At 38.6% G+C, this 128,843-nt stretch overlaps 3 protein-coding genes and 3 long non-coding RNA genes across 10 annotated transcripts; 2 read left to right on the top strand and 4 right to left on the bottom strand.

The window, feature by feature from the left end:
• The first annotated feature begins 4,254 nt into the window (after positions 1-4,254).
• Positions 4,255-8,600, top strand: LOC135170693 (uncharacterized). The gene is made up of 2 exons (XM_064136735.1): positions 4,255-4,804; positions 6,646-8,600. Exons 1-2 carry the CDS (start codon positions 4,448-4,450, stop codon positions 6,967-6,969), a joined length of 681 nt encoding a protein of 226 aa, XP_063992805.1. The 5' UTR covers positions 4,255-4,447; the 3' UTR covers positions 6,970-8,600.
• Positions 8,601-21,836: 13,236 nt separating this feature from the next.
• LOC135170692 (uncharacterized) lies at positions 21,837-22,432 on the bottom strand. Its single transcript, XR_010300416.1, has 2 exons — positions 22,088-22,432; positions 21,837-22,025 (listed from the first exon to the last, which is right to left on the bottom strand). It is a non-coding gene; the product is annotated as an uncharacterized LOC135170692 (long non-coding RNA).
• A 4,373-nt stretch (positions 22,433-26,805) lies between these two features.
• LOC135170691 (uncharacterized) lies at positions 26,806-28,398 on the bottom strand. Its single transcript, XR_010300415.1, has 3 exons — positions 28,077-28,398; positions 27,572-27,699; positions 26,806-27,264 (listed from the first exon to the last, which is right to left on the bottom strand). It is a non-coding gene; the product is annotated as an uncharacterized LOC135170691 (long non-coding RNA).
• A 2,490-nt stretch (positions 28,399-30,888) lies between these two features.
• Positions 30,889-94,716, top strand: LOC135170689 (uncharacterized). 3 transcript variants are annotated; one of them, XM_064136729.1, is made up of 4 exons: positions 30,889-31,240; positions 67,016-67,078; positions 90,404-90,441; positions 92,871-94,716. In XM_064136729.1, the coding sequence occupies exons 1-4, from the start codon at positions 31,156-31,158 to the stop codon at positions 93,804-93,806; spliced, it is 1,122 nt and encodes a 373-aa protein (XP_063992799.1). In that variant the 5' UTR covers positions 30,889-31,155; the 3' UTR covers positions 93,807-94,716. The 3 variants fall into 3 exon arrangements, with proteins under 3 accessions (XP_063992799.1, XP_063992800.1, XP_063992801.1); XM_064136730.1 differs by lacking the exon at positions 67,016-67,078; XM_064136731.1 differs by lacking the exons at positions 30,889-31,240; positions 67,016-67,078 and adding an exon at positions 75,062-75,155.
• LOC135170493 (uncharacterized) lies at positions 79,185-80,799 on the bottom strand. The gene is made up of 3 exons (XR_010300386.1): positions 80,566-80,799; positions 79,648-80,027; positions 79,185-79,584 (listed from the first exon to the last, which is right to left on the bottom strand). It is a non-coding gene; the product is annotated as an uncharacterized LOC135170493 (long non-coding RNA).
• On the bottom strand, positions 90,010-97,516 carry LOC135170690 (glutamine amidotransferase-like class 1 domain-containing protein 3, mitochondrial). Of its 3 annotated transcripts, none has more exons than XM_064136732.1 (5): positions 97,291-97,516; positions 96,944-97,233; positions 95,934-96,097; positions 94,718-94,962; positions 90,010-90,285 (listed from the first exon to the last, which is right to left on the bottom strand). In XM_064136732.1, the coding sequence occupies exons 1-4, from the start codon at positions 97,423-97,425 to the stop codon at positions 94,748-94,750; spliced, it is 804 nt and encodes a 267-aa protein (XP_063992802.1). In that variant the 5' UTR covers positions 97,426-97,516; the 3' UTR covers positions 90,010-90,285; positions 94,718-94,747. The 3 variants fall into 3 exon arrangements, with proteins under 3 accessions (XP_063992802.1, XP_063992803.1, XP_063992804.1); XM_064136733.1 differs by lacking the exon at positions 90,010-90,285 and adding an exon at positions 91,557-91,750; XM_064136734.1 differs by lacking the exons at positions 90,010-90,285; positions 94,718-94,962 and adding an exon at positions 95,237-95,450.
• Between the last annotated feature and the right edge of the window lie 31,327 nt (positions 97,517-128,843).

Here is a 128,843-nt window from a genome sequence, read left to right as displayed (position 1 = left end):
ACCGGAATCAATGAATTCCCTAAAACCCATACGTCACAGGCCCTCGTAAAACCCCAAAACATGAGTAATAGATGATGAAATAATACGAACTGATCGTATCATACCCCGTGAAATCGTCAACTATGACGTACCAACGGGTTATTATCCCGAGAAAACGGGGGAGTTCGTGTGAAAATACCTGGTATCATTTCAGCAAACAAATAAATGCCGATGCCGGCTAAGAATAGGAACACTACCGTACACGGACTGCCCTCGTGCGTCTGGTGTATTACTAGTTTCATTGATAAAATTGTTCCTTCCGTTGTGTGTCATAGAGATTGTAGGGATTCTCAATTTTTTTTTTATCAGGGCACGTGGTGTAGACGATTGATTGCGCTCAATGGTGCAACATTCGATGATGAGGATAAGGAAAATTGAGTTCGAATTTAATCAATTATTCAAATTAATTATTTTATCTATAATTTTTATCATTATATACAAATATATGTATAATATATAATATATAATATATAATATATAATATATAATATATAATATATAATATATAATATATAATATATAATATATAATATATAATATATAATATATAATATATAATATATAATATATAATATAATATACAATATATAATATAATATAATCGTTCGGTGGAACATCAAATGTATGAGGACGTTATGAGACCTTTAAAGGATATAAACCTTAGGGACCCTGTGGTGGATGACCCTTTTAACCGTTTCAGTGGCTAATGTTTGTGGGCCTTCTACAGTCTGACCCTTGTGACCTTTTGATAGTCCAGCCCTTGTGACCGCAGGGCGGTAGTACTCATGAAAACGATTCTTGTTTTTACTAATCGATTATCGAATTATCGATTATGACGATTAAATCATCGCAAACGGTCGCGGTGACGCTAATAGTCATGCAAACGCTTCTTGTTTTCACTAATCGATTATCGAATGATCGATTATAATGATGAAATGATTGCAAACGATTGTGATGGCGCTGATAGTCATGAAAACAATTTTTGTTTGCACTAATCGATTATCGATTATTGAAACATCGATTATAACCATGAAATAACAGATTATCCCGAATGAATTCGCCTTCTGCGATCAGTGACCTCTATTCGTTTTTATGTAGGACAATTAGAGAATGATGAATGAATCATCCCGCGATGTTTATCAAGTTCCTGTTCAGTCCAACTGATAAGAATTCGCATCACTTAAGTACATTCCAGGGGGATCATCTTTAACTTCACCCTTTTCCTATGAACAGATGATATTCGTGGCAGGTGACAATGCCTTTGACAGACGTTTCATCCCGCATTAATTGATTTCTAGACCAATTGGCTGATTGACAGAGTGATTACTATCATCTTAAATAATCGATTTTAGTGAATAATGATCGATGAATCATCGTGTGGTCGAGGAGATTTTCCAATCGAAGAAGATAGAGATCAACTTGTAATCAACTTCTTTCTGATACTTCAGAATGCCGCAAATGATTCGACAGCACTGTCAGATAAGTTGTCAATTTGCAAACGACAATATGCGATCATAATCTGTCTCAATTCGATTGGAAATTTTAGGATTTTAACTGTAATTTTTTATTAACTTTCAATTGATTTCATTCCAGATTTCAGTGATGGAGTGGTAAAATTGTTTAAAATGAAAAAGATAAATTTTACAGAACCAAAAAACTGATTTGACTGCAATGTTAAGACTTTATTCAAAATTAATGACGATTTTGACAACATGTTGAATGATTTCACTTCACCAGCAGTTTCATCTTCAGCCAACGATTATTTATTTAATTTTATCTACTTATCTCGCAGTCTACGCAATCATAGAGTCAAGTGGTTTGAGTTCTCATACATCAACTTCAATGGAGTTATACCGACTTAATCCACCTGTCAACGAAGAACGAATTATAATTCGAAAATTAATTGGGGGTTAATTTTTATAAAATTTCATTATGAACAATCGATGTAGTGATATTTTTACATAGGAACAAAAACTGGGGGCAATCACAGTAATAAAATAAGAGTAAACAAGTTGTTTAATTGACGTGAGAAGATTCGATTCGAGACATGAATGATAAGCGATTTAATTTTAATCTTAATCCGCGGAATTTGCGTTCATGGAGTCATCAGACAAAAAAATTTGTGCGTCAGTTAGAGGGCACTCAGTGGTGGCCAGATTTTGGTAAAAACCTCAACTCTCCTTGTCAATGTAAGGAAGTCAATTTGATAAATCTTTCTTCTTGTCCTTCAACTTGATCAGCCAAATAAGGTCTATGACAATTAGCCACTTCTTAAAAATCCAGACTTCACCCGATTTATTTATTAAAAAAAATTAGTCAACTCTTTCCAAGACTCAAATCATTTCTGCAACTGATGAACATGAAAAAATCAATTTAAAAAAAAAATTGACTTGAACTGTTTTACTGTTTTACCACTGATCTACCATGAGATAATTAATGTACCTGATACGTCACTAGATTGAGCTAAAAACTAATGAAAAAACCCAAAACATAAAATATAAATTCAATATAATTTTTTATTAAATGAACTACGTTTATTGATAAAATATTCTCGTCTGTGATTCCTTCAACCCTTCTCCAATCCTGGCCTTCCCCACTCGAATCACACTACAAACATCGGCAAAATGATTACGTAGTTGAAAGTACAAACAGCTGGAAAATAATTCACAGCAAAAATGCCAGGATGACGAGTGCATTCTGGTGCTTCGAGGAAAGTTCCAAACGTAAAAGCTAACTGGAGTGGGCGGACTCCAGGAAACATTTACCATACGCGCATGCAAATTATTTATTCTGTTAATCTTTCTAATTCCAAAAAAAGTCATTTACATCAGCACATTTCTAGCGATGATAGCGTACGCTAATTCGTAGATTATGTTGGAATTAATTAATATCGATCTGTGTTGAAACCTCTTCACTGCCACTGCCGCTTATCAAGACCCCAACGAGACTTTTAGTCCCGCCGACGTTTAATTTTGTTGACTTAAAGTGATAAATTTTTTGGGGATGACAAATCCTCTCGAGTGACGCTGACTAAATCAGATCGAGTGGCATTGACCACGTGATGATGATTAATCCGAGATGATTATCTTTCGATGGGTTTGATGAGCCCCTAAGTGGATGTGATCCAAATAAGTAATTACATGACTTTTAAATAATTACGAATTTTCGGGGCGCCCAAGTACAGTCGTTGAGACCCACATTGAGAAATAACCGTTGACCTTGTCTTAATTAAGACTTGATTAGAGACCACGAAAAAGTGTCTTATCATTTCAAGAATTCGTTGTTACATATTACGTGATCTGATTTCTAGCATGTGAGAGGTTTTTTAAGCCAGGACTTAATTCGCACTGACTTAAAACGGCGGTCTTAATTTAAGACGATAAATTCCATTACAAATAATATTTTCGAAGTTAAGAAATCTGTACTGCTGTCATCTGTCACTGAATAATTGGACCTAATCGAATTACCCAATCGATTAAGACACTCGTCCTAATCGAGAAATCCAAAATTGAAACCGTCCTGATTGAAAGGATTAACATCCCCCCGTGTCTTAATTAAGCACCCGGTTCTCAAAACTCTAAAATAATCATCTTAAAATATTCCTCAATTAAAACCACCAATCAACCAAACAATCCCTTCACCCACAGAATTTCAAACACACTATCATGTCTTAAATTGACCACCACGTTCTCAAATCCCACAATTTTCAGCCACGTCCACTCAATAAATCATACCTTCAAAAATCCCACTAAAACCTCTCATAAAATTAGACTTAAAAAATAATACCATCCTATCATGTCTTAAATCAACCATTCCCTTCCGAAATTCTCCAATTACAAGCCCAAAAATTCTACTTTCTGACACCTCAAAACTATCCCATTCACACTCACTAAAATCACAAACTTCACCCGCCCTCCCCCTCCTCGACATCAATAATTAAGACATTCCACCACGTCTTAAATAAACCCCTGGTTTTCCCAACATTCTCAAACTCACCAGAACCTGAATATTTTTCCAATGACGAGTAGCCCCCAGTCGGTTCGTCTGACGCGTGCCGCGCGAAAAAGCACACCAGCTTCCCTCCCCCCGCCTCCCCCCCTAGCCCCTCTCCACCGCCAATATTTTTTCCCACAGATACCGATAGAGACACTCAGCGTTCGAGCCGTTGTACGTATGTACGATTTGTTTACTCTTTGGCATATATAAAGGAGGAAGCACGAGGGTTTGACAATCTCAGTTTGCGATCATCACCAACTCGTGGAGCATCAATTCAATCGGCTATCTAATCGTCACTGTGCTCCCAGTGTTTCAAAAAAATCCACAAATTCCATTGCCCGAGTGATTTGTCACTGTGATTGTTGTGACTGTTAACCGTAAATTTTGATAATCGAAAAAACAACTCACCAACATGTCCTACGTCAACATCGTCATCATCTCCCTGATCGTGATGTCTGCATCAGGAGCTCCAACATCGTCAGTGAGAAAGGCAGGATCAGTGGATCCATTTTGGCATTTGCCGTGCGGTGAAGTCATCGATACGGGCATCATTTTGTCGGGAAATATTGTGGAGGAACTTAAGTCCAATCTGCTGAGTATTAAACTCCAGCATCAACTTACCCTGAATGACTACCTCAGTCGTGACTATGAGTTTCTGTACGAACGCGTGAGAATTGGCGTTCACGAGCATCAGTACATTCCGAATTGGGTGCCAGGGAAGAGGGATGTCAACGTCATAAGGAAATTAGCTGGGAAAGAGCCACAAACTGTAAGCCCCTTATTTTTTTCGATTTTAAGCCTCGGTAGATCAGTCTTAAATCCCCGTAACCCCCGAAGGCCACCGATAAATTCACGAGAATTATGATCACTAGAATTATAATTCGAATGTTCCAAAACTAACGCCTTGAGAGTCTTAAAAATACTCCCTTAAGAAATGACACTGGCTTAAAGGGCTTAAAAAAGACTCACCTATCTTAAACCTTCGGTATCGTGAATCCTTTTGTCTTGAAATAATTTTCAATCTTTCGAAATCGGAATATTTTGTCCCTCAAAACTGTTCAAAAAATCTCTGGTCTTAAACGTCTTAAAATTCAAATTAACTCAGTTTCAATACCAAAATTTCCAACTTTTTAAAAGCTTAATGAATGTCTTGGAAAAATATTCAATTTAATCCCCTCGTCCCTTCATTTACCGACCATCAATCTCCGAAAATATCAATCAATTATCTCGCCAATTAATATCATTAACTTTCTCTCCATTTCTCGATCACTTCCCATTAATATTCATGCATCCTCTCCTCGCGTACCCCCAGCATCACGAGTGCTATCAGTATCAACGTTAACTCTCCATTGCCTCCGGTTCAGCCGGTGAAAATCCAAAAATATGAGCATAACCATGTGTGCACCGGACGAATTCAATCCCCACTTGATTGATTAACGTTAAATAACAAAATTTTAATGAGACAGTAATTATTATAAAGTACCAGGGTAACAGAAGCCCGGGTGGTCGATTCGATATAACGTTGTAGCGCGCGCACAGGCAATACGATACTTCATGCTCGCCGGGTCGTGCAACTGCGTAATCGTGCGCCTGTCTCGTGTAGTTTTCGCCACCGATAACGCGAGGTGATAGACGGTAGATATCCCACACCTCGTTACCCTCTCTCACTCATCGATAATTGAGCCACTGAAGTTCATTTCACGCTTGATTAAGACACTCATTGGAATCGATAGTTTCACGAATTGAGACACGTCTGATAGGACTTGTAAGACGGGTATTTCGGTGAGCTGGGGGGAAGACACGAAAAAACGTGTTTTAAGACGATTTTAAGCCATTTTTGGCTGTGTTAAGACGACTCCGGAAGTTAATACTCTGTTTAAGGGGATCTGAAACTTGAACTGATTGAAAATAGCTGAAACGGTGCGTCTTAAAGCAATTTAAGACCCTGTTAAGACACTTTAAGACGTTTATAAGACTGTGAGGACCTCGGAGATGACTGTAAGAGGATGGAGAAGGGTCTTGAAATGCCATTTGGAGACGAGTAATAATAGTTTCGAGTCGTTTTGGGCCGTCTTAAAAGGGGATTTTAACGAGAGCTTGTTAAGACCCTTTAGGACGTTGGCAATGTAGTGTACGAATTTCAAAGGAGTGTAGGAATCATCTCAAAAGCCAATTTGAATACAGAAAATAATGGTTTCAGTGCATTTTTGGGCACCTTAACGCGATTTTAAGACTTTTTAGGATATGTCATAATTCAAAATGTCCTTGAACACAATTTCAGAATATGATAAGTTCATCGTCAACTTTCTAATCTGATTTTTACTTTCGTAACATTTCGATTACTTTTAAGAGGTGTTAAGACAATTTAAGACATATTCAGGCGGTTTTAAGAAGCTGCAGAATGACAACAAAAGGCACATTAAGACAATCCTGCAAGACTTCGTACTGAAACATTTTTAACCCCTTTAAGACAATTTTGCCAAGTCAAAGACATTTTTTAGGCAGTTTAGGACGTGCTAAAGCCATTATCGACTGGCGTCTTAAATTATGAAGTTTGCGATACAACTCCCTGCATTCCGTCAATAATTTTTAATCCTTGTTTGATTATAGATCGTCAATCATCTGCCGAAATTTCATCTGGATCTCCAGAAGTTTGCGGTGGCCATTGAAGAGCTTATCGACGACGAGCCGACGGAGAAGATCATGGAGGCCCTCAAGAGTACTCAGTCCTACCTCCAGATGATGTTGTGCGAGGTCGAGAGCAACATCGGTTACCTGCCAGGTGTCAATTTGCCCGAGAGAGTCCCCAGGAGCATCATGACGACAGTCGAGAGGGCGCCCGTCGACGAAACCAGGAGATTAATCCGGGACTGGGGCATCCTCATCAAGTACAAGGATTATCTTCACGCCTGGAAGCACGTCTTCGACTACTGAGGAAAGTTTGACTCAAAATTTTCCGGAGCGCTCTCTGTCAAGCTCTCTATGGCACGCTACCCAGCGCATAACAGAACAGTTCGACCGTACAGTATTTATAGATTGGATATCGATGACATCTTGACAGTAGGAGAATTTTTTAAATAGTTGTTTCGATGCCAGTGACGGTCGGTGAACGCATCGGTAAAAAATGAAGTGAGATGACTTCGGTGCATTGACGCAAATTGATTTAGCATACGGGAGGATAATGAGTTTACATAGGGATTAGGAGGTATGTGTACACGGTGGAGGTGTGAGGAAAGTGTCTTAATCGGTTTGTGACGGGTGTCATTGAGACTGTCTTAAGGTTTGAGAAAATTTGTTTTGTCCTAAATTTTAGGATCATTGAGGTTTTGATATAAGGTCTTATTTTTTTTACAATTTCATTGGGCATTTTAAATTGTAGATTGTAAATGTTTAAGCTTGACTTAAGACTTGGTAATCGTGGCTCAAAATTTTCAAAAACGCTCATAAAAGTTGATCAAGTCCTGCGATAATTGAAGGAAATATCATATAGATTGGCGATAATATTTTTAAACAATTGGGTGAATGTCTTAAATGTCTACGTTGTCTTAAAATTTTAGGAGTAGAATTTAAAATGCTGTTCCTTCAGATTTTGAAAGGTCTGCATAATTTAAAACCATGTCTTAAGATCTTAAGACGTTTTAATTATTTGTCCGCCATGTCTTAAGATTTTGAGACGTCTTAATAATTTAGTATCATGTCTTAAAATTTTAAAGCATCCCTAACAATTCAATTTCATGCATTAACATCTTATGGCATCAGAATAATTTAAGGCGATGTCATCTTAATAATTGACTATCATGTCTTAATATTTTAAGGCATCTTAATAATTCAATGCCATGTCCTAAGATCTTACGACACCAGAATACCGTAAGGCAATGCTTTAACATTTTAAGGCGTCTTAATAATTCAATGCCATGTCCTAGGATCTTAAGACGTCTTAATAATTTAAGACCACGTCTTAAAAAATTATTTGACGAAAAAATGTACCCAGTCATTCCACCCAGACGAGGTGTTAGTATTACCAGTGCATATCACAATATTTTCCTGGAATGCAAAAAGTTCAAGTCATTCACAATGACAGATAATTTTAGCGCATCTACCCAGGGAATACCATACCATTCGTAATCTTTATTACGGACTCATTCAAAGGTATTTGAACAAACTGACTGATACTATACAACGTAGAGTATCTAATGGCACCCGATAGGTAACGCAAATGTGTTATTAGGTGATATACTGACAGCAATCGATGAATTTATTTTTTTTGCATTTAGAAACAATTCTATTTATTCGAACAATAGATTGTTCTATTTATTCGCAACTAAGTATTTAACAAATATTTATTGACCAATTAGTAGATTACGTGATCGACGATTTGATCTTTAAGTTCAAAGACCTCTGAAATGTGCCTTAAACTAATGATCAATTAGTTCATAATATTTATCCAGTGATTTTATATTTATCCTGGAAATTGGTTAAGACAATACCATTAGGGTCATGCAGTATTAATTAATAGTACGTCTTAATTTATTGCGATGTAGTGAATAGTTATTTATTGCTTTTGATACTGAATAAATTATTCTTGAGAATTATTCTTATTTTTGAATTGTTTACCTCATTTTTGGGATTAAGAAGACATTTAGGGTGCGGGAAGGGAATTTCATTCAAGTGATGGGGGGGCTCCGTTCGTACTTGCACAACTCTAAAAATGAACAACTGAACAGAAAATTTTCAAACTGTGAGAGCACCACTGTGCAGGGATTCAACTGTTGAGACAAAAATGTGGTTGTACATGTGGACCCAGCGCCACATGTACAGCTTAGCTTTTTGTCTCGACAGTTGAATCCCTGCACAGTGGTGCTCTCACAGTTTGAAAATTTTCTGTTCAGTTGTTCATTTTTAGAGTTGTGCAAGTACGAACGGAGCCCCCCCCAAGTGATTTCTTCCCGGATTGATATTTCTAATGAAAAAAATCGGCAGTCGGTACAGTCGGTGCCTGCAATTAATCGACGACGGTGAAGGAATATACCAAAGGTGAATCGCTTGTTTTATTAATCAAACTGCAAATAACTGTGTCAAGAATAATTCCCAATCGTGAGTGAGCTGATGCTTAGGAATGTGAAGGAGATATTCCAAAGATACTTTGGATTAAAGAATGATTCACCACCTCGTCAAGACTATCTTAATCACTTTCTGCAATTTTTTTAAATCGACGGGGAGTAATTGCTTAGAAATGTGATATTCTTTGTCGTCTCCATGAACAAATTCATCTTTAGATTGACGCACATTGATTTTCTGAGATGAAGACAACGTTAGTGAGTGATTACCGAGTGAATTCTATGATTTTAATTTGTTTAAGGAAAGTTGTTAATTGCAATTTTATCATATTGAAGTATGCGGTTATCATTGATGGAATTATCTTTGGACCTTTCGGACTCTCATCATCATAAACTGAAGCAATTCTCGTAATTAAATATTTCGAAATTTTTTGTTCCTTTTATTGGACGAAAGATCGAACTTCCAATTAATTTTTAAAATGATTTGAATGGAATATTTACTGATATGTAGTGCAATATAGAGGTAATTTACTGACTGTTGATGAGTACAATTTATCGAATAATGGTTGAGAGCTATATTACCCTCCGTATTCGTAAATGTTTCGGTCGATAAGTGATCGGCAAAGGATAATCGCCATTTTATCATCGGATACATCGCGCAATATTTTCGTTTACCATCGAGGCTTTTCAAAACTAAGAATGAAAATGTTTCAAGATCTTCAATCAACGTTCAGTTAGTCATGTCGATGTTCATGTGTTCTGTAGTTCACAAGTTACCATGCGATAATCTGAGTTAATTATGATTTTACCATTTACGTGAAGGCAATTATTTTACGCTGACGATTGCATAAAATTATGGGCACATCGAAAAGTCTGGAGACTGTTTTTAATTTTGGTAGGAGATGAGTCCCAGCCTTTTTTGATAAAAACCATCCGGCCTCTACTTTATGATAAACTGTGGTGCTGTCAGATGTCGCATCAATCGTTTGCAGTGATCAATGGCTCGATCTGAACAGGTCGGTTCAGTGGTTCGTAACGAGCGATTATCATTAAGAAGAATAAATCCCACAATCCTAATTTTAATAGTGAAAATTGACATGAGGGTAGAAAAAAAAACTAGCAAAAGTACATCTCAGGACTAGGGATTTTTACTCGCGAGTCAAAGACGAGGACCGCCATATCACGCGAGTGAAAATCCCTAGGGTCCTAGGGGTTTTTTTAACATGAACGATATATTCCCTAGTGATTTTTATTTTTTCGAGTTCAATAACCTGCCAATACCAATCCGCAACTGAAGAAAACTGAAAATCACTACGAAAAAATACTAAATTGAAACCCAGACCATAATCATTATGAGATATTTTTTGATCGTCCACATCTCCAACAAAATCGCACGACAATTGCAACCCAGAACCACTATAGATCACCGGTAATTACCCGGCAACTCTCATATGAAAGTTATTCGTATGTCCCTAAGCCACAGTCACGACGCAGACCCCGAAACAAGAAAATGCACTCACCACATTCAATCATCCGATAGAAATGTCGCCAGGAGTATTTCAATCGTGAGCGCGAAACTACGGGATCAGAAGCGCATACTTGAGCCGATGGGTTACGGTGGGTTCAGAGGGTCACCAACACCGAGAAAGCCATAACATCTATTATACAACTCTGCGCCTAACAGAAGCACTCAAATCGCATGTTAAAGACAGAAGAGGAAAAAAAAAATCATTAAAACACGTCCCCACGGTCGAATGATTATTTCCATCATTACCTCATTATTTTCTCTATACTCGTCGTATTTATCATTTACAAAACGCATCTAGTGTCTCAGAATGGAAATCGTTAATTGCAACAATGAGTCAATCGATTGAAACGACTCCAGCGTGGGAACTGTCAGTGTGAAAGCCGATGAGATTATCGTGAACATCGTGACCTTGGGGGAATGTGGGTGGATGACCTTGTTGAGGATCGGTACGCACTGGGATGTGGAGTCCATATCGGTTATGATGAGACAGTTACAACGAGACGAGACACACGAGTAACGGGAATAATTGTTGGGCATTCGATGCAATGACCGAGAATCGATAATGACGGTTGAGGAATCGGTATGATCCACGCTCTAATTGTCCTTTCAGTTTTATTGGATTGATTTGTTGGGTTGAGTAACACCTGCATTCGATAGATTTATCAGTAAATAGATGAGCACGTGATCGAGGTTGATTGGTGCGCCACCGGGCGGTGGCGTCCCTGAACTAAAGTGATCATAACCTGCTTAACTCGAAGGAGATCGATGGGATGATCTCAGTTCTCGACCGAATATATAAAATTTGGATGAGAACCATACAAATGATTTTAAATGGGTAAAATTAATTCAGTCCTTCGCTTTATATTTTTGAGAAAAGCCATCAACACGTATTTTTTATGTCTTTTGAAATTAAATTAAAATACTCATATGAAAATTGAGAGCATCTTTGAAACATGTTATTATAAGCGATTATTAACTATAATTTAATTTTATTAAGATATTGTTTTGAATTTATTTTATGATATTTTATTTTTAACGAAATTTGTTTCAACTTCTTGCGAGAATTTACAACTGGTTATCACCCGAAAGCCTTCCATCAATTTTGTAAATTACCCGAGAGTTTATTTTATTGATTGTAAACATTTCGAGATATTTATTCACAAATACCGACCCCTCATAAGTTGAATCGGGTCAGTGACTCAGCAACAGTCATGCGTCCTTCGTACGACACAATGAAATATTCATAATATCGGCTCTCATCCAAGGTGATGACGTCACAGTTGCAACTGTATCTCACATCCACGACATTAATGATAAGTTCATTAGTATTTTCGACCGCAGAACAGCGACCAGGCGCCACCTGGCGATGGCGTCGCCGAACCTCGTTCCTCATAACGTAATTCCATCCAAATCCCATTTTTAATTCCACCCCAAACAATTTCAAATCGAATAAAAACCTCACTCACATCGACTCCCTCCTCATATTGAAATTCGACTGGCCATTGAACCTGATCTTCTTTCACTTTCACTCAACGCACGAGCTCGTCGTCCTCATGTTTTTCCAATGAGGCAGAAGCATTGAAATCGTGAGCCTGTAAACAAAAACAACTAAAGAGAATCGAAACTACACGATTGAACAATGCAAGTGGTCTATAGACTGCTTTCTAGGATCTGGCATTTGAATCAAACTAAATTCCTAACGAGGATGGAGATCGAGGCGATCGCAGTCTGGCGTTGGAGTATTTGATACACTTCCACCACTCGTTCTCCAGCACTAGAGTTTACGGAGACCCCAGTGGCATTCAAATGCCACAATTTTTTTTTTTTCACGATCCATTATGAGGAGAATAATGCCTCTCTCTCTTTGTCTTGGGTGAGTCTTCTCGGTACTTTTACTCACCTCTTCCCAATTATTATCGAGTGGAGTAGTCCACACCTTGAGATTAGTCAGACGCATTCTCGGCGGATTGGGAATATGTTGAGACGGGCCGGGTGGGAAGGGGGGGGGGGGAGGTACTCAGTCCCAAATTGAGTGATACCGTGGTACTTCATTTTAAAGTCGACTTGAGATGAATCGAGTCATGAATTCGGTGATTGGAAAGGGGACGTAATCTCAGTGATTTCAAGCTGGAGAATTAATGAGTCGAAGATTTCAAATGACTTTATTTGATTTTAATTTTGTAGTCAACGATTGAAATTAAAATTAAGTAATTGAAATTGTGGCAAATGTAATTTGAGAGAATAATGATAATTATCGGGATTAAACTTTTTATTGCTGAATTTATATCTTGTGATTGCAAAGATAAAATGTATATATATATTATGGGTATATATGTATATTAAAATTTGACGAAATGTCTAAGGCTCGTTGATTGTATGACGTTTAGGCGAATGAGTCGATTTCTGGAAAAATATTGGGAGAGAGGGGAGTTATTTTGTTCTGTTAAACGTTCGATATATGTAGAATCGATAGTTGATTACATTGACTCAAGGTAATTTCGGTGACTTTAATTGATTTGAGTGGTTTTAATTGATTTCAGGAATAATTTCAAAATCGACTTCTTCGATTAAAATCACCTGATTTCGAGGACTTCGGTTGATTTCAAATCGACTTCTAATTGATTTCGTCAGCGAGTGACACTATGACTTCAAAAATGCCTTCCCCCTCGATCCGGAGGATTATTTATTGACTGGAAACACAACGCGATGGGACTATTAGACATTTCCTGATACGCATCGTGAGAAAGTCATTTATATTCTCATGAGCGCGAACAAAAGTGTTTAGAGGCGGATTAATTGACCCGTTGGATTGGATTGAGGAGAAATTCCCGGGGGAAAAATTTTTTACGAGTGAAAATCTTTGGAAAAATCGTCGGAGGATCTTTTTGATGGAGGATCCACCTCAACAAACAAAAATAACGAGTTCTTATCTCGTAAATTACCCTCTCGAAACGTAAAAATTGGTATTGACCAGACACATTTTTTTTCATCGATTAATCGTTCTTCGACTGCCTTTACGATTCGATCAGTCGACGATTTTACGTGAAAATTCCGAGGTCAGACCTCGCATCGTACTCCCTAAAAAACGTAATTGATGAAATCGAACTCCATAATTCCCAATTTTTTAAATCCCGTATTAAACCAGTCTTAATCATCACATCAACTGCCCTCCTAAATGTCCAAATTAAGCCGTCCTAAAGCGCTTAAAGTCCCCCACACCCAAATCTTACAATTCCCATAAACTCCGAATCAATTAAGCCCTTAATAATGACTCCCGCACTTAATTAACCCACGAAAAATTAGCAACTTAGGATCGTCTCTTTCCACAGTTGATTGGAAACCCCATTCCGTGAAATTAAAACTCTTCCTCAATCATAATTCTACCGTAAAAAAAATTACGTAACAATTTTTTCTACTTCTCAACCACCAGCCGAATCAACCAACTCGTCCGATTAAGTAACTTTATCATTAATACCCATTCATAAATCACATTCATCACGATTCCTCGATGCTGTTAACTCAATACTCAATAATTCTCTCTCTCTCTCGGTGTTGCCTTTGTTAAACACTCGATAGAAAACAATGAAAATAAAATTTAAAGAGAAGCCATTAGATATCACAAGCGCGAACATTTCCTGGCTATCGGTGGCTAAGGGAATGTGCCCGCTGGACACTCCCTGGAACTCCAGCACATACTTTTGTGGAGTTGTACGAGTCGTCGCCGATTCGTCATACAGAGAGGGCAATTATACGGGGCAGAATGAGCATAAATCTTTTCTCTGGTCATAAGTGTTTAAAATTCCAGTGGCAAAATGAACAGCTGGGGTTCACACACGCGTTCGTGGGTGAAACACATTCCGCAAGCGCTACAAGAACTGTATTAAGGGATTATCGGGGATATTTTTTCAAATGTCAATTTTTTTGTAAATTTGTAGATTATTTTGGGACACAATTGGAAGATCGTGAAGTCCCAGCAAAAATAAACTATTTTAGTGGCGAAGTCGTACAACGAGATAAGTCAGCTTTGACTGGTGACCAATTTTTGATGAAGAGGCATCGAAAGATCTTCCGAAGATCTCCATGGCGAATCACAAAGATATTCTGAAATTTTATGTTGGAAAATTAGAACACAGGTCTTCTGTTTATCTTCAAAAATCACTTGACAATGTTTATGATGTGTTTGAAAGAGTCTCCAGAAAAGGATTAATTTATGATCTGTTGTGTTGTGTTGTGTCTGTGTGATCTCTGTCCTCTGGAATCATAAACATTCTCTGGTATTTTTCCCTTAGTAAAGGTTTTTCATACAGTAAGAAGTTAGTCTCTGGACATCGATCCTCTAGGTCAGTGGTAAAGTAATTGATTATGTTGCTACATTTATTTATATACTTTTACCCATATCCCAATATTTTATAAATAAAATTATTCCTCGAGTAGTTCTCTTTTCCAATGTTAACACTACAATAGATTAATCTCAAGGATTATTTATCACACGAATGTGGATTTAACCGCTATCCGCATTATTAATGATCTCATTGATCTAGAATTTATTAACCCACTTTCATCGTTAATTATCGATTATTAGCATTAGAATTATTGTTCTCGGCATAAAAATGCACAGTTGCATTAGATTTTAATAAAACCTGTGAGCAACGGCCGTGACTGATAATTTACAGCTAATAAGAAACCCTTGGCCTTGCGACAGAGAATTATTGATCGTGAATAATCGGCTCGATAATTCCCCACCGTGAAGTTATGAAGACTTGGAAGTGAGATGTCCGAATGGATTTCGAGGGTAATACCAGTCGTCGAGCGTGAGACGTCTTAACTCGATGCAGAAGAGGTCAGGAATGGCAATAAAAACTATCACTCCCCAGCGATTTCTCTAATTATAATTATTATCGATTAATTATCCAGTGACGTAATGAGTGAAGTTTAGTTCGAGAATTCTAACGTCCATCCTTCGTTATGGGTATTGCGGGCCACCAGATCCATTGTTCCGAATCGGGTTTACATAATTGCATCCGTGCGCAGTCAGTCTCCGGAAAAGTCAGGCGTTGGGTGAATTAGACGGAGAGATTGAGATTTTGGATAAAAGAGGATATAATTGGATACGTATTTAGATAATGTAGCTCAGAACTAGAAATTATAAATTTTTAAAAATAATAATTATTTTTTTTATTTGTTATTTATTTGATGTTACAAATGTTGTCTTCGTTTTACATCGACTCCTGCCTGTCTAAGTCGCCGACTTTACGCCTTCTTTGGTCCTTCTATACTGCGTTTGAAAGTCTAGTCATCATTATTTTCCACTAAAAAAATTCTTCAAACGCCCTAATCACGCGAAACCAGTTAATAACTCCAAATAACATCGACATTGATTGGAAATCAACGACGAATCCTCGAGGTTGGAGCAACCGAAGTACAGTGACGCCACCGCCAGATGGCGTCCGATTCAACCACCTCCCCTGACTGATCTCGCTCTCCTCACCTCGTCTTAAATTTCAATCCACAAAAATTGTGCTCCCGGCAAACTATTTATTTTATTAAGTAACGTACAAGGTAACAGTGAAACCAAGATTTGCGAATACTTTATCCTTCACAAGGGAGGGTAGGGTGTCCTATTCAGCGTCGTGATTGAAATTATGCAAACGTCGTGTGGGCACGAATGCAATAAACAAAGATCACCGAGGGGGATCCGTGGCAGGTCGCGCTGTGGCTCGATATATACATTCTCGATGAGGCCATGGTACGAGACAATGCTGCACGATTCACCGGGTCTCGCTTATTCACTAGTACCCGGTGTAGATCGCTATAAGGAGACGAATCCAAGAAGGAGAAGAAGAATAAGAGGGAGCGTCATGGCATTTGGGACGCCGGACGACGGAGAATGCAAGGGCATGCCGCCTTCGGTGAACGGTTTTGTAGCTCATCCAACTTCTTTTATAGACTGGTACGTCGTGTGCACAGGCGTTAACTATAAATTCGTGGTTATCCCGGGAAAGGAAAAAGAAAGTGGGATATTAAATCATGTGTTGTAACTTTTCACCCTTTTTTTTTATTTCCAGACTGAGGGTTTTTGATTTATCAAAGGTCACGTGTGTAAGTTGATTTAGAGAATATATAATTCCGTAACAATTTATGTGGACTTGATTCACGTCAAGTGTGATGTGCTTTGCAACTTGCAACTTTGCAAGCTGATTTTGCTACTTGATTCAAATCTTTCTCGGTTTGAGTCAATTTTTCTCAACTTGAGAGAAGTAGTTTTTCGACTTGACTGCAGAATGTGCGTCGAGTTCATTATATGGACTATGAAAGGGACTTGAATGAAGCTTGTTATTGGCTAGAATCAAGTACGAAACAATTTGACTAAAGTAACAACACAACTTGACTCAACTTGATTCAATTTGTGACCTCAAATAGGAAAAATCTTGAATCCAGTTGTATTATGATATCACTGACTCGATGATTTCATAAAATAACTTGAATCAATTTGTATTACGACTTGACTCAAGTTGTTTTTTAGTTCAAGTCACAAATACACTTCGATTTAAGTCTTACTCGGTGTGATTAAACTTTTTTTCAACTTGAGAGAATAAATTTTTCGACTCGACTGCAGAAGGTGTGTCGAGTTCATTATATGGACTATGAAATCGACTTGAATGAAGTTTGATATTGGCCAGAATCAAGTACGAAACAATTTGACTAAAGTAACAACACAACTTGACTCAACTTGATTCAATTTGTGACCTCAAATAGGAAAAATCTTGAATCAAGTTGTGTTATAATATCACTGACTCGATGATTTCATAAAATAACTTGAATCAATTTGTACTACGACTTGATTCAAGTTGTTTTCTAATTCAATACACAAATACAGCTTGATTAATGTCGAGATAATGACTGAACTTTGAAAAATATTCACGACATACGTCTTAAGGTCCCAATTTAAAACCCCACCCTAAACTTATTACAGATAAAAGTGTCTGAATGTTATACTCTACGCAATTGAAACACAATCTCAATTGAAATAATAATCCTCCCTCCGCCAGTCATGATTCATCCAGCGATTGAACTCTGCATGACTCCCCATGACCATAAAAATAAATAAATACTCAAGGTATGATTAACCGAGAGAAAGTCACAAGATTAATTCCACAATTTTTCTTTCATTTCATTTATAATAAAATATGTCATCCCCATCACTGATGAATATTTTCTCCCATGTACAGTAATTCACATTCATTCCATTAATTATGTATCATTTAACATTGAGGGGAAAAAAAAATGATGGCCATTGTGAACAATATTTTCCATTCATTTCTCTCCCACGTCCCTCAGACACGTGTGAGACATCGCTGAATGCTAATGAAACTCTAGTTGAAGATGAAAATAAAAAGAATTATGAGAAGCTCGACGTTTACATGTGTGTAACGTTGTGCCATTAAGTGATCGTTGATGTTGGTGAGCGTGGAATACCATGCGATGCAATATGTTTAAATACAATAATGGGAAATGTACATTGACCTATTCGTCGCCGGATCCACATGCGGAGTTGTTTTAATGTCGGCTCGATAAGGTCTCGTGAATCTCCTCGGATAGTGGATGTTCACGTGAATCGTGCGAATGTAGGGGAGACGTTTTGTACCGGAGGGGGTTATTTATCGGTTCGAGGTAATAGCATTGAATTACTCAGTCGGCTGACGGCGATCTTATCGATTGTGATGGTCATTTCATCACTGTATTAACCACCGGAGATGGTCTTGATCCTGGTATGTGGAGCGTTATGGTTTCGTCATTCGTGAGAGAAGATAAATTGAATGATAAAAAAATCTCCTCGAGGGTAAATAATAATTTTTTATTTATTTAAGTTTGGTGATACCTGTGGTTTTATAAACTTTGAATTTTCAATTTGGTTTTTCTCTATAATATGGTCAGGAGTTAATGAGTTATGAATTTATGTCACATTTAAAAAAAAAATTATCGAAGGTTGGTATTGGAAAAATAATTAATTCTGTTGTCTTAAGTTTGTTGTAGACGTCAAATGAAGTTAGAATGAGGATGAAAATACGTGGAAAGTACGTTATTGAGTTGTTAAAACGGTGCTTTCGAGGTAGAATATTAAGTTTGAAGGAAATAGAATATTTTAAATAACGAAATTGTGGAATAATTAGCTTTAAATAATTTATTTGTTAACTACTCAGAGGATATATCTAGTTGTCATCAATTCTTTAGAGGAATTGAGATAAGTAAAATGAGGTGTAACACTCTGGACCTCAAGTAACGTCGCCATGATAGATCTTACTCATTCGAGTTTTTTTATTATCGAATTATCGAATTATTGAATTTTCGATAATAAAAATTTCCGTCGATCCTATTTCTTAAAGGAGAAGCACATAAATTAAGTTAGCTACGTAAGACATTGGCTAACTTCATGCGTAAGACTTTTTCCTCATTGGTTAATGTCTTCGAGGCGGGAAATTCAAATATAACGCGCGAAGCGCGCAGTCTCGTTGAGTATAAATAGAATGAAAAATATATGGAGATAAAATTGTTGCCTCGTATTATCTCAATCAGAAATTAAATAAATTGTAAATTGATTATGTCACTGAGAATAATTTTAATTATCAATATTGAAGTAGTTAAGTAAATTGGGAGAATCAATTTAAGTGAGAAGATGCGATTGGAAAATTAATCGAGGGTCTAGAGAGTCACCATGTGATTTACATTATCATAAACAATGATTCGATAGAAAAAAAGAACAGAGTTACTTTATTAGGTAACGAATATTCTTCTGGTATTCATGACTGATCGTTAGTCGTAGAGGGATCGGTGAAGTACAGACTGTTCTTTGTCGTGTTATTTATAAATAAAATGAAATTGATGAGACCTGTTAAATCTCCTCCGTTTTGTAAAATGGGGTCGGCGATTGCTTCCTCGGAAATGGGGGCACGAAAGTGGTGATTGACCGGTGATGGAAACATTTAGTGACCAAGATCAGTTGTTGAATAATAATTTTCTAGTTCAACGTAATTTTCATATCTGTAATCGCATTTGGTTCAACTGGGAATGATTGGTCTGAACATATATGGTCTAAAATGGATGTTTCCACTTACGGAAAGGTATCTGAAATCATTTTCTTGACAAAAATATATTTTTTCAGTGCAGTAATGAGTAGTGATTCATTTCCACTGAAATGATTTTCGATGGAGAGTGAGATAAGTTTGAGTTTCGTTGCGAATTTTATCTCTAAATTTCCCTGACTCCACGGGAGACCTGAGCTCTTCCGTCTCGCAAACTGAAAGAATTTTTTGATAAACATTATTTTACCGTTCCATTAAAATATATTTTATGAGTGTTCGTTTCCTTATTCGTATGTCGAACTATTAAAAGCTGATCTGGGATGATAAAATTTTATTCTAGGACAGAGTCCTTTCATTCCGAGGCAAACGGAAATTACTCTGATGAGTAAAAATTACCCTATCGATACGGTCAAATTCTCCCACCAGAAAAAATGTAAAATTAATTGTGCATGAAAATAAAAATTCTTCATTTGGGAGTCAAAGTCAATTATAAAATATATTAATTTAATTAATTTGTCGATAGGAATGAGGAGCCAATGACTCATTACTTTTATAGAACTGTAGGATAACTTTTATCAATAATTTCTCTCCTCAAATTTTTTCCCCGATATAAATTTTAATAAATTCTGTAAATAGACCTCGTTCCACGATTACTCGATCGACTTATTTTATAATTTCTCTTTTTCCTCTGCTCATAAAAATTGGCAAACTCATATCAAAGTCTTATCTACTATCAAATTATGTCCAACAATATTCCATCAAATGGTTCCGCACATTCCGTGGACTGAATCAGATAATATTTTATCGAGTTTTTAAATATATTCAACACGTTATTTACATCAGATCGACCTGCTATTTCAACCATGAATGACTTTTCTGGTGGTTGTCCAGTTATGTCTCCCCAGGTGTCCGCTAAACTCAATTGAGATAAACGTTATTTTAGGAAAACTTGTCGTGATAATCACGTCATAAACTGACAGACTTAATTAGCGACAGTAGCTACTCTATTACGCGAGTTGAGTTCATTTCAATAAATTTTGTTGGCACTGTTGAGTGTTTAATCCAGTGGCTGATTGGTCTCAATGGAGACCGTTGAGTACGTAATACGTCCATTACTTTATTGCGTACATGACTTGGACAGACTGGCTGACGTTAGCTTTTCGAAAAACTCATCACTCAGATTGTGATCGGAGCGGGTGCGCTGAACACGGTCCATCAGGTACCGATTTACCATGTGTTGCAAGGGGAATGTGGAACGTGGGTGGTGTCAGACAATTGAGAAGTGTTATTAAATTTTAATTGGAATTTAAAGGGTCACAAGCGAACTGTTGGAAGGGCGAGTAATCTTAGAATAAATGGCACACAGATCACTTATTCACTGATGTTTTTACTTTTTATTTTTATTCAAAGATTTTCACGACACTGATTTGATATATATAAATAAAAAGGAACTTAATGTTGGACATAAAACCGCGGAGAATATTATATTCGACGTGGTAATTTTTTAATTCCATAAAAATCAGCCGCTTAACCCGCCCTTTTCGTTTGACGGTCCAAAAACGGGAAAGAATTTTCGATCGGGCGTCAGTTATTCGTTTTCTCGACGGAAACAACAAACCGAAAAACGTAGTCGAAGTGGAACATCACGACAACGAACCAAAATTCTGAACTCAAATTGTGGAGATCGAGAAAACTTAATACTAAAGGTCAAGGAAAAGGTGGTAGATGCTCGCGCTGTTCAGGGGGTTGGTTGTGGAGAGAGGGGTGGCTCAGGTGGAAATCGGTCACTAGAGTATTATTTCGATGGAATAAAACCAATGCAAAAGCATATTTGATATTGACATCGCGGAACTATATTATTTTCACGTCATGGAAACAGCGAGAATGCTCGCGAAGTCGTAAATATAATAAATTATGGAATCCTCAAATATTAATAATTAACAAAAGGTACAGTTCAAAATAAACTAATAGGTATAGTTCAATATCTTCCATGAGGGAGAAGATAACTTATTTAAGATGATTCATCTTTGATTTTCACTTCAATAAAATTATAAATCTACGTCCAAAGCTCTTGACAATTTATGAATGGGCAAATTAAAATAGAAACTATTAAGAAGTTAAAATTTGTTAAAAAAAAATTTTTGGACGTCATCTAGAATAAACTGTCGATTACTTTTCTCTCTCATATCATAATAATTATTATTCTATTATTCACTCACGCCGGAGTTCTCATTATTCATAAATTATGAATAAAAATGATGGCAAAGGTTCAGCTTCAGGGACGCCACCGCCAGGTGGTGCCGTATTCGATTCCTCTCCCTATCTCTGAAAATTAAATGTCATATTATTTTGCATTTCGGCTGTTATGTCCAGCCAGAAATAGTTACCACCAATTATCGTCACTTAATCAGATCGATTCGATCGCAATCTCGGCACCAAAATAGATTCAGCGATCGCGATCTCACCACTCAGTGATTCAGAATCACCTAAATGACATCCAAATTTGTGTATACGTTACATCATGATAACTTTAGAATAAAACGTACCCATATAATTAATTATGAAACCATGAAGTGGCTCTCATTGAGGAAATTATCGTGCGAAGATCCTCGACGATAAAGATCATGAGATTTTTTTCAATCCACTGAATGATTGTTCTCTATTTACTTCCAGAGATATTGATCGCGGGGAGATAGTGTCACTCAGTCGTCTAGCGTCAACCGCATGCTTTACCTTCACGATTAAATAGTAGAGAAAACTGTGGAATGGGGCGGGGTTAGTGTGTCCCAGTCCCATTCCATTAAATAAAATATTACGATTTTTTAGGAGAAATTTAATGTTGGAAGGGCTAAAGTGAGAATTTCAATAGAAAATTTTCTATCCGTTTCAACATTGAGTGTTATTTATTATTAATTTCGATACATTTTCAATTGATTTTAATACATATTTTGCACTTTTACTGAAGAAATAATAATGTCATTGAGTAAATTATTGATTGAGATACAAAAAAAATTACTTTCATGATAAAAAAAATTTAATGTAAATGCAAATTTCAGTCAAAATTTGCCTGATTTTTCAAGTTTTTAAATTTTTTTCGATGATGAAATCAATATTTTATTTTATTCAAAAGAATCCTAATAATTTCATGCCTCTATAAAATTATAAATAAACAATCGCGCTGGTAAAAATAATCTAATTACGAAGGATTAATGATAAAAAATGATAATCAAGATTTTTAATGCATTAAACATTTTTTGAGATGAAATAAATAACTAATAATAGTAAATAATAATGTAATAAAGAGTGAATTATCGATTGAGATCAAACAAAAATTACTTTGATGACAAAAAAAGTTGATATAAAAGAAAATGTTAATCAAAATTTACCTCAATTTTGAAATTCTTTTTCCATTTTTCCAACATTAAAATCAATATTTCATTTGATTTGAATGAATCCTAATGATTTCATCAGCCTATTACATGATAAATAAGCAATCCCCTACGTAATGATAATCTAATTACAAAGAATTATTGATCAAAACGATAGTCAATATTTTTAATGGATTATAAATTTTCTCCAATGAAATCCCTTAGAATGAGAAACGTTTACTGAACAAAAATTCTTTTTATTACCCCTGGAATCTCATTTCCCTGCCTATTAAGGATTACCGATCTCATGAAAACGTCTCATTAACAACTGCAATCAATCTTCACCCTACCATTCACAAAAAAATCTCCACAACTCATCAGAATATTTCCCGCAATGTCGTTAATTACTTTCGTGGCCTTTACCCTTCTCCTGACAATCATTGTAACCGGGCATATCAGGCCCACTTGATGCCTAGCATGTACCTGAAATAAAAGATTGTGGGATTGTGATAAGGGGACTGGTTCCCTTTTATTGTTCAAGAGACGATACGACAATTCGCTTCTGGACTTTAAACAACTGGCTCTGAATCACGAGGATATGCTCGCCACGCGGAACCATAACGTAATGCCTGAGCTGTAATAATATTACATGGGGGGGGGGGTGAGGCGGGGGGAGGGGGGTCTGTAGGTGTTACATGTGTTCACGAAGTGATTTTATGACGGAATTACGAAAAAATGGGAAATTTATTGGACACCGGAGATAAGAAACAATTATTTCAAAATGCTTCGGTTGTTTCATTCTTCAGTTGGTGAAAACCTCGATTTCAGACTTTTTATTGTGTAGAGGGCATCGCCTCTATATTTCATGGAGCGATCGAAGGAATTGTTAATTGAAAATACCAAACTGTGAGGTATTATTTAACTCACGTGGAATTTATTTTTAATTATATTTTTTATTTGAAAAGAGAATAGCGAATAACTCTGGTTGAAAGTGGCAATTGGAATAAAATGTAATAAGTAATTGAAGCGAATTTTTTTATGAAATTTCGGATACTGAATTTTTGGCAATTTTCGGAAATTTCCGGGCTATTTTTACAGAAATTTGGGAAAAAATCACGTTGATGGCAAGAGAATTTCCAATGCCAGCACTGCGTTTAAAAAAAAAATTGTTTTGTCTAAAATAATTTTAATTATAAAACCTTATTTAAGGAGATTGTGCAAATAGAATATACAGTTTTTTAAATTTCTCCGGAAAAGTAACCACCAGTTATTATTCGCGATCGAAACCTCTTAATAATTGCTTCACATTTAAATAAAGAATCTGAGTAAAGAATCTGAGTGATTTGAATAAAGAATCTGATAATAATAAACAAATACTAATGATAATAAAAAATAAATACCAATAATAATAATCATAAATATAACAAATAATTTAACAAAAATTATTGGCTATGAATTAAGATAGCGATTAACCCTTTGGTTCACAGACGCCATCGGAAGGTGGCGCAATATGTAACTGTATCCTCTCACATGATTTCCACCTATGCTAATCAAAATATCATCGCTCTTCAATTATAATTAATTTATTTACAAAAATATAACACTATAAAAATGATTAAATATAAATTACTTACCATCATCCCTTTAGAAAAAAATCAGTGTGTGAGGTACAAATTAAGACAAAAATTTTTAAATTCCCTTACGGAATCATTTGAGATCCGGGCTCTTCCCACTATCGCATAGTTTTGAAAAAGAAAATTCAATACTGACAGTAAATAATTAATCACGCGATAGCAATTGATCAGCTGATAAAGCAAGACATCTGATTCTTATCGGTCATATGGATTTCTGCAATTCAGGTTACGAACAATAAATTGAAAAAAATGTTGTCCTACAATTAATTTCCACTTGGCTGGAGAAAAAATGTCTATTTCTCGGATATTGCTAATTTCTCTCTTAAAATGTGTAGGCACACTATAGACAGACCCCAGTACCACTCGGTTTGACATAAAGAAGAAATATAGCGCGCGGCAATGGTGTTGTCCCTCGTCACCCCGTGTGATCTAGCGGCTACAAATTTACTTTTCCAATTACATTGAACTGTGGCAAGTGTTCTGATGAACACCGTGGAAACACCGGGCATTGCTTTTACTATTATTGCACCTGGAGTCCAGGTATATACTCGGTTGAGGTCAGGTGCAATTGGATTGTACCGTTTCACTCGGCGCGTGAGCCGACTGGTATTGAGGATTCTAATCAATCGTTGCCGATTTCTGTGCGAGGTATTAATTGGCGGCGTGCGTGGACGCAATCACCGGACGAAGCGGGACAAATGGGATCGTTTGGAACATATCGGGAGGGAATGGAAATCGGATATGGATGTGCTGGTGGACATTTTTATTTTGACGTGTGAAATCAAAGATGAATTAATTATTAACGTCTGAAGGAAGTTGTCGGGAGAATTTGGGGGTTAGGACTTGTTGTTGCGCCATCTGGCGGTGGCGTCCCTGTAGCTAGGGGTTCATAACCTCGGGAAGTCACCGGAGATGGTCGCAAAAAAAATAGCCAGCAATTACAAATCAAAGTTATAAATTATTTTCTACAAATTTTTGATTCAAGAAAAATACTCTAATTTGGTTCTTTCTGTAATTTGATTTTTATCCAGTTTAAATATTCAAAATTAACTTGTGGTACTGGAAAAAATGGCGTGAATTAATACTTTTTGATGTGGAAATAATTCTTTCAGAGAATTAAAAAAAATTTGAATCTGTATTATTTTATGGAGTTGAAATTCTGATGAAAAACTCCCCTGATGATCAACGAATCCTGAATATTTCTGAAGATTTTTTTAATTCGATTCGGATTATGAAAACGTATTGAATATCTCGAACAGAAGAGATTCATAATTATCTAATAATATTCAACCTCTCAGAATGCTGAATTACCCAACTAAACGTCAGTTCATATTCAACAATTTCAACTCATACTTGACCTCTCAGTCATAAAAATATCATTAATTACTCGTAGAATAAATTGACTGTGACACATAATAAAACATATTTATACCTTAATGTTGGCTCACTCCAGAGGCCTAAAAGGGACGTCGTAAAGTCGGGGTAGCACCGGGGACGAAACAACCGTCTGTTTATGCCTTTGGAAATTATATTTTACGAGGCATATTTTCATAAACTTTTGTCGGAGAGGGGGGTACTGTCAATCCACTTAACACCAATATTACAGTCGTTAAATTTTCTTGGCGAGAAAAAAAACGTGGATTAAGTGGGAGGAATGTGATTGTCCCGAGGTCTACCTGTCGATGAATGAGGTTCATTATGATGTTGGCACGCCGATAGTCAATATCCTATTTTTTTACTGCCACAGACTAGTTACGATATATCTAATTGTTAACAAATTCTCTGAATTTATGAGGGTTATTAGGCGGTATGAAGAGAATTAAAAATTATTCCACTTTCCGAGCGTGATGTCATTACATTTCATTTACATAAAAAAAATCGAAATTGGTATATTTCCATTTTTGGGCGCAACCTCACGGAAATTATGAGCCCCCCCCCCCTCATGGCAAAGTTCAGAGATATTCTTATTTTGTTAATTTTTAGTGAAAATTTACTTTTAAATATTTTAATACACCTGAAAGTCAGAATAAACATCTGAACCAACGGATCGCAGTTCGCGTTGTCAAGTTGTAATTATTTATCAAATAGTAGGTCAATATCTTTAGTATTTTTCTTATGTTTAATTTGTTTATTAATGTCACAGTTCATGAGAAGATAAATTTGCATATTACTAATGTAATTAGTAAAAATTAAAATAGAAGAGAAATATATATATTAATAGTAAGAACAAACCGATGTTTCGTAATTATTCAATTGAATTTGGACGATCGATCAGTTAATTAATTAGTCGTAAAATCAATGAATCATATGTAATTAATTATCTATTTCACAAGTTTTTATTTTACCAGAAAAAAGTTCCCACGAGAATAATTTTCATACCTTCCCATTAATTCCCAATAAAATAAAAAAAGTACGAATTTCGTATTATTGCGAAATCCCAGTAATCTCTCGGCGATAAAAAAACCCAATAAACCACAATAGCCGCATTAAAAATCTCGCCGGCAGGTCGAAAACATTTTCAGGGAAAGTGACAAACATGTTGATTATCTCTTACTCCGTCATCTGAAATCCCAAAAATTCACGGCACCCTCACTAATTACTTAAGTTCATGGTCATATGATAACGAAACTGCGAAAGTCGCACGTGGGTAAGACCCGAGTAATTAAGACAATGAAAAAATACTGGCCAATATGAGACCGTGTTTCGACATTTCCTTGAGATAATCATTAGAGATGTTAATCCGCGATTCATTTTAAATGAGAAAAAAAATGTCGTGTTATCCAATTAAGAAGCGGACTTATGTGTCAAAATATGAATATTATAACAGCCCGTCACCATAAATACTGAAAAAAAAATCTCAAAAATTTACCTGCCTTCCGCTCCACACATGGGCCTTAGGAAATGGGGCCCAAATAGATCGAGAATACTCTGCATAAATTATAATTAAGGTAAATGCAACTGTTCTTGACCAGCAAAGCCGAGTGATCTTAATGGAAACTGAAAAAAAAAGAAAAATAATTGAAATCGAAAGTAAACGTTTTTTAAGTTCAACTCCGAATATTTATAAATAATTATTAAGAAAGAAAATTCATTTAATATTCAATAATTCATTGAAATCAGTTTCTTGAAACTTTTCATTTGCTTTTCAATTGCATCTCGTTCTACATTTATATAATATAATATAATATAATATAATATAATATAATATAATATAATATAATATAATATAATATAATATAATATAATTGTAATATAATATAATATAGTATAATATTGTAATTAAATATCATATATCACTTAATAAATTTGATACATTTTGACTCAGCCATTTTTTATCATGCGCCCACAACATGAAAATCGCGTTCAATACTTACAACATAACTCCTACAAACACTGCACTCTCCAACAGCACCAACAACCTCCTTTGCGGCTTACGCTCTGACGAACGTGGGTGTACCCGACGCTTTTTCGATTGCAGATAGATCAACAAATGCATGTATATCACTGTTCGCTTGTTTATCGTCAAAGGAAAATAGATTGTTGAGTACAGAGTGATTTACTTTTTATCGATCCACGCCGGGAGTCGGGCTGGATGGCCATGAACTGTACGACAGTATTAATCCGGATGTTTTCTCTCAATTTCTTGTTTTTTTTTTGTTCTTGAGACATTTATATGTATTATTATAATTTCTACGATGATCTTGAAGGGAGATCAGAGGTGCCAAAAATTCTCACCTAAAGAATATCAATTTATCTGGGAAATTCAAACACTAGATTTTATTCTCAATTTTGTTGGGAACAAAATCGAGCTGATTTCGAAATTCGTGGATTTGAGTCGCAATCAATGAAACATCCAAAATTCAGATATTTAGAGTGAAAATCAGTGCGAAAATTTATTTCCAAATTTATGAATTTTTTAAGAAAGAAAATTATTGAAAGTCACTGAAAAATTGCCCTGCGATCCGGAATTTTTAGGAAATTTTGTCGGAAAATTACTGAAAGTTGCAGGAAAATATTTCTGGTCACCAGGAATTTTTCCATTTTGAGAAACATTACGGAAAGTTATGTCAAAATTATCCTAGCGACCAGGAATTCTCGCAAAACTTTTAGGGCAATTTTTACCGCACCTTCGGCCCCCCCCCCGCCCTGGGGAAGTCCCGTAACTATTCGAGTATTTTCCCTCCCCATATCTCCGTACATCCACTCTAGAAATACCCTCTCACCCCCGCAGAGAAATAAAGAACCCTCGCCTACATATTTTTCCTATTTGCTTGGGCCTCAGCTAATAATTTTCCAAATGATCACGAGTTCTTTATTCAATTTTTCCCAATTAAATTGATCCCATTATTTCTCGGCCCTTTGTCCTCCTACCGAACCTGAAATTTCCATAACTAAACATATAACATTTCAATTCTCCCCTATCCCCCAATTTTTTCCTCAATTACCCCATAAAAATTGTCTCACATTTCCACTCGCGTCTCAAACTTCCCGCCAATTTCTCCTCAATTCCCCATAAACATTCAAAAATCTAAGTCGTAAAAATGACCAAAAAAATTTTTAATCGAATCAGTTCCGTGAAAAATCGACTAGTTTTTTCCCCCAAAAAAATTGCACTGAAAATGTCAACAAAAATCGGATAGAGTTCCTCCTCCAACTAATGGTTTCGTTCATGACGACCTATCGATGAAGAAATTCCCCTCTAATCACAAACACTTTCATCCGAGGTGATTGTGCAGAGTGTGGGATGTCTGCAATCACATTGTCTGCTTATCTCACCCTTTTTCCCCCATGTTATTCAAAACTATGACTACGATCTCGAAATAGATGCTTGTTATACACTGAGATGATGGTATTGTAAACACTTGGGACTGTGCCGGGCCAGTTGAGAAATTGCTGTGGGTCTTAATGCCCGCAGTCACAAGAACGATGATGTAGAACTCTCGAATATTCCTCGTAATGCTTCAGCGTTGGAGTTTGAATAGAAAGAAATTGGTAAAATTGACGAGGCGGAGTTTAGGAATAGAAGCATCTGATTTTTATGACGAGTTTGAACATTTGTTATTACGTAAATAAGTGGCAATGATGGAACTGGGTCTCATCCTGATGATGTTAGCGCCAGGTTGAGAGTGATGATGTAAACAATCATTATATATTCATAAATATCTCTGAGACTCATTTTAAATATCATTTGGATATTTTTGAGATGTTATCATTGACGCCACTCACTTCATAACAATAATTTCTAATTTATTATCTGTCACGAAATTATAAGAACATTAACATCGATTCACTAGGGATCGGTCATCTTCATTTCTTAATTCTGTAATGTTTATTCTTCTCGATTGTTGCTGATCCCCAGGTGAAGACTCAGAGCTCTGTAATGGAGAGAATAAGAATTTTAGTTGAGGGACGCCACCGCCAGGCTGCGCCCAACCGAAAATCCGAACTTATTCAGGATTTTCTGTGGAATAAAGAAATTTCTTGTTCTATGAAGGCCAAATAGCTGAGAGTACGCTGTGCCGCTGAGGTCATAAAGTTCCTGGAGACTCTCAAGGTCGCAAGGGTCATGAGGGTAAAAATCCCGTATTTGATTACACGACTTTCTCTTCTAGAATTATTGGACTTTATTAGGGTTCAGTCATTTTCAAGATTCTGTAAATGTTTATTTATCTCGACTGTTGCTCCACCAGGTGATGACTCAAAACTCTGTAAGAGGTTACAAAAATCTTAGTTGAGGGACGCCACCGCCAGGCGGCGCCCCATCAAAAATCCAAACCAATCGCGGAGTCCGTTCCGAAGAAGGAAATTTCACGCTCGGTGAGAGAGTCTTTTTATCAGGAAATAAATCCGCGAAAATTATAATTTATTGAGATGAAATCCCACGGCCTCCAGAGCGATGCCGACATTCTCCCAACCAGGCTATCGGAAACTACGGGAGTTATCTCTCGAAATTGACGGTACATCACAATCTAATCACCTTTTGGCATTAAATAAATTCAGAGAGAATTATCGCCGGACTCCAGGGTCTCGACCGAAAATCAACGAAGACATGAAAAATGCACGTGCACATGCATTGGAATCGCGATTCTCCTATCGCCATCGTCCCCCTCTGTTTTCCCCACTCCCAGTTCTCAACTCCACACTGAAGAAGGTGCTTTTCTACTGGGAGTATAAAACCGGTGAAAGCGCCTGCCAGCCCTCCAGACACCGCTGTGTACGTCAGCGTTAACAGCTCCGATACCGCGTCCAGTACATCGAACTGTCACTCTCGAATTCACCTCTTCACCGTTAAGTTTTCATCAACTTTTCCGTTCCCGTTTGTGTTTACTCGATTAATCATTAAATCGATAAAATAACCCAAGACTAAATTTCAAAAATCGTAAAAAAAAAAATTCGTGTGCGGAAAATCGTGTTAATAATTCACTGATAAATTATTAATTAAATAGTGAAAACATGAAGAGTTGCCTGATCTTGTTTTGGGCAGTTGTAACTGTCACATGTGCTGTCATGGGATACCCCCAGGAGCGTCTGATGCCAGGTCAGTGTCTATTATTAATTATTCTATTTCCGGTGCCGTGAATCGTGTGAAATCCTTTGCGAAGAATTTTCCCGAGCGGAAAAAAGAAATTTTCAACAATTAGAAATCCCGGTATTGTAGTTTGTGGTGAGACGAGTGAGAGTGATAATGCCGCTAAGTAGAGTAGACAATGAAATTTCAAGGAGAATGACCCAGCGATCAGCTGATGAGTGAGTAAAAGGGCCAGTTTGAAGGGGAATTCAGGACGGAAATCATTCTCCAGTGATTTTTCATCGTCATCAAAAATTTTCACGATTTCTGGTTGATGAGAATCCAGGGAAAGTAACCATTGAGCATAAATTTTAAGTTATAAAATTTTGAAAAGGGAAATTTCATTGAATTCTGCGGTAGCAATGCGTGAACCTTTGACACGCCAGTGAAAACACAATTTCCGGTTATAAATCTAGTGATTGTACAATTGTTGGTGATTTGTTCTGTGGGCACGTATGCTTCGTTTAATGACTCTTCATTAATCCGAGATTGTGGTCATTAAAGGACTTTCTTTTGATTCTTAATGATGCGTTTGTTTCGATAACGGAAGTTGTAATTGTGAGGAAGGCCACCTGGCGGTGGCGTCCCTGTACTGCGATCACCATAACCTCCTGGATGAGCCGTTGATGATTGAAGGGTTATAAAGGGGGTGTCTAGGAAAGGGAGGGGCACGCATTAAGGAAACCAATTTGGGAAATTAAAAATTCAATGTATATTTTGAATATAAATGCGCTAAAAAAAGTGATTAAAATGATGGCATGCCCTTAATTTAATTGGAGTCTTGACTCAGGGTATTACGCATGACTCAAATTATTTAAATTAGACAGAATGACTGGAATAAAGATTTTGAAAATGTCTAGCAATTTTTTATTAGTAAACATTGCTTTTAAATTCCGTAAAAAAAAAATGGGAAATAAATCGTTAATTTTCGTGGCACTGGAATTTATTTTTTAATCGAAATACATTTGTTAGGGTTTCAAATAAATAATTTTTAGAGTGGATAATGGATTATTTATAAATTTCTTATATGTAAAATTTGGTCAGCTTAGGGAATCGTCAATTTTTTATAATTTTTTTCATTATCTGTTTCATTAATCGCCTTCCAAAAATCGAATAAAATGTGTTCAGACCTTCAAAATTCGAATAACATAATTCTAAAATTTCTGAAAATGGAGAATGAGATGAGGCTTCAATGAACACTCTGTAGTTCTCCTTTAAAAATATATTTCCCCAGGCGAAAAATCATAAAGTACTTAGATTTTCCTAAGACATAAATTTTACAAATCCTGTGTCTCATTTATTATTCCAAATACTTCATTCTTCTGTTTTTCGACCCACTGATAATAACCCCTAAAACCTACCAAAAATATTGTGAATCAAAATAAAAAGGATGTCTCATCCTTTAATTTTATAATTTGCATACAACATGAGCATCTTCAAAAATTACAGAACTCAAAATTTATCTTATACTCCAATTTTATGCATTTGCATAAAGAAAAAATTTCTGCAAGGAGTACACACCTCCAAATTTGTTTATGAACTTCAAAGCGGAATCAAAAAATTTTAATGAACAGCCATTTTTCATAATAAATTCAAATTAAAAATTACCAAAAGCTCTGGAAACTTTACGTGTCATTTTTCTGAAATTTTCTTCATTAGCCACATTTGACTCTGGAATAATAAAAAAAAAACAAATTTTCATTGAATACTTTTTTCCGTCTGCACTCTTGGTATTGTATGTTTCAACATACAATGGAAATATCCTCTGTTTAAACAAAAAACCCGTTGTATTTTTTAAAACTAGAACAGACCAATGAAAAAAACATCGAAGAGTCGTTTCTAACGCCCCTTGGACAACAATAAATCGTCAATTGCGCGTAATAAACGCGATCGTTGTTGACTACTCACCACACGCCATCATAATGAGCTATCGTTGTATCCATGAAACAGTGGCCCTAATTGGTTGGCTTGCGTTCAAAGTAGTCGAAGGTTAAGAGCCCACTGTGTGCAGATGGAATTCATTATCCCGTAATAAATCATTGTCGATTTATCTACCTGACGCCCGCCCGTAGACTCTTTTTCACTCTTGGTGAGTATCGCCTCGGGGCCTAGTCAGTCCCAGTGACATCGATGCTGTTGTTAATGAAGCTATCGGACTAACCGCAGATGGGATGAAGATCCTTATTACATCAAAAGCGTGCTCCTTCACCAGTCAGCGCCTCCCACTGATCTTGACGCCTCGGGAGGCTGATTCATTCGGATAATCGTCGGGGATTATTAATTCGTCAATTAAACGATGGGTAATTACCCGATGATAGAGTGATTAATTCGAATGAAAATCATTTTTCAGAAGTCATTTAAAGAGGCCCCACTGTTTTAATTAATTCAAAGATCGTGGAAAGCTGCAGAATTTTTTGGAAATTTCGATCACTTTTGGAATCTTAATTAGCTGCTGAATTTAATTATCATTTATGTTTGTCAAAAGACAGAGGTTGGATAATCTGAATTTTTGGTGATTGAATGGAAAAAAATCGGGGAATTTTTGGACACTTCGTAGAGGATAATGAAGCGTTTGGAAAACGTTCCATTATTTATTTATAAGAAATAAATGTTCAAAAAAATATTAATACTTTCCGAAATTTAATTCAGATGATACTGAGCATACATGAATTTTTTAGAATTTTACTGATGTAATTTGGTGGAAAATTTGGTAATTGAAAATATTCAAAAGCAGCAGACCCGGTCGGTAAAATGCGGACCTGGGAGTAGAGCGATTTTAATTAAATGTAAAACTGATGGGGAATAAATTAAAAATTTCCCGACATTTCGATCATTTTGTCTCTTGCATTGTCAATATTGTTTCGCACTTTGAATTGAATTTTAGTTGAAAAAATTAAGCAAATTTCCCATTCATCATGAGAACTGTATAATTATCTGACAGCCATAAAAATGATTCGCGACCTCAACAATTTGCGCTAATACTTTAATGAATAATATATTGCATTTATGACATGAGTTGGTTGCAGCGCCACCACGCGGTGGCGTCCCTGTAACATCGGGATACTCTCAGAATGGCCTTGACTTCGAAGAGCGGATAAACTCGGCTGATAAATACAACCGAAAACTATTTCCACCTCATCGTGGACAAACCTAAATAAACAATAACTAAATCAAAATATTATTGTCTTCATATAAGACCTAAAATTAAGAAAAAAATTATGGGAAGTTTTTGAGATCTTTTTGGACATCATTACCGTCTTTTAAGCCGAATCGTCGTAACGACTGGCAGAATAATTCATCATAAAACACGTATAATTATCTTATAATTATAAAAATGATTTATTCGCGTGATAATTTGACATAAAATAGTCGTTTTATCAAATTAAATCGAGTGATGAACAAGTTATTATACTCGCGACATCAGGATTGACGGCTGCGCCACCTCGCAGTGACCCCACATACTCCGATTTTGGCGCCACCAGATAACCAGATTTAAATATTATCATAATCATTTCAGATTAATGAAAGACTATAATAATGAGAGATGAATGAAAAGAATCAAAGGAAACATTACGTCCCATTAATCCTCAAATAATCATCGTTCATAAGTTCAATCGTTCTATTCCCTCAGCAATAATTAATCACCTCGAATCATATATTCTAATGCCAATTAAGATCAACTGGATGAACCCTCAAAGCGATTTCGCAGTCCTATCTAATCCCAACATCACAAATTTATTAATTAAACTTCTCATAATAATAAAATTGATTTACGAACGCGGAAATAGTTGTTAAATTTCATAATCTACCGACCACTGGCTATCGCAAATTCTCACGTCTGGCCGTATTGACTCGCTCATATGAATGATCTTAAACTTGATTATCACTCGATCATAATTTTTCCCAGTGGAGTTCATCGATGTCAACTTTCATAATTAAATAAAAACAAATTCACCGATGAAAGTGATTTTTTTCAAAATGTTGAATGACGCCACTGAATGCAGGATATCAGGATATTTATCTTCCGGAATTTTTTTAACGTGGCCTAGATTACAACCGAGGAATATGCGTTTCGCCTTGAGTACATGCAGCGACCAGTGTTGAAACCAAATGGATCGTGGAATAATAATAATTCACGTGAGTCCGAGGGGGTCCTAGGCTTAACTCACGTGCTGCACGTGATCAAGACGAGAGTGTTGCACGTGCCAACACAGCCCTTCCATCGTAATGTACACGTTATAGTTGGCATGAGAGCGTCCGCTCAGTGAATCGGGTAAAAGTACTAGTGCCGGTGGTGTATGAGTCACGTGCGCCTTGAAAACAACCGCTGGAGAGGCGGTTTTTTATTTATTTATTTAAGATTTCTGAGACCAATGAGTTTATAAAGCTACAAACATGTACGAACACATATATTTAGAGCTAATGAATTATATTTTTATTATAACAATTGGTTGCCAGATGGCAGGATGGCCAGGTGGCAGGACTGTCGTGATCTTGTACGCATGCGCCCCAGTAGCTACGCGGTACCCGGGCCTTATGCCCTAGGGGTCCTGGTCTCTAAGCTAACTTCTAACTTCACATGCACTGGGTGCGTTTTGCAAACGATGAAAAAATCCTTCATCACCAGGACTCGAACCTGCGCTCCCAGGAGGCGTTGGTTGTACGCCATCTGTTGGTTTTTCGTTATAATATGTTCAGGAATTAATCATTACACTTTTGTATTACATTTTTTTTATTTCATGGATGGGTAGTACAGACGGAGAGAATAATTCTTCAAAAATGATCTGCTTATTCCATAATGGCGCAGTCTGAAATTTGAAATAATCTGAGTACTCGAGTGGTGCAATATACGAGAATCCATCGATTTGGATTTAAATGAGTTTCCATTATTATTATGAAAAGAGTAAAGAATATTTGCTTTGATGTTCATTTATATTGAAACCCACACTAATCGCTTCGGAGATAATATCGGAATTCGCGTTAATCGATTCTTCATATGATTGACCGAACGAGAAGTTTTGCGTTTGTTTTGATTTTCATCTCGATGATTTTTCTTTAAAACTACGTAATTACGTTCTTCTACGATACGTTCGAACAATAACAAAATTAATTATTCCGTCATATTTTTACTCCATCAGACGATTGACTTCCAGCACTAATTAATCATAAACGCTCACAAGGGACGTCAACGTTCTCCTTTAAACTAAACAAACTTTTCCCCTGAAATTAGTATATTCAACATTTCCAACAATAATTTATTCAACAATATAAATAATTAATCTCTTGTTTCTATTTGAGAAGAAATTCCTATCCATTCAACATCAGTTATCAATATTCGTTGGAGAGGTTATAATTCCCTGACGCTTATTGCAGTTATGAGTACAGGGACGCCACCGCAAGATGGCGCAACATCCAATCATCCCAACCCCCGTATTATCTCCAACTCGTGAAGACCAATCCCCGGGAAATTATTCTGCGGTTTATTGATAAGTCCAGCAACCTTTAAAGAGAAGGGTACATGCCTTCTATCCACACAATACTGTCATTGACACTGATCGTACACGTGACTATCATACCGACTCGTGACTGTCTGCCCGGCGTGAAGAAGGGGAGAGGGGGATATGAGAAGGTGTTTGAGAATACCTCGCACGTTCACTCTCGTTCACGAAGTAGTTGACTTAGGGCCAGAATCTCTTCTTTTCTTTTTGTTCACTGACCACTTAAAATAATCCGTAAATGGGCCTTCCAAATACCTCGACCTCGGGAACGTTAAGACTAGTTCGTTAACCGAGTTCGACTGATTCTATTAAAAATTACTAGATATTGTAGGGTATCGTGGGGAATGGTAGATGTTGTAGATGATTTTAGACCCTTAGACCCTGTCATTGATGCCATTGATAAGTATTTCGAGGATTGGGGACTGAAAATCTGGGGAATCAGAAATCTGGAATACGATTCGAAGATTAATTCTATAGGGTTTTAATTGGCAGCTGATGAACTTTATAAGTAATGTTATAAATAATGGAATGAATATTTCAAATGCTTGATAAAAAAGGTTCTACCGATTCGGGCGGTGATTTTATTCTGGTAAATGACTTTCAGTCCCGGAATGGAAACCGTCGATTGCTGAATTATCAGGAGAGGTGACTCCAACTGTTGGAGGTGAATTTTCGGTGATTAGTGAATATAAATTTCATAACTGATTCAGTTATTAGTAGTTCATAATGTTTAGTTTCGTTAATAAGGCGTCCTAGACGGTATCGCATTAGAAAAAAAAGATTTTTTCAATTTTTCGATCTATTAGACCAGAAAATGAGATGAAATTATCTGATAGAGAGAATGATAATGAAGATAAACGACCGGATCAAATGGGTCAGTTGAGAAAGGTCAAATTTCGTCAAATCACACATATTACAAGGACCAAATTTGTGACAAAATTCAGCTCGATTGGTCCAGCCATTTTCCATTAATTTCCATTTCGTTCTGAACCGGTTTTCGGAAATATCTCGAAAACTATCGAATCAATTTCCAGTTTCCACATCTCAAAATATCCGTCTCGATGTACTCTATCTCAATCAATCAAAATATGTTTACCCATTCCCGCTACATTTTCCAGATATTACATATTTCTTGTTTTTTTTCTCCGCTCTCTGCGGCATTTTGCCGCAAACTTAAAAAAAATAATCCGAATGTCACTGGTCTACTGGATCTTAAATTTCAGCTTTCAAGACTGTAAAAAGTGGAAATGTTAATCCACATGTCGGCACTATGTTGGCCCGACAGTCCGCCGGGCACATGTCGAGTTTTTGCTTCTGCCAAACTCTCTTGCGAAAACGAATTCTCCATTTTCCAATCGATTCCGCGCAGTTTGGACCCCGCCTACCCTTTCTTCTAGTAAAAAAAAATGTTGGTAAAGTCCTCAGGGTTCACCGCGACCAGAGGTCCATTATTAATAAATTTTTATGACTCCTTTTGCCGGATGATTGATAGACAGTTGAATGGCACGCGTGTAGGTGGGGCTGGCGAATGCCTTCTGTTTTCAGTCACTTGTATTTTTGTCGCAGATGCATTCTCATGTCATCGAAACGCCGTCATTGATTATCGATATCGTTATGACTCTTTCCTCATATTTCTTGGCGCACGATACACGTGACTCGATGGATTTGGTTCGTTATGGGGGATTGAGTCACGTGCGAAAAGGCAGTCGTTGAACCTCCACACAATTTCCGCACGTTAAAAGTGAATAAACCGATAATACTCGAGCTAATAAACACTAAATGTTACAAAAGTTAAGGGCGCAACTGATACGAGATGACCTTGAATATAATCTCGATTGATTCGCGGAACAATTTGTTCGCATCATAATCTGCGTAGAAAAAATTCTATCGCTGATAGGGTGACTATCGATATTATCGATATCGATATCTGATAAGTCTGTCATCCTTATTCCGCATTGGTTCACTGGTCTGAGTCTGTTAATTCGAATTCCGAATTCATTCCATTCAATTGCAGCGCGTGTCCGGTCTCGTTTCCTAAAAACCAAATTGCGCAGCGAATACTATCGATATTCGTAAACGATTGTAGCTATAGACAGCTCCACGTAAGATTTAAAATCCTAGACATATCAAGAGATAACATATCATCGCACTGATCCCTCTGATAGCAGATGTTCAACTCAAACGAACAGTCCAATAATCGACTATCAACTTGAAGCGTCAATAGACAGTGAAATTTCACCGGTTAAAAATACAAAAAGTCCAACTGAACAAAGTGTACAGTTCAAAACCAGTGAAACAACTGATTAAATCAAGTGAAAATCTGCTAATCCTCAATCAGATAATGAATTCGTCCTCGTCATCATTATACAGTTCTCCACTCGAGCACAACGCTGTGTTTACCTGCTGCCCGAAGAGCATCATCTCCCGGACAAAATCTCACACGTACATTCCTTTAATTGAAATCTGCACGCTTCAGCCCCCAGTACAAGACCGGTGCATTCTGATACCAATGGAGCAGACTCTTACTTTGATGCAACACCTGGAGGCTCTCATGAAGATCATCCAAAAGCACCAGATATCTGGTGCTTACAACACGGATAATTATTACATAATTTTAACAGACAAAAAGACAACAGCAGACTCGCTCATCCATGGAGTTAGGGCCTTCTCAATCGCTGACCAGGTTATCCCAATTTTTCCGGTTCCACATCTTCTCAGGAAGATCTACTTCAAGAGTTTTTTCGGCGGGACGCCTCGTGGCATAACACAGGCGTTGGAGAAGATCGGAGTGAACATCTATGGACCCATTGAACGTTGTCCAATTAATCCTGATGACAACTTCCTACACATCGACAGTGGTTTGCACCAGACTATGATACGCCTAGATGACGTCGAGAAGATACCCCAGTTCCTCCAGATAGAGAGCCTTCAACTTGTAGTCGAAGTAATCATGGCTCAAGAGGTCTGTACCTCCTGCAAGATGTGGAAGGACAAGGTACGAAATCTCATCGAGTATTTGGAAAAGGGTAACCGTGCAATGACTTCTGTTCCTTCAGGCAGTGGGAGTGATGCTTCTGAGCCAACTACCGTAACAGCGGTCTCGAGGAAGAGGCCATCCACAGCAGAAACTCAAAACCCTTCCGGATCTAAAGACAAAGCCCCGAGTTATAGGAATATGTCAACTCTGTCTAATGATGATGATGATGATCCATCTAGTACTGACACGTCTTTAGCGCATGGTCTCTTATCCGGACCATCAACGGTTGACGACGCTGGACAAGAAAGCCCTGATGAGGAAGACAATCTACCTACTTGGTCGCCATTGCGAGATTACATGAATGAACTTCCTCTGAAGTATAAGCTGAATTTCAATGATCTAAAAGAACTCATTAAGGCGACGAAGACCAAGCGGGGGGTTGAATTCAAGGTCATTCTAGAGTATTATATGACTAAGTTTGATACTGACGTGCCGAGTCTTCTGAAGATGCTGAACGATGTCTATCCGATGTTTCCTCAACAGAAATGGAAATCCTTTTGCACACGCCTGATTGGGAAGATGACTCAGATGATCTCACCTGATAATCGCAGCCAATGAAATCCCAGAAATCTTCCTCATCAACTTTCGGTGAGAACGACGTGTTTTATTCGAAGATGATGATCATATATATTTTTTTTCATGTAGGAATTAAATGCAAAAGAGAAGACTATTGTTGAATAAATCTAGCTTATTATGTTATGAAAGAACTACATGTGCTTCACTCTTCAACTACTCTTTAGCGACTAGTCTTCAAGTCCTCCAAACCTCTATCTCCATACCCTGACCCTATAGTTCTCTCTCCCTCTCTCATTCATTTTCTATCCACTAAATGCACATGTGCACCTCATGTCCAATTGTACACACACAGCTTTGTACACGATCTTACATTTATTTATTGTATAATTGTTAACTAGTATCATTTCTCACGTAGAGCGGCGGATACGTTAAGAAATCTTTCAGATGGAACGGAAAGTCAATGTGAAATTGGTAAATCTTTTGAGAGTTGTCTTCAATTAAAGAGAATGTATTCTCACATTTCTTCTTGTTTCCAGTAAGCTTCGAATCAACAATGAGAACTAGGAAGCTTAATTGAACTCAATGTCACATGCCTGACAACTAGGGGAGACAGGTTGCCGCTATGTTAATGAGCTTGCTCTGCTGGACCCCCCGAGGATCGCAATTAATGTTGTTCACAACGATTTATATCTACCTTTTAGGGTACCTTCATTTCCTAATCCATTTTCACTGACCAATAACCCGGCGCATTCTTCGCCGCCAATTACGGTACATGTGTCCACCCGTGTACTTACTCGCCGCGGGCACTTCTTTCTTTCTTCTGGTACCGCCCTTTCTTTTCGTCTCTTTATTTGTAGTGAGATACTAATTGCATGGGTAGCTTTCCTGTTGTGCGTAAAAAAATGGTCATAAGGAATTTCATAAACCGAGGAATGTGTAGTGAATAATATTGAAGAATGAATAGTACAATTTTATTTTGTCTATTTGAGAGCGTCTTTCCTCAGATGATGCGCCATCTCACGGTGGCGTCCCCGAACTTTGTTCTTATGGTGTTATAAAAATTGTTAGTGAAAGTAGCCAAAACGTAGTCGATTTTAACAAAATAATCGCGATAGTTTGGTGTCTTCTTACAAAAACAATATATCATAGCACGTCCCTCAATAATTTTACTAGTTCACTCCGATAATTTAGTAACAAAGTGGTAAATGGAGATAAGATGACTTCTCACTCGAGTTTTTGGGGAATATCTAGGAAGCAAAGGGAGATAGCAAAATTTTCGTTATTATCTTTATTATAGAACTCAATTAGCTTCATAAAAAAGGTCCTAATGAATATTTCGCTAGCTAAATTAGATTCCGAGATATTCATCAAAAATTGAACGCTAGTCAAAAGTGACTCATCTCGTTTTACCCCTTCGCTTCTGAACTTTCTTCTTGATTCTTCTATTCTGTACTAGTTCTCACCAGACATTTGTCGAAATTGTTCAACTCCCCAGTAGTCATGAACTGCCAGTAAATTTCATCTAAAAATCATTAGTCGATACCAAATGGGTCAGACCGTTACGAGCCTCGTCAATCACCATTAGATCGTCACCATGTTACATCTGCTATCATCAAAATGTTCAACTGTACCTTCAACTCCTTCTACCATTTCATTTTTTCATCAGTCGTTATTTTCGCAGCAACAAGAAAAACTAATCCGACTGTCACTATTTTACTGAATCATAAATTCCAGCTTTCAAGACTGTAAAAAGTGAAAATGTTAATCGACTTACCCGCACTATATTCCCAGAATGGTGACACATGGCGAGTTTTTGCGTCTGCCAAACTCTCTTGCGAAAACGCATTCTCCATTTTCCAATCGAAGCTGAGCAATTTGGGCCCGGCCTAGCCTTTCTTCTTGAAAAAAATCGAGAGAAAAAAAAACAGTCGACAAAGTCCCCAGGGTTCACCGCAACCAGAGGTCCATTATTAATAAATTTTTATTACTACATTTGACCGATGATTGATTGACAGCTGTATGGCACACGTGTGGATGGAGTATCGCGAATGCCTTCTGTTTCCAGTCGCTTTTATATTTATTGTAGACGCATTCTCATGTCATCGGAACGCTGTCATTGATTATCGATATCGTTATGACTCTTTCCTCATATTTCTCGGTGCATGATACACGTGACTCGATGGATTTCGTCTCTTACGGGGGATTGAGTCACGTGCTGAGAGACAGCTAGTGCACCTTCACACAATTTCCACGCGTGAAAACGAAATATATTGATATCACTCGGGTAGTAAACGCCACATGCGATAAAAGTCTGTCTGCTCTGTCTGCGCAACAGAGGATTGATGAGGTTAGACATAATCTAGGACTCATCCAGCCGATTAGGCACGCGTTAGAATTTATTGGTACTCTGTTGTCTTTACGTCGGCGGTCGGTGAGTCGAACGATGCTGCTGACGCACTCACCGAATTCCAACTCTCAGCGATAAATATTTAATTCCTAATATAGTGGTTCGGCGCCCACTCGAAAAATGTAGGTTCACTCGTGTTTTCACTTGAGGATACGAGGATAAATTAACACCAGAGCCAAATTATTGATAGTATTTATGTGGAGAAACCTAAAATAGTAAAAGAGCAAGCCGGTGAATGAGACAAAACAAATGGTGGTATGCAATTGCGAGGTACAACATAGTCGAAAGCTTCACCTAGTGATGCGTAGGAGGCAACTCTCTTTTTTTTTTAATTCCTAATATACACTCGTGTTCTCAGCTGAGGGTGCGAGGATAAATAAACACTTTAGTCTCAATAGTAGCAGTTACGTGGAAAAATAATTTAGCCAAGAAGAGCAAGTCGATGAATGAGACAAAACAAATGCTGATATGCAATTGCGAGGTACAGCATAGTCTAAGGTATCATAATCATGACGTCCAGGAGGCAACTCATTTTTGTTCAATCCCTAATATCTGAGTTAATTAGATTTGATATTTAATTATTTATTTTGTCATTACTAGCGCATGACTCGCGCTTCATGCGCCTCAGTCTAGAGTATGAAAAAAAATATTGATAGAAAATCCATGCGAGAATAGAGAGTCAATTTGTTTACATAAAAATTTATTTCTAGAATGTATAATATATAGGATTGTTGGAAATCCTGCCCAGCAAACGGGCCCCTCATTTTTGCCAAAACTCACGCATCGCTTACCTTGATCTTTCAATCAAACATTTGGCTGTCGCCAAGGGCCTAGTGATCCTTTGACCCGATGAGGCGCCATTTCCTGGGCATCTCAATCTCCAAAAATGGGCCAATGAGGCCCTCGGTGACAGGCAAATATTTGATTAAGAGGTCAAGGTGAGCGGTGAATGAGTTTAGAAAAAATAAGGGACTTATTGTTGAACTGCATTGTCAACAAATATATTATGTATTATATACTATATATTATATATTATATATTATATATTATATATCAGTGCGAAAAAATATTCCCTTTTATGCACTGCAGGGATTTTTCCTTCCATCAAAGAATAAAAAAAAATATTCATAATTAAAAAAAAATTAGATTAACCTCATTATTACGCAAACCCCAAGCATATTGTTTATGATTGTCCCACCCAATTGGAGAATGCGAGAGAGCAATTGCCCTCGGACTTAGCATAGACGTTAAACCGATTGATTTATACGAGACAGCATACGGAACCCACTTTTACCCAATTGACGTTTCACGTCCCCACTGTTTAAGGATATCTTTTCCGCAAACAAGTGTCCCAATACAATTATCTCCGGCGCACTCCTGTGCCTTTAATACTCGAATGAACGGAGACCAGTATCCCATTGTCCCGGGGATAAGTCTGATTTATACCGGACAAGTGAATGCAGCACACGAATAGAAGAAAATCTTTCACCTTTCGGCGGATTAAGGCCGATGATCCGAAAGTCGGACTGCATTTTTCGGTAGATGATGCTGTTATCCTTGGCTCGGAAGATGCCGTCTTGCCAACCGAGGCTGACTAAGGGGGAAAGTATGCAGAGTATCAGCATCTGATGTGTGACTCCCACATCCTTTTGTCTTTCAGCATTTTTTTCATCGGTTATTTTCCATTTTTTCCAGTTCTGTGGTGCGTCAGGGGAGAGTGAATGTTTTTAAATGTGAAGAAACTGAATTTGAAGTGTATTTGTTCAGTGAGGATGTGGTCAATCTCAAAATAAACCTTTGAGGTTCCAAAATGCTTGATTTTAAAAAAAGAGGGCAATCTAGATAAGTTCACTTACGTCTCAGTCCAGTTTTTCGCGAATATCTTCGAATCTGAGGAAGATAGGCCAATTGTTGTTATTATCTTTGTTGTAGAACTGAGTTCGCCCCACAAAAAAGGTGGTAATCAAAATTTTGATATCTTCCGTTGGTTCTGAGATATTCATTGAAGAATAGGAAATAGTCGAAAGTGACTGATTTCGTTTTACTGCTGAGCTGCGGAATTTGAGAAATTAGAATGTGATATATTTTGCACCAAAATTGAGAATATTATTTAGATATATAATGTACTTGATCCAAAAATATTTTAGGCTGACCAGGGGGATGATAATTTCAATTTGACGCACCGATTTGAACATTACCATGAAGTTTCCTCCTTTTTTTTGGTGAAGTAGAGAACTAGTGTTCGTCACAATCTGTTACCAGCCACTTATCCCTGAATTATGATGTGACTTTCACTCTGATGTTTTCATTTGATTCGATGCGCATCAATGGACTTGAAAAAAAGTATCAATCGTGCTCGTGATTCTCCACATCACGAGAACGTGACCCGCGATTTTATCCCGTAAACCACGACCGGTCCACAATGTGATATATTTTTTCAACAATTCGTTTATCCGATTGTCATTTTGAATTTAATTTTCCCAACACATGGTCTTCACCAACAATTAAACGATGAACTAAATCTGTATTAAAAATCCCAAAAAACTATCTTGTTTAAAATCTGGATAATTTTTGATGATTTTCGTGATTCGTGAAATCGAAGGAGTAATTAATTTAATTTAATTAAGGAGATTAATTTAATAAATATTGAAAAGAGCAAAAACAATACGATCATATTGCAGACCTATAAAAGTTTATATTTATTATACTATGAAGCCATTATTTCTTGGAGAGGCTGTCTGTGTGGTCTTACGACGAAAACTCCAATGAATGTTCATTAAATAATATAAACAAATCTCTATTTAGCTAACTCACTTTACTAAAATATAACAAATATCGCGCTGTTCAATTAATTTTCCTTATCAATGCACAGATAAGCCGCCTGATATGATGTGTACACGACAATTATCGAGTCTAAACATTTCCAAACACGTGTTTAGAAATAGGCGACATACCGCTCCTTTGTTATTGGTCCATTACTGTAACTTGATGAATGGCGAGTCGCGGGAAAATTCAAATTAGATATAAAACTGAAATATTATTTTGAACATAACTAAATATGAAAAAAATCTGTAGTTGAAGAGAACAAAAAATTAATAAAACTTACAACAGAATTGTTGATTTTTTTTGTCCTGTCAATCGCCGTCATCGATCTTTGGGACAAGTGCCCTCTGGGAGACCACCGGCATTTCCTTTTCCAGAATAACCCACAAACCGATCGACAATCTCACCGTTCGATGAAAGCCCCCGATTCTCATGGGCTCGGTCGTATCTCAAGCAATTTTCAGTCCCCTATCCCTTCAGTAATCCATAAAATATCTTTTTCCCATTTTTTAATCCTCAAAACGTGATATCTCGTATCGATTTAACATTAAAAAATAGCCCGCGGTGTTGATAATTTCGAGGTCTCGTACGATATTCTCCGAGAACCGGGGCATAAAGGTCTGGTATAGTCGGTGATAATCGACTTGCGGACTTGAATTGTCTTTTCTATTGACAGCCAGCCCTGGGGCAATGGTAATGTGACATGCGAGAATAGATGGGAATGAGAAATAATTATTACACATAAAGCTGTGGTGTATCGTTTATACTCGCGTGACTCACCGGTGAATAATAAAAAATGAGAGAATAAATTCATAGTATGTAAATAGAAAGTCATGTCGAAATGTCTGTTCTTTAGTTGGAGATAATTAATGGGATTGATAATTAAATAGATCTGCGGTTTTTTTATAGAATTGTGGGAGTCAAGTTGTATTCAGCGGTTGCCGTGGTCTACGGCGCCGCCTTGCGGTGGCGTCCCTGTACTAAAGTCATCATGAGTCAGGCGAATTCACGCACGAACCCACTTAACTAAAAAACTGGCTAAATTAGATGGCATTACCATCACATTTTTATCGAAATTCTATTAGTATTGATCGATATGATTGAACGAATTTGCGCGGTTACCGCACGAAAAATTTTGTGGTTATGATTGACTATTGCCTCGGGGGAATGGTGGACTTTTACTCTCGTCCGGATAATCTCCTCCATCTTCTTAATATCAAGTTATAGCTGAGTAAATTATAACTCAATCGAGTGCCAGGATGTAAAAAAATTGATTTTTGTATTCACGAGTCGTTCGATCTATCACGTTATACCATTTTTTATTGAATATATTTTTTTCAGTTTGCAAACTTCAATATTGAATGAAGAATAATTACGTTGAAGGTAAACAAATATATTTCTGACGAGGGGATACTGAATAAGATTTAAATTCAAAGATCAATGAGTTTTAAATAAAATCGATATTTTCACGATTTTAGTGTTCTACAAATTCAGGAATTTTAGTGTAAATATTCTAGACATTCTCCTGATCTAGACCTCTCGATCCCCAGCTGATCCTGTCGTCAGATTTCTTTGAAGACTTCATCTTCGTTAAACGTCTGCGCATGATTCCTGATCAATTTTATGACAAGACTCCATTGATCACCTCAACTTCTTCAAACAATCCGAATCCGACTTTCAATGATCTCAAATCAAATCTACATCAAATGATTTCATCAAATTTCGATCAATTGGATTCAACCGAATTCTGACAAAAATCGTTATTACCCATTTCGTCAGAATCTCATCCACTTCTCTGATCCTTTTAATCCATCATCAGATCTGGTTTGATGCCACTATGATCTGAACCTGATCTGAACTTCCACTCGGACTGATAGAACGGATTATTCTATAAACAAATGTCATTGGATTGTAGATTGGATTCTACTCGGTTCACCAAATTTTCATTCGTCAACAGTTGTCGACTTTCGTCATCAATAATAAATCGTTCCATCAGTCCAGCAAGAAAAATGGATTTATGATGTTACCATTGTACTCAGATCAAGTACAACTCAGATACTTGATTCAAGTAGCAGATAGACTTGGCGCAATATTTTTTACGTGTATTATACAAGGTCTCATTGCCCCATTTCATTTTCCGGATGCCCCATGAATCATTTACCTTCAATATTGGCTCTCTCGTGCCAGATTGATCCATGAATTCTCGTCACGATCGATGAGAATGCCCTGGATCCAGTGTGAAATCACCAGTTACACCTCCGCCCATTAATTCCCGCTATTTATCTCCCATTTTTTTTCCCTCTCAACCTGTCTCACCACTCGATACTATCGCACCAACAATTTTGTAACCGATAACAAACCGATAAATTATCCGCTAATGTGGCATTATGTTGTCACATTCTATCATCCCCAATCGATTACAAAAAACCCCGATAACACATTGAGTAAAAATTACCTAAAAATTCCAATACCTCCTGCCAATTCCCAACAGCTTCCACCATAACACACTTTTTCATTAATTTCAATTGCATTCAACGAGACCATTGAATTATGCAAGATGAGTCTTTCCGATAACAGTAACGAGCTATAAATTGTCTACTAATGCGGTAATATATTTTCGATGAAAAAAAATACTGACATCGCGTGAAAATATGGCACTTGACAGTTGTAATCGCCCGATTGAACTTGTGAGTCAGGATAAATGTCCGAGAACGTGGAATCCTCGGGGTCGATTTTTTTTAACGATCGACAGAGTCTAGTCTGTCTTTTCTCACTCCTCGTGGTTGATTTATGAGGCTTAATGAGCCGATATGGGGACGATGACGAGCGGGGGTAATTAAATATCTGGAGCCAGCTAACGAGATCATAATCGATCAAAAGTGTATGTGTGTGCGGACATTTAACGTTGAATGCGGGAAAACGGGTGGTAATGCAATATCTGCATTTATGTGGCATGCAAAGGTCAATTTAGAGATAGTGGAAGGTATCTCGAGGATTCAGAGATTGTTTAGGAGGTGAACAGAATCTTGTTCAGGTTTTAATGCAATTTTCTGATGACGAGATGCAGAAACAATTCGAAAGATCTTATCAAAATAATTTGGAAATCGTAAATTTTGACGGCCAACATTGGGCCGAGGTTTGGCCGACTGTTGGTGAATGTCGGCCGACCCTTGGCCGAATGTCGGCGAGCCTCCCTTTGAACCAGGGAAGCGTTCTGAATGTTCGGTCGGAGATGATTTGCATAAACATCGATTATTTTCATAGATCGATTAAAAACAATCGATTCTCGACTTTCGAAATTGGACAATTTAAAAATACCGGTTCTTCTCCTGCAGTAATATGGATAAATAACAGTTTCAGTTGGGAAATGTTCATCTTTAGGACTTAATTCAGTTCCGGAGAAACACATCCGGAAGATCTTGAAAGAAACCGAACAATTCACAGGGAAATACTCACATTCTTTCCGCCGAAAGGACTTCTCACTTTTGTCCTACAATATCTTTATGCCACTTCGGCAAAATCTCACGAACAAAGCTGTCCGAATGAAAAGCAATACCCATAATCGTCGTTGGACTCCTAAAAAAGACAGAAAATATAAGCCAACAAATTGCCCACCCAAATAGTCCCGACTGGCTCGCACCGGCGACTTTTACGTCTTTCGACCCATAACCGTAATCAATTATCTCATTCGAGTCACTGCCAGCGTCTCTCCGCACCCCCACGGCCCTCCGCAACAGTGTAAACCCTAACTTCACCAGAAAATGTTGGAAGGCGAAAAGCAAAATGAAAAATCGCCGCGGAGGAAAAGAGATGTAAATGGCGGTGTTACCTAGCAATTTCCGTAAGCGCCGTATCACGCCTGAGATTCTCGCAACGAATCGTAAGTACCATCATTTTCTACCTAGACGTGAAAATAGACGTTAATTCATGCCCTCAGTGTGAAACAACCTCAAGCGTTGCCACATTGTTTCGCACCGTAATATACCCGGGTTTATGAATGTCCACTTCATTTCCATAATTTTCGCGTGCACATTTCAATTTTTTTGTCTTGAAAAATCGTGACACTCCGCGAATACGGATATTTTCCACTTTTTTAGTTAGCAATTCTTCAATTTTATGATTCTGTTTATTGTGCAGATAATATTAAGGGGAGGTACACTTCGGTAAAAAAAACCGTTCGTGGGTTGAAGGAACAATTAAACGATACATCATTATTATGATAATTGTTGTAATTCTCGTTGTTGTCTGTTACTATTTTAAAATGGAGAAATGAATTATTACCAGACATTTATTCTCCGGAAAATTTCTCTGTCTGGAAAATTTTCGTCTCAATCTGTGCACATTTTCTCTCATTTTTGACATGTGCCATTAATTCAATGATTATTAAGACCTCACAGTTGGCGATGAACTGGCGATATCACTGTTTACGTACAGATATCGTGGACGTCGCCATCTGTCGATGAAAACAACCTTTCAGGTTATGGTTCCTTAGATCTTGGAAAAATCCAGATCTGCCAGAAAGCTGGAGGACTCCACTAGCCCCATCTTTTTTCAAAGTACCTACATCGCACCCAAGGGGAACCTCACAAAGGTACTTCATAGTATGGGCCCAGATATGTAGGACCTCATGACACTCAATGCGTTATTATGAAAACAACCTTGTCAGGTTATGGTTTTGGGAAACCTCGCATGGCCTATTAATCTACTCTACTTACATGATATCAAACACTTAAGCCATCACCCACTGCCATATGGGGGGGGGGGAAATCCATATTGTCGGCTAGTTCAGATCGTCGAAGGACACTTAGCAACCATGACGGCGTCGAGCCACAAGTGACTGACACAGGCATTCCTCCCGCGGAGAACCTCGGGGTGGTAGGACCTCATGGCAGTAAAAATTGCCCCTCAATGGTCCATTTTCCAAATTCACAAAAAGTCGGTTATTATCAAAAACATCTAATGGAATTCAGGACTCAGCGAGGAGCCATTTTAAATGATTCCACTCCCCCCCCCCCCGGAACCCATAAAAATTCAGTATATTTTCAAGATATTTTGTGGAGATTGTGACTTTCGGGGGGGGGGGGGGGAGGGAGAGGTATTTTGAATGGTTTGGCCACTGTAAGGTCACGAGGTACACCGACGAAATACACGAAGTAAGGTTATATTATCGAGTGCATTTCGCGAACTCCAGGAGGCGTGCGAGTGCTGCAGGTTAGAATTTTCCAAAAATTTTTTTATTCTCTTACTTTTTGGGTTCTACACCTCTATTATAGCATAGAAATAAAAGTTCTTTGTCCGCTCAACGGGGTATTATGGAAAGAAGGACTACATTTTGTCACACAAAAACAACCATCAAATTAATGTCGAAATCTGGAGAAATTTCGTGATTTGAATGTAGATCCGCCTTTGAACGATAACATCGCTTCGCGATTGATTAAAAAAAATTCCATCGAACGATATTTACCACCTTTCAGTGTCAATATTTCGAAACTGAACCGGTGAAATGTGGTGATTTTATCCCATTTTAAAAAGCTTTCTTCAACCTTCAAAATCAGATCAGGAGATACTGAAAATTCGAGAAAGTCTACTTTGTCTCCGTAATCTCAGACTTAGGATCGTTTTTAGAAATCCAATAGATAAATATGGGAATGAGGACTTATAAATAATCAAGACGATACGACTGACAATAAAAATCAGTGGAAAATATAACAAACGCCGCAGGTTTGAAGGTTTTGGGGAGGATCGGAAGCCCTCAACGACATTTTTCAAAAAAAAATATATCTCAGGACTGAGACGGAGGATCAAAAATATCCTAAGGAACTTTTGAAAGATAATCATCAGGGCTGTCTATGAAAAAAATTTCATCGGAAAAGGTCAATAAATTGATGCGCACGTCAACAACCTTAAGCTCCAATTTGAGCTTTCACCGAACCTTCTCTTGTCCCTCGACAATAAATTCTACGTCTCCGCATTTTTCCAGTCCCTATCCGCCCGAAACCCTTGAAATTCCATTTTAATTTCTCCTTTCGAGGGCTTCGAAATGAATATCATAGTTCAACTGGAATTGAACTCGCCCTCAATCTCACGAACAAAAAATTCTCCTAAACAACCAGATAATTACCGTATCCCAAGTATCAGGTGGAGATAATAACCTCCTCGACCGTTGGATAGAATAAAAAAAACTGAGTTTCTTGTGCTCGAGCGATTGTGTACAAACACAATCACGTGATTGTGCGCGATCGTTGGGGTCTCGTGCCGCGTTAACCTGCACATACATCAGTCCTTGAGAGTCAAGTACCCTCAGGAATGCAACTCGCCGTATTGTTTGTGTGTAGAGTTCACCATGGAAGATAATAAAAGTCTCCGTGATTTATTATTACCATCTGTCTTTTCAAGACGTCGCAAATAAATAGGAATGACATTTTCAATGGGATTTTGCGAATTAAATTATCAGAGTTCACGATCAATTTTTCAGGGGAAATGTCGGATTAAGGGACTTGTCGTCGTAGGGAATATTTTAAAAATATATTATTTATGAAATATTTCATTATTTCGATATGACTTCAGATTGTAATATATAATATATAATATATAATATATAATATATAATATATAATATATAATATATAATATATAATATATAATATATAATATATTTGTGAGATAATGTCAATCAATGATAATTCAATCCCAACTCCTTTTCCAATTTCAAAAATTTGATTTCTGGTCTTCAAGAAATTTTTCACTTTCAACTATGATATGGGCCTTATTCCAATGTATTCGACACAAAAAAAAAATCATTGACAAAATACTGACTTCCTCTCACTTATCGAACGATATCGAAACCCAGTATTCTTCGGGTCTCGTAACACCTTTTTAGATTTTCAATCAATTTATAAGTCTTAAAGTGTTTCAAACGTCTTCAAAAAGACTGAAAAAAATATTTTGAAAGTAGTTTGAGGACCTGAAATGTGATACAAGATTAACATTCGAAATTTTTCGTCCAAGAGAGAAATTACTTTCACGGTCTTCTTAAATGTTGAAACAATGTTCATACCTTAAACTGACGTAAAATTTTTCTGGCTAATAAAGTGTGATAACAAACACGAATACTTTAGTTGGGATTTTTTTTTTAAATAATTTTAGACTTTTTATACAGCGATTGGGCGAAACGAATCTCCGATGTACAGATGAGATATTTTAAATGTTTGCGCGGGTGAAAATCGGTACATTATGTGACGAGGACGCTGAGGGGAGTTTTATCACGAGTGTGAAGTTTGCCGCACGCTGCGTCGGTACGTCAGGGACGAGGTTCGTCGGAGGCTCTCACTGACGAGAAACCGAGCGACAAATGCAGTATAATTTTCTAAAAAATTAACTGCAATTTTTCTATAATTATTCGTATAATTATAATTAAATATCAAACGTCTTTTTACAATAATTAACATTCTCATCTTGTCATTACATTTTTTCAATTTTAACGAAATTTGTTACAACTGCTCTCGAAAACTGGTAACTGGCCATTGTCCGGATGTCGATCAGTCAATCATATTATTTATTGACCTTAAAAAAACAAAAAAAAAGTTTATTTAAAAACCACGATAGCTCTCAATGTTAACAAAATTCCAAGTTCCACAACACAAACTGCTCCTCCTGCCCCTGTCTCTGCAAAAACCAAACAAATGATAAATCCTCCGCTTAAACAAATTAAAAATATATTGAATAATTCATAAACATTTCAATAAATCAGACAAAAACAAAATCTCAACTTCTAAATGAACCGTTTTCCCAATATGTCATACACTTGAGATTTTCAATTTCGATTAATTCCAAATAAAGAAAAAAAAACATAAATCATTGACAAAAGCGTGCAGACCTCCTCTCCCGTGTGAAACGATATTGAAACAATTATTCCTTACGTCTCGTAACAACATTTCAAAATTTCGAAATAATCTTTAGCTCACGATCCGCGTGGAAATCTCACGCGCCCAACCGCGCTGCCGTCTCTCAGGTACCAATCGTGCCTGTAATTTGTCGGTTAGGTCGACTTGAATTGCCAGGATAAAATAGTCTTCTTCTCCACGGTTTTCCCTGCCTTTTTGCCTATCGTGACAAACCGTGTCGAGAGCCTTTCCAATTGCGGATCTTCCACGGTTGTTTCGGCTCACCTTCTGCTGCACATCAACTCAAATACGTATGTAACTGCTACGAAGTGGATACACAAATGCGGATCATCTGATTTGCCTTTCTCAATAATCGATAGTTAATGCTGCGGGTTATACACTCCTCGGTGGTTTATTCGAGGCCTCTAGTTGTGCTCCAATTAAATACATGAGATAACCATTTTCGGTCGTTGTTCGCTGAGGATTTAGAGGGGAGAGAATGTTTAAGACATTGGTTTTGCTGCAACAGAGAATAGTCTGTGGGGATTTGATTAGAATTTGGAATATTTATGGAAAAGATGAAAATTTTATGGGGGAAAAGTTGATTATTCATTTTGGGACCGAGGTTCAGGGGTTGATAAGTTGGAAAATTGGAGATTTCAGTGGAGGTTCAGGAAAATTTCAGAATTTTTTTGCTGTAACTGAGAATAGTTTATAGTAATTTCATTAGTATTCGGAATATTCTTGAAAAACAATTAAATTTCAGGGACTCAAATTATAGTCTTCATGTTGTACCGTCAGGCGGTCACTTGTCTCGGTCCCTAAAACGAAACTCTTTTAATGATCTGAAATTAGCTTTGAGAAAGGCCTATGAAAATTATATATCGGTTTTTCAATCGGAAACCACAGAAATTTTACAGTGACAGGATAATGATTTTACCTGAGAAGTAAAAAACTTATGACGGATTAAAATAGAATATATTTGACTCGATAATTTTCGTTTTGAAAGATTAAAAGTTATTCTACTTTCCCACGAACAAACATTATTCTGCTAAAGCTCTTCCAAAATTCTTTACAATTGACGAATTTATCTGTTCGGTTTTTCACTGAAAAACGAAAGAGCTTTTCCATCACACTAGTCTTAAAATAGAAAAAAACATCCACTTCAATTATTATTATTAAAAAATTAACAAAAAAAAGAAAAACCGTCGACGATATCTCGAAATCTCTAAATAAACCCGACGATGTCTTAATTCTGTTAAATTTTGGAAAAACGAAACTTTCACAAAAAATTCCAAACATGATCCTAAATAAATATTCAAATATTTCTCAACAAATTTACAAAAAAACGAAAATCTCAAAAATCTTTTCCTCAAACGTCCTACCCATCTAAAAAAATTAATAACAATTTTGTAAATCCGTTAAACTTTTCTGGAACCCGTAAACCAACAGCTTACTTAAATCGAAAAAAAACCTCTGAGATATGTCTTAAGACCCAAAAAAAAATGTTTTTTAACAGACACGAAATCAGTGTACACACTATTTTGTCGAACTGAAATACATGCAATTGAATTGACAAAAAAAACCCAAGACAACCACTTCCAATGGTCCGTAACGCTGAACTATCATACATTCTCTTAAAATTTCATTCCCCCCTTTTCTCGTTTTTCCATAATCCAATGGTCACCACAAAAATCCCGCAATTTCGCAAATGTTTAGCCAATAATTCGACACAATTTCACCAGAATTCCCAATCACTGGCAAAACTACGACAATTCTCTCACTAATATTTTTTACCTCCCAATATTTCAAATAATCGTATCAATGTTGCAGTAGCCGACAGGTGACACGTGCCTCGCGCCTCACGTGTGGTCCGATTAGTACGGAAAATTGTGTCACGTGACACTGATATACGCCACGTGCGTTGGTGAAGGGCCTGGAGAAGGCGCGTAGGTGCCCACCGGCACCCGTACCTGCTAATTTAAATGATCCGAGATTTAGATCACCCTCAGGGCTGTCCCCCTGAACATTCTTTTCACTTAAAAATTTCAAAGGTAACATTAGAATGTACGAATTTATGTCTTGTTTTGCTATTGAATAGCGAGTTAATTGCACCGGCCACTTGTTTTTTACCGCAGAATCACGAAATCGTAGGGCGTTACCGCATAATTTTTAATCATTATACTTCTTAATTAGACATTTCTCATTTTCTGCGATATTTACGATTAAAGTGATGCTGCTCGGAGGAAAAATTATACAATTATAATTGCCATAATTAATTCATTATAATTTTCGCAATTTCATTGATTCCCGCAGTTAATTATAACTACGACGAATAAATTATAATTAGTACAATTCTTTATTATATTCACTTTGGACAATTAAATTGCCATTCGAAAATTAGTTATTAAATTTTTTCTGAACAATATTTGTCTGACAGATATATATATGATATATTAAATATTATATATCATGAAATGGGGGTAAATACTATTTTCTATGTATTACAAACAATTATTATCAAGTAATATATCGTTACTGCGATTATTATTATTAACTATAATATATAATATATTACATAATAATAAATAATAATCATTATTGTTTACTATATATAATATATCATATTTAATATGAATATTACGTATTATATAATCCGTCAAATTTAAAAAAATTTTCAAATTTTATTATTTATTTTGAATTCTATTCTTTAAAAAAATACTCGAATCACAGTAGAATATTCAAAATCAAAATTTTATTCCTCCAGTATATATTAATTTAATCACAGGCACCTGTTCTTACCTCAAAATCGTGAAATCACAGGGCGTCACCAGGATAATTCGTAATCACCGACTTATTTACATAAATGGAGAAATGAACTCCACGCATGACTCTCCTAATTGGGAATTAAGACACATGACTTAGGAGTTCAGGTAATTTTTAAATGAAGATTATGATCAGTAGGCCATACCTGGTAGTTGAGTGGCGAAAAGTATAGGTCGCCCTGTATCATCATTCATGTTATCTCATTCGCAAGATCGGAGTCAGGGCACTAAAAGACACGGGACCGCTGGTAATTGGTACTCCATTGATAGCAGTGGACAGGAAAAATGTGAAATGTATGGAGAATTGAATTAAAATCCTGTTTTGAGATTTTTTTTTGAGCAACATCGTTTAGTTGAATCGGTTCTGTCAGGTGATGCTGGGTACGTCACACCTCGGATCTTGCTGAGCTTATTATTGTAATTTTGGGATGGGATGAAGGGGGTTTGGGTGGATTGAGGGGGTTGGAGATGTTGTGAATATGGAAGTGGGTGGGACAGGGGAGAGAGTGGGAGGATTTTGTTATGTGATAACTGGGTAATCACATGGGTTGACGATAGTGCTTGGTCTGTAGAATAATTTCCGACTGTCAAGAATTTTTTGGAAATATTTGGAAAAATCAGGGGACAATCAGAGGAATTTTTGATTGGAGATATGTTTTGGAGGGTATTAACATTATTTTCCAAAGGGAAATTCAGAAAATCTTCAGAAAAAAATATTGTCTTGGGTCACAAGAATTTCTTTTCAACGAATATTGGTCGTGCGATATAGAAAAAGAATAAATTATTTTTAAGAGAATTTGTTTTTGAAAAATCTCTTTGGATCATCAAGACCCTCTGGGAATGATTATGAGGAGATTTTTTTAATCATTTTCGACAGATATTGCAAGGACCACTATTTTTTAATTAAATGTATGTGATGACTTAATCATTGACTTTGTTTTGCGGCGATTTTATCTCTAATCTTAACATCCTAAAATGGACAAAAGATAACTCATCCCTATTTTAAGATTAGAGCTCCAAAAACCCTTTTATAACTTGGAAATTACTTCTAAATTCTTCGCAAAATTTCCAATACTGCAGATCATCACTGGACTTCGAAAGTATTTCGGAATTCTAAACCACAATTTTTCTAATCTTCCTCAATCCTAAAATTCTTCATGTCCTTGAACTATTTCCTGACTTCCCCACAACGCACCTGAATCCGATGAAAATCATTCCCTTCGCCATTAAAAATCCCTAACTGACCCCCAATCTACCAACACGCCATCTTGAAGAATCTCTATGTAGATTATTAAATAATTACAGATAATCTATAAATAATCAATCCAAAATCAGTAAATTATCAACACATTATTTATAGTAAATCTATAGATTATTTAAGATGGTCTCCCGACACATTGCGAATTAATCAATAATTTTAATCTCGACTAAAGTGACTCAACCCTCTTCCCATGGAGTCCGAACCCCCCGGACATCCTCACAAATCCCCCCAGCATATATTTCCCCCCATTCCCCCCCCCCCATCACCGACTAAAATCACACACTTCACCTGAAATCACCTGAACCCAACTTTCCTTTCCCCTCAAGAAAAAAAACTCATGAATAACCGACCATAAATTACATCCCTTCGGCTTTCTCAAATTGCTGGCAATGAGTCCCCCGGGGTCAGCACTGCTTGACCCCTCACGATGTTGTGCAATTGAAATACCTCTTCCTTCCGCACATCTCCGAGGAATCCCAGACCGCCCAGAGCTCATCATCACCGTGACTTTGACACCAATGACTAAGCGATTGATTTCTCACCATCAAATTCTCCGAATAACAATAATAACAGTACGGTATCGTGTTCTCCAACTATTGCGTCTGGTCAAACAGGTACCATTTCTACTCCATCGATCACCGTGATGACCATAAAAGGACGATTGCGCAAGATCCGGTTCTTCCTTCCGTCCGACAAATTCCAGCAATAAAAATCAGGCAAAAACCATTGGAATTGAATAATCTATCGGTGAAATTGCCGATATTATGACACTAATCTTAAAAGTCTTCATGAAACAGGAAATATTCTTCGTGAAATTATGGAATATCTCGGAATATCTGGCTAATCGGAAGGTGAGAGTTGTTCCGGGGCTTTCCATTTCTATCAATCGTCGACAACTTTTTTTTCTCTCCCTCACTTTTATTTCAGGAGTTAAATATTTGTATTTGTCAAACAACCAGTCCTCAGATAATGACCAATTTGTGTTCTGGTCTAGCGGTTGAGAAATAATAGTTCATTTGTAACCAATTTTTTTTTTCTATCGACTCCGTCGAAAGTGAGACAAAGACAGTAATAAAAAGTCGTAGCATCGAGTAGTGAATTGAGTACGAAAAATTTACGTCACGATTTGAGCGAAAGCCGAATACATCGTAAGACGTACGAATCGCTAATGAACCTCTTCTCTCGCTAATTATCGGGAATTGAAATTTTGTTTTGTGCTTCAATTTCTTTGATTGGCGACGTAACGCATGGGTGATTGCTATCTCAGATATAAATTCACAAATCACTTTGGATTTGATTGCCATCTTTCTAGGATATGTAATATGCTTCTATGTAATATATGCTCTGATGAGGCTGTAAGTGTTTATCGGGAATTGGTTACGAATGCTCTTCAATTTAGACGAGATGGTTCTCTTCCGTGACGAGTGTTGGCTGAAAGCCTATGCGCATGAAGAAAATTATTCCTTTGCATGAAACTGCATACAAAAGGTGAGATTGAAATTGGGGGGAGGGGAATTCTCATGCGCGGAACGGATGGTTACGCGGGACATTCAAATTTTCTGGGGGAAATTTCAGCGGAATTTTCCGGTTTTTCTATTTGAATGATTATCGAAATTACCAACAGAAAAATTGCAGGATTCTTGGATTATCGAATTTTGAGACGCGATAATCGATTGTTATTTAATCGATTTATGAAAATAATCGATATTTATGAACGTCATATCGGTCAAATCGCTAGTGTTTGGCGTGTGACACAGGCCTTTTCAGGTCAGTCGATTATTATCGAATTTCGAGATTCGATAATCGATTGTTTTTTAATCGATTTTTGAAGCTAATCGACATTTATGAACATCATATCCGGTAAAATCGTTAGCGTTTGGCGTGTGACGCAGGCCTTTTCAGGGCAGTCGATTATTATCGACTTTCCAGATTCGATAATCGATTGTTTTTTGATCGATCTTTGAAGATAATCGATGTTTATGAACTTTACATCCGATTGAATCCTCACAGTGTTTACCACGCGACACGCACAATGTTATGCTATTCCTATTGTAAACAGGACAAACATCGGTACTATCGATATCTCGAAAGGCTGTCACGCTGATTTCTCGTTGTTCACAGCTGTCTACGGCGGGTAATTTGAAGGCACAAGTCGTTAACTTCGAAATTTTCAATCAGTTTTACGATTTCGGAACGCGTTGGCACGCGTTTGGTGTCATTATTTAAAAACGCGAAAAGTCTGGGTCGATAATCGCAAAATACCTCGTACCATTTCATGGATGAATAGAGAGTGTTCTAACGATCAGTTTTCCGCGGAGAATAATTATCGTCTGTGAAAAATCTTCCAGAATTCACAAGAATCGTCGGAAGATCTTCAAAAGGTCTTCCTGCTGACCCATAAATATTCTTCTTTTCTCTTTCCCCATCGCCTGGGGGTAGAGCTCCCTTAATTCTAAGGGTTCCTATGAATTTCCATTCTACATCAGCAGAAAAATCTAATTTTGCGAATTAAATATTCGTTTGATAAGAATTTAGAGCGGATTTTTGGATCGAAATGTCGGAAATTTTTTTCTCCAAAACAAATGCGATTCGCAAAATCATATTTTTCTCTCGATGTACCCAATTACCGATATGTAAAATAATCATAGACGACAACGTCAGTAAAAATCGGTGAAGAAATACTCAGAACTGACGACAACTCGTAATAATACCCACCACAAACGCACATCCCATAATGATAACGTTGCACCATCTTAACAGGACAATTGCATATAAAACGATGAGTGTCCGGTGGGTGTCGTCAATTGACCATCTCGTCACCAATTACCGATCCCCTTACGCCACTGGACATGACCGACAAGTCATTGTCCTCACGATGGTAACGATCTCCTCATTTTTCCATCGAAATTCCCACAAAAACGTCGGGAAAACACTTGAGATAATACAACGGATCATTGAACCGGTGACTTCCGCAATTCAATGCTCTTCTTCGCGAGAAATTATTATGGAATAACCGTCACTTTCTCTGTCGGAATAGGATTACCCAACCTGAATAGACGAAGCGTCACAATGAGATGGAATTTCTCGTCTTCCCGTGGCTAGGGAACTACTTGTTCACAGTTTCCTCGTTAATCGTAATTCTCTCGGCTCGCGAGAGCAACAATGGACGGGTTCGTTCAGGTGTGACGGAATGCGGAGACTGCAGTGAATTCAGCGGAGCCGATGATCAAATTCGATGAAAACATCTCGAATTTTGAAGTAGCTCTGCCCTTCGAGAGAATTCACAGATTATCGAAATTACCCATTTTTTTAGAGCACTCGATCGCATTTGGAATCGTAATTTTATCGTCAATTTAATTATCGCTTCCGTTTAAAAGAAAAAAAGAAAAATAAACACAGTGTTTTATGGGAAAATTAAGGTTTGAGTTACAGTTAAAGATTAAACCCTGAATTTTTCATTATTGGATCTAAAAAACAAAAACGATAATTGAATTGATCGAAACATTACGATTCCAAGTGTGATCTTTTCTAAAATTAGTGGTAGTTTTCTATATTCTTTGAATTTACTAACAGATTTGTGATGAACTGTAATGGTTTGGCGAACGGAGTGTTGCACCGGCCGATATCGAGGCTAAGCAGCGATTCGCTGGGTTAGTACTTGGATGGGTGACCGCTTAGGAACACCACGCGCTCACTTAAAAAATCAGTGCGTGGAGGACACGAATATGGAGCTCTGTCATACTGACGAAAAGGGTACATTAAGACCCTGCACTACCAGCCGGTTGTACAATAAGGGTTTTCCATGGTTTCCCTCGACCCTTGTGTAAATGCAGTAACAATTGGGGAAAAAGTTGGTCCCAAGGCACCGCAGGGAAAGGGGTGGCAAGAAGGCAATGCAAAAAGGAGGAACAAAAGAAGGTGTAATGGCAGTGAGTGAGTTAGGCAGGCAGGCATGAGTCTATGTAAAATAAAAAAGGCATTTGTAACATTAAAGGAATATCAAATGAAAAAATAATAATAAAAAAAAACACCAAGAACCACCACGCGCTCGCCCTGAAAATTACAGCTCGGAAGGCACGAGCATGAAGACCCAGTGCACCTTTCTCGTCAGTATGACGAAAGGGTACATTACCACCCTGCACTACCAACCGACTGTACAATAAGGGTTTTCCATGGTTTCCCTCGACCCTTGTGTAAATGCAGTACAGTTGGGGAAAAAGTCGGTACCGTGACACGACAGGGAAAGGGGATGGAAGAAGGTAAAAGGCATTGGCGCAGGCAGGCAGGAGTCGATGTAAAACAAAGAAGACATTTGTAACATTAAGGGCATAACGAGTATAAAGAAGGACTAACAGGTTCGAGCTATAAACGACTGAAACTCGACAAATAATTTCTACAGCTAATTCCACATCCGAAAACAGATTCTCATGGAACGTCTCATTCGGGTGCATAAAAACGATCTTTTCCGATACTTATGCCCTCAATCATCACAACTTTACACACCCCACAAAATTCCTTCTGGTATTAAATCAAAACTCCTCTAAACCTTTCCACTCCCCCCTCCCACCCTCCGGGTCTCCGTTTTCTCTCCAACAATTGCCAAATTACAATTACACTATTAAAGCAATCGCCCGTGGTAATTCCGCAAGTCGCGGTGACTGGGCCTTTGCGTCAGTGCCAGTCTTGTGAAATTTTTCGTGTGTACGTTCCATAATTCCTGTTATAGTCCCTGGAGTATATCAACCAATAATGTAGAGCCCGAAGCCCTGAGTGCGTTATAACCGACAAATTCCGTAGATAATATAAATTCCAAGATCATTTCCTCGTATTTTTACGGATCGATTTTTCTATTGAGAAAGTCAGGCCCTCCCTCTGCCTCCCTAGCCCCCACGATTACCGTTCATACGACAAATAGAAATAAAATTTCATCGATGGGTCCATTCTTTGGATCACGAGCTATTAAATCATCGAGTCGTAGAAAATAATCAAACTCCACTGGTCTTTCCTATAATTGCTCGCCGATTAATGTCTCTCATTACCGGGTGGATGATATGTAACGTCAAAACGTAACGAAATTGCGAAAATTTCGGACTGTTTCATTCCTCACGAAAAAAAGTCCTTCGACGTAAGTGCATAATTGCCTAGGAAACATCCACACGTGAGTTTCATGTAATAAATTAATCGGAAAAAAGTTTCTCGTAAAAATTACGAGAGCATGCCTAATGATTCAATTGCCGGAATCCATAATTTGCGGGGAGTATGACATTACATCATGACATCAACATTGATTTATGAAATTTAGTGTTTTTCCTCATGAGTTTAGGATCTCCGCTGAGAAAAAATCGAATTTTGCAAATCTTATTTGTCCTGAGCAAGCAAATGTCCGAAATTTCCATTCGCAAATGCGCTTTAAATTCTTGTCAGAAAAGTATGTTATTGGCAAAATTATATTTTTCCCTCAGTAGACTTTTTTGCTGTGAAACTTCAGTTATTTCAGTTTCTTTGAAAAATGTTCTTATGAATTAACTAGTGGAGGATAAGAGACTTGAGGAATGTAAAGTCCGGAAAATGCAGGAAGAAAATGAAAATCAGCAGATGCGGGATCAGAGTCAGGTCAGAGCTGCACTTTCTGATCAGTTCAGCCCAGTTGTGGGAGTGAAAAACGGATAAAAAAGGTTAATTAAACTCGATTGAAACACCTTTTAACGCACACTGCAGATGTTTATTAATACTTATCATAAATTTGTTTGCGTTCAGCCTTAAATAATTAATTGAATACGAGATTAAATAATTCAATTTTCAGGCAATTCCTGGCCGATTAATCAGCGAATTAAGAAGAGTTTTGTCTGATGCTCTGGATCTTCAGAAAATCTATCCAGAATTCCAAGAATTTCACGGGAATTCCCTCAACGTTGACGAGTATTCAATAATGAATATTCAATTTTACACTAAAATTCACGGAAATAATAAAATTTCTGTAGTTCACGCCCTAAAAAATTGGCAATTTACTTAATTTGATCAGAAGGGCTTACGTTGTAAATGATTAGATCCAGAATGGCCGACAGTGGGCCAAGACTCCGCCAATGTTGGCCTACCCTTGGCCGACTGTGCAGAGAACAGTTTTGTTCGAAAATATTCGAAAAACTATTTTTGGTTGAAGGTCTTAAAAAAATTGTTGTTCAAAAATAGTCGAAAAGTAAATTGTCGCACAAGGGATTGTTCTTCTGACGATCTTTTTGGATTGTCAAAAAGGTCCTCGGGATGATCTTTTGAAGAATCTCCCTATATTTGATGGAATATATTTCAAAGAAATATTTTTCTAGACAAACTAGCAATATTTAAACATTAGAATCCACCAGGAGACGTCACATATCACATCAGGTGGTAATTCACCACTAATGGAGCACCAGGAAGTGGTCACTGAATTTTTTTATCGTCTAAAATGCCATTGACTATTCACTCAAAATCGAAAATCAAAAAAATTCTAGAAAACTTCTTCTCAAATGGCAAAATTAAAAAAAAAATTGGAAAATCTCAGACTTTTCATAGAAAAATAAATATAATTTTTTGTTAGTCTTTTTCTCGTCGTGAATTCAGTCTAATGAAAACTGCACACATCCCGGTGAAATAGATTTCACTCATCGCACTAAAAAAAATCCTTAAATCCCCTGCTGTGAACGCATAAACCCATGAAAAACCTCCACACGTGATTTTCTCGTCATAAATAAATGGAAAAAATGTCCGCGGTTAAAATTACGAGATCACTTCTAATGATTCAATAGCCGGAATCCACAATTTGCGCAAAGTGTGACATTACATCACGATCCATAAACTCTAATTTACGAATTCTAATATCCCCATATAAATTACTTATGAGTTTTCCCGGCTCCCGAACCCATGAAACTGAAATATGTAAAATAAGAACAAGTGTCAATTGACATGTACCTTGGGTTTTTACTTCCTGCAGTATCGGCTTAATTCACCCAATTAATTGAAACCAGATATCACATAAATATCCCCTAATGTTATTTACGATTCTTTCCTTATCGCATTTTGTATCATATTTTTTTGTCCGTACATAGTGGAGATTTAATTGCCGTAGCACGCGTACAGCCAGTGGGCTTATGCCGAAGGGAATTGTAGGATTTCTGGAAACAATTAAAAAAAAGTCGAGGGGGAATGAGAGCCATTAGACTGTGGACTGGCGGCAAGTGGAGCGTGCACGATGAGCCGAGAAAAATACGTCTAATACAACTTGTTTTGTGTGCACGTACACCGCGTTATTCCACTTTTCGATCGTTTCCGCAATTAATAAATTGCGATGAAGAATCCGGTTCCTCTTGGCTTTCTACCAATAACGATTGGGTTCCCATCGCTTTATGTGAGGAACGAGACCTGAGGATTCATCGATTGTGGTCTCCCATAACAGATTCCAAGTTGCCGACAGTGCGCCGAGGATGCGCCAACATCGGCCGAATGTCGGCCGACTGTCGGCCATCCGTTATCGCTTACCAGACGCATGGGAGAGGTCTTCCGTCACCTGTAACTTCGTTATTTTCCATTTCTCTTCGAGATAAAAAAATACGTAACTTAATTTGTTATTACATTTTCCTATTTCGTTTTCTTGGCAATAAATGCGTGTACAAATATTGACGTTCAACCCAACGGACATTTCTTAACGAAAGGACATCTGCGCTTTATAAAAATAAAAAAAATGAAACCATCATTATGGTGAGACGATTACGAAATGCTAAACATACGTAAATAGATTATACATCAGGATATCAGTAATATAGGGCTATTAAGACTCGCGGAACTGGCCAGAACAGCCAAAGGGCAGGCACCGAATGATTTCGCAAGGCACGTTGCGCTGATTGATTGTGTCACGGTTGAATGATCACTCACTCGACTCCTCCAGTAAGAGAAAAAAAAATGAATAATAAACCCATTGAAAATAAATCAAACTCACCGAGTCCCGAGGAGACTCTTGAATCGCACTAATTTGGCGACTCTTCTTGACGAGGAAGTCTTCTTTGATCTAATCCTTTCGCAATCGTCAGATGTTTATTCAACTTGGAGGAGAAGAATCGCGATCCCGAGAAGACGATAATGGCGAGACGTAACGTGAGCCATCAGTATCCTCTGGGGAAGAAACTCATGACGTTGATGCAATTGTGTCTATCGTCACAGTGAGAGGACAGACGTTCGTTAGACTGACATAGGAGACATCTTCTGACATGTTCAATGGTCTAATGACTCGGAATCTGGAGGGAGTCCGTGAAGAATGAAATTTATCGAATCGATTTGCAGCGCTCGAAGAAAAATCGTTTCCTTTCAATGGTGAGAATGGTAAATCTTGTGGGAAAATCACTGGGGAAATTTGTGATTTTTAGTCTGGAAATCTTCAAGAATCACCGAAGAACTTTGGTATCACATCTTTTGCATTGAAAATAAATAAATAAATTTTGTAAGAAAATAAATCAAGATTCACATCGCGTCACGATGGGATTTGGGAGTCTTCTAGTCTCAGATCCGGGGTTTCGCTGGTGACCAAAAAATATTGTCTGGAAGATCTTCAGAAGTCCCTATCCGATCATTTAGTGAATATTATTTGGTGGAAAATTTGAACACAGCTCTTCGGTTTATCTTCAAAAATCTAATTAATGATCCTAATTAATTCAAAGGAAACTCTGTCTTCTGGAGTCATAAACATTCTCTTGTTTTTCCCTCAGTAAATGTTTTTCAAATAGTCAGAATTTAGTCTCTGGACAACAGTCCTCTAGGTCCCTCGTGCCTTCCTCATGCCAACAATAAAAGTTTCAAGTTAAAGTAATTAATTGTCTTGCCACATTTATTTATCTATTTTTACCCATATCCCAAAATTATTTTTCTATTAATATCATTTGATCGAAATCATCTGTAATTACAAATATAATTTCATTAAATAGTGCCTTATATTTTCAACTTAATTCCAAAGACTTTCCACCCTTCCAACTGTTCGCGTTTGTTAATCGTTCCGCCCAGCGAACAGCAACAGACACGTGATGTTTAAACAATTTTTTCTCCGCTTACAATAGTTTCCCAACTCCAGTCAATCGAAGGAGATTAATGAAGAATCGTTTCCCCCATTTGCGAATCGCCGTAAACCCCTAAAGGGTGTTAGTTATGCCCAGCACTTGAAGCGAGTGTTGCGTACGAGGTTTACGACAGGGTGGCAACAACCGTGGAAACTTTCCTAACGCCTTGATATGCAAATACAAAATCCTGAACCACTCGGGGAATCCAATCTTTGAATTACCGCAGAAGGCTATTATCGCGCCAGCTCAATCGGCTTTATTTACTTATGTGGCACAGACGGATCACGCGCCATGACTGACACCTTTGTGGATAACCAATACACACGTTAATGAGACACTTTTCTTAGAGTTATATTTAACCCAACTTTTACTGCACGACGCACTAATCATCGTGCGGTTTCTGTTTTTTATGTTCCAGGTAAAGAAACATTGACAGGAGTTTATGGGGATTGTGTTACTGCTGGTGGAGGTGGAAGTCGAGGTACAGATTGGATTGCAGAATTGCTAATAATGCGTTTGTTCGGTGTATCTTGACGGTAATGTATTGCTTCGGGGGTATACGATGAGAAAAATTGGATAACAATTGGCTGAAAATTTTAGCATCTTGAGGAGAGGAAAAGAGTGAGTACGTTCGAGTGCTGCTGTCAATGGTGTTTGTCTGGATAAGAATCTGCTTATGTGTAGGATCATTGTCAATGATGAGGATTGCTAACAATTTATAAATGTGCTTCATTGAGAACTAAATTATAATCTAATAACGATTAACAAATGGAAAATAACAAATGGATTGTGACCCTTAGGGGGTGGGACGCCATTTTAAATGATTTGGCCACCATCAGGTCCCGAGGCACCCTGCCATAATCCACGAAGCATCCTTATATTATCAAGTGCATTTCGCGAACGCCAGGAGGCGCCCGAGTGTTGGAGGTTAGAATTTTCCGAAATCTCTGGTGAATTTTCGGATTTTTCCCGAGTACAAAATTCACTCGCTCCAGGGCTTTTATATTTAAGACTAGAGAAAATGTTTTATTAGTTAATTGTCGTCAGAGCCTTCTCCGTGGGACTTTGTAATACTGAACTTCTCCAAAGGGATGTCCCCAAAATCATGTAGTGACCAGACATGATCAAGATGGAATTTATCAGTGAAGATTCAGGGGGTGTAAAGTTTATTGCCCTCTCTAAGTAGAGGTGAATCGGAGCCTGACTAGTAATTTAGTGTTTAGTCTCTTCTAAGATTTCATAGAGTGTACAGTGGCCTCTTGACAAGTAGAGTCTGAATAATATATTAAAGTTTAGTGTTGAAATATTAACTGTGTGTTTTCCATCATTTTTGTTCCTCATATTCGAACAATCTCGTTCATTTTCGTATTTTTTGGGTTCGATCCCTCGATTATAGCACACAAACAAAGCTGTTATGTCCGCTAGACACCCAAAAAAAATCCCAGCGTCCTAATACTCTTTATTTCACCCTCCCCTCCCCAAACTCCCGATGCGCCACCACGTGACGACATGGGAAAGCACAATCAGCTGAGGTGGCGTGCAGCACGCGTCTTCGACATCGTCTCTAAACCCGTAAATTCTATTCGGAAACTATGCCAGTGGAATAAATTTTGTGGAAAAATTATTAGAAAGTTTAATATGAATCCAATAGACTTCGGTATGGTCTTTCATAAAATTTTATCGCGCATGTCCCGCTCGCAAAAATTATTTAATTTCCAAATCCACCAAATCTTCGCGGCTGTCCAGTCGGACAAAAAATACTGTAAATGAACTGCCCGGGAATTTCGAAATGCCCATACTTTACCGCGTTATTGCGTGTGGAGTGGTGAACAAAGAACATCACTCGGTGTACAAAAAGGACGGGTCAGTAGCCAATCAGAGTGTGACGCTAGTCGATGTACTCCTCGGTGATCCGTCCATAGTGGATTTGAATGCAGTCGGAAAGAGTTATTGTCAGGGAGCATGACAAGAATACTAATGTCAGATTCATTTCAAAAAGTATATTCTTACATTGTTGGAAATTACCATGAGACTGTCCAGACTTTCTAAAAAAATTATTTTCCCGTTGTCTGCGGGTAGACTGTTTGGTAGAGGTTATGTATTCATATCTGGGTTGATGCGCTAAAGCCTCAGAGATTTATGATGAAATTTCGTAAGACTGGGGAGCCGTTTCTTCTTCGTTTATCGACTCTGGATTCACCTCGAATGAACAATTTTTTTCTCTCAATTTCCAGCCCCGGCCGGCTTAATTGGACGACGCCTCCGAATTTTTTTTTCTCGAGAAAATTTATGGATCTTTCAATTGGCCGTGCGGTCAACATAAGAAATGAAATTAACTTATTGTCGTTGGAAAAAATTTCCGATTTGGGAGTTCATCTCGACCTAAAAACCCGTTTCAGTTTACGAATCTCTGAAGAAATGCGGCATTCGAGCATTAAACTGCAGTAAAATGATGTTACATAAGGATATAAATTGATGCATCAATTGCGGTTATGTCGATGGAGAATCAGAAGGACGTAACGACCAGTGTTGAATGTGAAAAAAAATATCTCTGAATTTACGCGCCTTTGTTTATGGTTTTTCTCCACTTGAAATTTAATATTTCGGCGAGAAATTGTGCATTGTATTTGTACATAAGTTTACATATATACCTATATACCTATATTATATATAAATAAAAGTCTATGGCATGTCGTCATCGACTATTCAATTTCGTGCGATCAAATTGTGAATTAAAATTTTGAAATTCTATCGAATGTGATAAAAATCCCAGGGGATATTATTCTGTAACGTTAATATATTAATTATTTAATGAAGTACGCTTCATTAAAACTCTCAAAAATTGTCAACTAAACCACTTGTCTCATTGTGAAATTTATTTACATTTTTTTTGCGAGTTTAATTTATGTTTTTAGATTGTTTCAACAAGATATCGTTCCAGTTTTTGGTGGGAATTTTTTCGAGTTGACATATTTATTCTGTCAATTTTAATCAAGATCATCGTAACCCAATAAAAAAATGAAAAAATAAAAATCGTTGTGAGGCGTTTTTGATTGAACGAATTCTTCCCTTTCGACTATCAAATTTATTTCTGGGACTTAATTACTTTAATCAATTGTTTATCAATTATTCTTCCCCTTCATAAAGAGATCGTCTCGTTAATAAGAAAATAGTGCTGCAGTCACGGAGTGTTTAACATAAAAAAAATCATTAGAAAATTCCGTACGTAAAAGACGTTTTGTCCATTCATTATTCACAAGAAAGACTGAACAAGATGTTTACGTTGAAAAAACTACGCTAATGAGAGCATATCATTAGACCTCTTCCCCAAGGTAACTTCGTTCTCCACTCGACAATCGTAAAAACATAAACGTTAATGAGATATTTTTTGCCGTCATACCAGCCATTGTTCGGTGCACGCCGTCTGCTGCCACTGACCTTGATCCTTTGAAATTATTTCTCGCTGACTTTCCCGGAATTGCCGATACGATCCAACGACTCCCAATCCTCCAGTTGCAGTTTCTACTGATGACGAAAGCCAGTGAATCTGCCCGATGTTAATTAACAAACTCCCACACAGTTTAACCTGCAGGACTCCCGCTCTCCGTTACCTTCTGCGAGTAATCGATGAGACAATCCTTTGCTTCACCACCAATTTGCCATGAACCGAATGGCTAATCATAAATAATGCATCTGTTATGGGGAAAAACTCGGTGCAGGTTAATTAACCAATTTTCTCTGGTCGAACAACTAAGCGTGGTGAATTTTTAATTTTACATAAATTTCATGTACCCTAGGTAAATGGCATTGAGTAGAAAATTGAAGTATCGGCTGAGTTGAGAATCGTTTGAGGGGAAAATTGTGGATGAAATTCAGATAATTTTCAGTCTCTTTCCAGACACTTGTGTCTGCACAGTAGTTTTAGTGTCTTCAATTAAGATATGTGTTGTTAACATTCCATCTGTCTTGAGTGATTTTATGTTCTGAGTTTATGACATCCCATTTGTTTTTGTAAATACTTCAGTCGAATAGAAGTATTTTAATAATTCAAATTTACGTTTCCAATTTGTTTGCTTGGTTTTGAATTGATGCAAAGTTTTTCTCTTTTAAATTTTGTAACTTGACTTCTACAACAAATTTTGTAAATAGATGTAATTTTTCCGAATTTTTTGTGTCTTTGATATTTTACTGATTATTTTTCCCACCCAAATTTCAGCCAATAGAATTGCACCATTTGTTGATATTTTGTATAGCCTACCTCGAATATCAGCGATAATTTTTTGAATATTTTGGTAAACAAACGACACTTAACCAAATAAACCTCTTTTCATGTCATGGCACAATTCTCTTGGCCGAAATTTGGATAGGAAAAATAATCCCCTGAATACCACTCGAGCTTCAAAATTATAGAATATTTCCCTCTAGGTTCCCTGCATACAAATGAAGTCGTCAAGTTTTTCAGGAAAAATCACTCGTGCTTCGCACTCGTGATTTTTTAGCCTGAAAAACTTGACTCCTTCATTTGTTTGCAACGAATCTATCGGGAAATATTCGATAATTTTGAACCACTTGTGGTATTATATGTGAATAATTGTAAATTCTTTTTTTTTTTAAAGGATTTGATTTGCCAAAATTTTTTAATAAATTGCATAACTCGTTCTCACATCTCTCAATAATAACTCCCTGTCATATTTGGGAATGAAAATTGTGAAACTATAAATCTGAACAATTACAAAATTTCTGTACGTGCAACAAATAATAAAATTTTACTGCCTCCACATTCTCCCACATCTTCTCTGTCAATTTTTATGGCATTTGATTTTCCCCGCATGTCACATAGATAAATATTAGACAACATGCCAAAACCATTATATCGCGAACCGATACGTGTGTAAAATAAAAGTATCATATTTATCTCCCTCTCGATCTCACCGATCTATTTTTCCCCAGACATATTTCAATCCTGACTCGACGTTTCCAGAAATGGGATGTAAATCACAGATATGATGGGCCTCAATGAGGAACAGGAAAACAAAATTACTGAGCATAAATCATCATCAATGTTATTCTACGGGATATGCTGTGAGAGATCCTTGCAAAATGTTTAAAGTTAAAGGATTAAACATAAAAGTTGTCTTTGTACGATATGATTTTTTTCATTCTCGTGTTTCCACTTGAAATCGAAAAACATTTTTATGGATGAAAATTCTGAGAAGTTTGGGGTATGGTGTGTTTTGTTGGGTCTGACTAGAGGTGCATAATTGGGTCTAATTTGGGTCATCAGGCCCAGGGTGTCGTAGCCCTTTTGTCATTTTAGTTAGTTCGGTTCGGGAAACGAACCAGAGAGTTGATAGAGGCAAATGAAAGTACTTGGAATATTTAATTACAAGTTTTCAATCATTTAAAATCACCCCATGTCCAATAGGTCCTGTTAACAAAAACAGTGAACTCCCCCTATAATCGACAAAACTACACCGTAAAAAATAATTTCAGTATTCACACATATTTATCATACACATGTCTTCCAATTTTATTTTCCTTGTCATTGAACCTAAACTGATGCCAATGTTCCATAATTGTGTGTACCGAAGTGCATAATTTGAGAACGTAACTGAAAAATTGGCATGCTGTACACAAACAATGATGGAGACTCTAAATTTCTTCAACAAGTCCACTAATTCTCACATACTCTTCCGGAATATTCGATTTATATACTTTGAATGATCGCTGACCAATGGTATGGGACAAATGCATTAACAATGACGACCTAATGAAGAGGATCTGACTCACACGTTATACCAGAATTAGAGTACCACGGCGTATAATTATTGAACATCAGTTGAAAATTATTATCATGTATACAAATAGTTACGCTGAACCTCATTTCCACTGACAAGTCCCATAATTATCGCGCGTAGTATCTTAACATTTCACTCTCCGACTTTGAATTATCAATGGATAATAACAAAGGACATGCCCATTTGAAATAATTCCCGGAACAACAATAATGCAACAAAATATGAGTAGACGTGGCTCAATAATGCGTTCGCCAGGTCCTTGAAAAATTCATCCACCGGCTGTTAAAATTCATGCAGAAGATCAGAGTCAGGACGTGGTATAATTCTCGAGGACTCCAATGAAACAAACTTCCTCGACGTGTACTCTAAAATCACTCAGAATTTTTTCCAGTGTATGAGCCGAAGAAAATTCATGTCGCTCCCTGGGAAGATTGTCGCCCCAGCACTTTATCCCCAACATCTGATCAGTTTTCCAAATCTAAAAATAAAAGTAAAAATTAAAGAAACTAGGTGAAAGAGACTCGAAACTGTCCATATGAAACTGGATTTACCTCGAGTTTCGTGCTTTCCAAGTTCCTCATAACTCGCTCCTTTTGAGATTGTCCAGTGTGAAGTAACACCAGGCAATCCCCCTTCTGGCTCGTGTCACCTTATGTCAGGGATCAACATTGCGCACTATGGCGATATATCGCGACAGTATATTCCGTACGTGACTGATCAGCGGATTCACGAGGGAGACTGAGACCAGCCTCGCAATCACCGAAGAAGGAATAAAATCACATTCTCCAGGTGGTCCGCAAGTTTTATGGATTTACGTGTTGTTGTGTGATTTGTAACGGTCACCTCTTTGAAGTCACTGGCAATCTTAGTATGTATAACTCCTTTCTGCTGGATATATACATTGGAAGGGAAACGAGGAAGCCATGCGTGTTTATTTTCCAGAGAAAGGTACATAAACATCGCGTGCTGGAGGCGCGTGGCTGAGTTTGCCAACGAAAATGGTAACTGTTTCTCTTCTATTCCGTAATAAATAGTCCATCAACGATGATGTATCAATTAATGAGGGCATTGATGTACGTCGAGTGAAGAGGAAAAATTATTGTCTTCAGGTTAATGTTCCAAACTAAGTGATCCTTTGTTGAGTTACAATTCAATCGCTCAGGACGACAATTTCTGAGTCAATATTTGCGTGTGGTTATAAACATTTCAGGAGTATTAATTTGTTAGTGAGATTGATTGATTTTTACTTCCGAGTGAAAGCTTCGTATTTCAGTGATTTATCGATTGTGTAATTTTTACGACAAATGGTCTAGACAGAAAAAAAGGAAGTGGTAATTTATTCCCCCAAAGGATATGAATTATACGAGTATTTGTGAAAAGACACCCCTGATGGTTTCCCGATCTCGAAACTAAATATAGATCTTTGTACGATTTGTATTTCTTTCATTCTGGTGTTTCCACTTGAGACTGAAAAACATTTTATGGGTGAAAATTCAGAGAAGTTTGGGGCATGATGTGTATGCTTTGCTTTCTTGGGTCTAAACAGAGGTGCATGAGTGGGACCATTGTTAATGTCCAGTCATCATGCCCAGGGTATCGTGCCCTTTAGTCTCTTTAATCAGTTCTAAGGAAACGAACCAAAACGGTTGTCCCTTCCGAGCGTATAAAATAAAAGAGAATATACTAAATTATGGCATGAGGACGATAGGTGGAGGATTGCGAGGAGTGTGAAGTTGGCAGCACGAGACGCAGACCTGTCACACCGAGCGCTGCCAACTTCACACTCCTCACAATCCGACCCCATCGTCCTCATGCCATAATCTGTTTTTCGTTACAAAGACCTATGTCGAGTCAACGAAGGGACGCACGAAGAGGAGGGGGGAGGGGGGAATCTTAATCGAAATACTAAAAGATGAATAATGCTTTAAATAATGAATAACGCTCAACTGTCATGTCACTCCGAAGTTACGACGGTCTCCGTTAGAGGCGTAGTAGGTGGCGTTTGGCGGAGGGTAGGTAAGCACCTCGGCTTCTAGGAGCTGTAATGTACCTCGGTGGAGTCCTGTCTTATAATATTTAACCTATCGTCCTCAAACCAGTCGGGTAGAAAGCGCTTTCCTCGTCTCAGTAACGAAAAATAATATTCGAAGGTTTAGAATAATTAAAGTCGTTCCATTTCTAATAGTCTTTGGTTTGAGTTTGATAATGGAACAAAATAAATTAACTGACCCATTGCCCGATAAACAATTTGTGGTAAATTGTAAAAATATTGCTGACAGCTCTACTTGATTATTGAATAAATCCATTTGTGTCCACATAATTACACAAATTTTCGTAATGAGGCCATCGAAGATCCGTCGCACATTCACCGGAGGAGAGACGTGATTTGTGATAGCCTCAAGTATTCTACAGGCCTGAAGAGCATGTAGAGTGACATGCAGTGGCTCTTCATCCTTACGGTGAAATAATGGAGTCGATGTGCAAATCCCTGAATATAAAAAGTCGTATTAAAAAGAGGAACATATTAGTGATTCACTCCAATCATTATTTTACGTCCGGGATGTTTGCGCATGCGAGCACTGGCCTCGGTTGTTACTTACGAAATATATATTGCAGTTGTTGGCGCGATGCGAGAATTCCATCAACTGGACGAGGGCTTTTTCGTTGCATTGTAGTCCGGAATGAGTGTCTGGCTGGTGGATCTTGTTACGATAATTTTCGTGGGCAATAATTCATTTGTGAAATCGGCAACGGCAGTGGGGAAATTTTGACATGTGCATTTGTGATTAATTGATGAATTGAGCTGATTGTGGAAAGTTGATGATGAATAAATTTGAAAGTACAAGGGGTGAAGGCGAGGAGGGAGCGGGTGAATTAATTGGGTTTGCTGGTTTTGGAAAGGTGACAAGATACGAATGTCGAGAGATCTTTGAGATTTTACTTTGATTTATTCATGCGAAGAGGAATATTCAATAAAAATTACAGCCAGATAAGTGCAATTTAACCTTGAAACTGATGATCTTCAATAATTCTGAACGAACGATTTTTTTTATCAGTTTGGACCTTCAAGTCTTCGGTTAAGACTCAAAGGTTTTATGTTCAGTGTTTTTAATGTTAACACGTGATTTTTATTTGCCTTACACGCAGAAAAAAGGTTCTATAATCTCGGAGAAGTTCCCTCCAAAAATTAATGAGTCACTCACTAACGCCACCACCAGGTGGCGTCGTACAAGGTCATCCACACGAACTAAAAATCATCAGATATGAGCCACACGGATGGAGCAAGTGTGTGGTGGCCGATCATATTGAAAAGAGAAGAATGGAACGAATCAAAAATGAAGATCTATGAACAAAAATGAAACTTATGCATTTGTGAAATTTGCAATTGCAGACTGACAATCTGCATTCTACAATTTCTACCATTTTATTTTTATTTCATGGAAGTCGTTACTGAGTGAAGAACAGTTGATAATAATTTAATAAGTGACCCACGAAAATTGAAGAAAGACCCGCCCTTTTTTCGTCTCGAGTCTCCCAAAAATATGATTTTTTAAACTGTTTTCTATGGAGCCGAGAAAAGCCGAATCCAGAATCGTAAACTTTTGTAGGAATTCGTCTGAACTTGTTTGGCAGGATCTACTTAGCATAGGATATATTCCACTGTCCTTTGTCCCTTCGGTCAGTCCCATCTCTTGGTGACAAGGCCCACTAATAGTTAACAAATAACGTTTGGAGTATAAATAAATCGTTTTGTCGGTACAGAAGCGTCTGATATCACTGAAATATAACATTTTGCATTGACGTGTTGTAACTTTAGATCGACAAATCTATATTTATTGGGACTCAGTTTTTTCGTGAACACACAAATACTTTCACGATAATTAATTTAACATACTGTTCCCCGAAGGAATACTCGGGGTAAACCTCGAGCACTGAGACCGCGAGGTATTTTATAAGAAGCCTCAACCGTCTACATTTATAAAAACAAAAACAAATGCCGATATAAACCAACTTCACGGAACTTTCATCTTTAATACATAGCATCACCCGCTGCACGAGACATGAAAAGTTACAATTATTCAACTAAACATCTTGATGATTCAAGCCAACATACCACTGTACAGTTCTTTTCCCACTTCTATCCAAGTAAATACACACGTTATTTCCCCAGAGTAATTGCTCGCTCATTATCGGCTGTTCTCATACTAGAATAGAGTAAACGATACTCGATGAAAGTATTGTTTTTTTAGATTGTCGGAGATAGATGTAATGATAGAAACTCACTCAATTATGCTAATTAGTAATGACTCGGGTAATACCAACAATTTTTTCCAACATTTCTGTTATTTCAGTCGCGGTGTGGACTTTCTTTTTGTTCCCATTTACTATCCGGTAAATTGTTCCTCCGTGACTGTATCAATGACGCATGGTAATGATCAGATAACCGCACGCAGATGTTGATAAGAGGACTTTTTACACACAGAGGTATAAATAACCGGACATATTTCTGCCCGAAAAAATAAATGTGTACTTTTGCCAGTAAAAATTTGAAACTAAAATTAGGGCTAAGGAATTTAACCAGCTCTTCCCCGACGTCGATAATTTACCGACCGGGTGCGCTGCTTTCAAATATTTTCAGCTGCCAAATTTTCCAACTAAAATCCTTGAGTTTAATTTCTTGATTGAACTTGAACTCAGTGAGTTTGACTTCGAAAATAATTGATGAGTCTTCCGACTATTTTGGACTCTGCCATTGGCAGCCACCTCCGAGTGTTTACATAAGCATAAACAATGATTTCATAGGGAGAAAGAACAAATAGTTTTTTCATTTAGGCGATGAATATTTGTTTAGGCTTTGTGTTCAATTTTTAGTCTCGTCTAGAGATCTGTAGAGAACAGACGTTTCTTCTTCGTGCCATTTCGAAGGAAAAAAAAACTTGAAGTTAAATCCACTGCATTTTATATTCATTTATGTACCTCATATCCTCACCCCTGACATGCTCTATAGACGAGACGAAAAAGAAAAAAAAGTATATATTATATATTGTATATTATATATTATATATTATATATTGTATATTATATATTATATATTGTATATTATATATTAGATATTATATATTATATATAATATATTGTATATTATATATTATGTACTTTGATACGGTCCCAAAAAAATTATGGTTGCATGACTACTCCGGTAATACACTGAAAATTCAGCGGTGATAACAGGATGGGGCATCCGATGCTTGAATACACAGTCGTATCCCGATATGTATCGGAGACGACTTTCTCCAACATCCCGCCAGACCGGAATATCTTTCACCACTAGTATGGTTCCAACGTCGGGATTACTCATCGGGTCGCAACGGAGAATCCGAGAGTGCACACTCTCATCTTCAACTTTTTGTTTTCATTTGGGCCTCACTAATGAGCACATGGAATCCACAAGGACTAGCTATTCATCTTATTTGGAACCGAGAAAGCGTTCAGCAAATTAGTTAACAAATGGTAGTGGGATCTCATCATGTCGAGGCGACCTAATCGGGAAAATTAATCGTTGGAGGATTATTTAGATTCTCAGGTTTGTTCCCGATTTTATTGTTATTGGAAATGGGTTATTAGGAATAATAATATCCTGGAAATAATTGTAACTGTTTCTTTCTTTATTATTTAACTCAAATGATTGTGCTCGGAAGACACATCCGGTCTGTACCGATTTCTTAGAGGAACTGACTACATTTACAAAGGGAAACAACACCCTGGACCTTTTAGTCACGTGGTCTCAACGAGTCCTATTCATTCCACTTTGTCTACATACTTAAAATCAAACCTAAACATCATACCTCACACTTCTCAGAATTTCAACCCATAAAAATGTTTTTCAATTGAAGTATAAACACTCAGAAGAGAATAAGATTAACTTTTGTTTTCTATTTATTTCATGAAAAATCCAGCAATTGCAATTGTTTTCTAAAAGTTCGGTTTTAATGGCGTAATCGGGTGGGTTTGTAGATGAGGCCGTATTTCTCAGTTATTTCTTTTGTCAACTTTCAAGTGCAACATCATTCAGTAGAATTGTATTAGTTGATGGGCGATTAATAATTAATTCACTGCGTGTAAACAAATCGTTGTTGTCTTTATTGAATATGGGGTATATAAATGAATATAAAATGCAGTGGATTTAACTTCAAGTTTTTCTTCATTCGAAATGGCACGAAGAAGAATAGTCTGTTCTAAAAGAATATTCGTCACCTCAATGAAAGAATTCTTTGTTCTTTCTCCCTATGAAATCATTGTTTATGTTTATATAAACACTCGGGCGGCACTTCGGCCCCGTCCACGTTGATTCATTTTTGTAATTATTATTTCTCTTTTAATTAATTCTATGAACTTAACTTACTAATCCCACAGTCTTAATATCAAATTTTTGGTTGGTGAACGTTTGGGAAATTTACGTGGAAATCCTCCAGAATTCCAGAGATTACATTCCTCATCCGAATTTCAATTTAAGAATTTTCGAAACATCGTCCGGAATCAATCCGAAAAATCGACTTGACTCAAGTCGAAAAATCGGTGTCAACCACACCGAAAAATCGATTTAAATCAAACCCAAAAATGGGCATGAATCGAGCCAAAAAATCGATATAAATCGAACCGAAATATCGCCCCGATTTTCTGACTCCGGACGATCAATCGGTTTGACTCTGCCTGGATCCGATTCGATTTATTGCATCGCTTTAACTCAAAAGTTGATTTAGACCGATTTTCGGTTCGACTCAGTCCAACCCTTTCAAATGTAATTATAAATTACCTCGTCGTAATCAACAATCCGTTATACCAACAATAACTGAAAAACTCCAAGCCGGAACCGTCGTCCACTATCAGCCATCAGATCTCCCGAAGGAACAAAGGACTGCGATGGCGAGAAGGTGCTAATGAGCCTGAAGATCGATATCTGCGCGAGTATATCCGCGACCAGCAAACGAGGGAGGAAAGTCTTTCACCTCCCGCACATGAATACGAAATGAGTTACGATTGCATAAGACTCTTTCTCATACGGCCCTCGCCGATCTTCACTCGCATTTGCTTCCCAGATGACCGGCGTTAGCCCCTGACAATTCTCGCTTTCACTGTTCCCAGTGTTCGAAAATATTCGCTTTTCTTCACCAGCGTAATAAAAAAATTTCTGAAAAATTCATCCTGCCATAAATATAACAAAATTGCATTTTGCAACCTGTTAAAATAATACCTCGTGAAAGTCCGGTGCAGTCATTTTTTATCCCATTTGAGCACCTCATAAACTGCTTTTTTTAATTAAAAATTCGAACATCTTGTCGAAGAATGGAGGAATGAACGTGCAGTGGTTGTAAATAACACAACAAATCGTCAGTGTTGAGGGCATCATCGATGAGAAATATTTGATGCGATCTTGTGGATTGGATAATTGACATGATCGGCGTCGAATTAACACAACTCTGGTGTTGTCTACCCTCGATTCTCATGTACAACACGACATTTACGGTTTTTCCATCACTGCAACGTCCGACATCCGTGACTTTGCCAGAGGCGTATTTGTAACACTTTCGCGGGGATAAATAATTTCCATGGAGAATAATCGAACCGCTGAGACTGCAATTTGTTGCGATGGTATTAATTAGTTTTGTCAATGGACGATGATTCGTGAGATGTTGGGGTGATAAATGAATCGAACGGTCGATCAATCAAAAATTATTTGGTCGTCTGGTCCTGGTGTTGATGAATTCCTCAACCGGTAATTTATCGTTTGTTTTACATTTTTTACGTTACCATATCATTAATCCGCAAAGAGTTTGGATTTAAGAAACTGAAGAGACGGAAATGAGACCGCGAAAACACTAAATCCTTCAAGATTAAGTAATTTTTACAATACGATTTACGAGTCGTAATTCGATGCCTTAAAAGCTCAAGATATTTTTGCAAATGAGATTTATATAATTGTTAACATTGAAAAATGTTAATTCGAGCGACATTTCAATTTTCCAGTGATATTAGCCTCCAAAATCAAGTTTGAGCTCAGCTTGATCTCGAACACACTCAAACACCGGACAAAACGTGTAATGAAGTCTTTCTAATTTACGCAGTTAACCAGAAAATTATCTTAACAACCAACTTCGTAATCAATACTTACAACAAACTCCCAAAAAAAAATTTCCTTCTCCAATTATTTCGAACGGCCGAGAAATGAGTTTCTTCACTCGTCTCTCATAAAGTTCTCCAACTCGTAAAAACTAAATGCACATTCAATTCCCATTCGACAATTACCGCATCACAATAATTCTCCCCTTACTCCCGTGGTAAATATACAAAATAGAGAAATTGTTTTTCGCCGTATTGAAATTACGTAGTCATAGTGATAAAAAAAAAAACACGCGCCACACCAGAGACTAACGACCCGCTAACATTCATTTTTCGTTCCTTCAACAACATTCCACAGACTTCCTTCTGCAATTAACCGTGCGCAAAATTGTTATGTTCCAACAATAATAAAGTGGAAAAAAAAAAATGATGAATGTCTCGATGGGCGGAGAACAGTGAAAAAACGTACGCATCGCAGGATCATAATACGGCGCTTATGGTGCACTGTCTCCAGTCAGTCCAACTGTAAAAGAATATTGCATGTGTGTGTGAGATAATAGATATAGTTATATGAGTAATATGCATGCCAAGGCTCACGAGTCACGCTAGGTCACGTGACCCAAGTGACTCCTCCTTGGATGCTGCAATCCATAATTAGAACTTCACCTGTCTGCCTCAGACATCAGTCGGGAGGAATCACTTAACTGATATGAGAATTCATCGTCCGACATGAGAATGACCGAATCGCAATGGCTGGGCTTGAAGTTATGCCATAACTGAATTCCTTAATCTCTTTGTTGACATGTAGATTTGCAGTTAATAACCGCCTGGAACAGGTCACTCGTGATCAGGCATCAGTTAAGGAAGTTATGAAGACTCGAGTGCGGGGACGCCACCGCAAGGTGGCGCCAACGTCAACCGCCCAATGCATCACGGATCGCCTCTGACTCCATCATTAATAATAACTCCACACGTCAACGCAATAAAACTTTGATACGTGACCCTTGTGATCCTCTCATGTCTTACCTCATTACATATGCGAGTGATTCACCATTTCCCGGACATTGACCCTATTCAACTCTCAACCATCGTTACCAGCAACTGCATTATTCTTCAGTTCTTAATATTTTTCATCACCCTTTTTGTGCAAATAATCCCTCATGAATAATGTCTGCTCATGTCGAGATAATAAAATTGTAGTACGTGACCGTCGCGACTCCCGTGTTGATTCTGACCTCAACGTATGCGCGGATACATTGACCTGATTACTCTTGAACAATATATAGTCATAAATAAATATCTTCATTGATCTCCGGTGTCATGTTATGACATGAGCATTAAGGTTTATTGTCATTATAAATTATATTCATGAGTCATCGTCTCCGTCGGGCGCCGAAGTACTGGGACGCCACCGCCAGGAGGCGCCTCATCCAATCGCAGGACCACGGGCTCTTCATCTCATCAGTGATTTCTCTTCCATCATTCCAATAAAACTCTAGCTGTCTCATCTGGGAACGATCAACAAACCCCCCACCGATTATGAAAAATGTACTAGTCCGAGGATCCGTATCTAATTGACAGCCTCTGGCACGCAGCAAGAATCGCCATCGTCCTTGTACCAATAACAACGTTCCAGTTCACGACCTAATGCTGCGCCTAGATAATATAGGAAGGAAAAACCGTAACAAGGATTCATCGTCCTTGCGTCGTAGAGCACACCCACACGGTTTACCTTGTTAACGTCATGTACATTAGTTCCATTTGAGAAAGAGGTTTAATGAAAAGCATTCCTACTGATCTATCAGGTAGATAGCGAGGTATTGAGAGAACTGTCTGGATCGTAGAATTTTTTTTTATCGACGGGTGATTGACGCACCACGATATTGATTGAACTGATAGCGTTGGCGATCAGAACATCATCTCGGTACCAGGAAGTCGGGATTCGTCGTTCAGCATCCAGTGAAAGTCGCAATTATGGGGATAGAAATGGAGAATCACGTACCGGTGATCATCCCGGAAGCTCCGGTTCTGTTGATTCATGCGGTAGCTGAATGGCGGTCTGTTATCGCAGGGGGAGGCGATCAATGGAAGGTATTGAACTCATTTTATGGAGTGCCAACACCTGGCGTAAACAAATCAATTCATCTCGGGGTAAGAATTTATTGATAAGGGGAATCAACTCGTGTGGAAGTGGTTTCGAGTGGTAGGAATTTGAAATCAGCTGCTGATGTATAATTTACTAGGAATGAACGTCGTTTTTCGATTGATGGAAATGTGGAATGACAGTCAAAAACGTCTTTCACATGATCTAGTCATTAATGAATCGGTAAGAGGTCATTGATGAGGGTAGATAGGGAGCCAGATTGACGATCATCTCTTGGCGGGTTATTTTCGCGCGCTCGCCCAGTACAGGGACGCCTCCGCCAGGTGGCGCAGTAGCGCACTGTATCTTTGCATGCGCATGTTGACATGTTATTACAAATTAGTGAAATAGTATTTCTCGCTGTATCACGATATTTCGTCCACCTGATGTAAAATCCATCAATCTCAGGTGTAATTTGCCAATCGCTCCAGTCCTCTTACCAAATTAATTATTCAATCCCACAGCGAGAGAATCACTTAAATCGTGAGCTTCTCGCGTGATCTAAAATTAATATAATTGCTGAAATAAGAAAGGAGGTACATTCAGTTGTGATTGATATTAATGCACGATGTATTTCGCAATCATCAGCCACCCGATGGGAGATTAACTTTGGCGGACATGTTGTTCCATTTATTCTCTAACTTCAATATTTTTTTTTCATCATTTGCACGGACTTTCGCGATTCGGGTGTGATAAGGATGGGTAACGGACGCAGTGGTATCAACGGGACGAGTTGTAAATCCGGTGAGATCGTGAAAAACTGGTTTCCAAATGTGAACAGTGCGGTGATCAATGATAATTACAGTGTGCGGTCGTGAAAGTGCCATCGAACCCCAATGGGTTTGGCCTTTGGTGGGTTTGTGGTATGGGTTTACTATGGATACACGTGGTTACATTGTCAAGGCCAGTGCTGAATCGATCAGGAATGCAATCCGTCATTTTTGATCATGTGTTTACGAGACTATTTAGGTCATATCTTGCATATTTGCCGGTTTCGTATGATTTTTCGTAACTGATTTGTCCTTCATGGAGATGACGAAAATGAAAGAAGTATACTTAAATGTCATCCGTTGTGCCCCATCGCAGACGAATAATTCTTGGTGACCAGAATGAAGGATAGGATTGGGATATGGGTAAAAGTAGATAAATAAATGTAGCAACATAATGAATTACTTTAACTTGAACTCTTTGAACTCTTTATTATTGGCACGCACTCGTGTTCTCACATGAGGATGGGAGGATAAATAAATATCACAGCCAAATTATTGATATTATCTATGTGGAGAAACCTAAAATCCCAAACCTAGAAACCCAAAACAAATGCTGGTATGCAATTGCGAGGTATAGCATAGTCTAAAGCTTTACTTAGTGATGCTTAGGAGGCAACTTTTTATTTTTTTATTTTATATATTTTATTATATATTTTTTTATGTTATCTCTTATTTTTCTTATAATATAAGGTATTAACCAAAAACTGGGAAATGGGGCGTTGTAATTTTTGCACCTCAATTTATTGTTTTTGGAAAGATGATTTGAATTATTAATTAGTTTTTTTGTGAATCTTAAATCGCAAAATAACGAAATAATTATTAATAAATAAGAATTTTAATCTAGTCGAATCGATATTTCTTGAAAATCACTCATATCGAATATTATAAATTTTCTTCGATTATTCATCTGTATTTTTGTAAGTCAATGGTTCTCAAGATGCTTCTGCCTTCGGGAGAAAGTTCAATGATTGACATTCGACCGAAAACAGTATGTCAAGATGATTTTCGTAACATGCATTGAAGATTCAACGAAAGTTTGGCTTTGAATATTTTCTAGATGATAAGCCTTAAAAATTTTAACGTTTTTTTAACTCCTGTTTTTATGTATATGAAAGGTTTACACACGTAGGAAAAGTAATAGAAAACCTAACGCTTTCTCCCAAAAATTCTATTTACTTTTTATTGCAGCTTATAAAAATTCTCTTAGGAGAGATTCTGGAGAATTTTATTCAGAAATTCCATTAAATAGTTCATTAATATTTGATTAATCAAGAAGATTATCGTTTGTGTGTTTGTGGGTAGAAATACTTTTAAAAAATTTGCTTTTCATAAAAACATTCCATGATTGTAGATATAATTAATTACGCAATTTCCAATGTCTCTTCTAATAACTAAAATAATCCCCATTTACGTATTTAAAAAAATGTAGGAGGAATTCAAGTCTGAAATTATGTTGATTGCTCTGGAAGTCGTCACACCAATTAATATAATTCCCCAAGTATGAAAGTAAATTATTTATAAAATTCCCAGCGCAAGAAAACTGGAAAAAATCTCGAGGCTTTTCGTTAAATATTTTTTTTCAAAGTTGCATCGATAAAGAAGTCACAAGTAATGCGTCGGCTTTGCCGAGAAATAAATAATTGTACGGGATTGGAAGTCGACGACCATCCTCTCGATTTTATTCTACACACGAATAAAAGTTCGACCACGTGGATTTGAATGGCGGGCCTCAAGGTGTGGCAGTCGACTCCCACGATTCCCACAATAATATCACGATTCCCATGATTTGAATCTCAGCGTCCTTCGTATCTCCTTTATTACTTCTACGCAATCATTCCTCAATAATTCGAAATAACTCGATTTTTCAACCCACTTTAATTATATCATAATTGGGGCAATTAAGTTTTAATGGTAATTATTCATGCAAAAGAGTTTTCAGTTGTCGGAGGGGTTATTAAATCCCCGCGGAGTATGGAATTCTGTGTCATTGAATTATTATTCTATTAAAGAAAATAATAGACTGAATTAAAAATATAATTTTACTAATTAAATTGAATATTATTCTAATAAAAATTTACAGCGAATTTTCCAGTGGAAATTTCGTGCATTTGTTTGTCCATAACAAATATGATTGGCAAAATTATACTTTTTTTGCAGTGGAATTATCATATTGAATGTATTTTTAATCCTTCCCTTTATGCAATTTTATCTGGACTTCACGATTTTCAAATGTTTGAATCAATTTCAGTCATTGAATGACTAAAAATTATTAGGAACTAGTCATGATCGATATTTGTCCGCAGTAATTTTCACTTTTTCGAGGTCGGAAAAGGGCGAATGCTAATTCCCGAACGAGGAAAGGTCAACGCGAGTGGAGATTCGGGTCAGGGTACCCTGAGTTAGGATCAGAAAGTCATCCGACTGTGGTCAGGTATCATCTGATCAGGTCGGTTATCACCAGAAATTGATCGGACTTTGATCTTGGAAATTTATTCAAAAATAATGACAACAACAGTAACGAGATCGCGATCAGAACGTGATGGAGTGGACGTGGTGTCAGTCTGAAGTCGAACGGTCTGAAATGTCATTCGTTTTTGTCAATTGTCGATGAATTCTCAAACATTTGAATGAAAATTGAACATTATTTTGTTGTAAAAATATCGTGAATGGGCTGTGAACCATCAGACTTTATATTCGATGGAAAAAATCGAACTCCCGCGTCATTGATACCTGAAACCCCCTCACTCGGCCACGAGAATAATACGAATAATTAATTAGAATAATTAATTGGAATTTTTAATTAGAATAATAGGAATAATTAATGAAATTTAAAGTTTTTGGAATCACATGAGATACTTCAGGGATAAGTGATATCAAGTAATTATTCAAAACGACAGAATAATCCGGGACTACACTGGAAAAAATTCTGAGTAATTTTAGTGTACACGTCGAGGAAGTTTGTTTCATTGTAGTCCTCGAAAATTATACTACGTCCTGACTCTAATCTCCTGCATGAATTTTAACAGCCGGTGGATGAATTTTTCAAGGACCTGGCGAACGCATTATTGGGCTACGTCTACTCATATTTTGTTGCATTATTGTTGCTCCGGGAATTATTTCAAATGGGCATGTCCTTTGTTATTATCCACTGATAATTCAAAGTCGGAGAGTGAAATGTTAAGATACTGCGCGCGATAATTATGGGACTTGTCAGTGGAAATGAGGTTCAGCGTAACTATTTGTATACATGATAATAATTTTCAACTGATGTTCAATAATTATACGCCGTGGTACTCTAATTCTGGTACAACGTGTGAGTCAGATCCTCTTCATTAGGTCGTCATTTTTAATGCATTTGTCCCATACCATTGGTCAGCGATCATTCAAAGTATATAAATCGAATATTCCGGAAGAGTATGTGAGAATTAGTGGACTTGTTGAAGAAATTTAGAGTCTCCATCATTGTTTGTGTACAAAATGCCAATTTTTCAGTTACGTTCTCAAATTATGCACTTCGGTACACAACAATTATGGAACATTGGCATCAGTTTAGGTTCAATGACAAAGAAAATAAAATTGGAAGACATGTATATGATAAATATGTGTGAAAATTAGAGTTTTCTCCATCAAATGTCTCTTCTAGACACTAAAAAACATTCTAATAGATTCGAAAGTCTAGTTATTGCGAAGATGTCTATTAAGGCACATTCTCGCGTCTGACATGTTAAATCAAGTCATCTTGCACAACAATTCCCATCCATTTCACTATCATCACTCGCTAGTCATCTTCACGAAAAAATTCCGAAGCTCAAGAATAAATTCACCTCCTGAATTTTCCGACTCCAAGACCCCCCCCCCCCTTTGACGATTAAATCTTCACTTATCTCGTGATGTTAATCTAGAATAAGGAAGAGAGTCAGTATAAAGACGAGAAACGGTGAAACTCTTTCTCGAGTAACAAATTGGCAATTCATTGAGTCACCGGTCAACTCGAGATTAAAAGCAAATAATATTACAAAGCGGGAAATAAACAGTGAACGAATTTATCGGTTGGACACGCGGCATCAATTGACATTGTTTTTCATTGTTTTTTTTTTTTCTATCTAACGGGAGAGAAAGAGTTCTGCGAGAAATGGATATCTCGGAATTGATTTAAATCACTTCCTAGTGGGGACGAGAGGTGGATAGAGATCACTATGACAGAATTCATGAGAGAATTCACGTTTTATTCATCATTTCGAATGATTCTGTTGTAGAAAATCAATTAGAATTTCAAGAGACAGTAAAAAGAGAAAAGTGAGTAATCGGAGAGATCGAGAACTGCTTCCGAAGCGCTAGAAATGATAGAAATCGACATTATAATTAATCGATAATTTCAGAATTTGTTCTCAATAACAAATGTATTTGCATATAATATTTTCGGTTACTCACACTGAGAGAAAAATATTATTTTGCCAGTCATTTTTGTTCTGAATAAACAAATGCCCAAAATTTCCATTCGAAAATTCACTTAAAATTATTGTCAAAAAGATATTTAACTGGCAAAATTATATTTTTCTCTCGGTGCAGAGTAAAATTATTTCATGAGACTGAAGTGGTACAGAATTATGTGTGAATCTGTGTTGGGAATTAAAGAGAATTTGTTACAATTTGTTCTCCATTTTTTTTCGATTTTCCATTGCTGCGTTTGATGATTTTGATTATCATTTGGGGAAATGGTATTTTTCCCGCAGTAGATGATAAATGTTTGCTTCCGGGGGAACACTAATTTATTTCTCTCACTGAACGAGTATAGGGAGCTGGTTAACTACCTTGTGGATTCGCTGATGGAGCACGTAGCGGGGCATTACGGGTAGATGGAAATATGACTTCCTCGGGTTTTGTGGAACTTTCTTTGATTAGTGATTATAACAGAGTGATGGGGTTTTTAAGAAGGGAGGAAGGAAAGGCCATTCTCTTGTTGAATAATGAAGGAGTGGAAGTGATAGGAGCGGTGTTACCGAGAGAGACTAATTTTTCATAAGATTTTAATGGAATTTACACTGTTCTTACGTCGATCCTTCGGCGTTATTTATCAAGCGGAGTAAAAGTCGATAAAATTTAACGCAATATGTATTGATTACCTTTCTATAACATTTTTCAATTTTTTAATTTTTCAATTTTTTAATTTTTTAATTGTTTATATTTTTGATTTTTCTAAAATTTACAAGTTTTTATCTGAAAAAATATCGTATGAACTTCCTGTTTATACTGTTCAACCCTGTGTAGTAATGTTCCTCCCTGATTTATCACAGATATTCCCTCCATTGACATGTCAACACATAATCATCCAAACACATCAACACATCCGGACGTCCGGACATTGGCATCGATCCTCCCTCGATCTCGAAGAAGCGAAAATCAATATGGAAACATATAGTTTATGACTAGCGCCCTAGGGATTTTCCGCCGCGGGGCGTCATCGTCGGAGCCGAAGGTTAGGGATTTTTAATCACGTGTCATGGCACGTCTCGTTTACGATTAGGGATTTACAGCCGTCGCCTGGGCCTAAGGATTTTAAGTCGTGTATCCTAGGAGAGGACTAGGGATTTTTACTCGCATGGAGTGTCGGTCTTATACGAGGCCTAGGAATTTTTGCGCGCATGGAATGTCGCTCCTGTGCGAGGTCTAGGGATTTTTACGAGCGTGTCACGTCAATCCTGCCTTCGTCTCGTACGACGATACCACACGACTAAATTCCCTATATCAGCAATCATATTGAAATTTACCACTTCGAATCTACGAGTAATAATGAAACTTTTCCAATCGCGTCAACTTTGGAAATAAAAAAATTACATAGGCCCCACGTGCCGAAAACTTTACTCCCCATAAATTGCAAGTACGCAAAATTTCCCTTTTCGCATTATCGTGAAAATCTACAATTTTGTAAAAGATTTTCAATTTTAATAATTCACTTTCTCCCAAAGCCAAGAGGATCAGGCGAAAAGAAAATCCACTGTCTCAACCTCGCGCAATTAATCGTGATCCTGACTGAACGGAGTAGCCGCCCATTAATTAATATGACGGACATCACTGTACCTAAAACATCGCTGAACCCCCGGGGGGATACAGTTGCCGCAGTCGTAACGCCAGACATCTCTCCACTTTTCCACGAGAAAATTCAGAAAAACGGGAGAATAAAAAGTGAAGTTTGAGTGATTTATAGAATAAATAATGGCGACCAGTGCCAGTAGAGACCCGAGAGATAATTCAGAGGTTCAAAACGGGGTGAAGGAACAGGTTTTCCTGCAGTGTACGATCTCCCCTTCGGAAGAATGCAAAAAACAAAATTCTATCAAATTTATTTTCACACAGACAGAAATTTCCTATTAAAATTCTGCTACGAGTCCTGGGAACTGTTGTAATCCCCTGGACGTAAACAAATTTAATATTGTTAAGGCAAAACTAAAGGTCTGGGGATTTCTGGTGAATTTTCATAGAATTTAGGGACAATTCACGTTTAAGACATCAAAATTGTCTGTACCAGCACTGGATTTTCTTCTTTACCGACACGGCGCCTCATTTCCTGTGCTGACGCCTTAATTTTCCCTAGAAATTTCTCTGCGCGCGGTATTCAATTTGAATAATTTATTTTTCAATCAAATCACATGACGATTTTTCGAATTTATAAATAACCTCCGCAGTTGTCCTTGAGGTGCATTATCCGGGTCTGAATGTCGAGGTGCAAGTGATAAATGCGACCGGTTGGTTCACTTACACTTCTCTATGCAGTTGGCAGATGTTGTCCGGTTGTGGGTGGCTCTGTTGCTTGATTTATTCAACTTGTTACAAATCGTCTACCCTTGAACATTATCTCCATCTGAAATAACGATTTAATAAATTAAAAATATGAGTTGTTACATTGTTGATATATTTATTGAATACGAGGAATAATTCTGGATGAATGTTGCTGATTTTTTTATTATTTTTTGTTGCAGATGGAGGCGCAGTGCCTGAAGATCAGTCTGGCCATGAGGTAAATTGGAAATAATTATTTAAGGACCGGTTTCATTATCTTTAGAACGAGATCTAAATCGATTATTTTGGGCCATTTTCATTAAAAAAATTTCACTCGATTACCTGTCACTCAGGGACTCTTGTAAATTATCAATTTGACTGGAGCAAGAAAGGAAAATTGAATATTTTGCAAGAGAATTGCGTTAAAAATATGAAAAATGGTTTTAGTAACGGAGATATTAATGATTTATGGTGATCATAGCAATGGCGACCTTCGAGTCGTCATCATGGATTCAGGACAGGAGATCTTTTGACGAAGGGAACAGGACAAAACAGAAAATCTTTTGGCAGATTTTGAATACGTTAATATTTTATGAATTTGTGAACATAATTTTATGTTAATTAAGTTAACATTTTTCATAATATTAATCGAACTGAACAGCTGACTGCCGATCAGCTGTCACCGGCAGTCCTTCCCGCCGAAAGTCAGCGCCATCTGGTAGTCACCAACGATAGTGAGCCTCCAGGGAAGATGCTCGCTGACAGCTGATCGGTAGTAAATTTTTTATTGAATATATGTTCAAAAGTTCTTACTTGGGGCTGATAAAAGTGTAGGAAAAGAATCTGCAAAAATTTTGAAAACCCCAGAACTTGGAACATCCGCCCATCTCAATCCAAAAGTGATATTTGCAAATAAATAACTTCATTCGATTTATCAAAAATCGTTTTAATTTCCTCGAAAATTGATCTCATCATTTTCACCAAAAATGTTTAACGTCAAATCATGTCCAGTAAAGTCTACGAAAACAATCGATTCTTATCATTTCCAATCAGTTGTATAATCAATCCACTTATCACGGTTCATAACGATTTTATAATCTCCTCACCGCGAAAAACTCATCCCATTTTCTTCACATAATCTCGGAAAAAATCTCGGAAACTCAATTACATCACTCGAAAACGCCGATTTCCTCAGGATGATCATTACGTCTCGAATTTTACCTCAACCAATAATAAAAAATATAATAACATAGTTAAACTCAGACAATGGATTTTTATGAACCTTCACTTTCACCGTCTAATACAGATCTGCCCACCTACTTCAACTCTCCTCATTACGATCATCCATCTTAAGCGTTTTTTTTTTCAACAATGATTGTCCTTAATTCGTATATAATTCATCTGCCCTCATGTTCCTACTCGATCGCTTGTGTTAATATAATAATCATCGAGTACCAGTGCAATCATCATTGCGAGTAATAGCGTCTCTCTTTCACTATCCGAGATTGATCTTACGACAGTGACAGCTGCAGAGGAATCGCCTATCTCTGGATGACAGTATAATTGAAGCTATTACAAACTCGACCCAGCAATTGAATTCATTCACATTTTTCCATACAAAATCAAAGAACAAAAAGTCTTTTCGTAACGTAATAGGGAATAAAGACGGCTCTTTGACTATAGAAATAATTTTTAGTTGTGAAGACACCGTGGAAGTCATTACACGGCGGTAGAAGATCGAAATCGGACAACGATTCTTTATGCTGTTGATCATAAATGTCACGAAGACATATTGAGTCAACAATGTAGGCGTTAACAGATCACAACATTATGACTGTGCAATAATAGAGTCTTTCAGCGGTCTTGTCATCGAATCTGCTGCACAATTTCTCACGAACTTCTCCGCGACGGCCGCCAGAGGCGCCACAAGCCAGTCACATGATCTTCGAAATTATGGCGACCGCGTGAACAGCTGATCGTCGAGGTGGGACTAACAGTCAGCAACTGCTGGCGCCAAAATGCGATGAAAAAGATAAAAAATAACAATAAATTTGCCTCGAGTATGTGTAAGGGTTGGAATAATGACCCGAAAAATGGGAGAATGCAGTTGCAGTGTTTCTATATCTGAAAACAATTGTTTTTGATCAAATAAATTTGGACCTAACCTCCCTGTCATCAACTTTTCTTAGATAGTTAGCTTCATCATCAATCCGATATAAATATTTCAAGCAAATCAGGAGATTGTAACGACACCGTCTCCCCTCCTGTTCCAAAATTTCACAATTGATCCCCGCATCGGAGAGAGAGAGGGTCCGGTGACTCTTGATTTGAATACAGGAGCATGAAATAACGCCCGCGGAGGCTGGTGGTTTGACATACTGGGTAACAATACCAAGGTGTGTCAGTGTGTTGTAATTGGTCCCAGTGTGCCCGCGGCATTCATCCATTGCCCACCGGCTCACCTGAATTGCCCGCCGCCTGAGATCCCAGAGCCGAACCGATCAGTTGAATCGGATTATACTTAGACCGAACGATAGACAGCGGTACCTCACCGAAAGGTCCCTGCACACGTGCTCCTAAATGTCAAGGCAACAGCCTCTCTCTTCCCACTCCCCCTCATCCTCGCGAAGTTGATTCAAAAGTAATCCATCTCCTTTCTGCTTCCAGGATTCAGTAGCATCGGCGTCGGAGGCGCACGCTGGTGACTACGAGGACTCCGACGACTCGGACATGTACATGGAGCCCGACGAAGCCGCTTCCGCTCAGCCGAACCCGAAGATCGAGGAACCGGTGGACGAGCCAAAGGTCACGCTGTCGGAAGTTTCATCAGTCACTTCGTCACCGATCATCGAGGAGACTAGGGTCACAGCTACAGTATCAGAACCCGTCCGGAATCCCGAGCCAAGACCAGACGATAGATCAATCGTTCCTGACAGCCAGAACTTCTTCCCATCGTTCGCGGAACTCTTCGCTAATCATCGGCTGTCATATGCTGAGCAACAGCAGCAGCAGAGATTCCGGCCGAATCGCTTCCTCGGCTACTTCCAGAGAGATCGTAATGCCGCTTATCAAGCTGCTGCCTCCAATGTAAAGGACAATACACAACATCCTCTTCTAGGATCAGGAAACTTCGGCGTCATTCGTGGTGGGACTTACTATCCAGAGGACAAAGACGCGGAGGAGTACTCGGTTGATGAGAGCCTCTACAATCCTTATTACTCCTCCAACACCGCCAGAGGTCGCGCTTACTATCGCAATCCCAAACCCCAGCCAATTCGTGGTGGTGACTTCTTCGCCAATTTCCGTGACTTCGCGGACATCACAGCTCCACCGAAGTCCAGCTTCTCGCATCTGTCCGTCGTTTACGCCAACCGAAATGGAACGAAGGGTCGGGCGAACGAACCCAGGAACATCATCGAAACGTTGAGGATGTTGGAGGAACAAGGTGATGAAGATGTCAATGGCATGACTACCACCACCGAAACTCCTGGGAAGAAACTCAGTCAGGGGAAGAGGAAATTGATCAAGATGAGGAAATTCCAGGATGACAAGGCCAGGAAATCACGCATGACCAATGTCGAACCACTGCTCGCCCTCAGCTGAGCTATCGCCATTGTAAATCATCATGATTATTTGATACGTGCTAATAGTGTAGGTGGAGCGAGTGTTGAGAGTGCTTTAGGGATTTGCATCCCAGCGGAATCTGGCCTCGAAAGATTAGAACCAAAGTCTGAATAATTTTTTCTTCTCTTTTGCAGTTCTATTTTTTATCGGGATTAACTGTGGGTATCGTGGGATGATTTGTTGAAATTATTTTGGAGAAGAGTGTAGTGAAGTTTTATCAGTTGTTGGAAAATTCATCAACAATTATGAAAAAACAACACTATGATCTTCTCCTCAGGTGGCCACTGGTAAAATATCATGGACTTAATTATTATTATTTTTATTTTATTATAATATTATTCTGTAAAAGTGAAAGTATCAATTGGTATTGATGAGTGAGGAGGATTTCTATTGCTATGGAAAGTTTTCTGTAGACTTCAAAATCAAGGAGATGGTGGGGGATTTATTGGCATTCCGCATATTTTAGTTAAATATATTTGTTTACATAACGGTAAATCATCTGGATTGAGGAAGGAAAATGCAACCATCAAGTTGACATCGACATGATATTACTACGAATGAATAATTAAGCTGCCAATAAATTTCTCTTTCCAATCGACATTGAAAGTTTTCCTTGAAATCTTGAGCTTTTAAATTTCAAGAAATTGAAAACTGTTCATCATCTCCGGTGGAGCTGTTGATAAAGTTGTACCACGACTGAATCAACAGGTTCAAATCCATTGTTATAATTTGTTGTTGACTATTGTAGTTCTAACTCTAGCCTAATCTGTCGACTCTGTCGGGAAGATTCTTGGTATAATACAACGGATAAGAAATATATCTCGCGATTGTAAAGTTGTCATGGACGTGATAAAACAACCTGAATAAAAAATATTTTTAGTAAATCTTACTTCATGATGGTGGTGTCTGTCATTCTGACTTTAACGAACAATTTTCTTCTTCATTTGTTCAATCATATTTCCAATCCCCTGGTGAACCTCGTGGTAAGTGGCTTGCGAGTACATCCAGGCCGGGGTGGAATAAACGTTGTACTTTTCACAGTAGGTAACACCTTTGACATCCTGTTCCTCGACTTTTGCACCCATGTCCTTGACCCTGCGGATAGCCTCCGCGTAAGGCCATTCTTCCTTAGATCCTGAAAATATCATCACTAGGATATTGACGACATGATGGACGTCATCAAAGAGGATTGACTGAAGTAGAGGCTCAGATCTGGGGGTTTGAGTGACCCCAGCGGCGTCGTAGTACCTCACCCCAGAAGGGGCAGGGCGCCACCCGCAGTGCTGGGGTGTCTGCTGGTTTTTAATTGCAAATAATTCTTAATCCCTATGTGACTACACGGAATTCTCATTTTCAGAGTTTTTTTGAAACCCTGAATCAAGAAATCATTCGATTGTTCTGCCAAAAAGTTGAAAAAAAAATGGTAGTTGGGGGTTTGGAATGACGTCTTCCCAATCTTCTTAATTTTAAATGAAGCATCCTCATATCTTCGTTTCTCCTCATTCTAATGTTATCGAATTTCAATGGAAAAAAACACTTCGGAGACGGAGAGGACTACACCATCATTTTTAAGTAGTCCCTCTGACAGCGGGGTGAAGATCGGTACGGGAAAGGGTTTTTGGGCTGGTGAGAGGTTTTAGAATGAGCTCAAGGCAAGTGCCTACGGCACTAGGGATTTTTACTCGCCTTAGGATTTAACGATACTACAACGCAACTAAAAATCCCTAGGCCACCAACTATGAACGCCATTTTTCCTTAGTGATTTTGACTTTTTTGAGTTCGAGGAAGAGCCAGTGCCAATCCCCGGACGCAAAAACGTGAATATCAGTACGGAAAGGGTTTTTGGGCGCGTGAGAGGTTTCAGGACGAGCCGAAGGCACACGCCTAGGGCGCTAGGGATTTTTATTCGCGTGGTACTGTTGCCAGAGCCAAAGGCGAATAAAAATCCCTAGGCCACTCGTCATGGCCGACATTTTTTTTTAGTGATTTTTATTTCTTCCAGTTCGAGGAAGGGCCATTGCCAATTACCGGATGCGGAAATGTGAAGATCAGCACGGAAAAATTATATGATGTGAAGTTATGATTCTTTTGAGGATCAGACATTACCTTCCTTTCCAAGGGTCACTTTGACGCCCTCAAGAACTCTTGCAACGAGGGCTGACGCAATACAAATCGTACCAATAGGCTTTTTCTCACAATTGAACTCCTGGATGACTCGTTTCAAGTCGGGTATTAGGGTACATTCAGCTCCCTTAGATGCAAAGTCACTCCTATCGTTGAAAAGTGAAAGGATATTTTGTAATAAGTTTAGTTGGTTCGTCTTCCCTCACCCTCTCACAACTGAGAAATTCGGATTTTGGTAGCAGTTAAAAAATGTATTGGAAATTTATCGAAACAATCAAGTATTTACTTCGTATTCACTAAAACGTCGGGAAAGGTTCCTGCAGAACTCAATATCGATTAATAATGTTGATTTTCGGACAACGGTACCTTGAAATACGAGAACAACTGGATACTTCGTAAATGAAAAATTGAAAATTTTTGAAAAAATACCCAGGTCTGCGGTAATTCAAATGTCAGACGTAAATTCGAGTTTGAGTACTACAGAAAATGACACCCCTTCAGCTAGAAAAAAAAATTCTGTCGATGATAAAGTGAAATTTCATGTGTTTGTGAGGATTTGACCCGAACACAAATAAATTCATATTTTCTCAAATAAAATTTGTTGTGTTAGTCCTGAAATTTTACTTTAACCGTTAAATCAACCAAAAATTTCCACCATGAAACACTACATACTACTATATAATATACCTACTATATATTTACTATATAATATAATATTATATAATATATAATCTAATAATAATATAATATACTAGTAGAATATAATATTATATAATACTATAGTCTTTACTATACTCTAGTACTATATAATATAGTAACCGCATAAAATAGTTATAGTATATACCATATACTAAATATTATATACAGTATGATACGACTATTTTATGCGGTTCTGTTTAAATTCGATGAAAACTTGCAATAAAACAAAAAAAATTCAACTGAAAAATTAGAAAATTTTTTAGAAGACAATGAAAATTCTAATGATGTCTAACATGGTTCGAGCAGCTCCAAAACCTCCGGGTATAATTAAGGCCTCGCCACAGAGAGCTTTACAATCGCTCAATGATTTGATAGACGATCTGGCTAATCGTGCCCCCTCGACTAGTGAATTTCTCGGTAAACCGCATGTATCAGGCTCCTTCGTCAAATGATCGACGACACCGCATATCTCCATGTCGGGAGCGAAGAATTTCGGATAGAAATTATGGTGCGAGAGATTTATAGCGAGAGAAATGGATTCGGATATCTCTGTACCATCGAGGCCACCGCAGCCGCAGAGAACCTGTGACAGGGATTAATTAGTTTGCGGAAGGGGGTGATTAATGATGATTTCACTCACAACGACAACTGGTGTGGGGTCACAAGTTTCTTTCGCTGTTTTATTGGTTACGGTTGTGGAGAGGTGAGAGGCTGGAGTCTTGACGCATCCTGGAGAGATCAGCTGGAGGGTCCGGGGAGCGATTGCACGGAGCATCTTTAGGTGGTGGGGAAATTTATTGACGGCTGAATCACTTTAATGGGATTTCAATTAACTGATCATTATTTTGGGTTTGTGAATGTTGAATTTGAAGGAGAGGCGGTTGAATTTGTTTTACGGAACTGGTAGTGACTGGCAGTCGGTAAAGTCAATTGTGAACATATGTGAGGGAGTAAGCAGCGTTTGGTAATGCAGAAATTCATTGAATTTAAATTTTTACAGTTAGAAGTTATTCGATAATGTTTTTAGTCGTTCGTAATAAATAAAAATAGAAATGAAAAAAAAAACGTCAAAAATAGATAAATAAACTTTAGACTTTTAGAAAATGTAGGCGATCTTTCTCGTGATGTGTAATGAACTTCTGGGCCATTTTGCACTAAATAAATGAAAAATCATCGTAAATAAAAATGTGTATGGGGTAATCGAATGCATCCTGCGGAGATCGTGTTTATTGTTACTATCTGATGGTACCGTTTATGATCGCATTTCGAGATCCAATTTGGAGACATATTTCCTTTGAATTACGTCCTATCAATTAGCAAAACACAAAGGTCAATGGTGATAAAATTCATATCGTGTTCGAATGCTACGTCGAAGTCGCTATTTATTTTTCGCATAATCCGCTTGTGAAGAAGAAAATCTTTCTGGAGCAATTGATAAACAATTTTTTCAATCAAATTTTGACAATCAATTTCATCAATGAAATATCAATTTATCATCAGCTAATCGTTGGGACTAATTGATACCACACATTCGATTAGTTCATTCAGTCGAATAATATCCATCCACCGGTACCTTATCGACAGATTAAGTACATTAAAACGATAAATTCCAAATATTGAGACCTGGGATCACAAATTGTACCTATATATGCTACCCGAATGATATTCAACTTTAATAACAAATATAATCATTTCAAGACCCGATCAATAATGAAAAATTCAGGGAAAGAAATCATCAGTTGGTACAACAGGAATTTCCTTTCAAAATTATCATCGAAATCAACAGATAATAATATAGAGCACTTCATTCAGAACAGTTTTAATTGACGCACCAACGGTACATACTACAACAATAGATTCCTTCTTTATCCACCCCAATTGACGACCAGATCATCAGAGGAGTAAACAATTTGAAATTGTCTTTGATAAATCATACGTTAGGGGTCAAGTCCATGATTTTCCGAAGCTCATTTCTTTTCAAATTATCATTCTTCGATTGAAACAACTGTTGATTTATGATTCACTAATTATTCCTTGATGACAATTGAGTGACCATATTAATTAAAATTCGACTGAAAGAATAATATATCTTCTGTTATTATTCTTGTCAAGCAACTATTGCAATTTGGGTGGGGGGGGGAGGTGTAAAGAATGTAATTATTTCCCGGGCCAGAGTTACCAACTGGAACTTTTTTGTGGGAAAATTCAAGTTAATTTTTGTAGAATAGGAGACATCAGTTCAGAGCTCTAATGAAATATCAATTAGGTCGTTTGAAAAACGTCAATCATTCGCGTTATCGACGCGAATGATATTGCAGTGACGATCAATCGTTCGATTGATCATGGCTGCAATAAATTGATAAGATGATTTTTTAAAATTATCATTCGTCAACTCAGTTCCGGACGAATTTCATATTCATAGAAAATTTTCGATACGAATTGGAATCAATGAATTGTGAAATGGCACCGGTATTTCTACGAATTCTTTATGAATTCCCAGAAGGTAATCATTATTTCTCACAGTCTTAAATAAAGGCGGTATTCAATTTACCGAATTCTTGAGAATGTACTATGTACTTAGAAAAATGGATCGACGAGATTTACTCACAAAAGTGATATACACGCACCCCTCGGGGCTGTTAAATTTTTTTCTCTACTGTATTTCAAATAGTTGCATTACGCATTACGTATTCATAGTCTGTAGAATCGATTCCGGGGCACAATAAATGTTACAATTCTCGTAAAAATGGGAAAAAAGTTGTGTTCATTTGAAATATTCTATTATTTACTATTTCTTAATACATGGCATCAGCTGAGAATCAGATGGGCGTAATCGAGAGGAATGTTTTGTTCATTGTTCAATATATTGGAGTAGAATAGAAGATGTGGTATAACAGAATTATCGAATTTCGAGAATCGATTGTTTTTAATCGATTTATGAACATAATCGATGTTTATGAACGTCATTTCCGGTGGAACCTTTAGAGTCTCGAGGGAGAAGTCGAATCACAACTCGAATGATGACTCGAATAATAATCGATTATCGAAAAGTCGAAGTCGAAAATCAAATGACGACAACTTTCGATTCGTATATATAAAAAAGAGCAACCAAAAATCTCAAATGAGAAGTCGAATCACAACTCGAATGGTGACTCGAATAATAATCGATTATCGAAAAGTCGAAGTCGAAAATCGAATAACGACAAGTTTCGATCCTTACATCTAAAAAAGAACAACCAAAAATCTCGGATGAGGAGTCCCATCCGAACTCGAATAACAATCGATTATCCAAAACCCTAAAAAACTAAAGTATAAAATATTCTTGATTTACATTTTTTTTTCCCTGAACGCTTTCCAATTTTCCGCCAATTCCCAATTATCTTCTCTCATCGTATCATATCGGGAGCAATCAATAGCCCTCAAGTGTACGACTGACATCGACGACGAACGACACACGCAAGTAGAAATGCCAGCCACGAAGATAATTTTATGTAAATCCGTAGCTACCCTTATGCTCGTACCCCCTAACACCGACGATACTTTCTCATTCCTCCGAGGTTATGGAGGTTAGAAAACGGTATGTATACCGTGGCGGAAGGGTATGAGCAGAAAATGCGAGCGGCAGAGGGGCAGGAAGGGGGGAGAGGGGGGGGGAGATGGAGGAGTGGAGGGTGGGGGGCTTATATGAATGTTAAAATAAGTTTGAAATTGTCGCGGACAAGTTCAGCCCCATGGGGCCTACCCGTCGAGTAATTCCGCAAAGCCAGCAGTTTCGGCCCTTTCGACTTTCGAGTTGGTCACATCGACACGAATTTTACCCTCTCCCGTATCCCTATATATCCAAGGCCGTGGGGCTGACTGGGGAAGTTTGTCGCACTGCTGATGACGACGTTACACGAGTGTATAACATTTGTTTTCAGGAACAATGATGACTTTCGTTAGATACAATCTGGGATGAAAGTGTTGGAGATCTACGGAAACTGGCCAACTGCAGCTGGCGATGGTTAATAATAATTTAAACAAAATAATACTATTTGTTATTTTTATTTATTCACTAAAAGAATCGATTCTCAATTAGACTTCTCATTGACACAATTAAACTTCTCATAATTGTTTAACGTAATATTTAACAATATTTAACGTAATTCGTTAGAAGATGTCACTGGCCATTGTCGGAAGGCCATCAGCCAATGAGTTATATACAATTGTTTATAATATACATTTAGTGCTTGCTATATGTACATGGGATAGCGTGTTTTTACTTTAGTTTTAATCGCTGGGATTTTACATATTATTTGGTGCGATGGAAATGGGAGTCGAGTGATGGTCACTCGTTGGATTAGAGGTACAGAGGTGATTTGGTTACTCTCGACTGTGTGCTGATTCTCCCCAGGAGTTTGAGTTTTCGCAGTTCTGTTTGATTTGTTTCAACTCTTCGAAGAGAGTATGTTGGGGATGTTTATGCTGCGTCCTGATGTTAGGATTCCGTACATGATATTGGTGGAGAATATGGTTTAATTTGTTTACGGAGAATTTTGTTGTTGGTGCAGTGAGTCTGTCCGCGATTGGTTTGATTTTAGTGTGTTTATGTAGGGGTGTGTTTGAGGGGTTGGGGAGAGGGTTGTCTGGGGGGATCAGCTTGGTCATTTTTCTCTGGGTGGATCTTTTGGTTGTGTTGATAATTTTTTGGGTATCGGGTGTTTGTGAATGGTTTTATATATTTATATATATGTTAATATATATATTTATATATAGTAATATACATATTTATGTATATTAATATATACATATATATATTTATATATATTTTGGTGAGATGAATATTCAGACCTCGATTCTTTTACGTAAGACGTCGAAATTTCACCCCTCGTTGGATGTGTTTGAAATTTTAAATTATAATTCATTTTTACTCCAACATATCTGGTATACACACACACACACACATACACACGGAGATGACGTTCATAATTAACCTTGACGATCTTAATCATCTAGAAATCCTCGGAAATTTCACCAAAAATCCCGAGAATTTTTGCCTTAACAGCATTCGATTTTTTTACAGCTAAGGGATGATGATTTTTCCCAGGACTTTTAGTCCGTCTTTTAGAGGACTATTCTCTCCTTGTGTTATCACCAATCGTATCAACATCGATTGGCGATTTTCCGAACCCTTACTTACCTGACAAATCTCCTCGGGCGGAACTAGGGGGGTGGACTTGAGGAACATCAACGAGAGTTGCAGTACTGTGAATTGGTAAGGTTAGCTGTTTATGCATTCTGGGCGCAAAGGCAATCGCAGGGATGGCAGGAAGCTGAAGGAAGTGGGAGTGGGATTTGGAAATTGCGGGTGCGCGGGAGAAGACCCGTTCAGACAAGAGAACAATTACCCGCCGTCAGTGCCGTGACCGGTAGGCCGGCGCGAGGTGAATCAAAACTAGATGCTCCGAGCTCTCATTCCCCTCTCGCATTGTCTCTGAGGAGCTGTCATGCAGTTGATGCTGAGTCGTATCGATCATTGACGTGTTTTTATTTCCACTATCTGGCTATGAACTATTCGTCATTTTATATTTACCACATGAAAAACGTCATCTCAATTTCACAAAAATTATGAGTCATCAGAATTTCCTGTTCTGGAAATTTTTCCGTCTCTTTATTTTGTCGCATCCTAATTTTATCCCCGTAAATTTCTTCCTTGAGAATCTTCCCATTGACATCTGTTGGAAAATTTGAACACAGCACAGGTTTATCTTCAAAAAACACTCGACAAGGTTTATGACGTGTTTTGATAAGTCCCCAGAAAAGGACTAATTGATGATCTGTTGTCTTACCACATGTGGAATTTAAGGAAAACTCTATCCAATGGCCCAGGCTTCACCCAAGTTATTCCCAAGACTAGGTAAGCTTGGACCAGGCTTGGCATCCAAGCCTGGATCAATAGTGGATGAGCAGTGGAATGTAACGTGGGCCAGGCCTGGTAACGAGGGCTGGCCCAAGCTAACTTATTAAGGCTGGGCCAGGCCTTCGAACCAGCGCCGTTCCAGGATCATATATTAAAAAATGACTAGGCTTTATTCAAACAGTTTATAGTACTGAACATATCCAGATAAATTACAAATGAACCAGATACCCTGTGGCATTCGAAAACTTACTTTACACTTATGTAACAATATGGGGTTAACAATCAGGCATAATACCATAGGACATTGCCACCCTTTGGTGTCACGTGTAAGTAAAATCAGCATGTCGCCTAGTTAAAAAGAAATAAATTTCAGGCAGTTCGTCAGTCTGGGCCCAGGACTGGTCGAGACGCTATGAACCAAGGCTGAATGAACCAGACTCTTCCCAGGCTTGGCACAAGCTTGGCACCCAGGTTTGATATCAGGGAAGGATCCAAGCCTGGGCTTTCTCTGGTGTGACTGAGATACCAAACCTGGTGGGGTCTAGGATTACCAAAGCTTGGTCAGCCGGGCCTAACCCACGGTCGGCCCGGGAGTGAAGCTTGGCGGTTCCTACCTGGATTACTCTCTGGACCCCGGTTCTCTAGGTCAGTCGTGCCTTCCTCGTGCCAACAATAAAGAGTTCAAGTTGCCTCAATCGATGCTGTTGCTACATTTATTCTCTTTCCATCACCTGACAGCAGAAGACCCTCAAACCCTAAACATCTTCCCCTAAAATTTTTCACCCCCAAAAATCCTCCTCACAACATCCACCATAACCACTATCCATCGAACCACATCCACTGCCACCCGCATTTCGGAACATTGAAAAAAATGAGCAATCGTTTATTTATTCATGACCGATTACCAGATTCCCCCGATGCGTTATTAATGATTCAGAAGCTGTCGGTTGTGGCTGTTTTTCACGCATAATCCGGGCGATAGCGTCATAATAATTTCACGAAGCTAAATTTGATTGTCACTGGGAGTCTGTATACTCAACTCCGACAATCATTTGAATGCCATACGTACATAACTAGCTGACTGTTCGAGAACAGTCGGTGTTGGCAATGCTCGTGGAGGGTGGGTGACGGGAGGGGGGAGAGGTAGGAAGTCCCGTAGGCACAGCAGTTCTGACGTGTGACGGGATTGCCGTTCCTGGGAGACACCTCATTCAATTAGTCACTCAGTTACTCGCTTCACATCGCATTTACCGGGCCGACTCCCCCGGAGAGCGCGTTCCCGCGTGATCAACTTTCACTCCCTCTCCCCCTCCCTCCCTGGTCCCTCTCCCGCGCACGGAAGGAACATGGTTAATTTTCCTTTAAAACTGAGATTTGACGGCAGGGTAAACAAAAACAAATAGGGAAAACAATCTAGAGGTGTTAAATATTTTTAGTACTTTTTTCAAACTGTCGTCAATATTTGGAATTAAGTATTAGGTAGGTTGGGTTGATTTTATGACGGGGTGAAGGAAATTCTGAAAGCATTTTGGAGGGTTTATATAATTTCAAGGATTTTTTCAACCCCCAAAAATATTTGAAAAAAAGTCCGAAGAGAATCTTAAAGTTCAATTGAATTTAGAGAGAAAAAATGCAACTTTAACACAGCGGGATTCGAACCCGGATGTCCCAATTTTGCGGTCCGTAGTCGATAGCATTTGGTCGGGCGAACGTCACCTAGAGAATTTGAAATCTGGAACATTTGAGCTCTTCAGAATTATTTGGAACCAACTTTCAAAGATATTTTTTAGCGCATGTGATTTTTTTCCACAAATATTTGTCCACTATTTTTAAAACAATAAACAATAATTTTTATTGTCCAATTGTTATTGTGTATACTTCAAATTTGAGGGTCCTGAGACGATTTTTTGCCGAAAAAATCATTGTTCCAAAAATGAGGAACGAGAATGCGAGAAGACGATGGGGAGTCAGTGGGGAGGAGCAATGGGAGGGTGAGAGAGGGCCCCTTCTGCCCCTGGGGAGCGGTCGAGTCGACTCCAATCGCTACCAGCGGCACAACCTTGGCGTTATAACCTCATTTCCGTTCATTTCTTTTCCGCTTTCACATCCGCCATCTTTCACAGCGCCCTCTCCCAATTCTCTCTTTTCCATCTCTCCCCAACCCCGAGCAGATCATTCCTTTAATTTTCAGCGCGATCAAACATGATTTTCACCCCCGCGAAATTTTTATCACGTAATACTGATATTGCAAATGTTTTTCGCGTCATATTTCGGCGCCTTTTGGTGGGAGACCATGTTGAGAAATTTAGGGAAGATCTGGTAGAAGACTTTCTGGAAGATATTTGGATGTGTTTAGACGGATAATGATCCCATTAATGATGGGAAATTTATGGTGTTCATCTTGGTGAACGCATGGGGGGATGATATTTGTATCTGTAATGAGTCTCTCCTCCGGAAATTAATTCCAGAAACTTTCTCCGAAATTGGAAATGAGGCAATTTAAAGCAGCAATTGGCTTACGATGAAATTAATTATTGAATCGTTATAAAATTAAATAATCGATTAGCGCAGTATTTTTAATTCCAGATGGCAGCAAAGAACTTTAAAAATGTCCTCAATCAAGGTCATAATTTCTTAACATTCCAAATATATCAGAAACGCACCGGACTTTTTGCAGTTTTTACGAAAATCACTGGGAAACGATAGCCAAATCACGTGAAAATTCAAAAATCCATATTAATTCTGTGGACATAACCTCGAAATGCATAAAATACTTAATTAGAAAAATTTAATTGCGAATATCCCAAATTGTACCCGACCGGTATCATAATTTTCTTCTTTATCGGTACAACAATACCCTAACCTAGAATAAACATTGACCCTCCATAACTGAAGACGACATTGTTCATGTACCAAACATGGCGGACTTATGGATTTTATAGTCATAATCGATCATTCGACAATCGATAATCGATTAGTGAAAGAGTAAAGGCAAAACAGACATCAATGTTGCGGGCGCGATGGCGCTAGTTGTCAAAAAGCTTTCAAGCTTACTACAATAATGCATTCAAGCATACTTGGCCAAGTACAACTCATTTGAATACTTTTAACGACCCCCCCCCCCTAAAAATCACACCCTCTTACATATTATATTATAGAATATTCTATAATACAATGTAAAAAAAATATATAATATAACATAAAATATTATATTATATAATAATCTATAATATAATATTTTACAGTTTTGTATCTCAAGTTTATAACATTTAATCCGCGTCGTCCATGTATTTATATATATGGATATATATGTAACAACTCAACGACATTGTCGCTGTATACGAGAGGCTAAGAAAATTGTATTTGTAACTCCGGCATGAAGATTTTTACGCAGTCCGCTGGGCCGTTATTAAAATCTCCGTAAAGTTCATCTTCCCGGGATGAATAAGTGAGCGGTCTCGTTCGTAAAACGACGAAAGAGTGTAAGGAGTGTTATAAAACTGGAGATGTATAAAGCGGTTTATACCCTCCACAGCAGCATTAAGACAACCTCCCTGTCTCCCTTCAACCCCTGCCGTTGGCCAATGTCTCCCATATTAAATAATAAAAATGTTGAATTGCAAAGGGCACGGTAAGTGTTTAGAAGAATGAGGTGTAGTTCACGGTAGCAATGACCAGGCGCTGTGACGAAGTTTTATTATATTTTTTTCATTAACAAGTCCAACAGACCCTTGAGATGGCGAAGCGTGGGATCGAGGGAGGGGAAAGTTCGTTGGCGAGTTTTAGCGAGACTTTTGTTAATGTTCGGAATTAACGGAGTAAGGAGACTTTAAGTCATAAGGTCTCGTGGGAGTCAGCGCTTGAGTTCGACGCCAACTTTTACAATTCTTTATTTCTTTATCAACTCCTGGCTCGACCCTTCGTATATACTTTGTCCCCCGGTTGTGTTGTCTCACACTTGTGCATGAAAGTTACTGTTCGGGAGGAAAAAGTGAAAGATAAATTCGAAATTTTCGTCCGATTTGTGGGTGGGATCGATGATGTCGGAGGTGAAAGGGTTAAAAATTTATTGATTCCTCATTTTTGGAGATTATAGAGACGAGGAAATTTATAATTTGTAAAAATAATTTGCTGTCCATAGCTGAGTTCAGCCCACGTCAGTATTTTATAGTTTTTTAGATAGTTTTAATAAACAGAACTAGAGGAGGAAAAGAAAGAAATGAGAGAACAAGGGCCTTTTGTGGAATGGGTCCAGAGTGGGAAAACATTGGTCACTACACTGATAGGAATCGCCAAGCTTCCCACCCGGGTCGACCGTGGGTTAGGCCCGGCTGACCAAGCTTTGGTAATCCTAGACCCCACCAGGTTTGGTATCTCAGTCACACCAGAGAAAGCCCAGGCTTGGATCCTTCCCTGATATCAAACCTGGGTGCCAAGCTTGTGCCAAGCCTGGGAAGAGTCTGGTTCATTCAGCCTTGGTTCATAGCGTCTCGACCAGTCCTGGGCCCAGACTGACGAACTGCCTGAAATTTATTTCTTTTTAACTAGGCGACATGCTGATTTTACTTACACGTGACACCAAAGGGTGGCAATGTCCTATGGTATTATGCCTGATTGTCAACCCCATATTGTTACATAAGTGTAAAGTAAGTTTTCGAATGCCACAGGGTATCTGGTTCATTTGTAATTTATCTGGATATGTTCAGTACTATAAACTGTTTGAATAAAGCCTAGGCATTTTTTAATATATGATCCTGGAACGGCGCTGGTTCGAAGGCCTGGACCAGCCTTAATAAGTTAGCTTGGGCCAGCCCTCGTTACCAGGCCTGGCCCCACGTTACATTCCACTGCTCATCCACTATTGATCCAGGCTTGCATACCAAGCCTGATCCAAGCTTACCTAGTCTTGGGAATAACTTGGGTGAAGCCTGGGCCATTGGTGATTTCCTAAGGGTCAGGTCTTCTGGGAACATCATCGGAGAAACACATACCTTCTGCGTGCGATAATCAAGAATTAAAGTTTATAGCCACATCCTTTGATATTATTTAGTAAATCCCTCTCCATAATCCAATAACTTCACTGACAAACTCCAGTAAATTTTGAATAATTATTTAAATTCCAGGAGAATTCCGTTCACACTCGACGAGTTATCCGATCGTGAAGGGATCGGCACGCGTTGCGCATAATATGACATGATTGTTCCGTGTATTCTCGGACAAGCAATAATCGGCGGTGAGTTCACGCATGTACCGAACTACCAAAATACCCGTTCCCATGTTATTGGGGCAAGTGAGACAACGCGAATAAGCGAGACGACCCTCGCACTCTCGTGTAACTAATCAACCGGCTGTCGAGCCAATTCTCCCCCCGATTCGATAGTACACGGATATAATCCCCCTCCTCTGCAAACACGTCACCCTGAACATTCACTGAAATCCCATATACGGGGAATTTTGACGAGTCAATCGATCCCCGTTTATTCTTTTTTTTTCCGAGCGATTGTCATTTCCGTTCAGTTGAGTAAATCATGAATGGCCGTGGAAATTTATTAGCCGTTAGTAAATTTATTAGGTGGCAGTGAATGCAGTTCTTATGAACTACATTCTTAATAATGTAATAACTTATGAAATGTTAACAATTGCAGGGTCTCAGAAGAGAAAGTCAAGGAGACGTGTGAACTCGACCAGGCGAATTTCTCATTTTTATTATAAAAAAGGGATTTGCGATGTTGAAATATTAAAAACTATTTCACGATATTTTTTAAAGATTTGAATATGATAATCAATATTGTTTATCAAGAGTGATGTGTTTGTAAATGAACGAGTGGAGGTTTGGGAAGTCTTGGTGAGTCTCTGGATTTAATTATTTATTTGATACGATGGAGTCTATGGAACAAGGAGATGACTGTTGTCCTTTACGTCCTTTGGGACTGATCTACGTTGTACCATATTCCAAAGTGTGGGGCCCAAATTTTATTGAATTCGGATAAATTTCAGACGAAATTAGTATTTTATGATGACCCAGAGGGCATCGACCTCACAACGGAGGGCATCACTGAGAGTTCCGTCTTAGATGGGTTTTACATTTTACAAAGAAAAGCAAAAGTGAGTTTTTTAAAATCAATCATTAACATTTCTTTCATTTTATACCAATTTTGAACAACATTTTTAAACATTAAATATAAAGTCAATAACTCTTTGGAGACTCAACCACATACGATAACAAACATGGCTGCCGCCAGGAGACTAGGTTATAGAGGTCGCTTCGGGCGCTGTAAATCATATCGGACGATATATTTTACCGAACACAGAGCGCATGCCCGAGCGATGACAGTGTCTTAGGGCCCATTGTGACCTTCGCTTATCGTTTTTTGGATGAGTAAGTGAGATTTACCGTGCGTAGTACCTCACCTGCTAGCCTTGGACCGCCGATTATAGAAGTGCAATGTTAAATGCTATTTACTTCCCCCAATGAAGGCCCAGGAGGCGCCGTCTATCGGGCCTCAGTGACAAAAATACTGTTTTCCTCACGTAAAATACGGTTTTCCTCGCGTAAAATTGATGAAAAATTCGGTAGTTTTTCCATTTTATGACATACTTTTTACTTAAAACTCTCCAAGTTTCACCAGTTCAAGAAAAAAAAACCTGACGGTACCGTAAATTTACCGGGGCCAGTAACATTTTCTATCCGTCTCTCATATTTTACCACAATTTTACACAAAAATATTTGAAATCGTTCTTCACCCCATTCTTTTCCCTGTATTCTTCTCCCCCTGAGGGCGAATTTCGAGTTTTCATTTTCCTTAAAATTTCGTCGATTCTGGGTTCATCGAACATCCCCATGAAATTGACCATGAAAAATCATCGATTGAGGAAAGAATCAGTAATGAGATAAAAATTGAGACAGCTTTATTAAGTGGAAGGGTAGTTACCCTGATTAAGTTACTTTTCACGACCCCATTGAAGCACCCGGTGACGCTGTAAAGTCACCCCTCTCAGCTAATATTATTCATTACCGTAATTGAAAAATCGATAGTAGACTATCTACGATACTCTGATTACGATGCAAAAAATTTAATGCATTGCCCCAAATTCAATTCAATTAATTATCGATCCTAATCATTTTTTTACTGAGGGAAGGGTTCGCTTTTACTCAGTTGACATCAGTTTTATTCTGAATGAGAAACTCCTCAACCGAGTTACGTAATTTAACCTGATTAACTGAACGCCTTGAGGGGCGGGGGGGGGGGTGACTTGGCGCGAGGGGTTGATTTCGTTGAAAAAGCCACGTTCTCCCGTTGTCAGCCACTTCAATTTTTAATTAACGAGCTATCTTCACGCTTTATGCATTGTGGATCTCAGTTAATTTTTTAACTTTTTCAGTATCAATTAGAATTAATGAATGACCGGGGTTTATGGGGTTAAGACGACAGGACCATGTCCTGTGTACGTGAAATGTTATCATTTGGGGACCGAGGGGGCGGGACTGATTGGACTCCTTTAGTGAGCAGTTTAGCTGGAAGTGCGAGTTCAGATTACGAAATTAGGGGCTACGTTGATGGGGGGAGGGGAGGAGGGGATTCGGAGGTAACTTCTTAGGGAAGCGATGGGAACGATGTTGAGGGGGTAAATCAGTTTCTACTCAAATTTCTTGGACTTGTGGAAAAAAATCGTCAGCTGGAGGATTTTTAAAAAAGAAATTCTTCGGCGATTTTATCATTTTTGGGGTTCGGACTGATTTTAGTGTACACGTCGAGGAAGTTTGTTTCATTGTAGTCCTCGAAAATTATACTACGTCCTGACTCTAATCTCCTGCATGAATTTTAACAGCCGTTGGATGAATTTTTCAAGGACCTGGCGAACGCATTATTGAGCTACGTCTACTCATATTTTGTTGCATTATTGTTGCTCCGGGAATTATTTCAAATGGGCATGTCCTTTGTTATTATCCACTGATAATTCAAAGTCGGAGAGTGAAATGTTAAGATACTGCGCGCGATAATTATGGGACTTGTCAGTGGAAATGAGGTTCAGCGTAACTATTTGTATACATGATAATAATTTTCAACTGATGTTCAATAATTATACGCCGTGGTACTCTAATTCTGGTACAACGTGTGAGTCAGATCCTCTTCATTAGGTCGTCATTTTTAATGCATTTGTCCCATACCATTGGTCAGCGATCATTCAAAGTATATAAATCGAATATTCCGTAAGAGTATGTGAGAATTAGTGGACTTGTTGAAGAAATTTAGAGTCTCCATCATTGTTTGTGTACAACATGCCAATTTTTCAGTTACGTCCTCAAATTATGCACTTCGGTACACAACAATTATGGAACATGGGCATCAGTTTAAGTTCAATGACAAAGAAAATAAAATTGGAAGACATGTGTATGATAAATATGTCTGAAAATTAGATTTATTTTCACACATCACCATATTAAACACCTTCTTTAGGAGCCTCCATTTTACCCCACCGGCCCCTATTACCCCGCCCTCCCCCATATAGTCCAGTAGAATTACGAAACGTTATTTCGAAAAATTCACCAACTAGGTCAGTCTTCCCAAACTCAATTTAATGTGCACCATCAAAGCAGCGAACACAACACACAGAAGCTATACAACGAGTAATAAAACATTTCGCGTGCGAGGGTATAATTGTCGGGGTTGGGTCCACCGGCTGTAGAAGCCCGAATGATACGTTGGCTTGTATAGTCTAGGTTTAGGGGCCCCGGGGGTGCACCGCGCCCCCTTTTTCATTCTGTTGTTATTTATCATTCTGTTACTGTGCGTTCACTTTCTCACCCTCTCTCATTCAACCCACCTCACTCATCTCGTCTCATCGATGTCCATGGTCGAAGATCGTTTGTACTCGCACCATCGTAAGTGGCAAATGTGTTGAAGACGCTCACTCGTATCATGGAGTTGAGGGAATACCACTTGGTGTGGGTGTATCCAATGGCAATTGTCGACCTTCGTCAAGTCCCTCTGTTTCGTTTTACTCGACATCAACCTCACCCTCCAAATGAAATTGAGACAAACCCTCGGTCATATAAACCCAACTGACCACAAGTTTAATTCGAATTCTAACGGAGTTTTACTTCATTGGGGTTGGGAAGCGATTATTGAGTTTATCTGGGTCATCGGAGCATCAACTTTTGAGGGTGAATTATGATATTTATAAGAAGACTGAAGGTTAATCAGCACCACATGCAAATTGATAAATCACTCCTATTTATCACTGTGAGGATAATCACAGGATAAATTATCATAAAATATTTTATCATTGGAACAACTCATCGAAGTCCTTTTATCACGGGTTATTTCGGTGATAAGAAAATAACTGTAACAGGTCCAGGTCCATCAGGTCCAGAGTGTTGTATCCCTTTAGTCCTTTAGTTAGTTCCTTTAAGGAAACGAAGCAGAGCTGTTATGCCCTTCCAGTATATCAAATAAAATAATGAAACAAGATTCATACGTCTCATCATCTACAACTATCCCATTTCCAATAATTGGCTAGAAGCTTGACCCCAGTGAAGTAATTTCAATTACAATTATTTAACTTCGGTGGCACATGGCCTTCAACAACCCTTTAAAATAAACGAGACTCAACCAGTGTCCAGTGGCATTAAGTACTTCCCTTCGGCAAGTCCTACCCCATTCTTCCCTGATTTTTCCATCCCACATCCAGCCTAAACTTAATCAATCCTCAAACAGACCTTTTGTTTTAAAACTAATTAACGTCTATAATAAAGATAATCACAAAGATTTCCCTACCACCCTTAGGTTCATAGATATTCGTAAAAAACTCGAGTGAGATAAGTCCAATTATCTCAGTTTACCACTTCGTTACAGAATTATCAAGCAGTTTATTCTCAAATGGCATCACGACAGCATCAGAGTCGGAACTGACAAGACCTTGGATTCCGACGGCTCCATCCACCAAATACTGTATGTGCACTGTATTCCATAGAAGTGCATAGTCTATGACCTCATGTGGGGTGTTTCAGCTATGCCAACTACATAAGTGACACATTGACGGGAGCTGACCGCAGCTTGGCAGGCCTGACCGTCTCCCTGGGGTAGCTAGTTACCGCATGATTGGCCTTCCATTACCATACCGTACATATCCACCCTCCGAAAGCTCCCACCGTTCACTGTTTCTGGTTATCTATAGCAATGTATTCACCTGGTCCGAAATGCGTGGAGAAACGTCCACTGGAAAGATGCTCAAGAGGGTCCAGTCCCCCGGGAGCATCCCACCGAGCCATCTTGGTGATTCTCCACCACGTCGATAACCCCGCAAAACGAGCTGATAAAGATTCACAGCTCTTTCGAGACGCTCCAAATCTAGGAGGTGAGATGGACAGGAGATACGCTAAAATCGACTCTCGTGTTGTGCTCTGGAGTTGAGCGGTGACATTGGAAAGTTTTTGATTGGATTATGAGGTGAGGAAGGTTTCAGGTGATAATTACGAAGGGAGAGGATGGGAGGAAGATTGTGTGAATCATGATTTGGCGAGACTGACAGAGGCTGATGCATTGGCCAATGATGAGGTCATTATCGATATTGGATTGATTGAAGGGTAGTTCACAAGGTCAGGTGGGTAGAAAAAGTTTTATCTGCCGAAGATGCAGCAGAAGTGTCTGGGAGAATCATGGAAGGACCTTCGAAAAATTTTTTCGGTTCTCCAAACAGATTTTTTGGTAAATTTTTGGAAGTGACGATTTTTATTAGACGATATGATTCCGAAATTTTCTGATGATCTTTGCTCGTAATTAGTTAGAAGATTTTTTGGAGACAAACAAATTTTTTATGCGGACATCCCTCATCTTCAATCAGGTCTATCATAGTCGTTTAGTCGGATCGATAAATAATTACAGTAATAATCATCGTTTTCAGCTCATTATTAATTAATTGGTTCTTATAATTATTGATCGTCTCAAATCTCATACTTTCACATAAAAAATTCAACACTCCATGAAAGGCCGACAAAACAATCAAACAAGTTCAGGAGAAGATCACCCAAGATAACGACATAATTATGTAATAAGAACTACCATTAAATGTTTAAATATTGTTCAGCCCTTGTTAGACCTTCTAAAATCACGACTCACCCCTAGTTACCACTTGATAATCAAATTTTCAAGCCTTGATTCAGCTCCTGATGAACCCTTTCCTCCTCAACTCTTCTCGACCAACATTAATAACATTTACCAGATCAAGACTCCACCCAATCAACAACAATTTCTCAGTCTTCCCATTTACAGAAGACCCCGGCATTTTCCATCATTTACATCCAGACCTCATTTTTCCTTCAACCTCTTATCTCGGCCCCTGTTATTTCGCGTAAAGGACGATCGAGCAAGCCCTGCCACGGGTAGATGGATAGACACGATGTGAGCGTACGTAGACATGTGAGGGTGCACTCGCTTAATTACACCGGGGGTGCCTCGTGGGAGGCCAAGAGAGAGAGAGGTTAGTAGCGACCTTATAACACCCTCCATCCTCCCATATCTCCGCCTCCTCCCGACCGCCGCAGTACCAAATCTACCCTGTTCTCAGCCAGACTCATCCGCCGAGTCTCTCCGCCTTCATTCGAAGCCGTACTTTGGCAGGAGAAGCCACCCTCCCCCCTCCAACCACCCCCCAGATCCCCCTTGACGTCTAACCCATAGCAAAATCCTCGTAGACGTATAGCATCGGCAGCGTCGAGATTTCCAAACCGACGTTGAGGTCTGGATCTCCACATAGACTGCAGCTGAACATCAACTGGTCCAGGTCCCAGCGGGAAACGACTGGTGGTTGGTAACCCCACGGATGCAGCCCTATTACTCTGCATCGTAGCAAAAATCTGGGAAATAGCTGACTGAATCGTATAACGGTAAGTTTCTATCCTACTTCCTCTTTTATACTCAAACTACGTGATGCGAAATTTAACTTCAGCTGGTTGAACGAATCGTCGGTTCAAGTCTGGGAGAAAACCGACCAAATTATCGGTTTTCGTGGCTGACGCGGGGAGTCGAGTCTTACTCGTGATTCAAGCAGATGAGTAATGGCAACACGATTTCATTTCATCAATATTCATTTCTGGTGACGAAAGGAAACTGTAGATTATCGGTCGGTAGAATCTCACTGCGACGCCAGGTGTGAGACCATCAAGTTGCTTCGGAGGGTGTGGATGTGACACATGTCTAACGGATAACTGTCATGATAAGCTTATTTAGTTAAACGCGATTCAACAAGGTCGGGGATGTGATGAGAGCGAGAAGCGGGTTTGGGTAATTTAATTTTATTAATTACACTGGGTAATTAAGTGTAAATACTGGTGTTGTTTAGAGAGGTCACGAGATATCATGTTCGTGGTGTTCTTGGAACCGGCATAATTTGTCACTCCAGAGCCTGTTAACGTGAATATGAGACGACTAATCGCGTGCCCATAAATAAGATAACAATTTTTCATCCGTTTGGGAGATGGGGGATGACGAGGGAGAGGGTGGTGGTGGAGGGGGGGGGAGGGGCGTACGAGGGGTGCGAGACAGCAGTGAGAAACTGGAAAAGTTTGTAACCCTCGTTACTCGGATATCGAATTCCAATTAGATGACGATCGCATTTCCACCCGGTTAAAGGCGAAGACGACTAGTTTTTCCTTCTTTTTTACCTTGAACATTCTCGAAGGAGAAAAGAGGCACTTGTCCCATGGGGTAAATCCAACGGAAACTGATTCGCCGTCATTTGGGAATTTATTTTGCTTCATTTCATGGTTAGTCACTGAATCATGCAGACAATTAGAATCAAGAGATTTTTGTTGGTCTTCGGGGACTGGGGTTTATTTCATCAGGATCGTTAGCACCTCCAACAAGTGACGAAAGGGTGATTAACAGTAAACATGAGTGATTAAAAAGATGGGAAAGGGGTGAACTCATCACGCAGGTCACGTTTTGTACCTGTGGCTCTCGTTACGACGAAGTATATTGCCGACGTGTAAGAGATAGCCATCAAGATTCTTGATCCACCCCTTTTTTTTTCATCCCCAGGGCCACCCCGAAAGTGTAAGTTTACTTTGTGACACCAAACAAATATCTCGTTTCTCCGAATTCCTCCGGAGGGTCAAAAACCTCTGCTACAGAAGCGGAATTTTGATTTATTTTTGGAAAATAATGAGAATATGCAAAGTTTGGGGTGAAATTTTTGTACTGAAGGGGGTGCGTTTGGTAAATACGGAGGGGCAGAAAGGTAACAGTTTTCACTTTAGGGCGGAAAGCACTTGCGTGCGGTTTATGGGTCAGACAGAAAGAATCCGAACTTTCCGTCGTAGGGGTTGGAAAACAGGATGTGCACCTGGGACCGGAAAACAGGACTTTCGGGCCTTGTTGCAGAATATGCTGTTTATACTCTTAGAAAAGAGGTTTCGCGAATTTATTGTTAACCGTGCAGTGAAGATCTGAATCATATGATTTGAATCTTCCATAATTTCTGGTCCATCAATCAGAAGAGAGAGGATCAGCCAGACAAAGCTTAAGAGGACTGGGGTGCCTAGATTAGATTACACGATTACAAGTCCCCCAATTACAAATACCTTCTCACCTATCTAATCAAGGAGTAGTAAAGTAGTTCATCTGTTCATGTCTTCGGAACACGAAACTCTATAAAAGTAAATTCGTCCTTTTGTGATCTGTACGGTTTCATAGTTTCTGGTCAGCGAAGTCAGAGACCTCAGAATCGCTTCTAAACCGCGGGAATGGCGCCATGAAATCGCAGACAATCTTATTACGTCATCAAGAAGTCATTAGGGATCGATAATGTTTAAAAAAAAACGCGCGGAAAAATTTCCGTGTGGACTTCCGGACGCACCGAGTCGTGTAGAATTAATGCCCAATTTACGGACGAAGTCTTCTTGTCTAGTGTAATTCTTGAACACCGTAAGTCTCTACTAAATGTTTCACCCCTAGATTATCCAAATTCGTCAACGTCAGAACATTCGCAGATCCATCGTCAGATGGCTTTCGATACAAGTGCGTAACCTCACGCAATCATCAGTCTCTCAGCATCAAGAATTCATCAATCTACTTAGTCATTCGAATTAGGAAGCTTTCGTCTAAATAGAACTACAGACGAGGCCCTCGAAACTACTGGGAACGATATCGAGACAAAAGGGCTGGGGTGGGACTTTTATTTTGGATTTCGTCGAGTCTCGTCATCAAATATCTTTCGTTTCTGCTTTTGAACGAAAGTATTGGAATCGTATTTTCTTCGATTTGTTGACTTTCATCAAAAAATGGTCAGACGTGTGAACTAATTTCCCAAAATCATGTTTCTAAGGGTTGCATACCCTAAGTTGACCCATAGAAAATCGAAAATTAACTATCAAGTTGCGATTTATGAAGAAAGTTGATAAAAAAATTATTGACTCATGCGATTTTTTTTTAATGTTCAAGAACATAATTAACATATGCTCCAGGGGGTTACATCCCTTATGGAGCTTAACACATCGGATACATACGATATGTAGGAACTATTGTTTTCAACCTTAACAACGCAACGTATCATGATCAGCTTCCATCAACTTCCTAATCAAAGACTGGAGAATATCACAAACGAATCAGTTTTGCAAATTAATATTTTGTTACTGCGGTAAAAAGATCGATTTCTGCTCGAATTAGGGGTTTGTAGAATTGTATATGAGTCACATCAGAAGTCCTGCTACCCCGTCCATCACATTATATTCTTGTTAATGATCTGCTGATCTCACCTGGACCTATAATCCATCATAAAAATAAAATTACCCCATCATGAGCCTATCTCAACTCACCCCATGACACCCCTGAATTGTTTGACACGGGGTGAACGAGGTATAACTCGATACGGAATACCAAAGTCAACGGTATCCTCACGAGAGTCACCAAGAGGGTGTGTAACACCTCCTCCAAACTCACCCGGGCCACGATATATGCAGTTCGCGACTGGAGTAAGACATTTGCGAATTCCGAGGGTGTGTGAGTGGGTTCAGTGTTCGTGGATGCACTCGAATGGCTTTCACCGACAAAGAGCTAAGATCAGTGTGACTCCCAGGTGATCCCATGGGTCTGGGACTGTCTAACATTCACGTGGTCTCCACCCCTGTCAAACAGCAAAAAAAAAGAAAAATCAACGATATTTCAACTCACACGAACAAATATATTTCAATTCACGTGAAATTAAATTCATCCACTGGAAGTTCAGCCGTAATTCATCCCTCAATGAATAAATGAAAAATTGACACTAGACCGTCGGCAAAGGAGAATGAGGGGCCAGAGGGCAGGAATAAGTGGTGGCTCTGGCTGACTATGGGCCGATTGGGGGTGTGCGACTGAGGAGAGTTTACGTCGACAGCGCACGGTAAACCCCCGGAATTGTGGCTACCCCCCACCCCCCACCCACTCCCCCACAGTGCCTCCAGAGACTCTGTTGGGTATTGAAAATTACATCTTACTCCATAGCCAAGCTTCAGCCCAATATAACCACCCCATCGTTTCGTTTCCACTTTCAACCCCGTTTCAGGGTGCAATACACACATTCGATATCCACTATGCGTAATCGTTCTACGTTATTTCGATACAAAAACACCACACGTACAACAACAAACTTGACTTTACTTCCCATCGTGTACATCCGGTGTGTGCTTTCAACAACCGACGGACTGCAAAAGCTCACCATCCGGAAATTCCCGTAATGCGAATTAAAGAATTTATGAAACAACTGCCGCGATTCAGCCGGTCTGTATTTCAATAATTTTTTCAAAGAATTCAGGAGGTGAAGATACACACACATTCAGATATGTAACCAGAATGAAACTCAAATTGTTTTTTATTTCTAGGTGGTGTAGCTTTTATTCCATTGGGATCGGAGTTGGAATGCTGGTGTGCACATTCAGACGACGTCACCAAATTCCGGATGTACCCTAGCAGAGGGGTTTTCCAGGCCCGTGAAAACTCAGTCTCAAAGTCATGCGTGAAAACATCAAAAGAATGTATGTACATGCCCGAGAAAAAAAAGCGGAGAAAGCTTCGTGCTTTGGAAATTCGTGACATCTCGAAGGGGCCACATTGGAGATACCTCGGATACTGGATATCTTTTACATGTGAGATGTGAAATATGGATGGAGAGGTCAGGATAAACAACGATAAGAGGGATGAAGGAAAATTGTTAAGGTGAGTTTAAAAGTAAAAACTTTCTCGTGTTCTTGTTTTTTATGGGTTTCTCTGGCTTTTGGAATATGTTTTCCAGGTGGGGGTATCCCTTGAGTGACTCTGGTCTTTCTGGTGTATCGAGAGGTATCTCGTTCACTTCAGACTTTTTATTATGACGCATAAAGTCTTTAGTGTATGGGACGTGCTCGATTCTATATGTGATTGGTCAAAGGTATGTGACAGTTTTTCAATAGTCTCGAGTTATTTTACTCAGGCCGTCTCTTCCATGTCATAAACATGTTGGGGCAGTTTATTTTAGTTCTCTGGGATGTGTTGTAATGTTCCGTAGGATAAAGTACCCGGAGTTTGTCGATTAGAAAATCGTGGAGGGGTGTCATTAGGTCCGGATCCGGTGGGCTGATGTAGGAAGTCCGGTCCTTATCCGGACGCATCTGGGGGTGTGTGCAATTTTTCAGGAAAACCCGGAAATCGTACATGTAGGATCAGGGTGCAGGGAACAGCAATAATTTTAATCAAAATTGAACTATTTAATGATAAAAAAAATTAAATCGGGTATAATAAAGGCCCATGATCTTAACTGGTCAACTCTCATCCTCAGACTGCCTCAGACATCGTCCTCTCGCACCGTCCATACTCCTTTGTTTATAATACTTTTCTTTCTCACTCTGTCACACTATTTCTCTCTCAAACTCATTCCACTCATAGGACACACATAAATACACAAAGACTGGTATGTCTTTCACACGTCGCACTCATTACCAAAAATCATTTTCCGCTTCCGCTTGATCTCACAATGGCTCTTTCTTCTATCGCGCAACGGGCATTCGATACTTTCATATAAACATTCAAATCTTGTCAATCGTCTAAATATTACAGTCCAGGTTTACTCATTCTGGCGACATACTTCCATCTCACTCATATCCACTTTTGTCTTTGTTTTATTTCACACAAAAAAGATCAGTCATAGGGACTTGAGAATATCCCGGGGGCCTTAGACGAGGCGTAACCAGTACGATTATTTCTCTCTTGATAATTATGTCTTTTACCATATGCTTCATTAAGGATTCAATAGAAAGGAGACTAATCTAGTCGTTGAAGTGGATAAACTGCTCATCGCATTTGCCAATTAATTTCTCAAATGTGAACAACAAAGGATTTTTGACATGATTGGCTTCCGTATGGATACCAATTCTGGTTTCAGCATTGCGTCGACGTTTCGCAAACATTGCAGTCTGCATTTCAGGGCTATGAGCTCCGATGTATGTGGGTAGTCCTCATGTACCTTCTGTGGTGGTTGGAGAGGAGCGATGGGGGGAGGGGTCAGCCAATCATATGTTTTTAAAAATCCATTTCACCATCTCATTGTTTATTGTCACTGACGTTGGACCACATTGGGATGGTCTTGATCCGAATACCTAAGACCTAGTGAAAATCAAGACTAGATGACAGGTCGTCGTAAGGAAACCAAAAATTCCGTTGCATCATCATGATCCTTCCCCAAAAAGAACAAACACGATACTATAGACATCCTCAAGGTCATCATCCTGGTGGCGAGACCTTCCTCATTGGCTCACACCCGGCGAAGACTTCTCATCTGCAGTCAAACGTCATTCAGCTTCCAATCATGATTTTTACAATGACAGTCTGCGATAACCCACCGTCGGTCTCCTCCTTTCCAAAGTCTGATGTCGTCTCATCTCGTGTGGAGTTACAACCAAATAATCACAACGAACTCAGACGCACTTACCAAAGATATCCTAACGTAACTGGAACATGGCCTTGCAAGTGGCCAAATCATTCCAAAGTATAGAGGAAGCGAGAGGGTCGTAGAGTTAGTAATTGGCAATATGAGTGGCTGGATCCAGTAGGATGTCGGGTCAGTCGCGCGCCCCAGGGACCAACCCCTCCCTCTCTTTTCCAAGGGTGAGTTTCCATTCCCTGTCTCTTCCATACTGTTTTCTCTCTCCTTCGTTGGCCATGGCAAGGGGTGGATGGTGGGGTGGGTGGGTCAGAAGGTAGGAATCAAATTGAGTTTCATACTGGCAGGGAGTCTCTCATTCCACCCCCTTCCGTGTACTGCCTTGACTTCTGACTCTCTACCTATATTCCAACAACTTCTATCACAGCATCAAACGTGCGATACTCATTGGTTGTTCCTGGTCTGATCGATCACCTTTGGTGGTTGGTTGTATCATTCCTTCAGCACAATCATTGATATTCACCGAGAAAGTGTATCTCTGTGGCCAAGTTTTCGGAAGGGGATTTTGGCGGGAGGGTTTGGGATGCGGCGGCGTCTGGACCGCGGATAATGGGGGAAGGCCGGGTATGCCCTGGGTATCTCTGCTAATCACGTTAAGTCCGGCAGACCGCTTTGTGCTCCCGCGAACGAGCCACACGGATGGAAATTTGCCAAGTCCTCGACATCACGACCAGGATGAAACACAATTGCAATGTCGGTATAGTTATACCGGGCTTTTGAAACATTCTCCGGGCTATCTTCGTGGGTCTCTACGAATTGATAATGGGATTGATATCAGAGATGTTTCCATTCATTTTCGGGGAGAGTAGGGGATACTGGGGGGCGGATAGTGGAGGTTTGATTGGGGGTTAATTTGAGACGTTTGAGGGCTGAAGAATCAGGTGAGACGGGACGTTTTGTTTGGTTGGTGATTCGTCTTTGGTGGAAAAAATTAAGCGGCAAGGGTTGAAGTGGCTGGAGCTGTGCTGATGGGTGGATGACTTTTTTGGTGAAGACAGCATCATAGCATCAGCAAGAATTTAACGTAATTTATTGAGACGTCACGGCAAAGTTTATTGACATAAAATACTTTCCTCGCATCATGAATACGGCATCATTTTTATCGCAGAAGTCCGATCCGCTTTTCTTCTCCAAAATGAATTTCAACGTGTTATCAAAACCGGACTTCTTCCTTCAGTAAATCAATATTCCTCACTCCCTCACATTCGCACCCCCAAATCTGAATTCAAAGAAACTGGAACAACGTCCAGTCTGACACGCCACATCACAATCTCCGTCCAACTTACGAATCTCATTAAAATCAGTGGTGCGTTACCATCCACTTTCCGCGTCCATATTCACGTCGCCATACCGAGACCGACTCCATTAAGATGACCATATCTCCGTGATATTACTCAGACGTTGCGCGCCATCCTCCACCCCTCGCCCATCGCCACCCCTCAATCAGCCACGAGGTCCGTTGAGAAATTTCTCGGTAACTTTGTTACTCGAAAAAAAAAGCTACGCAAGCACACGACTGATACATTTTTCCTCTTTATTTTTATTCAAAGTATCCAGTCACCTTTCTTGATGCAGAAGAAACCAGAAAGGTGGCGTCACCCCACCTCATCTACATTGTCTCCTTTTTTTTATACTCCGGGAGAAGATTTTACGCGGAGGCAAATTTGAATAATGTCTTTTATCGGGCTGTTTTCTCACCCTCCCATCCACCCCCTCAAGCTATATTCACGTGTTTCGTCGTGTGTATATGTATATTTTGCCCTCACTCTCTTCCAACCTCTCCGGGGAATCGTGTATCGTCAACGAGGAAAACGTCGTTTGGAAACGGGCGCATTTGGATTATCACTCGAGTACTTTCTTAACCTGGGAGGGAAGTTTTTCTTTATACGAGTTATCAGCATCTCGATTACGACTTTAATATTCGAAAAAAACAGTGATTTCGAACGGCCGGTGGGGATCTGGGGGTTGAACAATCCAGACGTCAAGTTGTGTTTACGGGTTTTTTTTTTTGCTGCTTCGATTAAACTCTTTCGCGATAGGAGATGCGAGGGCCGAGAGTAATTTGTGGAAGAAAGAGCTGGCAAAAAGGGTTTGCGCACTTCTCCGGATGGTGGGTTGGGAGGGGGGTGGGGGCGGGGGATAATGCGACCCCTGAGATGCCGCAGACCACGGAGTGATCTACGGCACTCTATCCACATTCACGAGTATATACTTATCCTGGGCCTCAATCCTCCGGGTGGGAGAAAAAACGGAAAACAAATGATTTTAAGGGGCGATGAATTAAACTGTCGCGAAAAATATGGTAATTTGTGGTGGGGGAGGGGGGGCAGCATGGAAAGGTTCCTGGTTGGACCAAAAAATCATTAACAAATGCAAACGAGGTGACGCGGTGGACAAATTTAATAAAGTCGACGCGCCATTAGTTTTATCGGGTGTAAACATTTTTGGGCGCCTGAATGGGATATTAATTTTTTCGGGGCTTTTGAGGGTCCAGACGACTGGGGGTGGGCAAAGTATTTGGGGGATTGTGCACCGTTTTGGCAGCTTTGGAGAACATTTTCTGGGACTTCTTAATGCCGAATGGGTGCGTAGAGAATATTTGAATGAAAATTTTTCTAGGATTTGAGGAAAGGTCGAACGATGATGAGTTGAGGGTCCCGTAATCGAGATCTGCGACTGAGGAAAATGATCTGCCGAGCACTAAAATCGAGGTGCAACATGCTAGAATACAGGAATCTGTTTTACCCACACATAACAATTTCTATCTAGGTCAGGTTATTTTATTGGGCCCTTCTTCATTTTTTACTGTACACAGCAATTTTTCGGTAACTCATTGTGATTGGTTAACGATGAGCGCCGAACGTAGCCGAGTATTGCCGACCTTGAATTGTTACGCGGTCGATATAGAAGTTTTCCTAAGCCGATAAAGGAATGCTACTATGCGGTTTAGTAATTTTTTAATTAATATATAATAATATATAATATAATATATGAATTAATAAATAAATTTAATTTTTCTCAGGTCTGTAGTTTCCGCCGAGATTGTAAGGCAGCACAGTAATTTTTACCGGAATCACTTTATGAAAATTCACATATTTTTCTCTTCGTGCGGGCACCAAAAAAATTATATTTGAGAGAAATAAACATCGATGAGAAAGAGGGGCAACTGTTCTTTCTCACACTGTTCTCTTATTTCGACATCACCAAGTGCCGTCGTACTGGCAATCCCCTAACAATAATTTTGCAAACCACTCGAGAGAGGTAGGCCGCTGCTAAATAATGAAGCGCTGGGTTTGGCGAAGAAGATTCAATTTAGGAAAGACCTTTCTTCTGTGATACCATACTCAGGTGAGGGTCGTATAGTCGGTGAGAAGGAAGACTGGGGAGAATACAGTATTGTTTTCTTGTCAAGAATTTATATCCAACATTTTTTTGCTTCCACTCTCCGTCGAATTTCTTCTTCTACTTTACGGGAGCGAACGCACGCCCTGATCTATCACTTCGTTGACGTTCGTGGAAGAGAATTAAAATGTTAAAAATGATATGAAATCAAATGGAAAATATCGCAAGTTTTAAGTTCGAAAGTTGAAATCTCAAATTTTTATCAGGGACTCGTTGTAAGAGCACATTTTTTAATTGTGCTTATAGATTTTATTTTTTATGCCCTCATTAGTTGATTTTTTTTAATCAGTTTCCAATTAATTTATTGATTTTCACAGTCACAAAAAAAATTAACCTGACTTACCCTGAGTTAGGATCAAAATTAACATACTGAGCCTATAAAGTTGCCTCGAAGCAGACCTGACGGTGCATCAAAAAGTGATCAAATAATTGGATCAGGTTTAGATCAAATGATGTCATCACATTCGGATCAATTCGATCTGACCAAATTCCGACGAAAAATTCCGTTACACAATTGGTCAAAACCTGATCCAATTATTTGCTCACTTTTTGATCCGCCGTCAGGTCTGCTTCGACGCGACTTTGATCTAAACCTGAGCTGAACCTCCACTCGGATCAGCCTCGTCAACCAACTTTTCTGTGATGCGAATTTCCTGGTTTCGCGCGGAGCGAAAAAGGAGTGCGAAAGGGACGTCAAGATTGAAGAAAAACCCGTCACGTCCAGGGCATCCCCGATGCGGAAAAGACGAGGGCCACTGACCAGTCCCTGTAACATATTCAAACGCAATATTCAAATACTGACCCCAATCCGCAAATATGATTCACGTTCGTGTATAAATCACGTCCTCAGAAATTCCTTTCTGCCCTTCAGGGAATTTCATCCGCTTTCTTTATTCTTATGAACATATGGACGAAGTTGGCGAGGGTGACAAATATACAAATTTTGCAAGTTCAATGGTTGCAACCACAAATTTTGTTTATAATGTTTTCGCAGAATGTAATAAAAGACATAATAAAAGATATTCAAGAATGAAAACAATATCTTAATCTCACCACACGAATTTATAATAATCTTCATCGCGAAGTCTGCGTTCTTGGGCAACAAAAAATTGGTGGATACAAACAAATGATTCGTCAGCTACATAACTTGATCTGAGTTGATAGTTCAACATAACATGGCGTCACAACTGAATGAATTAATATTAATTAGAAGACGCTAAAACGGAGGAGAACTACGAAACGGTGGACTGATCTGCGAACCAGGAATTGAAGATAAAAAAATGATGATCACAAAAGAGGGGATGATGTGACGAACCTCATCGTATGTGACATCGATTTGACAGAGAGAGAAAGGGTAAATAGGTGATAATACATTACTGTACCAATGAACGGCAATCAAAGGAGGAAATATAACATTATTGCTAATTACTTAATCGAAACACCGAAATCATCGGTTCATGTTACTTTTTCGTCTAAACTGGGTGCTAACATGAGAGGGTGATGGATTAACTCAACAAGAATATCCAAGTTGGTGATATCTTACGTCATGAGGCTGAAATCCGAGGCTTTTCCATGCTGCGATCAGGTGGTAGCACGAGATGTGGTTGGGGCCCTCAAGATGGGCCTGGAGCATCTTCCGAAACCTGGCCGCGGAACATTTTACAGTCGATCCACCTGCATCAGGGTAGCCATCCTCCAATGAGCTACATCTGCGCATTCCCTCCAAAATCATATTAAGACTGACCTGTGGAACGACAAGGACAAGAGGCTCTGGCAGATGTCTTGATAGTCAGGACCTCCTCCAGGGCTCAATCTCCAAGCTCTCTCAAGGAAGCGGATCTGTAAAGGGACCTGGAGCATCTTGGGAGACATCGCCACTGAAAAATTTTCACTCGATGCACTTGCGTTAGGTCAGCCAACCTTCAATGAGGTACATCTACGCATTCCCCTCAGGGCCATTTTAAGGTCGGCCTGTGGAACGACAAGGACAAGAGGCTCTGGCAGAGGTCTTGATAGTTAGGACCTCCTCCAGGGCTCAATCTCCAAGCTCTCTCAAGGAAGCGGATCTGTAAAGGGTCCTGGAGCATCTTGGGAGACATCGCCACTGAAAAATTTTCACTCGATGCACTTGCGTTAGGTCAGCCAACCTTCAATGAGGTACATCTACGCATTCCCCTCAGGGCCATTTTAAGGTCGGCCTGTGGAACGACAAGGACAAGAGGCTCTGGCAGAGGTCTTGATAGTTAGGACCTCCTCCAGGGCTCAATCTCCGAGCTCTCTCAAGGAAGCGGATCTGTAAAGGCACTTGGAACATCTTCGGAGACATGGCCGCTGAAAAATTCTCACTCGAGCTACCTGCATCAGGGTAGCCATCCTCCAATGAGCTACATCTGCGCATTCCCTCCAAAGTCATATTAAGGCCGACTTGTGCAACGACAAGGACAAGAGGATCTGGCAGAGGTCTCGATAGTCAGGACCTTCTCCAGGGCTCAAGCTCCAAGCTCCCTCAAGGAAGCGGATCTGCAAAGGCGCCCGAGTTCCTCAGTCATAGTCCCTCTGTCCAGACTCCTCCTCCTCCTCCTCCTCCTCCTCTGTTCGAGGAACCCCTATCAGCCATCATCCCGTCCAATCGATCAAGTCCGGGCGAAGACAAGCGGATTTCCCTCGCTGTTCTCCACCCGTCGGCTCTTCAAAACGCAACTGCTCACCTTTAACCCAGCGAGAATTTGCATAAAATGCTGAAGACAGAAGCTAGATATTGTCCTGCTCGTCAGTACCACCAGCAACACCAGACCCCTCCCCACATCATCACCGCTCTCTCCAGCCAAACTCAGCAGCTTTACTCCATCCTGGAGGCTCCCTCCATCTCCAAGACGTTTCGACATTTCCCCCTTCGCTTTTCAAGTCTTGATCCTCTCCTTCTGGCTCTTCAGGCTGAACCAAAAAGTATTCTCTCCCAACTCCTGCGACTTTCTCAAGCTGCTGAAACCAAAATTCTCCCGCTTCCATTCCTGATTGCTTATCTTCATCTCCAACAAGACATCTGCATGTTTATCCATCGATCCACTCATAATATTCTTCATCACGTTCTGGCTGCATGAATCATGATGAATAATTACTTTCTCACTTATATTTTATATAAAACCCATAATGATAACATATTATAACATTATGCAACATAATATTAACGACCGTATCATTATAATCGAATACCTCGCGATAATTGTTCACTTCGGTACTAATCACAGATGTCGTCAGATTAAGATCACAAGACAACGACGATAGCTGGCGCAACGTTGGCGTTGGGTCTTTCACTCACCCAGAATTTCTATTAGGGCTCGTCTGATTTATAACAAAGCACTGGCCTAGTGGATATTTGTTATTGGCTGGGATACCAGTCGTTGACCATAGGAGAATAAAACATAGCCGTTGTGTCTCGTGAGACATCGGCGGATGATTTGTGAGTGGAAACAATAAGCGGCCCCTGCAATATTCATCACATCCTTCCCCCAGCATTCGTGGTCCGCAGTCAGCTTCTTGGCACGTTTTCGTCGAGGAAAAAGAGGAGAGGGTGGAGCACCGGTTAGATGGGGTGGGGTGAGGTGGAGGGAGAGGGTGGGGGTGAGAAGAAGGTCTCTATGCGGCTGAGAAATGGAGGGGAAAACCAGGGGAGGAAGAAAGAAGCGATGGTTGTGGCGTCCAGCTAAAAGTTTGATGGGTTACCACGTGCCCTTGGGGAGACACTGGGCCACTCGACGCATTGCTAGGCATCTCGCGTATCTCCACACGTCGCGCAACTTGAAGGATTTTGGGATTCTATCAAACTGGACAATGCAATAATCCACCAGGTCGCATTTTTCAGTTGGGACTTGTCGGGGTGGGGGTTAGAGGAAATGGGGAGGGGGATTTTTGGGAGGAAGGGGATGACGTTCGGGTTTTAGGTGGGAAGTTATTGGAGGTTTTGGGGGATAATTGTGGCGTTAGTGGGCAGGTGGAGAATGGGAAATTGTAGGTCCTGGGTCATGGGAGCTTTTTTTACGGAGGGAGGTGAAATAAATCGGTTGGGAGTCGATCGATTGTCCAGTGCAAAATTGAGTCAACTATGGGTAGATGATTTTTTATAATTATCTGGAATAGGGGATGATAATTAGTGTTGCGAACGTAGTTAGATTAGATAAATCGTTTGTGCTCGTTTCAATTATAAATTTTTCATATTTTTCGGGTCGAAAATCAACTTTATTTAATTACATTCTAAATTGGATTTCTATTTAATACTCATTTTAAACTTTTTTTATTATAAAAAAATCGGTGAAATCTGTTGAGAAAAAAATAAATGTTTGTAAAAAATGCGCCAAGAAAATGTTTTGTCAATAAAATGAATTATTTTACAAAAAATTTCAGAACAAACCACTACACAAAATTTTTCCTCGGCGCATTTTTTGTAAAATTTTATTTTTGTTTTTCTCGACAGTTTCGATTGGCATTCGACTGGAATGCGATTCGGATCAGTAGTTTTGTGGAACTTAATAATTTCATTAACATCCAAATTTTAATTTCCCCTTCAAAACCCTGAATTAAATGTCTAATGTCAAGTATTTTCTTTGAAAAACCAAAACTCCAATAAAAATACCCAAAAAAATACATTTCACAATGCAATTGAACTCTCAATTTTTCAAAAACAAAAAAACTATTTCATTCACTCCATCAAACTCTAAATCATCTCAAAATGGCCGATTTTTAAATCAATTTTATTCACCTCGCTAAATTAGTTATCCCCCTACAATATCCTGATGATAGTCTGAAGGTAAATATAATTTCCTTCCAGTTAATTCTCAGTGATCTTGTGGCTATCACATGGGAATATGGACAGAATTATTCTCCCTCCCCCCAACTCCCTGAAGACGTTGATTTTCTTTCTTAGAGATTTAAAAAGTTCATAC

This window comes from Diachasmimorpha longicaudata, chromosome 17, assembly GCF_034640455.1.
Source record: "Diachasmimorpha longicaudata isolate KC_UGA_2023 chromosome 17, iyDiaLong2, whole genome shotgun sequence".
Lineage (NCBI taxonomy): Eukaryota > Metazoa > Arthropoda > Insecta > Hymenoptera > Braconidae > Diachasmimorpha > Diachasmimorpha longicaudata.
The sequence above is the reverse complement of the archived record's forward strand: the minus strand, read 5'-3'. Positions and strand labels throughout refer to the sequence as shown.

Coding starts and splice junctions, on each gene's coding strand:
- LOC135170689 (XM_064136729.1), top strand. CDS start 31,156: ATGAAGAGTTGCCTGATCTTGTTTTGGGCAGTTGTAACTGTCACATGT. Junction 31,241..67,015: donor CCAGGAGCGTCTGATGCCAG/GTCAGTGTCTAT, acceptor TTTATGTTCCAG/GTAAAGAAACATTGACAGGA. Junction 67,079..90,403: donor TGGTGGAGGTGGAAGTCGAG/GTACAGATTGGA, acceptor TTTTTGTTGCAG/ATGGAGGCGCAGTGCCTGAA.
- LOC135170690 (XM_064136732.1), bottom strand. CDS start 97,425: ATGCTCCGTGCAATCGCTCCCCGGACCCTCCAGCTGATCTCTCCAGGA. Junction 97,234..97,290: donor ACCCCACACCAGTTGTCGTT/GTGAGTGAAATC, acceptor TCCCTGTCACAG/GTTCTCTGCGGCTGCGGTGG. Junction 94,963..95,933: donor AGTGACCCTTGGAAAGGAAG/GTAATGTCTGAT, acceptor TGATATTTTCAG/GATCTAAGGAAGAATGGCCT.
- LOC135170693 (XM_064136735.1), top strand. CDS start 4,448: ATGTCCTACGTCAACATCGTCATCATCTCCCTGATCGTGATGTCTGCA. Junction 4,805..6,645: donor CTGGGAAAGAGCCACAAACT/GTAAGCCCCTTA, acceptor GTTTGATTATAG/ATCGTCAATCATCTGCCGAA.